At 48.2% G+C, this 125,186-nt stretch overlaps 1 protein-coding gene and 2 long non-coding RNA genes across 19 annotated transcripts; 1 reads left to right on the top strand and 2 right to left on the bottom strand.

Moving 5' to 3' along the window:
• Positions 1–9,351: 9,351 nt before the first annotated feature.
• LOC139038448 (uncharacterized) lies at positions 9,352–12,693 on the bottom strand. The gene is made up of 2 exons (XR_011491429.1): positions 12,387–12,693; positions 9,352–9,700 (listed from the first exon to the last, which is right to left on the bottom strand). It is a non-coding gene; the product is annotated as an uncharacterized lncRNA (long non-coding RNA).
• Positions 12,694–13,300: 607 nt separating this feature from the next.
• Positions 13,301–27,289, bottom strand: CLXN (calaxin). 10 transcript variants are annotated; one of them, XR_011491430.1, is made up of 9 exons: positions 27,093–27,289; positions 23,028–23,186; positions 22,217–22,321; positions 21,759–21,818; positions 21,412–21,563; positions 20,592–20,696; positions 19,207–19,286; positions 15,840–16,815; positions 13,301–13,441 (listed from the first exon to the last, which is right to left on the bottom strand). XR_011491430.1 is itself a non-coding variant. In XM_070477077.1 (8 exons), the coding sequence occupies exons 1-7, from the start codon at positions 27,148–27,150 to the stop codon at positions 19,227–19,229; spliced, it is 699 nt and encodes a 232-aa protein (XP_070333178.1). In that variant the 5' UTR covers positions 27,151–27,289; the 3' UTR covers positions 13,618–16,815; positions 19,207–19,226. The 10 variants fall into 10 exon arrangements, 7 of the variants coding, with proteins under 7 accessions (XP_070333178.1, XP_070333181.1, XP_070333182.1 ...); XR_011491431.1 differs by lacking the exon at positions 13,301–13,441 and having other exon boundaries at positions 13,618–16,042; positions 16,641–16,815; XM_070477077.1 differs by lacking the exon at positions 13,301–13,441 and having other exon boundaries at positions 13,618–16,815.
• Positions 27,290–27,378: 89 nt separating this feature from the next.
• Positions 27,379–93,775, top strand: LOC139038449 (uncharacterized). Of its 8 annotated transcripts, XR_011491440.1 has the most exons (8): positions 27,417–27,521; positions 29,871–29,955; positions 51,563–51,709; positions 68,973–69,123; positions 69,272–69,402; positions 80,503–80,707; positions 89,743–89,846; positions 91,791–93,775. It is a non-coding gene; the product is annotated as an uncharacterized lncRNA (long non-coding RNA). The 8 variants fall into 8 exon arrangements; XR_011491435.1 differs by lacking the exons at positions 89,743–89,846; positions 91,791–93,775 and having other exon boundaries at positions 27,379–27,469; positions 80,503–81,664; XR_011491434.1 differs by lacking the exons at positions 89,743–89,846; positions 91,791–93,775 and having other exon boundaries at positions 27,407–27,511; positions 80,503–81,664.
• The last annotated feature ends 31,411 nt before the right edge of the window (positions 93,776–125,186 follow it).

Raw genomic sequence — 125,186 nt, forward strand, 5'->3', positions numbered from 1 at the left:
TTTCAGGGGCAGGCATATTATCTTGTGCTTCCTCCACTTCATCCTACCGGAAAGCCAGAACCCTCGAACAGATGTTGCTCAGATTTTCCCAATATGTGAATAAGTGACCCCTGGAGAAAGAGAAAATCCTAGCATGGGAAGTTTTCAAGGAAAATGCTTTGTTTTTCAGAAAATTGTACATAAAGAAAAATGAGATAAATGGGATTTAGGGAGAAAATACTTATGCGACTTTAACAGTTTCTTCCCAGCAGCAAGGTGATAGTAACGATTTATCCTTTTGCAGCTTTTCCTTTCCTGATTTTTGTCATCAGAAGCTACTCTGTGTTCATTTGTTTTTGGCTTGACATTCTGCTTTACTTTGTACTAGAAGACTTAAAAGATCTCTTCCTTTTCACCATATTCCTGTTTCCATGACTACATAAGATTTCTTAAAAAAAAAAACCAAACACAGTATTTCTAGAAGTTGTACAGTGTTTTCAATAACACACCTAGGAAGAAACTGGGCTTCCCTGGTGGCTCAGATGGTAAAGAATCTGCCTTTAGTGCAGGAGACCCAGGTTTGATCCCTGGGTCATGAAGATCCCCTGGAGAAGGGAATGGCAACCCACTCCAGTATTCTTGCCTGGGAAATCCCATGGATAGAGGAGCCTGGCAGGCTACAGTTCATGGGGTCACAAAGAATCAGACACAACTGAGCGACTAACACTTTCACTTCAGGAAGAAATTATTATTTCAGGAGATGATTTGAAGCTTAACCTACCTTAATATTTGCTGTTAGACTTTTAAATGTATTAATTCACTAAAAGCCTTAGATTTTATTTTCTCCATCCTACATATAATTTTACACTGTAGTCAAAATCTTATTCTCCATAACCTGCCAATGCACTTGGTCAGCATCTCACCTGTGAAGAGATGCCCGCTTGTAAAAAACTGGGAAGGAAATAGGAATTTGGAAAGATGAGTAACAGTGAGCGACCCTCTGACTGATTTGTAATGAAGTGATCCTGATGATCTGAGAAACTTGCCTCTGTCCTCCCACCACCCCGAGAGTTGGGCCACAAGGAGATGGAGATAGTGGGTCCAATTAGGAGACGGGAACTCGGTGCTCAACCCTGACCACGCTGCCCTCACCGTGGGTGGTGTGCACCCCTCGGGAGTGAAGAGGGAGGGATGATGGGGAAGTAAAAGAGAGCGGCAGAGATATTAGAAGGGAGGAACCAGCACAGATGAGCAGGACGAACAAACCCAGTTCAGACCAAGTTGGCCGCCCTGGGTCTCGCTGACCTTGGCAGACTCAGAGGGTCATATTTTATGTGGACAAATCTCGTCAACTCCTCCTACATCTCTGGAACAGGCAAATGTTTTTCCTTGATGCTTGTTCATGACATTCTTTATATTTTATTGTATTGATAGATGTTTAGTGTTGTGTTTAGTTGAATTCATCCTGACACTGTATCTTTCATCCTTAAAGAAAAATGCATTTTTCGTTTTTTGTCCAGTTGATCCTCTGGCCTCTGCTGTAGAAGCCCCAGCCCCACCATGGTTTAGAAGTAGAACAACATAACTAATCGGTTTATGAGACACGTGAAGTCATTCTCATCAAATGCATCATTAAACTGGATGGAGTGCCTTGGGCACCATTTTACTGCTGGATTCCTGCTGGGGGGGGTCACCCTGTGGTGAGCCCACATATGTACGAGGCAAACATCACAGAGCTATCTCGTCCTGATCTCTGTTCCTTATTGAGAGTTTTATTAATTTAGAAAAATACACTCAGATGATGCTGAAGACAGGAGAAGAGAATGGAAACGCTCTGCTCAGAACTTCTCTCATGAGCAGGGGCATGGTGGGACAGCTCCCCCGTGTTGGGTGGCCCTGGTCTCAATGTGCTGCCCTGGGAGCCGTGGGGGCATCACAGGGGCCCCTCTCGCCTGCCTTTCAGGCTGGGAGCACTTCACCCTACAGTGACAGGCAACACTCCTGATACAAACCCACTGACTCAAAGGATGCCTTTGCTGGCTCTGCTGGAACCTCGCAGCTGGGGACAGATGTGATGGTGGGCTGGTGTTTTCTCAGTGATGTGGCACAGAGGCAGAGGGGAGACACGGGGTGGAGGCAGACCTCACTTGTCCTCGGATGGGACATGGCTTCTCTCCAGATGGAATGGCAGGGGGGCTGGGGGCAGTGGGCCCCCATGTGTCTTGCTGCATCATGGTGTGACAGTCACAGAAACGCACACCTTCAGGTCTCATTTGCAACATAAATGTTTCTTCTTCTTTTCCTCACTTGGGACTCAAGCTCTGATCTGTGATGCTTGCTGTCATCTACGGTGTCAGCACCCCAGCTCAGACCAGCTCATTCACCTATGAGATATGAGTGAGCTCAGGCAGGACTCCACGTCCAGGAGCCTCTGACTCGCCTCATGATCCACACGTGGCCTTAGGGATGCCAGACACCGTGAAACAGAGTGAATATTTAGGAAGTGATGAGTTTTGAGTTCTTACCCTTTTGACACTGAATATAATTTATTCAGATGCAAGTTTATATAATTTAATATTCAATCATTTGAAATTTAACAAACAGCTAAAACATTCCTGAAGACCTAACATGGGAGTTTCTTTCAAGGCTCCCTGACCTCTTGGCAAAACGTGTGATCTCCACAGATATGGCTAATCACCCAGCTGAGTCTGGTGACTGGCTCAACAATTACATATAAGTTTAAAAGTCTTCCCAGATGGCACTAGTGGTAAAGAGCCTGCCTGCCAATGCAGGAGATGTAAGAGATGAGGGTTCGATCCTTGGGTCAGGAAGATCCCCTGGAGGAGGAAATGGCAGCCTACTCCAATATTCTTGCCTGGAGAATCTCAAGGACAGAGGAGCCTGTCAGGCCACAGTCTTTGGTGGCAAAGAGTCAGACACTACAGAACCTACTTAGCATGCACACATGCAGAAGTTTAGAAAAACCTTTTAGAATAGAAATATATATATATATATATTTTGCAGTGGCTCCTGATCAGATCAGTCCCTTACACTTCTTTCATGGAATCACCTTTGAAACTCATGATGTATGTGGTGACTTTATTGAAAGAGATCAAAACAGGATACATACTACAATAGTGAGCCAGTAAATTGACCTAATTATTAATATTAGATATTGGGAATTACATATTGACAGTAAGAACGGCATTTCTCAAAACATGGACTCTAAATCCATGATTGTGGACTGGGCCCCTCTAAATTCATATATAGTAGCAAGTATTATTCCAATCATTTGTATCTGAAATTATTAGATTCTATCACTAGGATAATGTGTTGCCCAGATTTATACCATGTAACAAAGGTAAAACCAATCCTGAGGTTAATATATAAGGTAGAACTTGGACCCACACAGCAATTACTGCATAAATACCAATCCCTGGGTTAACCTAGATATGAAGGCAGCACAGAATATGTCATTAGTGTGAAATCTCTGGGTCTCCAGGTCACTGTTCAAACTTTCTAGAGGATTTTCTATTCAAGTGAAACCAACACAAAATAATTCTTTCAACCTCTGCCTTTGTTCTGCCGCCACACAGATCTTTGCTGCCTGATCCTGAATCAGGACGACGTGTGCCCTGGTGCGAACGCCCCGTGGGTAGCCCTGCCAGTTAGCACACGTCTGTGTGACTTTCCAGAAGACAGGAAGTCATAAATAAAGCATACAGAGCAGGTGAACCCCAGGAGGTGTGGCTGGAGAAGAGACAAAGGGGAACCCCGTGTGTGGGGCAGAGACTCCCAGCAGTCCTCGCCAGGCCCTTCACAGACCCCTTCCAGGGCTTGGTGGAGTCTGTGTCCTCAGCAGCTGGCTGGAGTGTCACCTAGCCATCTGCATCCTGCCCTGTGGGACTTAATACCCATCTGACTGTTTAAGCAAAGATAAAGAACTTTCTCCCTAACTCAAACCTGTTTTTCCCCACACGATCTACTTATATTTATAAAATTGGATCTCATCTCTATCTGCAGCGTGGGAAGCACCTGGGCAGGCTTTGTCTGGGCTGGGGGGCCTCTTGAAAGACCTGGGACTGGGAACTGCCTCTTTGAACCCGAGGAACAAGGCTCTGTCACCAAGGTCACACAGGGGACAGTGGATGAAGCCCTGGTGCCATCCACCCGCAACTCCATTACTGAGAAGCCCACCTGCTCCCAAGCTGCCGGGGGTCCCCATCCCTCTACTAGGGGTACCAGCTCCCCTTCCCAGCCGGGCCTGCACATGCACACAGCACACAGTCCAGTGACGGTCACGGGAGGGATACGCGGTGCCTCTGCAGGACTGGGGTCCCAACCCGGAGCCTGCAACTCCCAGATGCCAACCTCCCCTCCAGCTTGAGACAAAGCCCACACAACAAAATACTGGCACCCAAGCTTGGGCCCCGGCACACGCAGGTCCCTGCAGCCCTGCAGAGTCATCTAGCTGGGTGGTGGCCACGTTTCAACACACTTCATTTGATGACTGTTGTTTTTCAGTGGGACTAATAAAGAGAAAGTTTGATGACTTAAACTTGGGTCAAACATAGAATTAGCAGCCTCCCCATGAAAACAACATAAAGGTGGTACTAATGGTAAAGAACCCAGCTGCCAATGCACGAGACGCGAGTTTGATCCTAGGGTCAGGAAGATCCCCTGGAGAAGGAAATGGCAACCCATTCCAGTATTCTTGCCTGGAGAATCTCATGGGCAGAGGGGCCTTGCGGGTTATAGTCCATAGGGTCACAAAGAGTCAGACACAGCTTTGCGACTAAACAACCACCACCATGGAAACAACATAAAGGAATAGGAACAGCATGCAAGGAACTGAAACAGCAGAGAAAATGCATCAGGACACGATATGCTGATAAAGTCAGTGGTGACGCAGATAAGAGCTAATGCAGGCACTGTGCTAAGGACACACAAACCAGGGCATCACTGACTCTTCCCTCAGAAGAATCCTGGCAGCTCAGGCCAGTCTTCCTAGGCTGCAGACTGGCTTGTGCATGCGGCGGCTGGATCACATCCACTGTACGAGTGAGCCATGCTTCTCTCTGCTGATGGGTGAGAGGCTGCTTCCACAATCAGTACCTGTCACCTCATCACCCAGCTGCCCCTGTGGGTGTCCACACAGGAGAGCTGACGTCGGGTCCACATCAGGACCATGGCCGGGGCCCCAGAGTGGGCTGGGGGTGGGGGAGACTTTCAGTCTGTCCTCCTCCAGGTCCCACCGTGGCTGTCCTGCTGTGGAAGCTGTCACATCTGCTCGGGGTTTGTTCAGAAGATGCTGGGGGAGCCCAGGGCTGGCCCTGCAGGTGTGGCTGAGGGGGGCTGTTCTCTGCAAGGGAGCATCCCCCCACCCTCCTCTCCCCCAGGACAGCAGGATCCCTCACCCACACCCTGCCCCTGGGTGCAGTGTGCTGCTGGGCAGGGGCCGAGGCTGGCGTGACTGATGGGGCCACCTTGTGGGAGGTGTGATAGGTGAAGACCCAAGACTCAGCCAGTAGCCTGTCTTCCAACTGTGTCCAGACCGAGGCCACTATCCTGGGGCTGCTTGGTGCAGATGCTGGGCTGAGTCAAACCACAAGCTGTTTCGGGGGGCTGAGGGGGAGTTGTCCTGCTGTGATGTTTATCTGCTGGATCTGACCTCAGGCTCCTTACCTGCAGAAACAGGTGATGACGGGACCTGTCTCTTTCCCATCAGGCCCGCGGGTAGCAGCAGCTTGAAGCTGGGCCCTGCTCTCCCAACCCCAGACGACAGCTGGTGACGTCTTAGGACCGTGACACGTGTGGAAGCACTGCTCGAGATCCTTTCTGATTGTGTCGTCCTGCTGTCTGCAGGAAAGGGCCGTGACAGCTGTCTTCTACCTCAGCTGGTGCAAAGCCCTGCCAACGTGCTTGTTGTTAATATTTGGACTGTTATTTAAATTTTTTGCTGTGTGGTTTTTTTTTAATTGCTATACTTTCAGAGCCTTTTTGAGTTCTGCAGATTTTCTCAAGTTCCTGAGCTAAGAACCAGGTCCTTGGACTCCACAGCTGCTGGAATTTCGCTTACATCTCCACACAGAAAGGAAGAGTGAAGCACAGAAGCTCAGAGCCCTTCACCAAGTGGGGGGTCTCCATAACATGCTGCTGGGGGTGACCCCTCCGTCCACTCCTGGGAGCCCTGTGTGGTGGGGAACACCCTCCATCCACTCCCAGGAGCCCCACGTGGCCAGGGGGTGGGTCTCAACTCTATTCAGTCAGGGTCTGTGTCCACTCCCCCTCAGTCATGGCAGGGTTGTTTTTCACTTAAAAGACTCTGGGCACCATGTCTTAATGAAGTTTTATGAGGGTGCTGTTTCTGAGGAGGTCGACGTGAGAAGAGGAGCCGTGGAAGCTGACAGAACAGGGAGCAGAGTCTTCGTCAGGATGGTTTCCGCAGAGGTTTGTCTTCATGGCCTCTCCTCCCAGAAGGTTGCTTATTAGAGAGACAGGTGTGTGTGTGCGTGCGTGTGTGCACCTGCATAGGCGTGCATGTGTGCGCTGTATGAGTGTGCACATGTGCAGGACACACACTGAGCCCTGGGACCCTACTTCCAGGAAGTCTCCTCACCCGCCGTGGCTGATGCAGATGGAAAGGAGCCTCAGGTCAGCTCTCTAGTGGACGCTCGCAGTCGTTAGCATCCGTGCTGGTGATAACGACACAACCAGCTCTTCAGCCTTTGAACTCTCCACATCCCTTTGTGTTTTCCTGGCCGCTCCTGGCGGGCGGGCGGGTGGGAGGAATTTGGGCAGGCTGGTGCCTGCTCCGGCCGCAGGTTTGAGCAATGGTTAGCTGCGTCGTCCAGCTCCTCGCTGTGTGTTTTTCCTGGTGGTGGCGGCGAGAAGTTGGACGAGTTTCTGGGTACATCTTGTTCTCCAGGCAAATGAATGATTTCCTTTCAGCCGGGTAGGTTTGCAGCGAGTTCCCGCCACGGGCTCCGAGTCCGCAGGGGAGCTGACGTCTGTGTGAGGCTGGCAGTCCACCCCTCTGCTCTGTCTGGTCCCCTGGGAGCTGGCCCCCAGCCCTGAGAGGGGGGCTCTCTGCCCCACTGCCCTGCCCTCAAGATGTCTCAGGTCACCTCGGCTCTGATGTCCTTGGACATGGGGGGGATGCCACCTGGCAGGAGCCGCTGCTGTGTTTGACTTGTGTTAGGCCTGTGACCGGGCCTAGTGGGCCCGTGGCCAGAGATGTGACTTTGTAACATCGGGCATCGCCTCTGCCAGGTGGGAGCTAAAGGCCGCGTTAGGGTAATTAGGCCTTTGCACCAGAGCATGCAGCATGCCGTGAGAACAAGCACAATGACCCAGCGCATGTTTCAGAGCCGCTTTCACCCCCGAAGCTGCCTTGCTGGGGAGGCTCTGTGTCTTCTGCTCTTCAGCCAAGCCTCTCTTGGCACTGTCCGCGCTCCAATACATGCTGCCTGTGGATTCTGTTGATCCTGCGAAGCTGGGGTGACTTCAGGCTGGCGCTGAGACCCTGTCCACGGCACCGCCCAGTGAGCACCTTGCGGCTGAGGTCTGACCTCTCCCCACCTCAGTTTGCTCACCATTAATCACCCTGTCTGCCCATCCACTTCCGGGACGGCTGTAAGATTTCATGAAGTCATGGGTATAAAAGTGATTTGCAAAGTATAAAAGTGCCACTCAAATAATAAAAACCCTGCAGGCACAGGGTCAGGGCACGGACACCAGGGAGACAGCCCGCCAACTGTGACTCAGTGCGCAGCTCCTCACTGAACACTTAAGGGGAACGGGATCTGAGTCCTGGTGGCCGGGGAACCTGTGAGGAGTGATGGAGCTGTGCTCTGGGGGCTTCAGCATCCTCAGACCAGCGTTCGGTGCTCTCTCGTTACCAGCATCCTCGGGATACCTGGTTCCTGGAGGGCAGGTGCCTGTTGGCACTGAAACTCGAGGTTGCAGGGGCTTGTGGGGGCGCTGGGGTGAGCTGCAGAGGTATGCATGGCACGGAAGGCCAAGTGCAGTGGGACGGGTTTGAGAGGCAGCCACTCAGAAGGCCGTGTCTGGAGGGTGGAGCAGTTGAATGGAAGGTTCTGGAGGAGGGGATGCTGCGGCGGCCAAGCAGTGGTGTGGCTGCTCCCGGAGGGCTGACAGAGATGGATGTCTGTCATTCTCAGGGCAGGAGATCTGAATTCTGGGATCTTTGGGGAATCAGTAGAGTCCCCCGTGGAGTCGACGAGTCTGGTCTAACAGTCGTAATGCATCCATCACGTGACTGGGGATGGTCCCCCTCCAGACAGGGGCATTGCAGTGTACTATGGGCCCAGGGCCCAGGGGAATCGGCTGAGGAGGGGGCAGGGCAGGGGTTGGGGCTGAACTCTCACCAGAGACTGGGGAGGTCTGCGGGTGGTGGACCATCGGGAAGGGAGGGGGAGGAGGTATAAGGCCGTGCAGACAGCAGGGGTGTCATCTCCGGGGCTCCTCATCCTGGTAACGTCGAGCCAGGAAGCCGGGCAGCCTCTTGGAAGCATCAGGTTGCCAGAACACTTTCGAACAGGCCCAGACGGTGCCTGTTTCTGAGCCTGTAACACATAGCTGTGGGAGAAGAGAGACTTCTCGGGATGCGTGACTTCCCCAGGTAGTTTTTTACCTTGTTGACCTGCACATTTTCAGCCTTTAAAAGTTAAGATCTCGGTGGCTAGCCATGTGCTGAAAACATGTGAGTTTTGAAACCCTCAGTTTTATAATTTCACCCCGGTCTGGGTGGAATCCTGCAATGCCCACCTTCAGGGACTCAACTCAGGAATCAGAAAATATCTGACGTTTAAGTTTCATAAGGATGTCAGTTTCTTAGAAGATTGTCTTGGCTTGATCTAGCCTCCTCAGCAGGACACTGTGTATTGAACTCCAACCATACTTACTCCGTGCTTCAAAAAGAGTCTGTTTACTTCTGCTCCCTTTTTGAAGACATATTTGATGCGACAAATTTACTCTCTGAACTTCAAGTAAAGATGCCGAATCAGCTGTGGACAGAGACCTACTCATGTCAGTGACTTTCCAGATACTCAAGTAGCCCTGGTTCACCGTTCTTTGTCTCAGAGGGACATTTTAATTTTTTTGGTGAGCAACATAAAAGGTCAACACTGATGCCCCTGAAATGATGGGTGGGTGAACTGCTGGTCAGGCTCCTGGTCTCATGGTGAGTTGCAGGCAGACAGGGCCTTAGAGAGCTGATCTTCCCACTTTGTGCTATTGGGCATGTGCTGTGGCCTGACAGCTTTCTCAGAAGTCAACATTGCCCTGGGTGCACAGACTAAAACAGAAAGGGGTTTTCCCACGACCCAGCCTTGGGATTCAGTCATCAACTCACCCAGGAAACATTTATTAAGTGCCAAGTGTGTGCAAAGGCAGGGAACTAGAGTGAGTAAAAGTGGCCAGACCTATGTGTTTATGGACCTATGTTTGTGTAGAATGAAAAAAACCACAAGACAAGTAAATAGAAACTGAGAACAAAGCAGAGGCTGGCAGCAGGGTGATGGAGGCTGTGTTGAGCTCGCTTCCCTTGGGGTGAGGAGGGTTGGTCTTAGCATGGCTGCAATAATGGGACGGCTGATGAAACGCTGTCCTCCAGGACTCCAACCCTTAGCTTAGTACCACGTCTCCTATCTCACAATGCAACTGATAGAAACAGCGAATCCAGTCTGAGGATCCAGGCCTTTGGAGGAAGCAGAGGAAGAATGTGTGTCAGGACCCGGGGACCCTGTCTGGTTTCTGAGGTCATATTAGGGAGGGGGAGCCCTCCCAGGGGGCCAGGCAGTCCTTCAGCAAAGAACCGGATCCCCTCCCCATGGTGGGTGTGAACCTGCCAAGGAGACTCAGGTGGCAGCTGGAGGCTCAGAGAGCCATGTGCCCAGGGATGGCCAAGGGTGGACAGACAGGGTGCTGGTGTGGGGGCAGAGGGGCAGCACTGCGTGTCCAGCAAGACCTCTGCAGAGAGGGTTCACTGGGAACCCCCTTGACTCACACCCACTCCCAGAGGTGCCCATGGGTGTCACCCTAGCCGCCCGATCCTGGGCCTCCTGGAGCCTGCCCCTGCTGCACCCTGGGACCTCCAGACCGAGGGCGCTCAGAGACTGGGGCGCCGTTTGGCTCTGCAGACTCGGGCGTGCCCCGACTGCACCTGCAGGGCTCCTGTCCTGGGGCCGCGGGCGCTGGCCGAGCTGCACCTGCCGTGGGCGTGCCCTCCTTGGGCTGCATACCTGGCGCTGGGCTGCAGGCCCCGGCCTGCTCACATCCTGCTGTGCCTGTGGAGGCCAGACTGCACGGCCAGGATTTCCTACCTGATGGGACGAGGCAGGCTCCCCACCTCCCCCTCCTACATGGCCCAGGTGACCTCAGCCCCGTCCCTCTGCTGCCCTCCTCTGCTTATCAGGGTTTCTCAGGAGCAAACTGACCACGACGCCCGTGGGTTGTAACTGTGTGGACCCCAGGGGTGACCTTGGAGGAGGGAACAACAGTCATCAGGGAAACTGGGCTTTGCTGAGGCTGGAAGGCTCCTTGGAGGAGGTCGCTAGTCATGTGTTTCTATCAGAGCCAATGCCAAGCTTTCTGTAAAATCAAGTGCTGTTTGCTCCTGGACTTTGAACACTGTAGTAATTTTTCCAGCTCTGAGAGGCAGTTGCAGGAACAGGCTTGTTCAGAGTGACCGGGAGAGGGTGCTGAGAAACCCACAGCGGGCTGTGCCCCCATCCCTTCACACCTTTCTGGGCTGCAGATTCTTCCAGGTAGAGGGGATTACAGGACCTCTTGGGATGACCCTGTGTTTCCTGAGCTGGTTGGCTCTTCCATGCTCTCTGCCTGCAGCCCCAGGTGCTCTCAGGCTTGGCCGCCTCCATCCCAGGGAAGCGAGCCATGGCTGTGGGGTGCCCCCGGGCCCCAAGGCTGTGTGCCCCTTGCCCTCACCCTCTCTTGAGAGGGGACACCTGTGCTCACACCTGTGCCAGCAAAGACTGGCAGGGGAGGGCAGTGCAGGGGGAGTTGATGGCAAGGGCGCCTGAGGCAGAGGGAGGCAGTCTGTGTGTATGTGTATGTGTGAGGGTGTGTGAGACTGTGTGTGTGTGTGAGGGTGAGAGTGTGTGTGTGTGTGTGAGAGTGTGTGAGTTGTGTGTATGAGTGTGTGTGAGTGTGTGTGTCTGAGAGTGTGTATACATATGAGAGTGAGTATATGTGTTGTGTGAGTGTGAGTTGTGTGTGTGTGAGTGTGTGAGAGCATGTCTTTGTGTGTGGTGAGAGTGACTATGTGAATGTGACTGTGAGTGTGTATGAGTGTGAGCATGTGTTTGAGTTGTGTATGTATGTGAGTTGTGTATGTGTGACTGTGTGAGAGTGTGTGTGTGTGAGAGTGTGTGTGTGAGAGAGTATGTGTGACTGTGTGAGAGTGTGTGTGTGTGAGTGCGTATATATGTGTGTGTGTGTGTGAGCACAAATGTACCTATACGCAGATACAACCACAGCACACAGCAGCACCAGAGACAAGCATTCTGACCACACAGCAGGGACAGTGTCCAAGGTCAGAGGCAGGTGCAGGATGTTGTCCCTGGGCCTCACCTGTCACCTGTGAGCTCCTGGGACTTGGTGCTGAGGAGGGAGCCTGGGCAAGAGAGCATGCTCCCTGTGTCTTGATTCATCATACTGTCCCCGTGTGACCATAGCATCCCTGTGTCACTGTGTCCCACATCACCATAGTGTCCCCGTGTGACCACAGCATCCCTGTGTCACTGTGCCCCACGTCACCATAGTGTCCCCGTGTGACCACAGCATCCCTGTGTCACTGTGCCCCACGTCACCATAGTGTCCCCGTGTGACCACAGCATCCCTGTGTCACTGTGCCCCACGTCACCATAGTGTCCCCATATCACCATGTCACCATAGTGTTCCCGTGTGACCACAGCATCCCTGTGTCACTGTGCCCCACGTCACCATAGTGTCCCCGTGTGACCACAGCATCCCTGTGTCACTGTGCCCCACGTCACCATAGTGTCCCCATATCACCATGTCACCATAGTGTCCCACGTCACCATAGTGTCTCCGTGTGACCACAGCATCCCTGTGTCACTGTGCCCCACGTCACCATAGTGTCCCCATATCACCATGTCACCATAGTGTCCCACGTCACCATAGTGTCCCCGTGTGACCACAGCATCCCTGTGTCACTGTGCCCCACATCACCATAGTGTCCCTGTGTCACTACAAGCTGTGCTGTTTTCCCTTGAGTCCAAGGACATGGCACTTCAGCGCCTTCAGGGACCCCCTGGACACTCTGTCCCTTGAGGGCCCTGTGAGTGAGTCTGCCTGCTGAGGGGCGCCAGGGAGCCCTGTCTCACTGCCATCTGAGCACCTACGGTTCCGAGTCCTTGACACATGGCCAGAGCACCGGGTCTTCACTGGAGGCCGTCTGGATGACTGAGTCTGGGGCTGACTTGGATGGAGTGTCTCTTCTGAGCCGGGTGCCCTCCAGGTGCCCCTCTCCCGTCTGTCCCTTCCTGTGTCTCCACACCCTGCGGGTGGGCATCTGGGTCACCCACAACGGGAACACGGTGTGAGGCCCAGAGGGGCCTGGGCGCCTGGCAGAGCCCACCCTCCTGCGGGTCCCCGGCTGCGGGGAGTGCAGAGGGGCAGTACCAGAAGCAAGCCTGCTGACCCTGGGGAGGCAGGGTGGGGCTAGGGGGGTGCAGTTCAGAGGCGGGCTGAGCAGCACCCGTCCCCTCCCCGGCCCCCAGACTCGGGCCTGCACCGCCTGAGGCCCCGCGGGCTGCGGGCGCCCAGCCTCGGATCACAACCTCTGGGGCCTGAGTCCCAGAACATCCTGACTCTGACTTTCTGTGACTGTTCGCCCCGGCAGCACCTGAGGGACGTGACCGCCGGCCTTCCTCCCCCGCAGCAGCAGGTCCAGGCAGGGCGCACGGTCGGAGCGGCTGCCCCGGGGGAAGGGGGGCTGTGGGTGCCAAGAATGCAGGCAGGGGTGTGGCTGCGCTGAGTGTCCGGCGAGGCCTCTGCAGAGAGGATTCCCCAGGAACCCCCTCTGCCCACACCCCCTCCCGGAGCTGCCCATGGGCGTCACCCGAGCCGCCAGCTCCAAGACCCTCCCCCGCCCACCCCCCGGGGCCCCGCCCCATTGCACCCCGGGACCTGCAGGCGGAGGGCGCCGCGTGGCTCTGCAGACTCGGGCGTGCCCCGACCGCACCTGCAGGGCTCCTGTCCCGGGGCCGCGGGCGCTGGCCGAGCTGCACCTGCCGTGGGCGCGCCCTCCTTGGGCTGCATACCTGGTGCTGGGCTACAGGCCCCAGCCTGCTCACATCCTGCTGTGCCCGCGGAGGCCAGACTGCGCGGCCAGGATTTCCTACCTGACGGCGGACAGGAGCGAGTGCCGCTCTTAACTCTCCATCTTACCTGTTATCTTAAAAAAAATTCACGATTTAAAAACCATGCTGGCAGTCAGAACATCTCTTTCTTGCTACCTCATCATCCCTTCCCCCTCCCGCTTCTCTTGGTCCTCCCCTCCCCCTCCCCCCACCGTGTACTCCCGCAGGTGGGCACTCCCTGGGGCTCCAGTCCCCTGGCCTCTGCTCCGCAGACTCTGCACACCAGGGCCTCTGCACAGACCCAAACAGGATGGTGCCCTTGGCAAGAAGGAGGTGTCCACCCTTCCTGGCCGTCAACTGACCCTGGTTTCCTGAGGTCGCTGTGCTCTTCTGCATTTACACATGTCAAAATCAGCAGCAGGTCATGTTTAGAAATTCAAAGAGGCAAGAAGCTTGTTCTTCACTTAGTCAAATTCACAGTGTCCCATTCAGGAACATGGCAGGCACACCCAAGTGTGGACTGGACTGGTTGGAGCTCACATAACCTGGATGCAGCTGTTTGCTCAGTAGCCCTCAGACGCCTGTGCTTCCATGCAAACCCTGTATCCTACTGATTTCTATTTCAGCACTCAAGAGCCAGTGCCAGAAGCACTGGAGCCTCGAGTGGGGTTGACAGGACCCAGTGGGATAGCACCAGTGGCTTCAGGATTAGCAGGGTCATGATGAGTGAGATGTAATGGTTGTCTGAATTAAATTCGTCCATTAAGGTCCATTTTAGTTCACTGATTCCTAAAATGTTGATGTTCACTCTTGCCATCTCCTGTTTGACCATATCCAATTTACTTGATTCATGGACCTGACGTTCCAGGTTCCTATGCAATATTGTTCTTTACAGCATCGGACTGTACTTTTATCACCAGACACATCCACAACTGGGCATTGTTTCTGCTTTGGCTCAGCCTCTTCATTCCTTTTGGAGCTATTTCTCCACTCTTCTCCAGTAGCATATTGGACACCTATGACTTGTGGGGCTCATCTTTCACTGTCATATTTTTTTGCCTTTTCATATTGTTCATGGGGTTTCAGGGAACTCGAGTGAGTTTCATAAGCAGAATAAACTACTGTGTGTTTCTGTGAGTCTGTGGGGAGGATGCATTTGTGGGTTAACAGGGGGGAACTTCACAAAAACAGATCCCAAGAGTGTCACATTTGTGAAAATCCTAGTGATACTTTCTTTGGAACTTTATCCTAGCTTCATGAGTGCCATTTCTTTAAATACACTAGATGACTGAAGGAGTTCTAGGGAACCCCTCACAAGACTTCAGCTCTGCCACTCAGACGACGCTCCACACTTGTCAAGGGGAGGACCCAGAGCTGGATCCTCAAGTCAAGTCCGCTGTGTTCTTATTTATTCATCAGCTACGAGATCCTGGTGAGGACATTGCCTGCCCCAGACACTCACGTCTACGGTGTACCCCTATTTATCTTGGATTTCTGTCACACTTCACAGTTTACAGAATGGCATCATAAACTTTATTCTCACTCATTCTCAAAGTCCCTATGAGAGGAGGCAGCGAGTGTAGGTGTTTTCCCATTTTATATGAAACACATTTTGTAGAGTGTTTATAGCCTATGGGGCTTCCTTGGGGGCTCTTTGGTAAAGAATCTGCCTGCCAATGCAGGAGACGTGGGTTTGATTCCCTGGGTCAGGAAGATCCCCTGGAGAAGGGAATGGATACCCACTCTAGTATTCTCGCCTGGAGAATTCCATGGAGAGAGGAGCCTGGTGGGCTAAAGCCCCTGGGGTTGCAAAGATTCAGACTGGACTTAGCAATTCAATAACAACGTTATGGGCTGAGAATATGTGACTGCCCCACTGTGACCACAACTTCTCCGCGCAGCCCTGATGGATGGTGTGTATTCTAGTCCCCACCAGCTCACAAATCACTTTTCACTTATGTTGGACTTGCAAGTCCATGTGGCCTGTGTGAGGCAGTCAGAGCTGGACTGAGGTGGAGGGGCCTGGAGCAAACCCACGCCCCCGCCCCATGCTGGGTCCTTGGGCTGGGTCCCTGCCTCTGTAAGGGCCACATGGTCACTTCTGTGTGTGCTGCAGGATCACGTGGCCTCTGCTTCTTCTCCACATGGAAGTCTGTGTCTGGCACCGCTCTGTCCTCTGTGTGAGGGTCCAGCTCCCCCTCCCCGGGAAGGACTTCCAGCATCCCCCCACAACCTCTCCGCACAGCCTCCTTGTGGCAGGGTGGGGCCCAGCCGTGTCCTGAGCTCCGGGCTAACCGCCCCACCAGGAGGCAGTGGCTCCGCTCAAAACACCACTGTGGGGAGGACGTGCCCACCCCTGGCCTGCCTGGGGCCTTGCTCCAAACCTGGCTTTCTGTCCCGGCTCTGACACCCCGAGCATTGTCTACATCGAGACCTGGGGTGGGGACAGGAGACGGTGTGCACAGGCCGAGGGCAGGATGGCTGGGACCTCACCTGGTTTCCTCGGACACCTTCCAGGTGGACTGTCTCTCCCGTGGAGATGCCAGGGCCAGCGGGTCCATCCCAGGCCGGATGGGCAGGCAGGGCAGCAGGAGGAACAGGCAGACAAGAAGATGCGGGTCTTGGGGAGGAATGTTTTCCTGGCAGATATGGTGGGAGGCTTGGGCCACAGGAAGCCACACTTAGGATGACGGGACCTGGAACGGTGTATCCCCATGCGGCTGGGATGGGACTCTCTAGTCTCCTGGGCTGGGCCCACCATGGCTGCCCTTTCCTCTGCCAGAAAGCTGGCGTCTAGGGGCCGATTCTGGTTCCGGGATGTGTTCAGGGTCGGCTCCTCCTTCACTGGTGACCAGACAGGAGCCACTTCAGGAGGTCATGTGCTCCACCCAGAGGGAAGGGTGGTCCCCCAGGAGGGGGACACAGGTGACTTCTGCACTTTCTGGGTATCACCAGGCAGTTGCACAGTTAGTGCATCATAACCAACACATGATCTGGGGTGCATGTCTGTTCCTTTCCCTGGTAGCTGCATGTGAACCCTGACGACTGGGAGGTCAGGGATGCTGAGAAGGGCTGCTCGGAGGAACCTTCTCTAGAGGGGCTATCGGTACAGTTTCTGAGCCTGTGTGATGGGAATTCCCTTGAACCATCTCCACGACAGCACTCTTGCTGGGGTGGGGAGGAGGGACTCCAGCAGAGGGGGACAGCAGGGGCGTCACGGGGCTGTCGCAGGGTGCAGAGGCTTCGTCTACACTGCGGACCGGGAAGGGGACTGAGTTAGGCTGGGTTACCCACCTCCCCCGCCCCTGCCAGCTTAGCCCGAGGTGGGACTCATGAATGTTTTGGATGATTTTATGATGCAGGCAATTGCAGGCTTGGCTTCTCACAAGTGCAATCTTGTTCCCAAAGATATTTGCAGGTTAAGAATGCAGGACTACCAGTTTTCAGTGGTAGCTTTTAAATCCTGTGGCTGAAAAAAAAAAAAAGTTACTTGTTTCCCAAACAGAGTCTCTCTGTGCTGCTCAGGGGCTGTGCAGCCCTCCCAGAGGGGCCTCCCAGGGCGTGGAGGGGGGAGCGTGTTGAGGAGCCAGTGGGAGGAAGGCTCCGGGTTACAACTGTTCCCCGCAGCCCCAACCTGGCCACCCTGGGGCACTCGCAGTGCTGAGCCCCGCTGAGCCTGAAAGGAGGAGGTGGGGAGGCGGCGGGGCCCACGTGGAGCAGGAGGAGAGGCTGGTCCTCAGGGGGACTTGTGTGCTTGGAGGACCTGCCGTGAAGTTGAGTGAACCCTCGGGGCTAAAGTCATTCACGAGCTGCCACAGAGAATCTAAACATCTACAGAAAGTCACCGGAGGAAAGGATAGGGCAGAGGCGTGGGACCCAGCATGTCCTGGGCCGTGGGGAGGCTCCAGCCGCTTCCCTTGGGTGCCCCACCCTCAAGTCCCACCACAAGGGTTTTAAAGGCTTTTTAGTTTTAAATGAAGTCAAGTAATAAAACAGGGTTATTCACGTGGAGGTTGACCTACAGGGAAAGGTTCAGGGACAGATGTATAAAATCAGGGCTTTGCACGATCCATTAAAATCACAGTCGATTATGGCCCACATGCTGGCAAAGAAGTAAATAGTGTGGCACAGGGCAGGGTTGGTCCTCACGCGCCTGCCCTGCCGGCCTTCCCGGGACCGTGTAGTCACACGTGCCAGAAATCTCCAGAGATGCAGGCCTGGAAGCCAGCACTCCTACTCACAAAGTCACCCCAAGTGAGGAAGCGATGAAGCTTGTGAGGAGATTTATCTCCGAGGACAGTTCATTTGGAGAATTATTCATAACAGCAAACGTGGCAACATTCAAATTGTGAAGGGCAGGGAAAGAGCCTCCCAGGATGGCTCTGGACCCGAGGATTTCCTGACCCGAGGGAACGTTCCTGACACAGTGGTTCATAAAAAAGCAGCTTAAAAGAGGAGGTTCAGTGCCATCCCCTAAAAACATGGGTGACTCTGTGCAAAAATGTAGGTGTCCTCACAGAGGCCTTAAGGAAGCCTGAGAGAGTCTATACCAGAATATTAATATTTGTTTCATCTTAAAATTTCTTAAACTTCTGAAATATTTTTCAGTGATCATTATTTGTAATTGAAAAAACAATAAAAATTACAAGCATATTGTGTTACATTTTTTATATACCAACTCAAGACAGAAAAATTGTATCAAAGTCCATCTGTGTGAGAATCCAAAACGTTAAGAAAACATTTGGACAGTAAAATGTCTTCTATTTCATGAAATTGGATATTCCACTCATTTACAGCACTTCATTTTTAACACTAGGTATTCTTTTGCTAAAATGTAATAAAGCATATGCAGTAACAAGGGGAATTTGATAGGCCATGTGGCCTTTACGTGTCTGCGCGTGGACCAGGGGTTCCCACTTGACATCCCCGCGGCTGCCCTGGAGTTCTCATTCAGCAGAATGAGCCCGTCCTTCTCGAGCTGTGTCCGATGCCCTCAGCACCCACTGGAAACGGGGGCAAGGGAAGGCAAGGCCGGCTTTGGGGATACCCGGCTGGCAGGCACATGTGATGACGTGGCCCCGGATGAGGGGCTGCACAAGGGGCATCCCAGGTGGGGTGATGTGGACTAACAGTAGGGTCCAGGGGCAGACCCAGGGGGGCAGAACAGAGTGGGGGCTTTGAATCTGACCAGAAGGGGGGCGTCCGGGCTGACTCACACCCAGACCTCACCTCAGACCCAGGGAGGAGCATGCCCCGCCCCTGCCCACCCACAGATGGGTCAGCCTCGTGGTGCTGTCTGTCCCTGGTGTTTGCTCGGGGCCCCTCTGGGCAGTAGGCTGAGCCCTCAGGCACTTCAGACAGCAACACAGAGCATATGAAAACAGGCCCTGTGTCTCTGACTGTCTCCCAGGGCACAGCAGGAAGGTGTCTCAAGGCTGAACACCGGAATCATCGTTCTTTGGAAGCCATCTTGGTTACTGATTGCTCCGACGGGAATTCAGTAGTTTCAGTGATGTTCAGATGTATGCCCACCATCTTTCCGTCATGAAGAAAACAACTCAATTACACGCTCTCTCTATTCGTTTCATTCATGGAGATATTTTATGACAGTTTGTGTCAACAGATGGTCTAGGTGGTAACTCCTCTCTGCAGCGATAATCCATTGGGCCAAACCCAACCACAGCTAATAAGGAAATCTGTGTCTACGTCTGTCTTACTTGATCTTACATCAAAGGTGACGATGTATGTTAGTCAACCCTGACCCATTCCCCCTCAAACACACAATTCACCAAATTCACCCGCACCTTCCAGGCTAAGCAGGAAGAATACACAGTATGGGTGAGCCTCCCTTTTTACTCACTTGAGAAGACATTTAGGAATTCACACCTCACTGAATTCATTTGGATCTTTGAATACTTGGGCTTCAAATTCTTTCTGGCTCTGTAAAATGAAAGTGCTCAAATTAGTACAGACTAACAAGAAGTGTTCTGTGTGTCTGCCTACCGTCCAAAGAGCCTGGCAGTGATGAGGAGCGTGAGGTGGGGACCTGGGATGGGCTGTGCGCTCATTCTCAGGTGCTGACTGTGCTCTAGCCCAGCGCCGGTTCAGGGACCACCAGGAGGGCGAGACCTGGCTCCCAGGAGCCCCTGTCCATAGGCTTAGAACCAGAACCAGGTGCTGGTTCACAGGCCAGAACCAGGGGCTGCAGGAGGGCAGGCACCCTGGGGATCCCAGAGGGCTCATCATGGGACAGCCAGGCTGTGGTGGCAGCAGAGATGCTGGAGGGAGACCTGGAGGTGGGGAAGGGGCAAGGTCGAGTAAGACACGAGCCCAGCTGGTGTCAGATACAGATGAGAGACCAGGGTGGAAATATGGCAATATTCATGTACTGCATCACTCCACCTGCCTGACGCCTTTCAACAGATCCTCATGACCTTCAAGAGAAAGCCCAAACTCCGAGCTCCATGCACTGGGCCCTTCTGTGTCCTCCAGGCTCATTGTCAGCCTCACGACTCCAGATGCTCTTCTGATACTGTCCCCCTTTACCTCTCACACATGACACTCCCTCTGTGTGGGCCCTGCTGCCCCTGTGCATCTGGTTGACCACTGGGTCCACAAGACCCGCGAGCCCGCCTTTTCCCTCCAGCTGTCCACCCAACTCCCTGCAGCAGTTTCCATGTCCCCTCTTGACCACACATGCCCCTCTGAGCCCCAGCACCTGGGTCCCGGGGACTCTGTAACCCATGATCAGTGAACCCCAGCAAGTGGCCTACACTCTCTGAGCCTAGGTTTCCTCATCCGTAAAATGAGGACAATGATACTGCCAACTTCATGGGGTTGTCAGGGGAAAAGTGAGGCCACACAGGGCTGCCAGCACTGCTCATGGTACTGATTGGCATTACTGCAACACTGGTATAATAATAATTATTATCATGTAATCATTTTCATGTTTTTTTCCCCTACTCTGGAGTGCAGCCCTAGAGTTTTTCATCTGGGTTTCTGGCCCACATTACGCTTCAATAATAATTTCTTACAGGAACCAGCAAGTTAGTGGATGAAAAAGTCACAGCGGACTACACGAGTTCAAAGACACGGACCAGCCCTATTTCTTGGCCACCTTTTTCTTTTAGAAGCTGTCCTCTGTGGGTGAATGTGACTCATCTGATCACTTGCCAAACCAGGGAGTCCTGGGCTGCTGCTCCTATAGGATGTTTTGGTCTCTGTTCCATGAACACACGTTGTTACCTTTGGGTCAGGGAGACATGGCCCAAACGCTTCCAGTAGAAGGGTCTCCTCCCTCACGGCCTGCTCATAGTCCGCGAAAGACAGCTTCCCATCGTGATCATGGTCCTGGGGGCAACCGCCACGCGGCAGTTAACATGGAAACACTGATCACAGACACACACTATCTTCTCGTGGTCCATGGTTCAAAGAAAGATGTTAGAAAAGTAAAAGACTAAGTGATGAAATGGAAAAGATCCTTTAATACTATGGTGAAAGAGAACAAGCTGGAGCTTTCTTTCACCAGGCAGGAAACTGATTCTTGTTTAGTTGCTAAGTTGTGTCAGACTCTTTGTGTCCCCATGGACTAAAACTCACCAGGCTCCTCTGTACATGGCATTTCCCAGGCAAGAATACTGGAGTGGGCTGCCATTTCCTTTTCCAGGGGATCTTCTTGATTCAGGGATTGAACCTGGATCTCCTGCATTGGCAGGTGGATTCTTTACCACTAAGCCATCAGAGAAGCCCAGGAAAAGAGTTTCCATAATTTGAATTCTTATTTATATCCCATCTCTAGCCTGTGAATTTCAGTGCATGCTAAATTGCTCAGTTGTGTTTGACTCTTTGCAACCCTATGGACTATAGCCCTTCATGCTCTTCTGTCCATGGGATTCTGCAGGCAAGAATACTGGAGTGGGTTGCCATTCTCTTCTCCAGTGGATCTTCCCCACCCAGGGATTGAACCCATGTCTCTTATGTGTCCTGCACTGGCAGGCAGGTTCTTTACCATGAATGCCACCTGGGAAGTGAATTTCAGTAGAAAAGCCTGAATGATACATCTCACCATTTTCTTCAGTGTGATCTCCACCAAGTCCTTGATCCCTTCGTCAGGGTCTTCCTCAGACGGCTGCTTCAGGAGGCTGTTCTTCAGCATGTGGAACATCTCCTCCTTGGAGATGAAGCTGTCCCCGTTCAAGTCAAACACTTCAAAGCAATCTTAAAAAAACAACCAATACGAAAGTGCTGTCATTAGCAAGACAGCATTTGCTCTGATGGTTTTCAAGGCCCAGGGCTCTAGGGTGATACTCTTTATCAAGCCCCAGGACTCAAAGCAATCAATTTCCATAATAGGTGCTTAACGTCCACTTACTGAATATACTCAACAGTTCTAGAAAGGTTTCTTACACTTACCTACAAAGAGCAGGCCAGGGAACAACAAGTTGACAATTTCATCTTGAAAACCTTGGAAAACTGATTGAAATGTGCCTCTTAAACAGAGTTCACTGGGGGTGAATTAGGAATTAACTAAGAATCAGAAACTTGAATCAATGTTTTTGACTTTTATGATTATAATTCAAGTAACAAAATATGTAAAATACTCAATACTTTCATACCTAAAGGCATGCATACATGGTTAGCATGGGTGCTACATGCTTATGTGGTCTTGCTTGGCATGATTCCTCCTTAGAGTGTCCTGCTTTGTCTGTTTATTACTTTTTTCCACTCTTATTATTGACTTGAATTTGCTCCCTACATGAAGTCAATGTGAGATCAAATCAAGCAAATGACAGACAAACCCACCACACTGATTCATTCTTTGCACCTGCTTATCATAAAGTACAAACCAGTAGGATGACATGAAATCTTACATTTCATTTTTTCTTCCAGAGTTCCTCGAAGAAACACTGATAATCCATAAACCCACTCTGTTACACTTATGCAACCATCGTTGTCTTTATCAAACCCTCGGAAAACTAAAAAAAGAGAGAGACATACAACATGACACTTGTGCTGAGCTTGTATTCTCAGTGAGGGCCTGCACCACACTGCTCACTCTTAATGTTTAAGTGAAACTTCAGGACCATGTGGTCCCATGTTCTCATTTGACGAAACAGGAAACTGAGACGTCATAACACTGGAAAACTCCTTCACCTAAACTTTTACATTCTCCCTTCATACTTCATAAGAACAAGCAAACTGAATATAAAGACATGAATCAACAATTAACATATAAACAAGTTGTTATACTAGATGTTGATATGTTAACATGAAATGTATAATTTTATATTTTTGTTACTCAATGAAAGTAATGCTACTACATGACAGGCTATATCTTGATTTTTACTGAAATACTCTCAATGGTATAAGGAAATTTAAGTGTCCTTTTAAAACTATCTTTTTATATTATTCTATTTACTAAGTAGAAATAGAAATGTTTGGGGTTTTCTGATATAAGGTAAAGGAAACCTAGTTATTCAGGCTGACTTTGTCCTCTTCTTAAATACACAAAAAGAATGGTCACTATCTTCTTCCCTACGAATATGAAAATTAAATTTTTATGTTCAAGTGGAATTGGGATCACAGAACATGAAGCGTCCCTCCCAGAGTTTGCCTGAACTCCAAACCATTTTCCTCAGTTACGGCTAGATATGGCCCATCAAGATGCTGGCATCTGCTCACCCCTGTCCATGATCATGTCATCTGTCATCCCAAACGTCATATGCAGGATGTTCCGAAAGGCGTTGCGGTCCAGCCCGATGACCACACCCTGCCGCTCCATCACTTCTCCCACCAGGTTATAGAAGAGGTTGATAAGGCATTTCACTTCAAATTTACTAACTGGGAAAGCATAAAATTAAGACATAACAAAAAGGCATTTTAACCTTTAAAGTCCAGCTTCAACTCTGCATGAATGAGTCTGCAAACAAACAACACTGGAGCCGTCCACAGCCAGCTGTCGACAGGAGACGCCCCTGCTTTGAGACTCATGACCCCCAGGTTAACAGAGGACCCCACCACCCCAGAGTCTCGCCATAGTAGGAACAACAGCCATCCCTCCCACAGACTGAGCTGTCATATTTAGGAAAAAAAGATAATATCAGCCAGGTCACTTAAAAGGCAACTGTGGGGTCTGATTATAACTAGAACAAGGTAGCAGAGGTGAGCATGGTGATGTGAAGAATGGTAATTTCCCCCAGCACTTTAAAAACTTATATTAAAAAATAAATAATTTTATTTATTTGTTTGTTTTTGGCTGTGCTGGGTCTTCATTGCCACATGTAGGCTTTCTCTAGTTGTGGCAAGCAGGGCTGCTCTCTAGTTGCAATGCATGGGCTTCTCATTGCCAGTGGCTTCTCTTCTTGCAGAGAATAGGCTCTAGGGCACAAGAGCTTGAGTAGTTGTGGCTCCCCGGCTCTAGAGCACAGGCTCAATAGTTGTGGCACACAGGCTAAGTTGCTCCATGGCTGTGGGATCCTCCCAGACCAGGGATCAAACCTGTGTCCCCTGCACTGGCAGGCAGATTCTTAACTACTGGACCACCAGGGAAGCCCTCTGCAGCATTTTGATTACAGGCATTCACGAGATTTACAGTTTACTGTTCCCCTGGAGATAGATACCAATCCCCCCCAAACTAGGCACCTACTTGCAACTCACATTAGCTTTTGTGAAGCCATGAGTCAGATTTTGGAAATCAGAATCACCTATTTTCCAATAAAGAAGGATTTAAGCATATTTTAGCACGCAGGAAGTGTGGGTTGTGGATGATGTGAAAATGAACAGGCAACCATGAAGCAGCACCTTGGAAGAAGAACACTTTTGTCTAAAGCGTGTGCACACACGTGCCTGCTTGTAGTATACACGACTGTGGAAAGGGTGGTACAGTAAACACAGAGCTGATTGTGTCCCAATCACCGTCTGAGGTGCCTAGGTGGAAGGATTAGTGTCTGGCATTAAGAACATAAAAAGGAGTTTAAATATGAACTACAGGTGGAAGATAGGGAAGATTTTATTTCAAAACAAGACAAAATTGTGGTTGAGCATTTCTGAAAACAAAGAAGATGTGTCCATGTACAAGGAAATAGCACAGAGAAGCGGGTAAATCCTATCTTGTCTTGCAGGCCAGGACAGGTTTGAGGGTGATTTCTGGTTTGGAGCACCACAATTTAAGAGGAACATTGAAATCTTCAGAAAATAAATGATTTAATAAATAGATTGATAAATAGTAGACAATGATATAGTGGTTATAATTTTTAAAAGAGCTGTTAGTTGCCACAGAAAATGGTATGAATGGTATGTCACTTCCTCAAAAAACTTAAACATCGAAATACTACACAATCCAGTGATTTCACTTCTGGGTTCTTTCCCCAGAGGATTGAAAGCATGGACTCTGATATTTGTGCACCAGTGTTCATAGCAGGAATATTCACAACAGTCAAAAGGTGGACGCAACCCAGGTGTCCATGGAAGGATGAGTAGATGAGTGTCCATCCATACAATGGATTATGATTCAGCTTCAAAAAGGAAGGAAATTGTGAATCATGCTACCATATTATGACTCTTGACTACAACATGCTAGAGTGAAATAAGCCAGACAAAGATGACAAATATTTTATGATTGCACTTATATGATGTATCCAGAGTAGTCAAATTCACAGAGACAAAAAAGTAGGTGGTGGGTGCCAGGGGCTAGGGGAGGAGGAAGGGACCAATAGTCTCATGGGGATAGAGGTTCAGTTTGGGAAGATGAGAAAGTTTTGGAGATGATGGGGGGCATAGCTGCCCAACAATGTGAATGTACTTAATGCCACTGAGCTGTGCACTTCAAATAATTAAAGTGATACATTTTACATTGTGTGTATTTAACCACAATAAAAACTCTAAAAATAAAAAGAGATGTTAATGGTTGCAGAAGGGAGACTTGCCTGAAAGATGATGCTATCTGTTCACATATATGAAATGCTAGCTGAGGGGGTGTTGATTTGCTATTTTCCCATCTCAGCTGACATAAAAATGAAAGAATATTAGCTTATTACCCAAAGTATCAAATCTGAGTAATTTTTCCACAGGAAAAATTCTCTTGCTGAAATGTTTCTTAAATTGAAGAATACAATACTAAATGAAATTAGGGACACTGGAGAAGGGATTTTTCATCTTTTTGGATTGGTGTAAGTCTGCTCTGCAGATCAGATCTGCCAGGCGGTGGATTAACTAGACTACCACTTAAGATACTTTCTTCTCTGATTCTGCAAAATCTACTTACTTCATCCTGCTGGGAACATCACCTGACAACTAAAAGGAAATCTGACTTTACAAGAAAGGTCTTCTGTGTAAAGATTCAAAATTATTACAACGTCCATGATTAAGTCACTGTTTCCACAGAATTTAACCATCAAGGTTCCTAAGACATACTTTAAAAATTTTATGTGAGGACAAAAATCAAAACTGTTGACTGGTTTTCTTGTCCTGTTTTCACTTATCTTTTAATATATTCACAGACTGTCTGCAATACATTTGCAAACACACTGGAAAAGGAACTAAATCAAATTCAGTGTTTGTTGTGTATAGTAGTTATTGCATTGTTTATTCAATATGTTTCTAGATGTTTTAAGAAAATCTGGTCTTTTCCAACAAATGAAAGCATTTCAAGAAAAACAGCAGGACAAAACTCTCAGATTATAGTAACCATAATAATAGATTAAAGGATAACTTCTATTTTAGGAGTTTAAGATGCTTATACACACCATAACTTTTATTTGCAGACCATCCTGACAGACTTTCCTACCATTCATTATATAAGATACTAACTCTGATTAGAAGGCACTAGATTCCATAATCTTTAGAACTACATAAAAACATGTTTGCTCTTCTTTCTTTGCACAATGGGAATAGTCTTGGGATTATGTTCTTCTATTTTTTAAGGGACCAGTAGTTTTGTAATAAGCACATAATTTATAAGCTGGATTATCAGACATTTATACCATATCCATAGTTTCCTTGCCCAAGCACAGTTCTGTTTTTGAGTCTTAATATAATTATAAAGTTACCTGTGAAATTCTAGGACCACTTTTCAGAATATGTGTGAGATGGGAGTAGGGAGGTTATAAATGTTAACATCTTTAATAGATGTTCATCTTGCCACCTGCCAAGTCTCCTTCACTTTACAGGAAAGTGGGGCTCCAGAGATGGGAACAGATACTCTACCATGTGATTAGCTTTTTTGAGCTCCTTGGTTTCCAGGCACATTTTCTTGCTCTGAGATACAGGTTTCTGTACCACTTTAACCCCCCTTTCCTAAGGATCTTCAACCACTGATAACCACTTTCCCTTAAGGGTTGCTTAGTAAATTCCAGAACTTGGACCTTGACAGGTGATTTGCTCTAAGAGCTACTTCTCTTGATTCCAGTGGTTTTCAGTGCTTGTCTTCCACCTAAATCTGAGGCTAGGGCCACATATGTCTTCAGGGTAATTAAATCACATTTCTTATAACGCAATGGGAAGTTAAGAGAAGGTTTGAGAAGCAAGTAGTGCATGCATGGGTGTAGAATTTGGTGCCCGGACACCTGGAAATGCTCCTTAAGATCCTGGGCTCTGTGGGTGTCCACCCAAGTAACTGGTGCTAGTGTTCCCTTCCAGACTCCTCTTTAGGGTCAGGCGTGGAGAGGCTCTGCAGACCGGACTCTAGCACCCGCAAGATAGGGCCTGGCCCGGGAGTCTCTGCCCGTCCAGTCCTTGATTCTTACTTACAATGCTTGCAATTTTTATTTAAGGAGTCCGTCAGCTTCTGCAGCTTCTTGCGGTTCATGCTGGGAGCTCAGGAAACAGGGAAGCGGCCGGTGTCCGGCGGCGGCTGCCGGGACGGTTGTGAGCCCTGGGTCTGGGGCTGCAGGCAGGTCTCGCCTGTGTGTGTACGCGGTCCTAACACTCGGCGTGGCCGTGGCAACGGCTGGGCGGCCGCCGATTGGCTGCTGGGCAGGAAAAGGCGCGGTCCTAACAGGCGGCGTGGTCATGGCAACCTTCGGGCGGCCGCTGATTGGTTGCTGGGTCTGCGCGCTCTCCCTGGGCTGCCGGCCAGGAGCCCTCCAACCGCTTTCCGACTGTGACATCGGCGAGTGACCATCCAGGTTTGTCTGGCTGGGGTTCACACCCCTTTGCTGTGCTGCACTGTGAGTCAAGGTCTGAATTTTGTTGTGCGCGCCGTGCGGGGATGTCTTGGGTGGTGAGCGCGACGCCAGGTTCTCAGGGAGGTCTGGGAACCTGGGGGATGCAGGAATGAGCAGGTGTGGATCCGGAAGACAGCTGTGCAGGAAGGGAGGGTGAGGGGCTTGCTCTCAGGTTGCCAGTCCTTTTGCTCTGATGCCAGGAGGGAGTCTGCAGCAAGATATCTTCAAGGTTTTGATGATGTTACTGAGAGCAAGAGGAACTTGTAATAGTTATTTATTTTTTTCCCCTCCCCGTTCATTCTTGAGGTGGAGATGGAGGCTGTCAGTCGAATATGGGAAAACCCCCTAGCAATTTTTTAAGCTGGATAAAGAGTCAACCTTCCAAATAAAGACACACTGACAAAGGACAGTGGCTCTAGGGTACAACCTGACCTTTTCTGGAAGAATATCCCAGCGAAATGAATCTTTTACTTATTTGAAAGACAAGTTATTTGACTGCAAACAAAGGCTAGTTCTTACATCTTTACTGTGAGAGAAATTTATGCTTTAAACACAGATGAGACACCCTGTTTGAATTAAGACAGTAACATGGGTTAGCTCAGCCAGGAGGAAAAAGTCCTACAATATTCTCCAACATGTACTTGTTTCACTTCAGAAGCAGTAATCCTTTTAATACAAATTATTTTATAGTGTGTGTACTATCATCATAAAATGGAAAGCAGAAAAATTTTACCGACCATGAGTAACAATTCCAAATCAGGTCTCTGATTCTGTTTCCTTATTTCATTTGTTTTATGGAATGGAAGACTGGGATGTTGTTTGAATCCATAGTCAAGGATGCTGGAGGAAGGCAGGCACTGTGTTATCCTGAAGCAGATTCCTTGAAAACAGTAATTAATATGAAATGATACTGATTGTGAGTTTGCCAGTTAATGGCTAACTGGTATTCCTATGCGTGGTCTTGTCGGGCAGGTGTGGCATTTCTAATAGGATTGTAGGGAACAAATGGGGATGGATATATTCAGATACATTCATTATGAGACCTTAGGGACTTGTCAGATGTCAAAGCTATGGCAAATATTTAGTCCATAGAGATTGTTGGGGTGCTCATCATAGAGACAAGCAGCTGAAAGAGTGGTTGTCTGTGGTTAACAGGAGAAGCCACTGGCCCCTCTCGTGTCTACCAGGTTGAGCTGAAGAGACACCCTGCTGGCACGTCTGGTGTGTCCACGCATCTCTGCAGACTTCATGCGCCAGAAGTTTCTTGAGCACCTTTGGGGAGCATATCAGTTCTTCCTTCCCAGGCTTCAGGCCTGGGTCCCACCATCCATGTTCCCTCAAAGTCAAAAAGCCACTGGAAGGCAGTGTGACAGAAGCCTGATTAGGAGTCAGAGCTGTCTTACCAGCAGAAATCCCGAACCTGCCAAGAAACCGTGGTGAGGTGACCTGCTCCCACCCTCACTCCCAGGTCTTTCTTCTGTTATTTCTTTAGCCAGAACTTTACAAGTGCATCACAGCACCTCCCTAGTATCTCAGAGGATGGGTTGTGGAACTGGCCTCACTGTACAGTCTTGCAAACTTTTCTCAGGGAAAGCAGGTATTTATCAGAGGTGTGTTTTGTCCAATGTTGGCCAGCTTCAGAGCATTCTCTACATTCTTGTGCCTTTTTGAACTTAATATTTTTATACCTTAGAACAAGCTGTGCGCCTGATAGAGTCTTCTGAGTATGTCTTGAGACTGGTTGTAATTTCTGTTCTTAGGTTTAGTTGCTTGTGTGGAAGAGATGCAGGACTGCATCCCAAGGGCTTTTTCCAAATGAAACAATTAAGCCTGAACAGTTACCTCATATCAAATCAATCAGTAATAGAATAATAAAAAACTGGGCTCACTCTGTGCTATTTAAGAAATAGCCATAGAATTGTCCAGAGTTTGAGCAGCTTTGGGATGGGTACTTTTGTGGATACAATGGTGTATTAAAGTGATTATGAGTGTTTCCTTTAATTTTGTGTACAAAACAGTCTCCTCTTAGACTCACAATTAATTGAAGTTTTGCCATGTTAAAGAGCTTAGATGTCAAACTGATGACAGTATTTCACTTAATGTGGACCTTTTATAATGGAGGCATTTGGAAACTGTGGGAGATGATATCACAGAATTGATTTCCAAGTGTGTTACAAATCTACTTTGAAATTACTTTAATGAAAGGAAAATATACAGGTTACTTTTCTACATAATCTATATCCAGTTGTACCAGTTTTAGGTTGTAGGGAGAGTGCTGAGACGTTCTGGGGGGACTGTAGCCAACCTTTCAGACAGGTGACCATCTCTCACTGCTTTCTCTCCCCTCTTCTGCTCCCCATAGCCCCTCCGACAGCACAGAGCTGTCTCCCCACTCCAGGACTCCCACCTGTCCTTCCCACCATCCTCTAGAACAGCTCTTCAAAGAGGTGAGTAAATCGTTATCTGCCCGGAGACCATTCTGTTCCAGGACTTCCCACAGTGAGTGTTGGCTCTCTGATATGTCTCCCCACTGGACTGTGAATCACATGATCCTGCTTTCCCCCCATATTTGTGTCTGTTTTATATCTGAATCCTTGTGTCTGTCTGCTGTCACCCTTCTGCAGTTTGCAGAACAGTCCATGCTCTGTGGTCCACCCTTAGGGAGAGGGAGCCGGGAGTGTCCTGAGCAGGTGGAGCCTGGAGCCCTTCCTCCGCAGCACCTATCCTGGAGACCCCTGTGAATGCAAAGAAGGGACATTAAAGGGCTGGGGAGTGAGGAAGACATTTTCCTGAAATACATACTCAACACTCACTGCTATTAACACATTTCTGGTAATTTTTGGGAACCTTAAGCAAGTGAGTGGTGGGGAAGCCAAATGCCTGAGGTTTACTGAGGGTGGCATCAGTTCAGTTTAGTTTCTCAGTCATGTCCGATTCTTCATGACCCCATGGACTGGAGTACTCCAGGCCTCCCTGTCCATCATCAACTCCCGGAGCTTGCTCAAACTCATGTCCATTGAGTCGGTGATAGCATCCAACCATCTCATCCTCTGTCATCCCCTCTCCTGCCTTCAATCTTTCCCAGCATCAGGGTCTTTTCCAATGAATCAGTTCTTCGCATCAGATGACCAAAGTATTGGAGTTTCAGCTTCAGCATCAGTCCTTCCAATAAATATTCAGGACTGATTTCCTTTAGGATTGACTAGTTTGATTTCCTTGCAGTCCAAGGGACTCTCAAGAGTCTTCTTCAACACCACAGTTCAAAAGCATCAATTCTTCAGCACTCAGCTTTCTTTACAGTCCAACTCTCACATCCATACTCGTGCCTTAAAATTGTGCCATACACATCCACCGTGTGCCATGAGGGTGGCATGCCTTAAAATCAGCTTGTTAGTTTCCCCCCACAAAATCCTGCTAAGATTGTGATTGTCATTGCATCACATCTATATAGCAATTTGGGTAGAATTGATGTCTTAACAGTATCGGTTTTTCTGTCCCATGGACATGGTAGGTCTTTCCATTTAGGTCTTCATTAGTTTCTCTCAGCATTGTTCTGAGGTGTTATGTGTACACATCTGAGCACCTATTGTTACATGTATTTGTAAGTATTTTTGATGCTAATATAAATGCAATGTTTAACATTGCAGTTGTTCTTTGATAGTACATAAAATATACCTGATAATTGTATACTGACTGTGTATGCTGTAACCATGCTGAACTCATATATGCTTCTACTAGATATTTGTAGATTATTTAAGTTTTTCTGCATTGATGATCATGCTCTCTACAAATAAGGGGATTTTTATTTCTTGTTTTCCAGTCTGCATGCCTTTTAAAATCAACACTGGGCACATCCCTCCAGCCCAGGAGGCAGCAGGCATGCCTGCTTCCACCCTTCCAGTGTGCTGTGAAGAGCAGTGGTGAGAGTGACCCCTGCTCTGCCTCCCATGTTGGAGGAAAGGTGCCGTTGTCTCACGTCACATGTGCTCTTTGCTGCAGGTTTCTCACAGATGGCCTACGTCAGGGTGGGAAGTTTCTATTCCAAATTTCCTGAGCGTGTTTGTCATCTGTGGGTTGTTGAGCTTGTACTGCTCATCTACCCCTCCCTTGCCGGCAGGGTCAAAAGCATGTGTTGGATGAGCCGCACATCACAGAAAATGCTGGCAATTCCAGAATGCCTGTCTTTGAGGAAAACAAGTGATCGTGCTCATCCTGGACGCTCACAGCATTTGTCTTCTCCAAAGTACTCTGAACAGTGAGCATCACTGATGCACAGAAGGTCCACCTTCATCCCCCACCCTCCTCCTTGTGAATTTTTGTCAAGTAGCATTGTAAGTCACTGTTTTATAAAATTGACTACATTACAGACTTTGTTCACCTTGAATTAACTTCATCACTGAAGTACTTTGCCCACAAATGACCCACTTAATGGCCTGGTGTTGTCTCTAGAGCATTACTCAGGGGGATTTTTTGTTTTTTCACTGTGGTCAAAGTTTCACAGCTTCACATTTTATCTTCAATGTAATGTTCTTTTTATTTACTACTTCCTTTTATGTGAACACATACTTCTCTGGCATTTTTGTTACTGAGAGACTCACAACATTTTGTTCTTGAAATACAGTTGATCAAACAGTGTAAGCTTAGACATGTTGAGATGCATTGTGATGGTTTGAAGCACATCCTTAGTATCCCACCTGCTTCTGTGGGAAGACCACCCTTCTCAGCGCTTTACATCAAGATAGGACCACATCGCCAGGCCTTGGTCAGAGGGACATGGGCAGAAGTGGGAGGGGCTGCCCAGCCTGGCCACAGCGTGTCTCTCCTGACCCTGGAGGCAGAGGGCATGTGCTGCACTGGGTGGGTGGGGGGGAACATGTGTCAGGAGCCTGGGGGTCCAAGGTTGATCTTGGAGGACAGACACACCTTCAATGCCCTTCCACCCTGAAACAACTTGGGATCTCGTGTTACAGATCACCTACCCTGAACAATACATACTGTCCAGCAAAATAGTGCAGCCGATCCTCGATAGGAAGGGGATATGCTCCATTGTTTAATGGAACATACATAGTTGATTATGTGCATTTTCCAGTTGTGCATGCTGAAGAATGAATGGTTTATAATCTTGACATGTTGTCTCCAGGAAGAGCAAGAGTTTCCCCAACTGTTTGGATCTTTTTTTTTTCTCTTCCTATGAAGTGAGAGAGCCCAAGCGAGATTTACAAATATTTCTTAAGTTAAAAAAAAGTTTATAAAGTACTACGTTGAGTATACCCAACCTTAAATACCTTAAAAATTGTTAAGATTTTCACAATTTACTCTCCCTGTTCTACATGCTTATTTTAAATTGTCTTACTGCTCGTGCTGTCATTAGTTTGTATTTTCAACTGCAGTGCACACTTAGTTGCAGCTTCCTCTCCAGTGATTCATTTGTAATCTCATAGATCAGAGAATACATTTGTTTGTGGCCATCTTTCTGCAGATCTGACGAGATCATCCTGCCATCCTTCTCTCAATGGCAGAGCCCCATGGGTGGGGGCTGGAGCGGCGCTGTGCTCTTCTTGTGGGCTTATGCCTTTCCTGTTACCATTACCCTCAAATCAGTGTTTCTGTGAAGAAATGACTTTAACCTACATGTCCTTTTTTTCAGGGTTAGTTCAGTCAAAACCAGATAATTTAATACAGGCACATGTTAGGTGCAATGCCCGTGATGTTCTGAAAGCAGACAAACGCATACAACAGATAAATGAATGAAGGGGTCCTGTGTCTTCCCCCGCTTCGCTGAACACTAGTCTTGGGACACACATGTGACTGTTCTACAAAAAGGAGAGCACGTGGTTTTGAGAGCCTGCCTTGGAACACACGTCATCACCTAAACAACAACAAAAGCTCATTCTAACATAACAACTCGGGGTGGGGAAGTTGATCCTCCGGGTGATGTGACAGAGCCGTTGCTGTTTTCCTTTGTTCCTCTGGGCACTCTGCGGGTGTCACACCTGAGCATGCAGCCTCACCACCTCCTTCAAACAGAAAACAGAGATGGTCCTGAGGGAACCTTCTGAATTGTCACCTCTTCCCTGAGGCTGCCAGGGCGTCCGCCTACCCTTCCTTCCTGTGTTAGCCGGGGGAAGTGTTTTCTCCCCAGGCAAGAAGGATACTCTTCATAACGTTTCCAAAAAGCACATCACATTCCCTTCACTTTTTTTTTTTTAGCTTAAATCCACGTGTCCCTTGCAGTGACATCCTTGGAGCTTTGAAAGCAGGCTTTCTGTTTTTTTTTTTTTTTTTCCTCCCCTATTGTTTCTGAGCATCTGCCTACCTTGAGCCATATTGTGTTCTGCGAGGTGATGTCATGTCCTGTGCCGAGGAGAGACCCAGTTAAACAATGAAGAGTCCCGCCAACGCTTCAGTTTTGATGACATCATTCGACATGTCAGTGTCGGGTTCGAGTTTGTAGATAATTAGCTTCCTACAATTTTCCTGCTGCTCATCATCACATTTTAGGGCTCGGTGGATTTCAGCTTCAAGATCAGCAGAACCTTCACTTTCTCTTTTACATCCCACCCTGGGCCTTATACTGAGTAGAAATAGCACAGTTTGCTTACATTCGGAAGGTCAGAGTCAACGGATTCTTTTCTTTAATAAGTTATCGATTTTACACATTTGAATGTACTTCCGTCAGGGAGAGCTTAGAAAGAATCAGATACCTCCTTCTTTTTGGTTCATCCCTGGTGAAATCATTTCCTGATGGAGGTCAGGTTCTAAGCATCTAAGCATCTCTTACCTGAAGCTCAAGTGATTGTTCAGGACTCATTGTAGGCAAGCGGTTCAGGGACCCAGCTCGCTGTTGCTTCTACTTATTTTTCCCCCGAGTTTCATTGACAGGGGAATTCCTGTCAATGAAACTTCATGACTCTAGTGCTTCTTTGGAGTCCTCTGAAGCATGTCCATTCAGTTCAGACCTGGGAACCTATGAAGCAAAGTGTGACTAACCCTGATCTTAGAGGATGCGGTTAACGAGATGACTGCTCTTGATGACTTGGGAGAGACAGCCTAGACATCGGCTAAGCGGCCTTGTTTTATAATCGCCGTGGGCTGATGGGTTGGTTTTCTGCAGAAGGCAACGCCTCATTTGAGAAGCTGGCTTTGTGGCTGGGACTGTGGCTTCTGCTGGGTTAGGGATGGGGTGGGACCAGCAGGAACTTGGGAGACGAGAGGAGACAGAAATCTCAGTCAAAAGAGAGGGAGCCAGGTTACGTCTCTTTGGGGTTGATGGAAGAATGACCCATACGGGGTTCTCAGGGGTTGGCTGAGAACCCCTGCATTCACTGGGGATCCTGCCATTTCTCATTAAATCTGAAAACTTAGGTATGGCCTCTTCTCAGTGCTCTTGCATTTAAACAAAAATCGAGCCCAGTTGCAGAGCCTTGGTTCAGTTCTGAAGTGTTTCTTCTTATTCTGGAAACCAAGTTCTTAAATGTCTCTGCTTCTAAGTCTTGTTTTAACCATAGATGTTTCCCATTCTGTGTGTGTGTCCATATAACCTGGGAATTGATGATCAAGTCAGTCCTAATTTGTATTTAAAAATGGTTCATTTCCCTGATTCTAGGTTGTGAGCAAAGCTCTGGGAGGTGGAGAAATGCCATGCCGGGAGGGGACATGGAGATGCCCTTGATGATGCTCGGAGTGTGGTCCAGGGCCTGACTCTGCGAAGGTCTGGTGTGAGCTGAGTCCAGCTCTAGTAGGAGGACTGTGAGTTCCATATAGACAGATATACTTTGAAACATTTTCAAGTGATTCAACGCTTTCTGAAAAGATCTTCTTTGATGAGGATATCAGGGGGCATCTCATGAAGGGGCATCCTCTCTGCTGGCTATGGCTCCCCCACTGTCTCACTCTTATGGGGGATCTGGCTTCCCTCCCATGTGGGTGGTGTGCTGAGCCCGGCTGGTCCCGCACCCCCACCGCCCTGATTGCTGGGACACCTTTGGAGCTACTTGGATGGGGCCCTGATCCTTTCTCCCCGAGGCCGCAGCCTTCAGAGCTTGTTGGTCTGGGTGAGGGTGTCAGATAGAAGTGTTTACATTTGCAGCAGCTTTGGAAAGAAGGGAGCTGTGAAACAGTCCAAATGTCTCTGTGATGGTCGCAAAATGCCTACATGTAGTTTTCTCCTTGGCTCACTCAGAGAAGTACAGGTTCCTGAGTGCCTGAGCTGGGCTCACTTGACCTCTCAGTCATTACTTCATTTCATCCTCGGCAAAGGCCTCGGGGCATTTCCTGATCTTCTCAGGGAAGAAGCCCATGACCAGGAGGATGAACCAACCAGCCAATCAGAGGCCAGGCTGGACGTGAACCAGGACTGCTCACATCCATTACATTCTTCCCAGCTCTCTCCTGCTGGACGCAAGTTCGGAGGCTTGGACCCCTCTGCTGACCTCAACTGGCCTCGTGTAGTGTGGACTGACTCCTTCATGGCTCAGCTGAGCCCAGGGGACATCCCAGAAAGCTCTGCATGCACACACTCTTCTCTCCTTTGTACTGTTCGTTTGGACATCAGTTTATGTTTTTTATAAATTTATTTTTAATTGAAGGATAATTGCTTTACAATGTTGTTCTCATTTGTCATATATCGACATGAATTAGCCATTAGGTGTACATATTTCCCCTCCCTTTTGAACCACCTCCTACCCTTTCCCACCCCTCTAGGTGGTTACAGAGCCCCAGTTTGCGTTCCCTGGGTCATATGGCAAATTTCCATCGTTTATCTATTTTACATACTGTAGTGTGAATGCTTCCATGCTACTCCCTCCAATCATCTCACCATCTCCTTCCTCTCCTGCAACCCATGTCCCTAAATCGGTTCTCTATGACAACAGTTAATTTTTTTTTGATTCAAGTTCCTCAAGAACTGTTCCTGGGAAATCTGCCCATCTCTGAGGGAGCTCCCTCCTGGGGTCAGTTCTCTTCGCCACCTCCCCATGGCTACAGGCTTGCAGCCAGGCCCTGGCCTTGGTCTCCCCTGTGGGTGGGTTTGTGCCACCTCAAGGACTGTGACATAAGACACCCTGGGGGTCACATGTCCTTTTCCAGGAGCTGGCGTGGACAGGCTTCCTGCCCCGGGCCCAGTTCTGTGGGTGGAGGCAAATTCACTTGATGGGGGCGCAGGTCGGAGGGGTCCTATGGAGCTGAGCCACCCATGGCTGGGAGCCCATCCCGGCTCCGAGGGAGACACCCATGTCAGTCTGAACCCGGCAGGTATTGCTGGTCTCTGCCCATGCGGCGGGCAGGTGGTATTCTAGGACCTGCTGGACAGCAGCCACGAGTCAGAGGGCCACGTGTAGAGCCTGAAGGGCATCACAGGGCCAGGTGAAGACATGTGGGGGCACTGCAGGGAGGGGAGCAGACGCCTGGGTACATGGGGGAAGCTGCCTGGAGGCCTGGGCTGCAGCCGGGCTGAGTCAGCTGTGTCTGTGGACACCTAGACCAGTCTCTGCACGGCCAGCTATCTGTTCCCAGGTCTGTGCTTGGTGATTTGGGCTCAACTCGGCTGAGCACCCTCTGTGGGTCTCCTGGGAAGTGATGATGGTGGTCCTGAGGGTGCGAGGTGGCCCTGCTCTTGGCCGGCGTTGCCTCCAGGGGGAGGTGACCTTTTCTCCCCCGGAAAGGAGGCTCAGCCTCATCCTGTGGGAAGAGACTGGGGTGGACACTGCCACTCCGAGGCCACCCCCCCTCCAACCCCATCCCCCCATCACAGCAGGTCCGAAACAGCGTGGACCCAGGGAAAGAGAAGTGGCATCTCTTTCTGGGGGCATAGCTCTGTGGGATGGGGGCAGGCAGGAGGCAGCCTGTGGCCTCTAGCGGCTCTGCGGGATGTGCTTCTGGAGGTCTCGGCTAAGAGTATCAGGAAACTTCCGAGGATGGTTGGCAATGGATCTCCGGGAGACTCTTATGTACGGGGCATGCCGAGCTGAGGCTGCCTCTCACTCCAGGGCTGTGTCCAGGGCTCCCAGGCACTGGGCTGAGGACCTTTCTCTGCAGCCGTGATGCAGAACTGCTCTGTGGGCAGAGGACTGAGGCCCGAGCCGTCTAGCAACTCCCGGGATGGCACACACGGCTTGGAACCTGAGCCTCGCAGGGACCCCGTGGCCGGGGAGCCATGAGGTCACAGCGTCGCCCTAGGGACACGCTTGCTTCCTCTCTCTCCATGGCCGGTGTGGAGAAAGGAACTGCTAAAAATAACCGAGAGAGAGAGCCAGAGGAAGGGCCGGGAGGCAGTCCCCGTGCTTTTACTAATATGGACTTTCTCGAGCTCAAGGAAGTACTTTGTTTCAAAAATAGCTGGTGCTTTTCCAGGAGGAGCCGAGGTGGTGAGTGGGCCCTGTGGCCCGTGAGCCTTGCTCCTGGGCCGGCTGCTGGGTCCTGCTCTGTGTGACCCAGATGTGGGTGCCCGGGGCTGGGACAGACCGGAGGGAAGGGAGCCCCTCTCCCTCTCCCGGGGGTAGAATCCAGGGTGTTGAGCATCTGCAAACATAGCCGAGGGCCCGACAAGCCAGTTAAGGATAAAGATTTGTCCTGAGAAAAAATTGTGAGCTTGACTGATCGGAGTTTGGCAGCATTTATAATCGGGGAAGCGTGTTTTGACAGGTAGAAAGCTGGAGGTGGAGGGTAGGCACCTGAAAGGTGGCAACGGAACATCTCATCTTGCTTCTAAGGATTAACTGCCGTCACTGAGGACTGACCACGTGCCGGACGCTACTCTTGGCATCCTGCCTGTCCTGGAGCGTCTGAGCCCAGGTGGGCCCAGGGAGGCAGGCCTCGTTCTCCCCTCAGAGCTGCGCTGGAGGGAGCCGAGGCTCCAAGAGGGTCAGTGGCCATTTTCACGCTGGAGCGAAGGGTGAGCGCCACTTCACAGTGTGCTTTCCTAGTGCCCTGGCGGCTGTTTCTGCGCCTGTGCTCGCGTGTGTGCGCAGTGCACACGTGTGTGATGTTTCTGGCAGGCCTGCAGTGGCCAGCTGAACTGCAGTCGCCGTTTCGTACACCCTCCCGTCCCCAGGGGCTGTTTGTCCGCCGGTGCGGGTGCCTCATCTGTCACTTGCCACTTCTTATCTGCCCGCGGCCCCTGGACAGCTATTTCCCCTGGAAGATGGATGTGGACAGTGCTCTCTGGGCAGAGAACGCGGCCCCCGCAGGCCCCTCGGCCGAGAGTTCCCAGCGGACATGGATGCTGCGAGGAGAGCCTGGGAATGGCGAGGCTGCTCTGCACAGGCCTCGATGCCTCAGCTGAGTGCAGATTCAGTTTATGTTACTGTACGCCTTGTCAAGAAGACTTCTTCCTGCCAGAGAAGTTCAAGGCGAAGACCAGAATCTGAAAAGTAAACATCTATTTGTGAGGGTACATGAGCAACTTGATTACTCTGTGCTCTTTATCACATTGTATCTGATGTTTTACACTTGACCTCACTTGGTTGGAAGGAATCTTCTTTTTTCAAACAGATCAAAAATTCACTAGTGTTTATAGCAAAACCTCATGGACTCAGGCTGTCCCATGTCACACATCCTATGCAGCTACAATTTAAATTTCTAAACACATGGTGAATTATTTGCTTAAAATTGATAAATTGCTAACACACCCAGGGCTTGTGGCTACATAGACACGTTTCTGTGCTCAGCTGTGCTTTACATGCAAATCAGTGTGCTAATTACAACACAGACTTGGTCTTTCATTAATATCCTCCAACCTTCTAATGGTTTAGATTATTATTAAATACATGTGCAATGCCTCAAAAGATCTGACAACAAAGCACTTTAAAGTTTATTATAATCCAAAATGTTTCTATTTTACATCGGCGTCCTTCATACACTCACTTTGGAATGCTTAGCAGATTTTATATTAACTATTTTCTTCTGCATCTGCTTTCTCATAAACCCTGTGATTCTGTCAGCTACTTGAAAGGCCTAGCATAGCCCTGCCAGAAGCTGTGGCTCAGAAAGCCTGTGTCTTCTTGGCCCCTGGCAGGAGCTCAGACATGGCTATTCATTCAGCCTGGGGTGTAACTTGGTTCTTCTATTTTCCAGAATAGAGTTTAAACAGTTAATGTTAATTTTTCTACAAGATTTGGTAGCATTCTTCAAGGAAACTCTCTGTGCCTAGAGATTACCTTTGGGGGATGTTTTTAGTAACAAATTGGATTTCCCAAATAGTTAAAAGGCTATTCAAATTCCATGTGTCATAATGGGTAAGTTGTGGTAGTCTTTGCTTTTCAAGGAATTGGTCCACTCATCTAAGCTATCACATTCATGTGTGTAGACTTGCCCATGTCACTTTCTTATTACCATTTTGATGACTGCAGGATCTGTAGTAACATCTCCACTTCATGACTGATAGTGGAAACTCGTACCCTCTCTCTTTTTTTCCTGTAAGTCTTTTTAGAGGTTTGTCAGTGTTGTTGATCTTTTCAAAGAAAAAGCTTCTTATTTCATGGATTTTCTGTACTGTTTTTGTGCTTCCAATTTCAATGGTTTCTGGCTTTCCCCCCCTTCTGTTTGTTTCATGTTTACTTTTCTAGATGTTTGAGTGGGAAGCCTAGATCCCTGATGTGGGGATTTCCCTCTTTTCTGATATAAACATCTAGTGCTATGAATGGCCCTCCCAGCACTGCTTTAGCCACATACCACACATTTCAATATGGACCATTTTCATTTTCATTCAGTTCAATGGACACTTTCTTTCTCCCAAGACTTCCTCTTTGACCCATGGACTATTTAAAAGGGCACCCGTTAGTTTCAAAAAAGTATCTTCCCATTTTTGGTTTCCATTTTGACTCTGTTGTGGGTAGGAAGCATTCTGTATGATTATAATTCTGTTAAACTTGTTGGTTTTGTTTTCTGACCAGGGTATGGTGTTTCTTGATGTGTTGACTAGATCCTGTTGGCTGATGGTGCTACTGAGTCCTTCCACGTCGTTGGTGGTTTTCTGAATAACTGTCCATCAAGTGCAGAGAGAGGGGTCATGACATCTCCAAATAGAGTTGTGGGCTTGCCGTTTCCCCTTTCGGCTCTATCATGGTTTGTTTTACAACTTACTCTACACTATGGCTGGGCGCATACACGTCTGTGATGGCTACGTCTTCTTGGTGGCCTGGTCTTTCACCATAATGCTCTGTTCCTCTCTGCTGCTGTGTTACTCTTTGCTCTGAAGTCTCCATTAGCTGATAGGAATATGGATGTTGATAGCTCCTTTCTTTGGATTGATGTTTGCATGATGCATCTTTACTATATAGTTTGTCATAATTTATAATTGTGTCATAATTTTCAATCCCCTGGGCCAACCTTTGTTTTTTAAGTGATGACCTTGCACTTAATATAATTATTAATTGTTATGGCTTAAACCTACCCTCATTTTTCTTTTCTATTTATTTATTTATTATTTCTTTTCTTTGTGTTTTTTCTCCCTGGTTTTCTCTGGGTTAGTTGAACACATCTTTTGAGTTTCATTTTGATTTATCTTAGTGTCTTTAAATGTAACTCTTTCTCTCTTTCTAGTTATTATTATTGTTGGTTTAGTCACAGACTACTGATGTCAGTATTTTCCAGTTTGAATAAAGTTTGGAGACTACCTTGTTTTACATCCCATTTATAACCTTGTTTAAAAATACAATTGTCTTATGTATTTTTTTAAATGTATTTTTAGAGTCACAGCAGAAAGTGTTATAATTTTTGTTTTAATCATCAAGAGTAACTTGGAAAACTTCGTAGGAGAAGGACATGCATTGTCTAGATACATATTTTTACTCTTTCCATTGTTCTCATTTCCTGCTGCTCCAAGTCTCCTGTCAGACATGCCTTTCTGTCTAGAGAACTTCACTTAGCCCTCTGTTGAGTTAGTTCTGCAAGCAGCGATGTTTTCTTTTTTTTCTCCATCTGAGAAAGTCTTGAATTCCCTTCATTCTTGAAGGGTGTTTTATCAGTATAGGATTCTGGGTTGATAGTTCTTTTCTATTACATCTTAAAAAAACATTGTGGACTCTAATTTCTGGAGAGAACTTCACTCTCATTCAAATTGTTTTTCCCCTAGAGAAAGCATGTTCTTTTCTCCTCCTATTTTCCAGATTTTTTTCTTTGCCCTCACATGTTAGTAATGTGACTAGGATGTTTCTTGGAAAGGCTGTTTTAGGGTTTATCCTGTTTGGGATTTTCTCAGCTTCTTAAATCTGTAGGATTATGTCCTTTGCCAAATTTGAAGATTTTTGAGTCATTATTTCATTGAATAGTTTTCCATACACTTTCTTCCTCCTTTCTTTCAGGGACTTTTCTTTTTTAAATCCACCTACAGGCCCTGTGACTTTGTTCTCTAGCTACCTGCCTTCTCCTTCCTGCCTCTGTGCTTGTGTTAGGCATACTGTTTATTGCTTTTATTTGTACTTAGGAGGAAGAAAGGGAAAAACTTGTCTATGACATCTTCCTGGGAGCAAAAGTCCAATGGAAGGCTGCTAGATTTTTAGTTTTTATTTTAAATATTTTATAAACATCTTACTTACAGAATGTTTTCAGAACTCAATACATTTTTTTAGCTTTCATAAAATTGCAACTCTCTTTTTCACCCACTAAATTTCCTCTGTGTATATCATGCTATGTGATGCATAGTGTTATATTACATAATGTATTATTCTGTGTTACATAAATATAACGTATTATATACATTACATAAAATTATACATCAGTTATGTTATATGAGACATCACTGTATTAATTTATCTAATCTATATGTATTGTATATACTACATATGTCATTACATATATTTACATTATTATGCATTATTTAACAGCAAGCTGGGTCACCAACAAACCAGCTTTGTGTCTTCCTTTGCCCGAGGCTGGGAGCTGGGTGTCATGGAGTGTGAGAGGCTGTTTCTTTGCCAGGATGACTGTAACAAGTGTCACAGATGTGCATCTTCTCAGGGTCCTGAAGTTGGGAGTTGGAGATAAAGGGTTGGAGGGCAGGTTTCTCCTGTGGCCATCTTCTCTGTTGTCACACCATGTCCCTCTATGTGTCTGGGTCTGAATCTCTTCTTCTTACTAGGACACCATTCAGACGGGACATTCTTGTACCTCAACCACTTCTTTAAAGGCCTCTCTCCAAGTGTAACCCCCACTGAGGTCCTGGGGTCAGGACTTCAGCCCCAAGTGTGCGGGGGACTCGATTCAGCCCCTGTTGGAAACCAGGGGCACAGACATCACGGGGCAGCCCATGGCCTGGGCTGCAGACAGGCTCCTGGAGAAAGTGGCCGTCAGGCTGGATCAGGGGCTTGAGGAAGGATGGGCCAGCATCATGAAGGGGTGGCTTCTAGGCTGGAAGGAGTCCCTGTTTTCATGTGGTTCCACCTCCTGCTCAGAACAGACCAGGACACCTTGCTTGCCAAGAAGGGAGCTGAGCCCCAGTGTGTGTCTCCTGATGGCCTTGGGCTTCCGGGGTCCGCACTGGTGCAACATTGCTCACGAGCCTGCTTCATAAAAGAATGTGGCTTCTTCTCACAGATTTTTAAGGAAACCAATTCTTATATTTTAATAAAAGGGAAAGCAAATGATATGGTACCTTTCAATGGACCTTTTGTTAAGAATGCACACATCCGGGAGATATATTCCTACTTGTTTTTTTTATTGTTATTTTTTTTTTTTACACTTCCTATAACATATGCACATAGATTTTCCAGTTGAATATTCTTTGACCTCAGAAACCCATGTAAATCAAGACTCTAGGCATGGACTGCTTTCTTCCCCCTCCCACCTCAAACAAATAACCAATTTCTGTTGAATTCCAGCAGCTCCATCGACTCTCCGAGGAGCAGCAGTTGGTAGAAAAAAGCAGAGGCATGAAAGCCTCCTCCCAGACATGTTTAGCAAATGCTTTCTTATTTTCATGTTTCATGATGATTTATTGAAGCATTCCAAGTGCCTCCCGGTGACTCGTCCTGCGCCCCAGCACTGGAGATAAATGTCCTTGCCGACTCCCCAGCATTTGCCGATCTGGTCCTGGCTCATTTTTTTTTTGCTGCACCCCCAAGGAAATAAGAGTGCTGTGTATTCTAGGGAAAAAAAACACTCCTTTCAGAGCCTCCCCCTTCGCGGCCTGTGCAGTGGGGATGCTGACGGTGGCCGGGAACAGAGTGGCCTTCTGTGGGCCACCGGCCGCAGACTGGCTGTCTGCAAGGGGAGTTCCTGCTGCCGCGGCCGGCCGCCAGGCCCCTCCTGCTCGGCTGGGAGCTGAGCTGCAAGTTTGGGAGCCCAGAGCGGGATAAGCCCAGGGCAGGGAAGACAGGCGCTGTCGCTCCTTCCCTGAGTGGACTCACAGCCTGGCCTCTGGACTTGTGCGTCCCTGACGGCTCTCTGGGCAGCAGGCACAGAGCAGCCGGCCTGGCTACTGGCAGTTCTCCTGAGCCAGAGGCCTGTGGAAGCCGAACCCAGAGCGAGGGTAGTGGCGGGGAGGACTGTCCACAGTCCTCTTCCTCCCCGAGGGGCCTGGAGGCCTGTGTGGCCTGCTTCACCTGGGTTCTGCACGGGGCTCCTGGGACCTCGGCCTGGTTCGGATTGTTGGGTTGAATTCCGAGAGCTTGCTATTATGATGCCTCTCTGCTTCATTCAGAAAACTGGGAATTCATTCTGAAACTGAGAAAACATTGTCTTTATGTCTCAAAAATGCCATGATTCTTGCTTGCAAAACAACTAAACCAAACAATCAAAAAGCAAAAGCAACCCTCCCTTCTCCCCACAGTGACCGGAGGGGAAGGGTGGACAGAGACGGAGGCGTTTCCTCTTTCAGGAGGATGAATTAGACCCACTTTTCCTGTTCCTCCATGAAGCACAACTGAAATCAGTGGGCGTCAAAAGTCTAATACATGAAGTGAGAGTCTGACAGTGGAGGCAGGCAGGTGGACAGGAGGGGAGAGGCCCCTGAGAACAACACAGACTGGGACAGGGGTCCCTGGTTTCTCTCCACCTCATGCCCCAGACCTGGGCTGGAATAATCCAGAAGCTAAGATGTGGTTGAGGACCAGAGAAGGGAACCTTGCAGGACAGAGAGCTTTTAGATGATAACCTGATCGTGTCCAAACCCACTCACACCAGCAAATGGCCCAGAGGGACCCCAGCTGGAGGGGCCAGTGTTGAGTCATCCAAGTCCCAGGAGACTGGAGAGCAGGGCAGGATGAGCGGAAAGAGAGAAAATGTGAGAATACAGTGTGTTTTCCTTCTCTTGTTGAGCACTCCAAATGGTGTCTGACAGTCTAAGCAAAACTTATGAAACTTCTGGATATAGCGTTAAATGTGAGAAGAAATGTTTAAGCCAATATTTTTTTTTTTGAGTGATGGAAGAAAAGGGGGTATAAAGTGATGCAGGTTTTCTACACGTCACATCAGCCCTGGAGACTGTGGGGGTCTCTATATACCCACTCCTGAAGGGGTATACCAAGGAGTATATTCCCATTGGAATTCTAAAGTCAAGTTTAAATGACCTATGAAAAAGTGAAAGTGTTAATCACTCAGTCGTGTCCAACTTTTTGTCACCCCATGGCTTTTTGTCACCCCACCTGGCTCCTCTGTCCATGGGGTTTCTCAGGCAAGAATACTGGAGTGAGTTGCCATTTCCTTTTCTAGGGGATCTTCCTGACCCAGGGATTGAACCCAGGCCTCCTGCATTTCAGGCAGATTCTTTACTTTCTTAGCCATGTGAATTGACACTTATTTCAAAACAAGTATTTGCATTTAGCTAAAATATGGTACTCTGACTGTTGCCAATCTTTCAATCTCTGCTCTTTGGAGGACTCTCAGACTCATCTGTAGGGACTGTGGCAGAAGCAACACTATGTTTTCTGAGTTGCTAGGGAGCTCTTGCCTGCAAGAGGACCCTTGATTTGACTGTCATACAATGAGAATTTCAGAGGTCAGTTCCTCCGATACTGCAGGTGTATCAACATCAGGCTGCCTCCTTCTCTCTGATCTTTCTCAGCATCCATGTGACAACATTTGTGCTGAGTTGGAAGGTCTAGAGGGAGTCAAGGGGTTATGTGTCTTTCTCTTAGGAGCCAAACTCCTGTTTCTAGGAGCTACTGTGACTTGCACTGAGTGGCCAGTGTGGGGGCAGGGGTGAGCTGTTTCTGGACTAAGTGGTGGCCATGTGAGGGATGGTGGTTTGGAGTATCACCTGAGACGAGGAGGACCAGGATGAGTTTGATGTCAAAGGGACTGTTTCCAGTCAAGGTCATGCCTTATGTTTGGTCCTGTAGCAGCATCTTGGGTGAACAGGTTGACAGCTCAGTTTAGGCAAGAGAGTGTGTCACAGTCATTAATTCAACAGCCTTATGGGGCCAGTGAGTGCAAGCCGGGGATCTGAAGAGCTTTTAAAAACAGAACTGTCTTTACTTTCAGAAGCCCCACTGTAGACATGGGTTATTTTGTGGATCTGCACTGTCCAGGTAGGTTTTTTTTGTTACATTATTTAATTTGTTGGTTAATTATCATTTGACAGAAGGGAAGGCTTTTTGCCAGTGGGACAACTTGCTCCCTATATTGGAATGGCCTTCAGATGCCTGGCCAGGTCCTGGGACACTCAGCTATTCCAAATATAGGCTTGTCCTCTGGCCCGCTAGTAGCCAGGTAGTGTGGACATGGGTGTAGGATCTGGCAGGATCTCCATTTTCCTCATGGTCTTCAAGGTTTGTGGACGGCACACTGACTGTCCATGGATTCCCACACAGAAGCTCCTTCATGACAAATAGCTACTTGTTTATAAATGTGGTCACAGATTTCTCCGAGAAGAATGCCAAGCTGTAGGATGCCTTTCTGGCAGAGAGAAAACTTGAAAGCGTGGGAAACGTGGAGAAGACTATTTCCTGACTCGGCATTCTAAGCAGAATACTGCATTTTATCCCACCTGTATTCTGAGCATTGCCCATCTTAGTGATCCCCGAGGAAGTGCTGGTTGGTTGACTTGTCCCTGGTATGCAGTAGGCATTCAATTAATGTGTGCTGGGCAGCTTGGGGGTGGGCTTGGCATTTCTCTTGCAGCATCTAGTTATTATAGGGGCTCAGAAGTGCAGACTCTGCAGACTAACCCTCATTTAAAAGCAGCAAAACCCAGAGTTAACCCAGTTTTCTCTTCCTATGCTCTTCAAAGCAGTTCTGGTTTGGCTTTCAGCATCTGTTCTGGGGAAGGGTTTGGATGAAGTTGTATTTTATCTGTCATTCCTCCCTGTCTTAGGTCTGCAGGCAGGGCCCCCAGTCCCTGTGGGTCTCTGCCTGCTGAGGCTAAATAGTGACTATTGTAGATTTAAAACATGCATCAGAGTTTCAAAAACAAGAGGAGCAGGAGAGATGCTTCTAAATTCTCATCAATGTCTAAATACATTTCTGTTTTTAAAAATAAATATAATGAGAGTGCATGTGTGTGCGTGCATGTGTGTGCCTGCATTATGTGCATGCATTTATGTGTGGGTGAGCATGCATGTGCATGAGCATGCATGTATGTGTGTGCGTTTGTGTGTGTGTGTGTGTGTGTGCCCAAGTAGAAGGGACAGCCCAGAGACCTTGTCAGTGGCTTCAGTCACCATTCCCTGTATCTTGGTTAAAATATCACAGCACAACTTGTAGGGCATATGCTCACATCAACTTCAGTTTCTTCCTGAAAGTTTTCATACAAGGAAAAGCTGTTTAAGGCTCAGCCAGGTTGTTCAACATATTATGTATTTATTCAATTTTATTTATTTGCTTTTAATTTCATAGCTCCTGGGACCTCAGGCTTTGGGCTTATTCCTGAGAAGGCCCAGTGTGTTTCTCTGAGGTTTAGTTCAGGGTGGGAGAAAGTTCTCAATAAATGGGGGATTCTGTGAAGTGTGTATGCTGTTGATGGGTGTTGAATAGTATTTGCACCCTTCTGGGAAGATTCTTACTTCAAAACTTGTTTCTCATTTTGAGGCCACGGGTCAGGCGATATGATGAAGGAGTCCCTCGTCTCTCTCCATCATGTGTGCTGGCCTTTGGCTTGGTCACTTCTTAGTTATTTAAATGAGAACTAGTTATTTATCATTATTTTTATTTAAATTAGTTATTTAGATGAGAACCAGCAGTGTTATCAGAAAGGGACTTGTCAGGGGGTAATTCTTGAGGCAAACCAAGGAAAGACAAATAAACACGTCAGAATCAAGGCCTAAAACTAATTTTACACAAACGTTTCTGCTCAAAGGATAGAAAAATATGTATATATGTTTTCAAAGACATATGGATATTTTAAGATTTAAAAATAATTTTTAATAACTCTAGAAAATGGCAGTGTATCCATTTTACAAACAGCGGGTGTGAGCTGCGTGCTATGGTGTAGCCTGCTGGGCGGCCTCCTGGACTGTGCACACCTCACCTGCCCGATCCTGACTCCCTCAGGTCGCTACCTGCTGTGTAGAATACTGACTCCTTGATTTTGCTCTAATAGTTGTCAGTTCTACGCTTGGGGCGTGTATTGAAAAGGCCCACATTCACTCAGAGAGTAGTCTGGACTTCAGACTCCCCCTCAGCCTGGGTTCCGGCTTCGGTCCGCGGGCGGCCTCGTCCGTCCAGCGCGCGAGGGCCTGCGCGGCCAGCGGTTCCCGCTGTGTGTTTGGTCCGCCCTCCTGCAGAGGTGCTCGGGGCTGTGACGGATCTTCTGTCTCAGGAAGGCGGGCCGTGGTGGAAGCTTCCTCGGCTGGCTGCGGGCCTAGGGTGGTGCAGTGACCAGCACAGGGCCCGGGGCCCAGCGCGTGACTGACACATTTAGCCCATCACACCCAGAGGCTGTCTGCTCACCTGGCAAAGAAATGCCCTCAGGAGGTGACATTCCATTCCAGAGATAATGCAATTCAAGTTCTAAACGTTTACAGACTTATCAGTGTCAGGATTCTCTTTATTGCCAAACAAAAACAATGTGGAAAGTATGAAACTGAAAGGCCATCGCTAATAAAAGTGACAATTTGTGCGTCATTATTCAATAATTCTGCCATCACTTTAGCAGTCAGTGTTTAAAAATATCTTTCTACATAGAGAGGCCAATTTTAGTAGAGGTTTTAATAGGCCCCATAACTACAGTTCTTTCCTGATGTGGCTTTTTCAGCTATAACATTTTAATCAGCCTATAGATGATCTTTTAAAAAGTTTCATAAATTCTTAAAATTGTTTCTTCTCTTCTATATCTATCAGAAGGTTAGAAAAATAATGCATACTCAGGATCGTGTGTGAATTTGTATAAAAATGCCAGGAAGGAGACGTGTGTGTGTGTGTGCCCTTTTGAATTGTAAAGATGTTGCATGGCCGTGAACCTCAAACTTACTCCAGGTGTTAGGTCTTTTGGGTTATTCGCAACTCTGACTGTGTGTGTCAGTGGTCTGATCCATCATCCTGCTTATTGCAGTACCTTGGTAGAAGCTTTAGGGAGCTCTTTATAACCTGATTCATTTCTTTCTTTAGGGCTATGCAGCAATTTGAACAATCCTACAAACTCATTTTGATGAGGTTTGAATTTTGTATACATTTTCAATAAGGTTAAGCCATGAATTCTTTGCACATAAAATGTTTTGAAAACTGTACAGTTTCTGGTATTTTCTATTTCAGGTACACCCCAGGCAGATACCCTGGAACTGTTTTTGTAAACTTGTACAAATTGCCTTGAGGATGAAGTGTTTTTCCTCCCACCTTTGGGTATGTTTTGCCATTGGGTATTTGCCATGGCTATTTTCTTGCCATTGACTTGGCTGGAAAGTCAACATCGATCCTGTCATTACACATATTGTCACTGTGTCCACAGCAGTGAACATTTTAATTTAGTTAATTTAATACAGCTAATTTCATATTAAGCCAATCAGTAGCCTCATGTCCATTTGTACAGTGATTTATTACTAATTTGCACCCCAAATTTACAACATATTTCTTTTGTTTCTTGCTGGTAAATGAGTATTTATGTATGTTTGTATTATTTATTTATTGGCATATAGTTGATATTCAGTGCTGTGTTAGTTTCTGCAAAGTGAATCAGTCATACATGTACAGAGTTCACTCTTTTAGATTCTTTCCCCATATGAGTTATCACAGTATTGAATAGTGTTCTCTGTGCTATACAGTAGGCCATTATTAGTCATCTATCTTATATATGGTCGTGTGTTTACGTCAATCTCAGTCTCCCGGCTTATCCCTTCCCGCCTTTCCCCTTTGGTAACCAAAAGTTTGTTTGCTATAAATATGACTAGATTTCTGTTTTGTAAATAAGGTCATTTGTACCTTTTTTGACTTCCCTGGTGGCTCAGATGGTAAAGCGTCTGCAACGCAGAAGACCTGGGTTTGATCCCTGGGTCAGGAAGATCCCCTGGAGAAGGAAATGGCAACCCACTCCAGTACTCTTGCCTGGAAAATTCCATGGATGGAGGAGCATGGTAGGCTACAGTCCATGGGGTTGCACAGAGTCGGACACGACTGAGCAACTTCACTTTCTTTTCTTTCTTTAGATTCCACATGTAAGTGATGTCATATGATATTTGACTTTCTCTCTGACTTACTTCACTTAGTATGATCATCTCTAGGGCCATCCCTGTTGCTACAAATGAAATTATTTCCTTCATTTTATGCTTGTGTAATATTCTGTTGTATATATGTACCACATCTTCTTTATCCATTCATTTGTCAATGGAGATTTAGGTTGTTTCCATGTCTTGGCTATTGTAAATAGCACTGCAGTGAGCACTGCGGTGCCTGTATATTCTTGAATAATGGTTTTCTACAGATATATGCCCAGGAGTGGGATTGCTGGATCATATGGTAGTTCTATTTTTAATTTTTTACAATATATTTCGTATACAATATTGGCAAAATATAAAGCTGACAATAAGCATTAAAAGTGCCTTTCAGTTGATCTTGATTTTACTTTAGAAGGTTGTGTGCCAGTAAGTCTTTACACAGACCACTGGGAGGTAGGAACATGCCTGGAGAAAATTTCATTCTGAGAGCAGCAGGGTGAGGACATGGACTCTCCGGGCCTGATGGGCAGGTGCTCGATGGGGCTGAGCTGGGCAGGGACCAGGGGCCAACAGGGTCCCCGGGTAACCTACCAGGGTTCCCAGGGCCACCCACCAGGATCTCAGGGCAGTGCACCAAGGAAACGCACAGTTTATTATTATTTTTTTTTTTTGAAACACACAGTTTAAATGCTGTAACTCAAGTATATCACTTTGTTTCAACATGTCAACTAAGAAAGACAACTGGTTCTATCGGAATCAGGAAAGGCTGGGGGTTGAGATCCAGGTTCAAATTCTGCTTCTACCACTCTGAACACAATGAGATATTTACACTGTTAAAATTCAGCTTTAGTTGATGGATTGCATTTACCAGCCCATCCCAAATTTACAGGGGTTGGAGTATCAAATAAAGGCTGGTTATGTAAAAAACACATAAAGTTGGAGTGGTTTATTATTAGTAGACAGAATTTTCTATTTTATTAATAACAAAGTCTCTGAATATAACTGCTTCTTGTAGATACTTTGTCTTAAGACGAGCATTTAAGTTGTTTACATTTTGTGGGTTATTTTCTTTCCATCTTAGACTTGAGTTTATCCTAGAAACAGAGCTAGAGTGGGGGTTGCCAGGGACCGGGGGAACAGGGAGAGGCTGTAGAGGGGATAAATTTCCAGCTTACAGGCGGGATAATTTCTGAGGATTGAGTGTAAAATGTGGTGACAACTGTCAATCACTGTTTGTATTGCTGAAATTTGCTAAGAGAGAACTTAAATGTCCTCACACATGAAGATAAATGTAAGAAGACGGATGTTGGTTAACCATGTGCGGGAAATCCTTTCACAGTGCAACATGTATCACATCACCGCAGTGTACACTTTCCATATCTTACAGTTGTGTCAATTGTACCTCAATGAAGCTGAAATTTAAAAAAAATGACTCGAGTTTAAAGATCAGAAGAGAAATGAGCAGTACTGAGACTCCCTCAAAGAACTGATGTAAAAATAATCTTCTCTGTTGTATTTGCTTTTTCTTTTAAAGTTCTGTCCTCTGGACCAAGCCAAGGAACCAGGCACCAGGGACCAGACCAGTGCTGGGAAAGCCGGACGCGGCCAGCTCCCAGGATTCACAGGAATGTCAGATCTTTCACCTGTGCCATCCTCTCTCCCTCCTTCTTCGAGCACTGAGGTAAATTAAATCCCATGTCCTTGCTTCTCCAGTTCAACAAGCTCCCACAATTTGTTACCTTCTGAACTTCTTCTGCTGTTGACCTTTGTATCCTCGACTCAGGAACAGGAGTGTAGGGAATCGCAGAAAGAACACAGTTACGTTCCTTTGCATCTTTCATTTAAAGAAATGCTCAAACATGATCTATTTTGTTATTATCTTAAAACTTTAGGGTAACTTTAGGTTAATATAGAATTGAATTTATGTAATTTAAATTAATAGATTGGTTTTTCAAAATGTAATCCATCTAGGTGGCGCATGCTATGGGGACTCTGAAGGAAATGGACATTTGGCTTTCAGATACTGTGATGGTGGGGACTGGGCCAAAGCAGGACCCCTTGGCTGTGTTTAATGTCTGGGTCCTCAGATATACGTCTTCTATTCCGCAGCAGCAGAAACACTGGAAAATTCACATCTAGTTTTGGGGGACTATGGAATGGAAACTGTGTCTAGCTGTTCCTCTTGTTCAACCACAAAGGGTGTGGATCGCTGTTTCATAACGGTCTGTTTGCTGGGTCAGAACCCTGTCTCTGCAAGGGAGACAGAAAGTAAGGGCTGTGGCGAGGAGCCACCAAGTTGCTGTGTTTGTCTTGTGTGATACAATCAGTTCAGTGAGAATTCTGAGCCATTTTGTCAAAGGTGGCCACTGTTAACTTCTGCTCCAAATCTTCACTTCAGGGCTGTTTCCCCTCCAGCTGGGGAGAGGGTCTCTGTTGGGTAAGCCTGGGAGTGTCTCAGCGTCTCCAAGGCTCTCAGCAAACTGTCCCAGTTTCTGTGTATCCATGCACCCTTGGCACCTGCCCCATCCTGTCATAGTGGGCATCCTGGCCCCTGTGGTCTCCACCACCACCCCCAGAAGAGTTTCTCCTGCATTTCCTCAATCCTGGAATGAATTTGGGGGCAGGGGGAGTCTTGTGAGCCGCAGACCTCACAGCCGCTGCTCTTTCCAAATCAGTAAGGCTCCCCGGGGCCACACCCCACACCTGGCTCTGCCACCTCTGTGTCTGGCCAGAGCCACCACCATCCTGGCACAGCCTGCCCGTTCCCTCCAGGTGTGCCCCAGCTCTGAGCTGGCACGGCTTCCCCAGGTCACGCTCTGACAGGCAGCCCAGAGTCCTGTGGCTCTGCAGATTGCCCCTCGAGACACATGCAGGATGCTAAGGACTATGTCCAGACCACCTGAGCAGGTTGTGTTCCAGGTAAGCTGGTCTGCTGGTCTCTTTTCTTTAAGTGAACATCCCCACTTGGAATAATCAGATGCTGTCCTCCTGAGATCAGATCTGCTGAGGTGATGGGAGGCTCTCAGCATAGTCTAGGCATTAAAGGTGATCGATGGGGAGACTCCAGGCACTTGGAATCTGGCAGTTTGTTGGGGGTGGTGAGGGGGAGGTGCTGGAGTCTCTGAGGGCTAAGCTCTAACTGCAGGGGGTGGAAGGAGCCTGCCCTTCCCCGAGGGTGGGGAGAAAGGGCAGGAGTCCATGAGATGAGTCTGAAGATAGATGAGATAACTGGTGTCCTCAGGGGCTTTGTCTCCAAGCCACACACCTCCCAGTGCCCCCACCCCAGCTGCCAGGGAAAGTGGGGCAGGGGGTACAGAAGCCTGATAAGCCAGTGCAGCTGTGGACTAAACTTAACTAGAGCCTTTCCTGAGCCATAATGTCTGTCCTCTGAAGGCTAAACAGCAAAGGGCATAGGGGCCTGAGTGGATGTAGCTCTGCTCCTCGGAGACGGGGCCTGAAGGGGTCTGCCAGCCCCGGGGGACGAGTATCGTAACTCGGAAGAAAATGTGCACTAGAGGTTTGCCTGATGAGCTCTCACTCATGCTGGGAAGCACATTTATTCCATGCTCAGGATTTCTCATTTTACTGTCCATAGCGCTGTTCACAGTGACCTGATGTAATCGTGGTCATACTTTCCTAGCGTGTCGGCGCCTGGAGTGAAGCTGTGCATACAATCACGTGCTGACTTACACGTTCTCTCCAGATTTCTCATTTGACAAACTCCCACTTACAAAAAGACTATTCTTTTGCCCAAAGGGCCAGAAAATCTTGGGAAATACCACATTTTTCTGCCCTGATTGCAGACTGTTGATCCTCCGGAAGATGCAGGAGACATCAGTGAAGCTTTTGCTCAATGCCCCAGATCCAGGCACATACTCAGGCTCCGCAGCCATCAGGGACCCAGTGCCTGGCAGCTGTGTGCACATCATAAGCATGAACCGGTGTTGCTTCCATGCCAGGGCTCTCTTCCAAGTCCTTGTGTGTGGACCATCCGTCCTGCCTCATAATTGCCCCGCTAGTCTTAAAGCAACATCCTCCTTGGAACACATGCTTGAAAGTTTGAAAGTCAAAGAACATGAGCTGATCTTGATTGTCAAGAGGAAGACAGTGTGCACATCATGAGCACAACCTAGACAGAGGCCAGGAGCCCTGGACTGAAAGTACGACCTGCACGTTCCAAGTGTGGATTCAGGCTCTCGGCTGGAGCAGCAGCAGCCTGTATCCAGGGACAGGTGCACACAGACCTTCTCGCTCATCAGTGCCATCACCTGAGTCTTCTTCTTGATGGAGACTTAAAACGGGCAAAGTTTCTCTCATTGTCCTAGGAAGACACTGCCAACAGGTGACGTGTGGAATTAGGATGCAGAAGAATCAAAAGAGATCAAATGAATGGAACTGGAAGACCCCATTCTGGTCTTTTTGCTGCCTGAGCCATTAAAACTCTTTTTTTATCTTAAAATTATTGACAGTCATCCCCTAACTTTGTGGAAGTTCAGCTGCTCACAGGTGCTGTAAGAAAATCCCTCGGTGTCACCTCATTTCCAGGGTCGTGTTTCCTTTCTCCCACAGGCACTTCCAGAGTGAGCCAGGCAAAGATGATTGCATTCTGCTGGTTTTGTGCGGCCTTTATCCAGCCTGTGGTGCAGTTATTCACTGTCAAATGCAATACGTTGTGATTTCCTGCCTAATTCAAATTTTATGAACATTCTGCAGTCTTACTCTTTTGTTTCTCTGCTATTGCTAGCATTTTTCAAAGAAACAGTGTTAGAAGAAAGGAGCATGCACAAATGTAGCTCACTTACTGTCGGTGTGTCCCGTTTCTGCTCCAGTGCACCTCTTAGCCCGGGAGCAGCTTCTCTTTCTCATTTGGAGAGAAAACCTGAAAATCTTCAGGCCTGAGAAACTTGGGGGTCAAACATTTAAGAAAGAGTCTCCATAAAAATATTTTGATAAAGAGCCTCTTAAAGCTCTTTATACCTTTTTGAGAGAATCGTTTCTTTGAGTCAGTGAAGGCAGACTTTGTTCAAAGCTCCTCATAACTTCTCGAGACAAGAAAATCACTCTAATAGCCATGGAGGGAGCTGCCGGAAAGACCTCTGGCTTGGAGACCATCACGGGGTTTACTCGGCGCCGATTGAGGGTTCCGGTTTTAGAGGGACTTGGCTGGGAAGCAGATTCATCCCACGTGCTCACTCTCTACCTATCCCCCACTTGTGTGGCAGCATCACTCTGTTTGTCTTTATTTGTCATTATTTCACCTGGTTCCAGAGGGGGCTGGCGGGGACAGGCAGCCCCTGGGAGAGTGGCCAAAGGGGCCTGATGGGCTGGCGGCTTGTGCCCGGCACACTGACGATAGCTTCTCAGACGTGACTGGGGTGGGCTCTTGGCTAAAACCACAAAAGTGGCATAAACATAAGATGACAGCGCTGAGAAACCAGGTCCGGCCCAGCAGTGCCCACAGTGGAAGCAAGACTGAGTCAACCTCTGACTGGCCACTGTCTCCTGGACACGGGACCATGGAACTCAGACTGAGAGAAAAGCATGACCCTGATTTTGCTTTTTTTTCCCCTGACATGTTTTCTTTTCACATTGTGGATTTTGTTCGAGGGACCACTTGTAAAAGTTTCATGAGATAATTTATTGTACAACATGTGAAATAGATAACATGTTCTTTTTCTTGCTAAAGCTCTTGCATCTCTTATCTAGACTCAGTGAAACCCCTCTGCAGTATAATAATTAATTACTTTTTAAGAATCTACAGTAATCTTCTATAACTGCACAGTTGCACATATGTTCACATATATAGAGAGAGTTAATATCTTCATGCATGTAATTTCTAGGAAGAAAAGTCTTCTAACCACATTTATAAATTGAAGGCAGTAAAAGAAAGTTGTTTAGGTAAGTTATCAGTGTCTGGCTCACAATATGGGAACCACTTCAGAAGTATTTATGAAATGAATAAATACAGTCACCGGTGGGGATGAGAGGAGGCATAAGCATTTCTGTTCTCAATTGAAATTATTCTACGGTGTTTATTTGATGACATAGGAAAGCTTTTATGCTAAAATAAACACTTAAGAGGGTATATTTGCAGGAAGAAAAAGCATTCTACTTATTAAATGATTTCCAAGGGTCTAGAATCTCACAGGATAAAAATGTAGAGACTGTTACTCAAGAAAGACACCTAGAGGCTCTAAGTTATGCGTTTGCTGAACAGCTTCTTTCTGACATTAAAACAAAATAAAGCAAAAAACACTTGTAACGAAAGAAAGCTGAAAATCAGGCAAATGGGAAAGCAAAACGCCACCTGTTACTTAAGGAGCTGTTTCCATGCACTTCCTCTGGAGCACGTCCGCTGAGCTTGACTGCATGTGACAAAAATTAGAAAGATGCAATTTTACTGCCTTCCTTCCTGGTGCACTTGGCTTAAATGTGCTACTTCTGTTGGAATCTCAAGTTTTTGCATGAAAAGGAATCTAAAGCATGAATGAAAAGTTTGACATGGAGGTGTGTCTGATATACAGCTTAGTGCCTTCAAGCGTGAATGAGATATTTCCTGAGGGATGGAAGGAAGAAACAACTTTCATTCCTTCCATTCTCTGCCCTGATGTGAGGACACCACCCCTAACTCCTCCATCTGAGCCTGGAAGTCATTCTGGGAGCCTGTGTCCTTGAACTCTCTGCCACCTTCCAGTTCCGCTAGCAGCTTCCTCACCACCTGTTACTCAGCATGGTGGGGAGTGGCTGTGTGCTTCCTACAGAACACACTTTGCAATGATGCGCAAATTTTCCTATTGTTTGAATGATGCCATTTTACTAGAGTGTAAGCCTCTTGAAGGCAGGGTGACTTGCTCTCTGCTCTATCTCCGCACTTGGCACAGAGCTGGGGTGCATAGGTCATGCTCCATACATATTTAAAAATGAGCAAATGAATGAATGAATGAATGAATGAAATCATATTAGGATTAATCACAGTGGCCGTGGCTCTCACTTCCTTAGGCCCCAAAAGAACTGCCTCAGCTTGTGGGTCCTAGTCCCTGAGTCTGTAAAAAGATCTTGATTGAAAACAAACTGCAGTTCATCCTCCTTAGTTGGTGAAACATTAAATGTCTTCCCCTAGAGTCTGAGACTCACGTGAGGATAACTACTTTCACTACATATACTCAGCATATACTGGAGACTGTAGCCAGTGCAGTAAGAAATGTAAACAAAAAGCATATGATTGGAAAGGAAGAAGTAAAATTATTTCTTTAGCAGGTGTTAGTGGTTTACATAGATCTGCTAAACTTCTTTGGAACCCAAAGTGCATTCAGCAAGGTCACAGGATGATGGTCAGTTTTAAAAAATCAGTTACATTACATACCAGTAGCAAAGAACTGGAAGACAGGACACGAATATCCCGTGTGCAATAGCAACACACAAAATACAATACTTAAGAAGAAGGAAAAGACACACACAAGACCACTGCTTGACAAAAATGTAAGTCAATGGAATAAGACTCTCCTGCTCACCGATTGGAGGACATTCCTAAAATGTTAATTTTCCTAAAATCGATCTGTTGATCACACAGTCTCAATCAAAATATCAGGGTGCACTTTTCAAAAGAAATAAACTGATTCTAAAACATATTTGGAAAACCAAAGCATCTAAGAAAACAAAAACAAAGCTGAAAAATGAAAACCATTGGAAGACTTACACTGTCTGATTGGATTTTTCCTACGGATCTGTGTTGTTCTGATAGTGGTGTGCTGTTGGCTTACAAATATACAGATTCATGGAAGAGAACAGAGAATTCAGAAATGGATCCACCCATATACACCAGCTGAAGCTGACGGATGTTGAGAATGTTCAATGTGGAAAATGAACGTTGGGAAGTGGTCTTCTGAGGAGCTGGGCAGTTTTCTTCCTTTCCACCCAGTCCACCCTGCCTCCAAGCAGGCTGCTTAAGAGGTTTGGGTTGGAGGCAAGTGGAAACATCAGGCTTTTCATCTGTATTGATGACTAGGGCAGATCTGGGGGTGTGGGTCACCCCTCTGAGGGGGTCAGAGGCAGAGTCCAGGATGTGTTACTCTTCTCCTTTTTCTAGAATTCTTCCAATTCTGAAAGTTTTAAATTTATTTTTTATTGAAGTATAATTGACTTAGAGTGTTGTGTTAGTTTCAGGTGCACAGCAAAGTGATTCAGTTATACATGTACATATATATGGGCTTCCCTGATGGCTCAGTGGTAAAGAACCTGCCTGCCAATACAGGAGACACAGGAGACATGGGTTCGATCCCTGGGTTGGAAAGATTCCTGGGAGGAGGGCATGGCAACCCACTCTAGTATTCTTGCCTGGAGAATCCCGTGAACAGAGGAGCCTGGCAGGCTATAATCCATGGACTCACAGAGTTGGACACGACTGAAGTGACTGAGTGTGTGTGTGTATGTGATTTTTTCATATTCTTTCCCCTTACAGGTTATTACAAAATATTGAGTGTAGCTCCCTGTGCTGTAGATTCTGAAAAGTTTTGTTTCTATAGTTTTCCTGTCTGGACTGTGTATGTCTGTTCCATGTGCTTCTACGACCCCAAGCTGCTCCTCTTGGGGAAAATTCTTATGTTCCTGATTCCTGTTTTTTAAAAAAAGTGTATATATTTTTCTAAATACAACTTATTTATCCTGCTTTCTTTTAAAGAGTTGCATCTTTTTTTCTAAACTCCAGACCCCACGTGATCCAGAGGCAGGTGAATGTCAGAGATGTCTATACCGCTCTGCACCTGGAGCGGGGGTGGCCACCCGGGAGGTGATGGGTGGCTCTTGCCCTGGTCAGGTCCCCACATGCTCGCTGGTCCCTGGCGGTCTAGTCAATCTTCACCATGCACACCCCTTCGCGATGTCACAGGCCTGGCTGGGGCACAGTCCCCGCTTTCTGGAAACAGTCTGAGACATTGATGATTCTTCATTGGGAAGTGCCTGGTGTTGTGTAAACACTTAACAAGTTTTTGCTGAAGGAAAGAAGGGTGGCAGGAATGCAGGTAGGCAGACTGCTCCGTGGAGGCCACCAAGCTGCCTGGTGGAGATGTCCTGGAGCCCTGCGCTGTGTGGGAGGAGCTGGCGGTCCCTTCCTCCTCAGCAATGGCACGTGGAGGATGGGGTGCCACCAGCACACCTGCAGTCACGGGCCAGGCAGGCATCCCCCACCGGCCGACTTGGTTCACTCTGCCCGGGTCATGGGACACGGGGGTCCTGAACTTGAGGGGGAAGGAGGCTGGTTTCTCCCCCGGATGCAGGCCTGTTGGTCTGGTTTCGGCCTTGGCCAGGTCCAGGCTGTTCTCTGGTAGCCCCTGAGCCTGGAATGGTGTGAATTTGCCCAGAGGTCAATGCCAGGTGGACTTGGCTTGTCACGACTGGGGTGAGGGAAGATGACTGCCTCCTAGGGTGCTTGGGGACCCGTGGAGAGGACCACCAGGTGAGGAAGAGTGACAGGTGCTAACATCTCCTGAGACACCAGTGAAGCCATCTGAAAAAAAATGAGCAACTTTTGAAGCAGCTTTGACTTCTCCCCAGTGTAGTCTGTTAGATTAATTATGAGGATATTTGCCCCAGTTTTGACTTACCAAAGCAGTAATTTCATATACTTTACCCTAATCTTTATTTTTAAACTTATTTATAAGTGCACTTATTGATTGTAACTTATTTATTGATTGAAGTAGAGTTGATCTATAATATTATATTAGTTGACCCAACCTTTACTTTTCAGGGGTGAATGAACCCATGGAATAGTGAGCTGTTTTAAGGCTTAAGAAAAGCTGCTTTACCTTGGAAAGAGAGAAAGGAAGAGACTAGGAAAGAGTCATGTGTCAGCACACAAGTGAGCTCATGTCTTTTCCCTGCGTGTAGCTTGCAGGGAGCTCGGAGCTGGGGCAGGAAGTTCAAGCGCAGGCTCTAGGGATCGGGGAGCAGGTAGGCTCCCTGCTTTTCTGCCACCCTCCTGGGTCCCACCATCCTGTCTTTACTTCTGACTCGGTTCCTGGAGTCTCAGGGGGTCTCGAGCAGTGTGGGTGGGAGCAGTCAGGAGTTCCAGGCCAGCCAGGAACTGTCCTGGTCTTCAGGTGGTGGCGAGGCTGGGGTGTGCCTGGCGTGTTCCTTGACGGCTCCTGACGTGGGGCCTGCTCATGGTGGGTTACTGTGAACCGTGCTGTCCCAGCGCACCCAGCAATTTCCTTTTTGAGTCACTTTTCATCTCTGAGTGAATCATGCTCCGCCTTGCTTTCTCAGCCTTTCATGCCTCCAGGCTCCAGGTCCTTGGGTGCGACACTGTTCTGTGCGAGGAGAGCCGTCAGCAGGAGCCCCTTCCTCAGCAGCCGGCCTTCCAGTTCCCTGGGCTCAGCTGTCCAGGCCCAGGGGCTCAGTTTTCTAGGCATGGGGGCTCAGCCATCCAGTGTGGCTGGGGTGGTCCAGCAGGCCCATTGCAGGCAGGAACGCTTCCCTTTCTGTCTGGGTTTTTCTCTTGACTTGAAAACTCAAAAGCTTGTCCCCCGGGCTTTGTGAGAGGACCTTTTAGTGTCCCTGTGCCCGGGTGCGGGCTGTGCTCTGTCATCAGAAACGTGAGATGTCCCTAAAAGCAGTGGTCCGTGGGCTCAACCACAGGAATCTCTGAAGCCTTTTCCTTTTTCTCATGGTTCTGAAAAGCATATACTTACCAAGAATTTGGCTATGAGTTTCTGTTGTTGCTTCCAGCCGCCCTTCTTTTATTCTGTTCCTCTCAGTTTTGAGCCCACAGACACTGGTCAAAACTGAAATTGCTATTTGTACAAGGCGCTGCAGACAGGAATGCACGGGGCCTGAGCACAGAGGGCTCTTTGTGGGTCCCAGGCTCGGGTGGGTGTGCCGGGCGCGGGCGGGCCTTCCCGCGGAGCCTGGAGGAGCCTGGATGGGCCTGGCCCTGGCTCGGCCTGAGGCAGCTCTTCCAGACCCGGCCTCCTCGGGGAGCAGGACCGGAGCCCAGCCCCGGAGAGGATGTGACTAATCCCTGGATCTAGGCGCTGCTGCCTGTGCCCCAGAGTTTGGCCGGTTCATGGGCTCCTGGGTTTCCCAGGGGAGCTGTCGATGCTGAGGGGGGAGCTTGTTCATGCTCTCAGCCCCCAGCTTTGTCCTCCAAATCACTCAGGATGCGCCCGGAGTCGGAGACAGGGGACATAGCGTTCAGGCTGGGGCCCTCCCCTCTTCTCCTCGTTCCCCACCCATCTAACCCCGTGATGACATTCTGTGGGTCCTGGGGTTCCTCCAGTTTTCAGGGTCTTCAGGGGGTTGTGTGCTGAGCGTGAGGAGGGCTGAGTGCTGGGTAGGCAGGCGCTCCCAGGTGGGAAGGCCTGGGGCACAGAGACCTGGGGACGACTCTTCCTCACCTCCTGCCCTGTCCCCGCATCCTTCGAACCTGACTTTCTCTCCTGTTGTCCTTGCCCCCCGTCCTTTTCCGGGTATTGGAATCTTAACCCGTTTTCAGAGGCCATATACTTCAGCAACTGTTGAGGTTGCTTAGGTCACCGTGACCTCATATCAGCTCCCCGTAGTGCCCAGGGTGGCCATCCTGGCGCCCATGCAGCACCTGGAATTCCGTTAGGTGAGGCCCCAAGTCCCCCCCTCCCCTGTAACGCTCACCTCTGTAGACCCCGCCTCCCCGTAGATCCCGCCTCCCCTTAGACCCTGCCTCTCCATAGACCCCGCCTCCCATAGACCCCTCCTCATAGACCCCCCCCGCCCCTCCCCCTCCCGCCCCCATAGACCCCGCCTCCCATGGACCCCGCCTCCCCACAGACCCTGCCTCCTTACAGACCCCACCCCCGTAGACCCCGCCTCTCTATAGACCCCTCCTCCCATAGACCCCACCTGTCCATGGACACTGCCTCCTCATAGACCCTGGCTTCTCATAGACCCCGCCTCTTCATAGACCCTGCCCCGTAGATCCCACCCCCATAGACCCCGCCTCCCTATGGACCCCGCCTCACGTAGTTCCCACCTACCTTGCAGCTGGAATATGGGAAGAGCTCCATCTCTAGCATCCAGGTACCCCTGGGGTGGCAGCATTGTCGAGGACCTGCCCCAAGGAAAGACCAGATTTAGCATAGAGAAGGCATCTCAGAGGCAGAATGAGCCTCCAGGCATATGGCAGAAGGTGGAGAGGGTGGAACGTGGTTTCCTGGCCAGAGGAGGGGTGTGTGCGTACACACACTGACAGACACACAGACACATACACATGTGCACATGGACCCCAGACTCCTCGCTGGCTCTGAGATGCACGGAGGGAGGAACCCTGAGTGGGGGACACACGTGTCCAGCTGAGTGTCGCCCACTGGGATCTGGGATCTTGGATCCGTCATTTGTATTAGAAGTCTGGACCCCTGAACGTTGGGGGGACCCAGCAGCAGGGGCGCTGAGTGGAACAAAGGCCCCTGGATGCATGCAGGGCTGCATTTTGTCAACCCGGCGTCATGTTCCTGCCTCAGCAGGACAGACAGATGCCTGGCCAGGTGGGGAGATTCGATCTGCTCCCCGGGTGCGTCTGCACCTGGATCGTGTGATGGGAGCAGGTGCTGAGGCCCCATGGCTGCAGGAGCAGAAAAGGGAAAAGGCCAGACCCTGGAGCAAGTGCAGCGGAAGCCTGGGGCCTCCGGGGGCAGCTCAGCTTTCTCAGTGAACGATCTGAACTTTCTCATGGCACAAACCTGCATCTGGGGGGACTGGGTGGAGGGCAAGGATGGAGTTCAGCGTCTGCAGATGGTCCCTCCAGGGTTTGAGGTCTCTGCTCCTCCCCGTGCCAGGGGTGGGGGCACTGAGGTGCCTGGTCACCCTGGGGCCGAAGCCTATGCTGCTGGAGGTGTCCGGCAGGACCTGAGGTCAGGTGGCCTAGCTCTGGCAGGACTGGTGGCCTGTCTTCCACCATCCATCTCCCAGCACAGAAGACCTGAGTTTGCCCCTGGAGGGAAGCCCATAACGGGTTTCACATCCTGCCCTCTCCCTCGAGGTGGCCCAGTGTTGGCAGCTCTGAACAGTTCTCAGATCAGAGTTCAGAAATTTCCCAGTTGTTTCTCTAGTCACTGTTTTTCAATCCCCTCTAATAACCACACATCTGAGATTTTGATCTCTTTTTCTATGATTTGGTTTTTTTCTCTTTTCTTCCTTTTTAAAGATTGTACATATAAATGAGATTATACAGTATTTGTCTTTCTGTGTCTGACATTTCACTTAGCATAAAGTCCTCAAGGTCCATCTGTGTTGTCACAAATGGCAGTATTTCCTTCTTTTGTATGGCTAAATAATACTCTGACACACACACACACGCATACACAGGATGCACACACACATATATGTCACAAGCTGTCTTAAAACTCAACATTCAAAAAACGAAGATCATGGCATCTGGTCCTATCACTTCATGGCAAATGGAGAAACAATGGAAGCCATGACAGTCTTTATTTTTTTGGGCTCCAAAATCACTGCAGATGGTGACTGCAGCCATGAAATTAAAAGATGCTTGCTCCTTAGAAGAAAAGCTATGACCATCCTAGACAGCATACTAAAAAGCAGAGACGTTATTTTGCCAACAAAGGTCCATCTAGTCAAAGCTATGGTTTTTCCAGTGGTCATGTATGAATTTGAGAGTGGACCATAAGGAAAGCTGAATGCCAAAGAATTGATGCTTTTGAACTGTGGTGTTGGAGAAGACTCTTGAGAGTCCCTTGGACTGCAAGGAGATCAAACCAGTCAGTCATAAAGGAAATCAGCCCTGAATATTCACTGGAAGGACTGATGCTGAAGCTGAAGCTCCGTTACTTTGGCCACCTGATGCGAAGAACTGACTCACTGGAAAAGACGATGATACTGGGAAAGATTGAAGGCAGGAGGAGAAGGGGACAACAAAGGATGAGTTGGTTGGATACTATCACCAACTCAATGGATGTGAGTTTGAGCAAGCTCCAGGAGTTGGTGATGTATAGGGAAGCCTGGTGTGCTGCAGTCATGGGGTCACAAAGAATTGGACATGTCTGAGTGACTGAACTGAACTGAATTATTTATTCATTCATCTGCTGATGGACACTTAAGGTGCTTCCATGTCTTGGTTATTGTGAATTATTTTGAGTTAATTTTTGTGGTGGGTATAAAGTCTGTGTCTAGAGTTTTTTGCACATGGATGTCCAGCTGTTCTAGGATCATTTGTTGAAAGAACTATCTTTTCTCACTGAATTGTCTTTGCCCTTTTGTCAGGGATCAGCTGACTACAGTAAACAACTTAGAAAAGTAGGTTCAAAACTATGTCTTTGTCTGGTTCCCTTCTAGGCAGTGAGTGCTTTTGTAAGTCCGATTTGTTCTTATGCCCAATCAAGTTAGCCTGGGTACCGAACTAACACAATCAGCTATACAGTACTTTACTATCATAGGTTTATAATACCCTTCACACAAATAACACATAAAAAGCTAACAAACACAAACAATTAAGAAAATATTTTTAAACCTTACAATACAGTACTGTGAAAAGCACAGTACCACAGAACAACAGTTGGCATACAGGGGCTGGCATCAGGTGAACAGGCAAGAAAATTACTGACTGGAGGAGGGAGAGGAGGTGGGAGATGGCAGAGCTGCTGCTAAGTCGCGTCAGTCGTGTCCGACTCTGTGCGACCCCATAGATGGCAGCCCACCAGGCTCTGCCGTCCCTGGGATTCTCCAGGCAAGAACACTGGAGTGGGTTGCCTTTGCCTTCTCCGGGTAGAGCTGAATGATCGCCAACAATAGGAGACAGAGGGCAAGCTGAACTTGGCTCATGCCTGTTGTTGATGGCATCGGTTCTGGTTCCTTATTGGATTCAATTCTATCCACCCTCTTGAAAAAACCATCCAGTGATGTCTGGGAGTAGCTCTTTCTTTCTCATCTTAGATGACACGGTACACTGGATCGCACTCTGAACAGCTGCTGCAAACTTTGTGCAGCATTCTGCATTTGGGTCCTGAGTCTCAAAGACTAACAGAACCTCTTCAAATAAAGAAAATCCCCTTGCCATTTCCTGCGTCATGAATCTCTTCTGTTCTTCAGTTACTTCTTCCTCTTGTTGCTCTATTCTCTTAATAACTTTCACTTTTGTTTTCATCATTATCACTTGGCGCTTCTTAGCAGTACTAGCTACATCACTACTTTTACATTTGCTTCTGGACATCTTGGGCTTGAAATAAAAATATCATACTACTGTACTCTATGTGTGTGTGCTTATTTGCTCAGTGGTATCCGACTCTTTGTGACCCCATGGACTGAAGCCTGCCTTGGCTCCTCTGTCCATGGGGATTTTCCAGGCTAGAATACTGAAGTGGGTTTTCAGGTCCTCCTTCAGGGATCTTCCCAACCCAGGGATCGAACTCAGGTTTCCTTCATTGCAGGCAGATTCTTTACCATCTGAGTTACCAGGGAAGTCCACTGTAAAAAGTACACAAAAGCACAACCACTTATAGAGGATGTGACACTGTACACCAGACACATGAACTAATTTATGTGATTGGACAAGCTTGAATCTTTGAAAGTTTGCAACTTAAAGGTTCATAAGTAGGGGGCCTACTGTATGTTTATATGGGTCTGTTTTCAGCCTGTCTATTCTGTTCCAGTTCACCCATTTGTCCATCCTTTCACCACACTGTCTTGATTCCTGTAGCTTCAGAGTAAATCTTTAAGTCAGGTATGTCCATTCCCAGACTTTGCTCTCTTTCTGTCTTGAGTTTACTATTTCAGATCTCTTGTCTTTTCATATAGCTTCAGAAGCAATCTGTGAATGTCCACAAAATAACTTGTTGGGATTTTGTTTGGAATTGTATTTGGCATGGTCTTTTTCAAGGGCTGAAAGAAAAGAATTGTCATCTGCAAATTCTATATCTACCAAAACTATTCTTCAAGAATGAAAGCACATGTTCAGACATATCATATCAAGACATATTTGGAAGAAGTAAAAGCTAGAGGAATATGTTTCCAAAACATAGTGGCGCAACTACTATGGAAAACAGTCTGGAGGTTCTTCAAAAATTTAAAAATAGAACTACCTTAAGACCCAGAAATCTCACTTGTTGGTATAAACCCAAAGGAAATGAAAATGCTGTTTCAAAGAGGCATTTGTGTTCTCATGTTCATTTCAGCTTTATTCACAATAGGCAAGATGTGGAAACAACCCAAGGGCAGCAAATGGATGGATGGATAAAGAAGATGTGGTGTACGTACAATAGAACATGAGCTGTGGGAAAGAAGGAAGTCCCGCCATTTGCAGCAACATGAAAGGAAGGACCTTGAGGACATTATACTCAATGAAATCAGCCCAACAGAGGAAGAAAGATACTGTGTGATATCACTTATATGTAGAATCTGAAAAAGACAAGTCCTTCCCTGGTGGCTCAGATGGTGAAGAATCCACCTGTCAAGGCAGAAGACATGGGTTCTATCATTGTGTTGTGAAGATCCCCCAGGTAAGGAGATGGCAGCCCACTCCAGTATTCTTGCTTGTGAAATCCCATGGACAGAGGAGCCTGGTGGGCTACAGTCCATGGAGTCACAAAGAGTCAGGCACGACTTAGCGACTAAATAACAACAGCAATACATTGTACACTAACGAACTATCAGAAAGAGAAATTAAGAAAACAATCCCATTTAAAGTTTCATCAATGAGAACAAAATACCCAGGAATAAATCAAAATAAGGAGGTAAAGATAGTATCTCTCATACTTGGAGAGATAGACAGGGATGAAAGAAATTGAAGATGATGCAAATGGAAATGTATATTGTACTCATTATTGACACTTGTTATCGTTTTTAAAAAATGAGGAGAAACAAAACTGGAAGGACTGTTTCATCTTTTGAAGGGAAAGATGACCGTAACCTGCAGGACAGCACAGAATTGGTGTTGACCTCAAGGACGGCCTCCCGCCATCCTGCGTGACCTTGTGCAGGCACCTGACCCTGGATGTGACAGTGATGTGCAGAGAATGTGGACAGGACAGCTGTGAGCTCTGAGGGGCCTGGCAGCCCTAGTCACCAGCATCATCACCGCGTTGAGGCACAAAAACTGGTCCTTCTCTCACCTGTTTCTACTGAGGCAGCTGGCAGCAAACCCCCCCTGTTTTATACTTTTCTTTTGACATTACTGACCTTGATTTTTCACCACGTTTTCCTGATTTTACTCCAGTTTCTACAGGCTTGCAATTTTCATTCCCAGTATGTTTATAGACTCTTGACCATTCTGGCCTCACCTTGCATTTAATTGCTGTCTTATTGGAGACAGAATGATCGGCCAGGGGACAGTAAAGTGGATTGGCCAAGCAGTTTAGAGACGGACTTTCTACTGCATTACTCTGGTTTAATACCATATTTTCTCAAGACATGTAATACTTCCACTTTATAGACTATTAAAAAGGAAAATGTGCTTCCACTCAGGCGGTTTCCCATGTCCTCTCGTGCGGGCATGTCGAGCCGTCTGTCACTCTTTGCGAACGTGCCCAAGTGGAGATAGACTCATGGGTGTTTGGGAACATCCATCAGGCCATCGGTGCGGAGGGAGGGGTGGACCTGAGGACTGACACCCTCTGCTTTATAGCTGAGCATGATTTCTCAGGGTATAACAACACACATTCACTCTGGGGTGGATTTAGACTTCCTGTTTGTGGTGAAGAGGAGAAAGTGGCGAGGGCCACAGGTCCCTTGTGCCCAGACAGGGATGAGGTAGGTAGCTCTGGCGGGAGTGTGGTGTACAGGTCCCTTTACCTCCATTCTGAGGGAGTGCAGCAAATGTGGTATCTTATTCCCACTTCTTCATCCAGGTTGTAGGAGGAACTTCTCCTGTAGAGACAGCTCCTGGAAAAGCCCTGACTAGTGGTCTTCCCTTTGGAAGGGCTGAGTGAGAGGAGAGTGGCCGGCTATAGTGCAAGGGATGGGGGTTAGATTCCTGGACCGGGAAGATTCCACATACTCCAGAGCAGCTAAGCCCAGGAGCCGCAACTACTGAAACCCATGCAGCCTAGAGCCCATGCTCCACAGCAAGAGAAGCCACTGCAGTAAGAAGCTTGGGCTTTGAAGCTAGAGCATAGCCCCTGCTTGCTGCAACTAGAGAAAATTTGTGCAGCAACGAAGACCCAGCACAGTCAAAAATGAATACAATAATTTTGAAAATTGACCTAAAAGAATGCTCCACATTAAAAAAAACACCTTTTTAAAATAAAAAAGAAAAGAAAGGTGATACAACATGAATAGTATGAGATCTTCAGCTTTTAAAGCCTCAAATCTTCAGCGAGGCCAAGGCCATATACACCCATTGCCCTCCATTCTACTGTATGATGTCCCATGTAGACAACATGGGGTGTGCAGAGCCCTGCCCAGCCGTGTCTGGTGGCCTTGTCAGCCTCTCTGGCTTCAGTATGCTCTTGCTTCCAGGCTCGTCTCGGATGGGGTCTTCACAAGCTACTCTGTGAAATTCTTCATCTGTCCCCATGGGGCAGTTGACTTCATGGGCTGCCGGCAGCCTGGGGTGGGGATGGGGCTCTGGCTGCAGTGGGGCTGGGAGAGCGCGGGGCAGGGAGCTTCAGGTTGCCTTGGAGGAAGTGGGAAGCTCTCCACCCCAAGCCAGACCTGTGCTGGGTCTCAAGTACTGACCTTGCACCCGGTGGGCCCCCTTCCCACATCCTTGCTGAAGCCCCCACTGCTGGGCACGCCATCTGCACCCTCGGCTCAGTGGGCAGGGGGGCTGCACAGCCTCTCAAGGGCCACACTGTGATTTACAACATCCCACATTGGTTCCATCTTTGGGGAAAAACGGGAGAGGATGAGACATAAAGAAACATTATTTCCCGAAGGTGGATCCCATTTCTTTAACCATTCATAAGTCTCAGAAAATAACTTATGACCATTTGGGGGCTGATATTATATTTCAATGACTTTTCCAGCTGTGACTGCTGCTTACGTTCGAAAGCATTCTTTCGTCTCTCCACCCCCTCATCCTGACCGGGTACCTCCTGCCCACGCACAGACGTGACGATGGAGTCCGGGGTCAGCTGTGTCCATGTGTGACTGGGGCAGGTGATACCATCACGGTGGGTGAGTGTCAGTGCTCCCTGCATGGGGTGATGAAACCATCCTATTCATTTTGTTCTTGTGACTGATTAAATCTGGCTTTTGTGGGCCCATAAAAAGGGAGGCAATGGGGCAACTCTGGTTTCAGTGCAGATGTGAACTGCCCTTGCAGGTGCTTCACCTCTAAGAATTTCTGCTCAGTCACCTGCTGGGAACTGCCATCCTGTGATGCTGTGACACTGCGTCTGGGCCTGGCTACAGAGAAGGGGACCTGAGAGCAATCAAACACACGTGGGGACTATTGTGAGTCATCCGTTCCCCCACAAGCAGGGGCCTTCAGGGAAGCATGGAAATAAGATGAAATTATATGTTTACACTTTATTGGAAGAGACCAAAGAGTATAGTTACTGACTGAATATTTTTAATTGCCATATGGAAGTATCATTTAGCATCATTATATTAGCTAATTAAAAGTTTTCTTACTTTACTGTTCTAAATTTTGTTGGAAACACAGAATTTCCTGAATTTACTTTAAAACACTCCTGGGACAGAATCGAGAGCCCAGAACTAAACCCAAGCATGTATAGACAATTAATGTCTGAAAAAGGCGTCAAGAATACTGAAGAGAGAAAAGGCGGTCTCTTCCATAAACAGTGTGCTTGGTCGCTTCAGTCGTGTCCCACTCTTTGTGACCCCATGGACTGTTAGCCCGCCAGGCTCCTCTGTCCATGGGGTTTCTCCAGGCTAGAATACTGGAGTGTGTTGCCATGTCCTCCTCCAGGGGATCTTCCCAACCCAAGGATCAAACCCAGGTCTCCCACATTGCAGGCGGATTCTTTACCGACTGAGCCACCAGGGAATCTCATAAGCAGTATTGGGAAAACTGGATATTTACATGTAGAAGAATGACTCCATCTTATACAAAAATTAACGCAAAATGGATTGAAGACTTAAATCTATGACCTGACAGCATGAAACTCAGAAGAAAACATAGGAAAAAAAAATCTCCTTGACATTGGGTCTTGTAATGTTTTCTTGGAAATCCCCTGTAAATCATAAGCAATGAAATAAAAAATAGACAACTGGGACTGAAAAAAGAAACCAAACAAACAAACTTCTGCACAGCAAGGAAAACCACAATGTAAAAAAGCCTGTGAAATGGGGAAAATATTTGCAAACCATGTATCTGATAAGTGTTAATATTTAAAATATGTGAAGAACTCATACATCTAAATAGCAACAGACCAAATAATCCAGTTTAAAAATGAGCAGAGGATCTGAATAGACATTTTCCCCAAGAAGATACACAGGCGCCTGCAGGTACCGCAAAGATGCTCAGCATCACTAGCCATCAGGGAAATGCACATCAAGACCACAGTGAGGTACCGCCTCACACCTGTCAGGGTGGTTATCATCAAAAGGACAAGAGATAACAAGTGTTGGTGAAGATGTGGAGAGAAGGGAAGTCTTGTGCAATGTTATGCTCTCCAGTGGTATACAGGAGAGTTGTTAAGAAAGTAGACCCTGAGCTCTCATCTCAAGGAAAAATATATTCTTTTTCTTTTCTGTGTGCCTGTGTGAGATGATGGATGCTCACTAAACTCACTGTGAAGATCATTTCACAATGTATGTAAGCCAAGCCATCATGTTGTACAAACTCACATGGTGTGGCGCATCAATGATTCCTCAGTAAAAGTGGAAAAAGTAAAAAACTAAATCTGTCCTACCACCACCTCTAGCCCTTCCCTTCCTTCCCTTCACTGCTGCCCTCTGCATCTGCCACCCCTTCCTCTCTTCGGATCATCAGACCCCCCTCCACCCACCAGTGAACACACACCCGGGCCCTGAGTGACCGGGAGACCCAGCCCATCTGAGGATGCGCAGGGGTGGGCTTATGTCCTGAATGTCTGGGTGCTGGGCATCTTGTCTCACTCTCACAGAGCATGGCAGCATGGAGCAGCACGTGGCTGTGAACTTGGGTCTGAGCCACAGCCGAGGGACTACAGGCTGTGACAGAGGGTGGGAATTCTGCTGGAACGCACAGATTCTGAGCAGGTGTGGCAACAGCTGACCCGGGATCCCTGGCCTGAAGCAGGTGGCCAATGCTTTGGACGCTGGCAGCCTGGTCATAAGCACACTGAGGGCTTCGGGCCGGGCCGGGCCAGGCGGCTGAGTCCATGCCTGGGAGCCGCTCCCCAGTGGAGCCTGGCCAGGGCGGATGGCTGCCAGACAGCCGGGCCGATGAGTCAGCCCCGGAAATAATCCGGCCGTGACCCATGGGGAGAGCAGAAAACAGAAGGGACAGTCAGGAGCAACAGGTGGGCAGGCCTGCAGGAAGGGTCAGGGACTCACAGCAGGTGGCCAGGCAGATGGAGAAGGAATATAGACATGGGCAGGTGGGCAGGATCCCAGTGTGGGGGGTGGGGGTGGAAGGATGGGCAGATGGGTGAAACCCCAGTGGGGAGGATGGGCAGGTGGGTGGGACCCCAGTGGGGGGGATGGGCAGGTGGGTGGGACCCCAGTGGGGGGGATGGGCAGGTGGGTGGGACCCCAGTGGGGGGGATGGGCAGGTGGGTGGGACCCCAGTGGGGGCCATGGGCAGGTGGGTGGGACCCCAGCAGGGTGGGGTGATGAGCACGCGCCGGACCTCAGTTGGTGGGGGACACACAGGCTTCCTCTCAACGCTGACCACAGGTACCCAGTGTCCTGGCCCGTGAAGGCCAGTGGGGCCAAAGTGCATCTTTGTTGTTTTAGGTTATTGATCTGTTTTTAAAGAAAAGGGCTTGGACCATGAACAATATTCACTTTAATAGTTTAGGGCTTCTTGGTGTGATTTTCAAAATGCCAAGGGGCAGCTCAGAAGATTGAGTTATCGCAAAGAATGACAGCAGAAGTGTGTGAGAAGGGGGGCCTGGATGGCGGCCTGCGGCCGGGGTGAGCGCTGAGCACAAGGCGGGGGTGGGGGTGGGAGGGGCCGGATCAGCCTGCTGGGCTGGAGCTCAGGTGAGCACCTGGGCCGGGTCCACACCTGCTCGGGGGCCAGGAGGCTGCATGAGGCTGGGGGCACTGGGCCCTCTCTGGGGAAGGGGCGCCACCTGGCCCGAGTGGGCAGGTCCTACCTAGCGCTGGGGGTGGGGCCGTGTCAGGACCTTGGGGTGCACAGCCTGAGTGGTGCCCCTGCTGCACCCCTGGAGCCCTTTGGGGCCATGAACCCCTGACTCTGGGGTGCAGTTGGTCTCCATGTGAGTCCCGGCATTTGTTGGGGCTTATAATCTGTAGTGAGCGCCACCTTGGGGGACTGACTGCATCTCTGCACTAAGGCTGGGCCAGAAGACTGGTGGGGGTTACTGGAAAGACGTCCTTTCCAGATACTGACACCATTCACCCCCCGATGTCAGGGTCCCAGGCTGGGGCTCCTCCTTCGCCCTCGAGTTCTGTCTGCTTCAGTGCATGTCCCCCCCAACCCCCCTGGGAGGAGATGGTCCCGGCCGCTCTGCGTCCCTTGTTGAAGCATCAGGAACAGTGCAGGACAGTGGGGGAGACAGGGTGAGGAGGGCGGAGAGCTGGTCCTGGGGTCAGGAGAAGAAGGGGGTTACAGGAAGGGATGGGACTGGGACGCACACATCAATCTGCCACAGGTGTGTTCTGTCTTTGACATCTGGAGTCTGTGTTCTCCAGTGGTACAACCTGGACACAGCATGGGGCAGGGAGAGCTCCAGCTTTGGGCTTCACTCTCCAAAGGGTCTAACAGATGCTGCAGGCAGAAGGAGGTCAGTTTTCCAAAGAAGGAGGGGCAGCTGGACAGTTCTGGCAAGATAACCCCTCTCAGGGGCGTGTGCCCATTTCTCTCCTGAGCCCGCTGCACTGAAGGAGCCATCAGATTCTGTGGGGACACTAGTGGGATGTCCTGACCTTACTCTGAGGGCTCACTGGCCCTCTGACCACTCCACATTGCTGGAGGGACAGGGGTCAGGCAGAGTCATGCATTTACTGCAAGCTGGGGAGGGTGCATGTCAGGGAAAATTAGGAGACAGAAGTTGTGAGTGGAAAGAGGCTGCAGAAACATAGTGGATTTGACTTTGCCTTCTCCAGACTCTGCAGAGGAGTGGCCAGGAAGGCAGGGGCAGTGGCCCCATCAAAGCCCACTCTGGGAAAACACCCCACCCTCTCCAGAGTCACAGGTGTAGCCTGGCCAGTGCCCAGCCACATGGCTGGGCCAGTAATGTGCCCCAATCTGCTGTGCATTTGTCCTCGGTCCCGCAGACTTGCCATCCAGGATCTGGTTTTAAAAGGTGCTTTTACAGGATATCGTCTCATCACTGCCTTCTTAAAGGTATGCAGCATTGAAGAATGCTATTGGCTATGTGTTTTATAGCATGACAGTGAATAAATGCAAATATGTTTGTACCTCTAGTAACAGCTTGCTGTTTTCCTTTACTCATAACAAGGGGTTCTCAGGGTGCATGAGGGGGAATCTGAATAAGAGACACACCTCAAGGGAAGCAGAGTTTTCTCTACAACCAGAAATACTGGAAGTTGAATCTTGGATTAATTGTCTGAATCTTTTGAAAAATTACTGTTTCGTTTACTCATCTGAAAATCATGAAATTCTACATTCTCTTGAGGGTGTGAGTCAAATAAGCAGAATGAAGTGGGTCAAACTGTCTGGATTTCTTGGGAAGAAAGGGCTGAGGAGGGCCTTCTCAGTTCCATGGGGGGAGGGGGAACCCGGATTTCACAGCTGCCTGACCCCTACCCCCAGCCATTCACGCTGGAAATGGTATGAACTAGCGACATACAGATATGTAGTCTGGAGACTCGAGGTGATGGAGTTGAAATACCCCTTTGTCTTGTCTCCTAACTTCCTTCTGTTTAAGAGAAGCCCACTGTGTGCTTCTTTAAAGGACCCAATCCAGATGATACAACCAGCCCTTATATGTGGCATTCTTATGTGATGTCCCATAGCCCAGGTCATCATTTTATCTCTAATTGGATGACTTGTTAACACTAAACTTGCTAAAATGGGATTTTACTTCCAGAATTTCAATGTAATTATGGCACTTATCTACCTCTTAACTAAGTTTCTACCATCTTATTGTCCTATTTCCACCAATATTTAGGAAAATCAAAAGGTGATACGAATGAAAAGTGGTGCTTGGTGTAAACACAGGCAGGGGAGGAGAAGAGGAAAATAGAATGTGAAAAAGATGTGAGAGGAGCAGAAACAGCTATCTTTACGTCGTGTGACAGGTGCTGACACCAGCTCCATCAGCCTGAGACCTTGGACCATTTGCAGAGAATGAAAGGCTGTAGAGAATCTGAGTGGTTTGGTAAAGGACTGAGGGGCCCAAGGATAGACTGAGCGTCAGTGAGGACCTTGCTGTCAGCCCAGGGGAGGAGAGTGCCATACGGTTCCCGAAGCTGCGGGTGGATATGAGTGAGGGTGGGACAGACCGTACAGGACACGAATGCCTGTCCTCAGGACACACTGGTCACTTTACAGCGTTCATCTGGGGGTTCGATTGATTCAAGGTTCTGTCTGCAGTTTCTAGACATGTAGATCAGTTTTATGATTTTTATATTTTTAAAGGAATCAGATCAAATTTCTTTCCGAGCCACAGAGTCTATATGGGAGTACTTTATTCCCAAATTCTTGCTGGGTGCCCAGACACCCTTTATGTTTGCATCTCAGAGTTGGCATTTTTATCTTAGAGATGAGTATGTTGAGGAAGAAAAAAGAGGAGAATCCAGCAGATTGACCTTTGTATGCAAGTTTAGCCTGTGTTGGAAGGAGATTTTGTATATACATATACAACTATAAATATATATAGCTTTTTAAGTTTATTCACTTTTATTTTCCACATAGACAATCATGTCAAGTGTGGACCAGGCAGTTTTATTCCTTCCTTCCATCTGGATTTATTTCCCCTGACCCCTCTGGGTCAGGCTGGCTGGAGCTGGCTGGACTTGGGTCTTTCCCCTCCCCCAGTCCATTCGGCTCTGATAAACCCCAGCTGGTTAGACACTGGTTAGCTAGTTTTCTCTGCGGCCAGGCCTTGTTAAGAAGAACAGAGTGCTCTGGTGTTCTTCAGAGCTCTCTCCTCCCCCTGCCCAAAGCCTGGGGGGACTTGTCTCTGGTTTTGACCGTGGGAACCGGTTGGGCTCATAGAGGTAAACCCTACCACTTTGTGGGGCCCGTGGCCAGGTTCCCCTGAAGACTGAACCCTGAGACCCACCCCACGGTCCTCTCACTGCTGTCTGGGTCCTACCCCGGGTCCATGGCTGGGTCCACTCCTGTGACCCTGCTCTGGGAGGGTGATCACTGTGACCCCACCGGGGACCCAAGGGTTCCACCATCCTTCAGTTTGTTGGCTTGTCACTTCTTGTGAAGATGGAGCAGTGACTTTCAAGGTCTTTGTATGGGAATCAGAAGCTGAGAGACCTGGGAGGGTTTTTACGTGAATTCCTGCGGTGGGTCCATTTCCTGGTCCTCACGAGGGGATGCCCCCCTTTCCCAGAATCTCTGGATGTGCATTGAGTGTGGTACTGGTGCTTTCTCCTGGAAGTGTGATAACAAGTTCAGTTCACAGTGCTGAGCACATATCCCTCCTTCCTTCCTTCCTCCATCCATGGAATGTGGCTCTAAGTGCAGGCTGCATTCTGGATTTTGGAATAAGTGAGGAAACAGACAAACTTGTGTGCCCTTAGGAGGTGCCCCTCTGGTGGGTGATGGTCAGTGACCACAGTGAAGCAGGAAACACAGAGTTTGTCAGGTAGTGATGCCTGCCATGAAGGAAATGGGGAGACAGGTGGCTTGGAGGCAGGTGCTGTTTGGACAGGACAGTGACACATGTGTCCCCCAGGATGGTGAGTGACATGTGTGCCCCCAGGATGGCCAGTGACACACGTGTGTCCCCCAGGATGGTCAATGACACACGTGTGTCCCCCAGGATGGTCAGTGACATTCATGCCCCTCAGGATGGCTCAGACTGTCTTGAAAGCATGCAGGGGAGCCGCGTGTATGCAAGGAGACTGGTGATGAAGCTCAAGAATTCATATCAAGACAGCGGTGTTGACTTGGACTGCAGTGAAGGCTGGTGGACGTGGACAGGCTCTGGACAAATGCTAGTGGTGAGGATGGAGGTTCCCAGCTGTGAGAGGGAGGGGTCAAGGCTGAAGCAGCCAGGCAGGTCTAAGGCCATGAGGGTGGGGATGGGCAGGGGTGGGCTGCCTGTGACATGTCAGCTCGGGTGGAGGCTGCAAGTTGATCAGAAGTTTGGAGAATTCTGACTGTAAACATCCATCCAGTCACACAACCGTGTGGATAGCAGGCCCCTCCTTGCATGTACAGATGGGGTCATTTCAGATGTCCCTCTGAAAACTACCTTCAGCATGAGTTCCCCCGCAAGGCTGGGCTCCAGGCCTGAACTGCCCACCCCGCTGTCTTCGGCATCTGCCCCCGGGTCAGAACACACATTGGTTCTGAGTCCCAGATTGGCTCCAATGCAGCTGCAGGCTTTTCTTCTCTTTAGGGGGATGGGAGGGCCATCAACAACAGCCCCTCCCCCCACCAGCATTGCCAGGTCACCTGCCTCAGGTGCCCTCGGGGTGGTGACTGCGGAGGACAGCCCTGCGCCTGCGGGCTTGGACCAGGGAGGGTCGGCCCTGGGTATACTCGGCCGTGTCTGGGGACATTTGGGGCTGTCGTGCTGGTGGGGGCTGGGTGTTGAGGACAGAGCCTGAGGAGACTACCGACCACTGCGAAATGCAGGAAAGGCCCTCGAAGCATCACCTGCCCCAAAGGTCAGCAGCGTTGGACTTGAGGAAATCAGCTTGACCTGAGACAAGGTTGCTGCTAAGCCCTGTGGAGGGGAGATGGGCACCTGGGACTCAATCGTGTCTGGGAGACAGGGAGGCAGGCTTTGCCGCTGCTCGCGACCACACGGACCTCACTTTTCTCTGAACCACTGGGCGACCCCCTCTGGGCCCTCCTTGTTCCCACCCCGTAGGTGCCCCATGTCCTCTTAGGAGCAGTGGGAACCCCCTCCCTGCCCACTAGATGCACCTGAAAGGAATGCATGTCTTCCTCTGAAGCTCAAGCTCTGTTTAGGGTCCACCCTGGAAAATGCAAGGGAAAGACAGGGATCTTGTGGACATCCTGAGTGGGGTCTCTCCTAGCTGCCCTTACAGCAGGCTCAGTCAGACCCCTGAGGGCTGTTTTCATCCACCCTGGCTGGGCAACTTCTCCCAAATCAGATATAACTCAGGTGGTGGTGTCCCCGGAAGCCTTGGGCAGCTGTGGGGGTGAGGCTGAGCCGACTTCTCTCCTCTCTGTCGCTTAAAGGTTAAAACATGTACACGGCAAGACTCTTTCTTCTATTTCTATTTCTTTTTGGAGCGATGCCTTGATGGGCACAGGGGCCTGGGAGAGGCTCTTGGCGAAGGCCCAGGGCGTCTTTGAGGCAAACCCGCAGCCTCCAGCACTCCATGTGATTCTGCAAAGGTCAGCATGCACCCAGGACATGTGCACTTGTTGGTTGCCTCTGTTTGTGTTTGTACTTTCTCTTTCTTCACTGTGTTCTCTGCTTTGTTGTGGGCTCAGCACTCTTACCATTTGAAATGGAAGGAAACAATTTAGTAAGTGTCCTACCCCATCCCCCCGAAGCCATTTGCATCTCTGTGCTATTAGCTCGAATTCAGCTGAAGTCATTTTCCACCGGGGTTATTTTCCTGTTGGGTCAAGATAAATCCAACACTCTGGGCCCCTCTGGGCTCTAGACACCCCACTCCCTCTCTCCAAGTTTCAAAATGTCAGACAAATCGTCTCCAAGATCAAGAGAATTCAAGTGATGAAAACATCTCAAGTTTGGTGAATCTGAATGAATCACACAGAGAAAAATACTAGAATACTTTTTTTTAGGATTTTATGATTCTTTCCCTTTTCATTTCCTAAGAATTCTCATCACGCTGTTCAATGTCATAAAACAATAATACTCTTTCTCATAGAAATGAGATTTTATATTCAGATCGGCCAAAATTCCCAAGTTAGTTGTAATTGTAGATGTCATCCAAATTGTAATAGATACAAAAAATAGTTAGATTCTGAAGGATAGTGTCTCAGAGACACAAGAGAGGAGGGCAAAGGACACAGGGTGCAAGAAGGAGGGACTTTGGTGGTGACTCTGTGCCAAGCCCTATCTCTCATCATAGCCTGGGTTTCCAAGTCCTGGAGGAAAACCACTTTTCAGAGATTTATGTCTCTCTGTCTCAGTCTCCCTTCTTCTTTCCCTCTATCTGTCTTCCTCCCTCCTTCTCTGTCTCTGTCTGCCTTTTTTTATATAGAAAAAAGGATTTTAAAGGACTTGAGATGACACGTTTTTGAAATAGTTTTACTTATTACCTTGGATTTGAAAAGAACTGTCACCCTAAGCAGGACTGGACAGCATTCGGTAACAGGCGTCAGCGGCCATAAAGGAAGAGGGGGCCGGGTGACCAGATGGGCAGTGCGGGGCCCTGAACAGGAGCACGAAGAGGAGGAATTGTTTAAAATCCCCAGAGAGAAAATAACACGACTATCTCAGGGCACTCAGGACAAATATTTGACTAACAATTTTTTATACAAAAATATTACCTCTCACATGATTCCATTTCTGTTGTTTAAAAATTTTTTTCAAAGTTGAAAGCAAACCAGTGCTTCTCAGTGTGGAGAAGTGGTGCATGTCATCGGTCTCTGAGATGCTGCGGGTGGACTTCTCCTTCCGTGAACTGCTCAGAACTCTCAGCATGTCCGCCTGAGCCCACAGGGCATCGCAGCGGCCGACAAGCACTCTCTGACTCTCAACCTGTCAGACCCACATGATTGCTGGATCAAGGAAATTCTTCAGAGAGGCCTTCATTTAATAGCTATAATTACAATAGACTGCAATAACGCTGGGATAGTTTTCTATGAGACTCAGTTAAACTTATGCTCAAAGAATTGCATAAGTGAGATTCTGAGAGCAGGTTTTTTTATGTACAATCCCAGTGTAGGAATTTGGGGTGATGGTGGACAGATGCAAAGAAAAGGGGCATAATTTCTCCCACTGGAGGAAGCTGGGTTCAGCAGGCTCAGGTCTGGGGAGGATCACAGGCGCCCAGCAGGCTGAGCCCCTGTCCAGCTCAGCCCAGAAGAGTGTCTGGCCTGGAGGTGGGTGGACAGGAGTAAAGCAGCATCTCAGGTGGGAGGTCTGCACAGTCAGCCGTCGGCCCCCCGTCAGTCCCCTTCCCCACCCTGTGTGCTGGCTTCCTCAGCTGGGAAAATAAAGCCTCAGAATGTCTGGAAATGCACACTTTGGCCGTTGAGCAGAATGAGAACTCTGCTGAAACATTGCTGTTTTCCTCAATATCGGGGATTCTAAGTTATAATAAATGACTTTCCATTGCACATGTCAGGGGGGATGAACTGGTGGAGAGATGAAACTATAAACATACAACTGAGGAGGGACTTTTAACAGTCAGGCCCTAAACTGGAAAAGACCCTGATGCTGGAAAGAGGGCAACAGAGGATGAGATGGTTGGATGGCAACACCGACTCAATGGACATGAGTTTGAGCAAGCTCCAGTAGACAGGGAAGGACAGGGAAGACTGGCGTTATGCAGTTGATGTGGTTACAAAGAGTCAGACACGACTGAGTGAGTGTACAGTAAAAATAACCCTAAACCGGAGACTGCCTTCCACCAGATTTCAGCTCAGTTCTGTGCAGACCTTAAACATTTGTGTGAACTTTGATAAAATCTGCTGAATGAGACACCTTCAAATTTGTGTAGACCAAGCACATTACGAAAAGAAAGTTTTGGGGAGTTTTGAAGCTATCTTTGTGAACAATGACTAATGATAGGAAAAGGAAAACGGTGGTTGGCAGGAAATACCCTCATTGCCTGGTGTTTTTTGTGGTTTTTTTTTTTTTGGTTGGCTTGAAATATTTTCTTATTATTACCTATGTTAGAAAATATCTATGTGTGGTTAAACTTAGATTTATCCACGTGTTCTTTCTCAATTTTCATCAGAATCTGTGTTTGTAGAAAAATGCAAGTATGGATGGCAGCAGCTCCCTGCCTGACTTCTGTTCCTCACTGATCGTTTCTAACTGGGAGACTAAAGGTTGGAGATTTCTGAGCAAGAGACTTGGAACTTGCTCAGCTCGACACTCTCCCTTGACAGAGGCCTGTGCGATCTCTCTCCTAACCAGCATCCTCTCCTGGTCTGTAGCACATCACACGGACCACATGAGGACCCCTGACAAGGTTCCAGAAGCCTGAGAACTCTTCGCTCTGGTTGTTTCTTTGAAAAGCAATAAGCAGTTGCCTCTCAGGAAGGCTCTTAGTAACTTGGGGTAAGGCTGACCCCTCTCTCTTTCTCACCAGGCCAGATGCCACCAGGGAGCCCGGGCCAATTCTGCCACAGAATACTAAGACCTCTGAGGACGGTACCTCCACCTGTGATTTTAATCGCTGTCACCCAGATCGCCCATCAGAGACTGCACGCGTCCCTCTCCGTAGTTCCTCCCGCTCTTGAATAATCCCTCTCAAGGTTTTACGTGTCATCTGTAAGCCCGTTTCATTGGCTACGGTAACTCACGGCATGAATGCAGTTGCCCATCACAGTCTGATTTTCAGCTTCAGCCGTGCACACTCGGATCCACACAGCCTCGTTGGTTGTGCTGTTTCACCCCCACCGAGGTCACAGACCCACAGGTCCTCTCCTGTTGCAGAGCCCCCGGGACACCCACCCCTCCTGCACTTCCCACCTGCCTCCTCCATTTCCAGCATGTTTAAGTGCTATGCAAGTGGAATGTCTAAATGGCTTGACCTCTTGGGCTGGGTGACAGGTGAATGTCTGGTTGTATGAGAAGTCCTGGGTACCTGCCTCACCTGATGGACCACTAGCCAGACATGAGGGGACACCCTTACCACGGACAGCAGTGTTGTCACTGTTCTTTATTTTAGCTGCTCTGGTGGGTGACCTCTCACTGTAGTTTTCATGTGCATTTCCCTGAGGTCTGGCCATGTCCTTTTTACCATCTGTGGATCGTCTTCAGTGAAATGTCTGTTCATGTCTTTCATCCAAACAATTTGGATTGTTTGCTTTAACATTTAATTTTGAAATTTTTTTTTTTTTTCATATATAGTCTGGGTACAATCCTTTGCGGGTTATGGGTAAACATTTTGTACTCCTCAGATGGACTTTCACAAAAGCTTTTGATTTTGATGTTGTCCAATTTATCAGCTTTTTTTTTTTTGTAGGTAATGCTGGTGTGTCAACCTAATTCTTCTTGACTAGCCTAGAACTTGAACAGTTTGTCTTTCTTTTCCTAAGAGTTTTGTACTTTACATTTAACATTTAATCCCAGTATCCATTTGGAGCTAATTTTTGTGTGAGGTATACGCTTTAGGTCAAGATTTATAATTTTTGCATATGGGTGTTGAGGGAACCCCACACCATTTGTTGAAAAAACTGTCTTTCTGCCACGGAGTTCTTTTTGCATCTTTGTCAAAAATAAATTCAGCATATCTGCATGGGTCTGTATTCGGGTTTCCTGCTCAGTTCAATTGGTCTGTGTGTCTGTCCCTCTGCCAGTCCCATGCTGTCTTGATTATTGGAGCTACATAATAAGACTGACTGCTGGTAAAGTGAGTTTTCTCACTTTGTCCTTCAGTGTCAGGACTATTTCATCTGAACCTTTCTACATAGATTTTAGAATAAGCTTGTCTGTGTCTACAAAAATCCTTGCTGGAATCTCGATAGGAAATATTCTGAACTACATTTACCCTATACATATGTGTATGTATTTATTTTATGTAATTGTTATATAGTAGCATATAAGTAATATATAAATAACATGTATGTGTATTTGTTTATTTTTATGTATAACTTTAGGGATAATTGACATCTGCAGCATGCTTTTCCTTAGGTTGTCCCCCCGCCCCCCCCGGAAGGTCTAGGAACAATGGTTTGAATTTCCTTTCATGTCACTTAAATATTCCCTTTATCTTCGGAAACATTCTGGAAAATGACCACAGTCAATCATGCAGAGCCCCTGAGGATGGTCTGTGCTGCTTCAGGGAAGAACCTAAGGGTGAATTACGGGATAGGGTCATGCCTAGAACTCAGGGCTGTCACCACCAGCTTGGGTGTGTGCCTCTCTGGCCCCCTGATGTCCTGCGGTAATGGGTCAGGGAGGCTGGAAGCTGACTGTGGACTGATGGGACATAGATCCAGAACCTGGGGCTTCATCCTGGGGCGGTGGGCCCTTGGTGATGTCTCAGCTGTGTCCTCCCACCCACCAGCTAGGGTCATGACCTCACTCTGTGGAGGTCCTGAATGTTGACAGGAGAGGCAGGCTCTCCAGGATGGGGGGTTATTGATGGGGCGGTTCATGTTCTTAATCTGAGGACCCCACGCCCGCTCCACCCACTACATGACTGTGGAATGTTCTGAATCACATTCATGCTCCATGTCTATAGACGCTTAGAGACCCCGACAAACTGGAGCGTGGGCAGCTGGTCTCTCGATTCTGCAGTTGGAAGCGCTTTGCAAACGTAATTCAAAACTGCAAGAAGCAGGTGAGCCTATCTTAACAAGCCTGGAGCTGTGCTGACCCAGGACATGTAAGAGTCCACTAATGATACAGGAATTCAGCACTGCTTGTGGTACCTTTCAGATTTTTCCACCTAGAGGGAATTCCTACCAACTTTCTAGCTCTGAATGGTTTGCATTCTGCTATTGGAGAGAGAACTCCCTCCACAGTGCCACTCCCCGCTCTGGATCGGGGCCCCGTGGACACAGCGCAGTGTTGTCACCGCCATCTTTCCAGGGGTCTGCGTCCAGTTCCCCACCGCACCCCCCGCCCCATCCCGCCCAGTGTTTTCCTGGCTGGGCCGCCCCACCTGTCCCCCGGAGGCGTCCTTGGAGAGAAGCCGTCAATCCACCTGCCCCTCCCCCCCAGCTCCTCCGGGTAATTAACCTCCAAATGCAGCAAGAAAGGGCCTGAGCCAACCGCCAGGCATGTCTGGGGCCGTGGCACCTGTCCTAACACGGGCTTGTGAATGCTGCCCCGACACAGGGCTCCCAGGCTGGAATGCAGCCAAGAGATCCGATTCATGTAATTTAAAGAGCAGTGTGAGTGACGAACTGTGCAGGGGTTTGAAGACAGCAGTCCACACTGAGTTGCAAAATCCAGTGAGGTCCCACTTCCTGGGTGAGTGAAGTGTCTGGCCTCGGGCAGGGCGAGCCTCCTGCTGCTCGACTGTAGGCACCTGGAGAGTCCGGGACAGACGTGGGGCGGAGGGGGCAGGGTCCTGGACTCCCTGGTCTCAGGCGGCAGGTGCCCACATGCACCTCCCTTCAGGAACTCACCTGCCCCGTTGGGATCTGCTCTGCAGCTTCCCCGACCAATGGTTGTAAGACAGCTGAGTAGTATTTTCTAAAGCGTTTAGTGGGATTGAGCATATGTCGTCCTTGTGCTTTTAAAGGATAATGAGCAATTAGAAGGGGACTTCACGGATGATGGTTTTGTGTTGGCCATTGGCTGTTTTCATGGCCGTGAGGAGGAGACGGGCAGCCCGGGCCTTGAGACGCCCGAGGCTCAGGCAGAGGTGCAGGGGCACTCGGAGCTTCCATGTTCCGTTCACATCCTGCGCTCTCTGGCATGTGTTCCCCGTCTGCTCTTGAAGGCTTTCATTTTCCTGAAATAGGCTTCCCTCCCCGTTCCAGGCAGGTTGAGACTTTCCCTCCTCCGTTACCCGAAGGCCTTGCAGCGACCACGTGGCAGGACTGGGCTGGAGCCTCCCCTGTGTCCTCCACCCACCCAGGATGGGTTGGGAGTCTTCAGTGACCAGAAGTTCTCACACACTGCAGAAAGGGAAAATGCTGATGTCCGATGCTTAAATATTGATGTGCTTAAGTGCTAAGTCACTTTAGTCATGTCCGACTGTGCGACCCTATGGACTGCAGGCTTCTAGGCTCCTCTGTCCATGGGATTCTCTAGGCAAGAATACTGGAGTGGGTTGCCATGCTCTCCTCCAGGGGATCTTCCTAATCCAGGGAATGAACCTGCCTCTCGTCTCCTGCATTGGCAGGCAGGTTCTTTATCACTAGCACCACCTGGGAAGTCCCTTAAATATTGATACTTGCTAGTTAATTTAACGTAGATCTTGCAGTCTTCAAACTTTAAGCCCAGAGAACCAGAATAGACTCTTTCTCAAAAAAGATAAACAGATAGCCAACAGGCCCATGAAAAGATGCTCCACACCACTAATTACCAGGGAAATGCAATCAAAACCACAGTGAGATGTCACTGCACACCTGTCAGAGTGGCTGTCATCAAAAAGTCCACAAATAACAAGTGCTGGTGAGGATATAGAGAAAGGGGAACACTTGTGCACTGTTGGTGGGAATGTAAATTGGTGCAACCACTGTGGAAAACAGTATGGAGCATCCTCAAAATACTAAAACTAGAACTACCATATAATGCAGCAATTCCACTACTGGGTATTCATCCAAAGAAATGAAAACACTCTCTTGAAGAGATGTCTGTATCCATATACTCTGCACCATTATTCACAATAGCCAAGACATGGGAAAGACCTAAATAAGTACTTTGTAAAGTGAAATGAAAGCTTTGAAAACATAACTTTTACACAGAAGTTATTTTATGAGTTGCAGAGTGAGTTCACCACGGGACTGCTGACTTTAAGATGATTTTTGTGGGTTAGTTGCTCAGTTGTGTCTCACTTTTTGTGACCCCCATGGACTGTAACCCACCAGGCTCCGCTGAACATGGAATTTCCCAGACACGAATAATGGAGTGGGTTGCCATTTCCTTCTCCAGGAGATCTTTCCCACCCAGAGATCAAACCCGAGTCTCTTGTGTCTCCTGCATTGGTAGGTAGATTCTTTATGACTGAGCCACCAGGGAAGCCCTATAAGATTGTAGGTTGAATTCATCTCTTATTTAGGCAGTATTTTCATAACACCTCAAACACATTAATGAAATTAAAATGGGATCAAAGCTTCAGTGACCCCTTAGCTGTTGTAACGCAGCTAAAACACTGTCACTTTGCTCCTGTTAAGAGAGAAAAGCTGTTAAGCCAGCTCCCTGGTTTTGGCTTCGGAGGAGGAGAGTTGCCCCAGTTGAGTAGCAGGGGCTGTGAGTGAAGCAGAAAGGGGCAGGTGTCTGGTTTTGGACACGTTTGCTCTGCGGTCTTTATAGCATGTGGTCTGGGTTATTGTGGGCCCAGCTGGTTGGAGGGACAGGCACCATGGAACTTGGGCATGGCCCAAGGAGACAGACAGGAGACTGGGGTCTTCATCAAACAGAGAAGACAGAACAGAGACTTGAATTAGAATTGAAAACACTGAGAGATTTGAAGTGGACCTGGGAAAAAATTCATTTGCCACACATTGCACTGTCCAAAAAAAAAAAAAAAAAAGGAAAGAAACCGAAACAGGGTCAGGAGTTTACTCATTAAAAGTAGGGGGCTGGGGTCCTGTATTCACTTCCTGGGTGAGAGTTAACACCTCTCGTAGGTCCAGCTTGTTGTGAGAACTGACTGGTGTGTGGCCAAGACGAGATTTCCATCAAATTGTGCCTTTAATCCAAGATGTGTTGTGGGGTATTCAGGGGAAATTGAAAGGAAGGAGGTGGAGATTGTGATATTTTAAATACATAAAAAAACTAGGTGTAGGGATCTCACTGATGGTCCTGATAGTCTGCTTCCTCTGACCTAGGAAGCAATTCGTTAATCTTTCAGTGGTTCATTAATGTATTATAAATCCAACCTTGACATTGCAGAGTGAAAAAGCATTTTTAAAGGAAACACAGGTATTATGCTTTTGGCAACACTGGATTTACTTGCTAATATATTGTTTAAAATCTTTATGTCTATCCATGGGAGAGATTGGTCTGAAAATTATGATGTGTTTGTTGGGCTTTAATTTTTTCTTTTTTTGGCTGTGACGTGTGGCACATGGGATCTTGGTTCCCCCAGCAGGGATTGAACCTATGCCCCCTGCAGTGGAAGCACAGAGTTTTAACTACTGGACCACCAGGGAAATCCCTATTTGCTAGGTTTTGGTATGAGATTTATGCTGGTCTCATAAGATGAGTTGACCACCAGTCTCTCTTTTCTCTTCTTTGAGAAAATTTGTGTAAAGGTTAATGTTATTTCTCCTAAAACATTTGGAAGAAACTACCAGGATGTGGAAAAATTATGCAGCCTCAATCCAGGCCTGACCTGGTTCTTTGCACTGAAGAAGCTGGCCTAATGTCTGTGGCCCTCTGTCTCCACATCTGTAAAGTAGGTTTTATACCTACTTGGTTTATGTTTACACTCGCTATGGAGATAAAAAGTCCCCCTTGCCTTATGTTGCCTGTGTAAGGTTGCAGAGTTCCTCAGAAATATGTCATAAGCCTCTGTGAGGTCCAGAGTGTTCTACTTGAGGGGCTGAGTGAGTAGATGGCAGAGTCAGAAAGTGAGCTCAGAATCTTGGAAGGTGAACGTGTTCTCCGATGGATACAAGGGGCCCTTGGGAGCTAGCAGGTGAGGATGCTGATGGCCTCCTGGTGGGGTTGAGCTGCATCCCCTGGTCCTGCCGGGTACCTGAAGCTGGCACCATCCCCTCCCACCGAGAAAGGGGCCCGTGGGGACACGTCCAGCCTCCTGGGCCCTCATGGGCTGAGCTGTCCCCCGGAGTCTGTGTTTACGGATCACAGGAACACCGACACTCCCTCTTTTGTGACTTTCCTCTTTCTTTTTGTGTTGATTTTCTACACCCTTACATGTCAAGTCACCACACACCTTTCATCTCGTGGTCTGCTTCCAGGGGACCGTGGCAGGCTGTGTGTCTGCCCGGAGCAGAGCTACCTTGGACTGGGGACAGGGTACCCTATGTGCCTTTCCTCCTCTCTGCTCTATGACCACCCGAATACAGGCGACCGGCCTGGGTGAAGCCCTGGTTGTTAAAGGATGTTTAGATTGAGCTCAGACTTGATTTCAGTTGGAGTGCTCCATCTTTAAACAAATAACAGCTGAGAAATTTCCAAATGGCTTGTTTTCAACAACTTGTAAACTATATCTACAAATGCAGTCTGCAGAGGAATTTGCTGCACAGAAAGAGGTCTCTTTGGTTACTTTGGGAAAAGCATATACTTCACTCTACATGGTATAAGATCTGTGAACTCAAAGCCCCCCCGCCCCCACCCCAGGTTTCCCTGCAAACAGCCCACATTCACCAGCTAGCTGTGACGCAGCCTGAGAGGGGCTGTTCCAGAAAGTGTGTGCTGAAGGTGGGGGCTGCAAGGCAGTGAGGAGACTGCTGTTCACTTGGTTGATTGTCTGCTCATAGAGCATTTACTGAGCATCACATATACGAAACGGTTTGTTTTACTCAAATTGTGGGGAAGATGATGTGATGTAGTTTTCAGGGATCAGCTGGTTTGATTTAAGGTTTGATTTATGTTGTCTGTTTGGTTTTGTTTGTCTTATTTTCTGACCCACTAGTAAGTCAACTTGGAGGGGTGGTCACCCTGAAATTCGTCCCTGGACCAGAGAAGGGAAGGGGGTTCCTGCAAAGGGGACAGTTTGGTGCCTGCATAGACCTTGCAAGGAGGAAACAGCCCCTTCCACTGTCAGGGTGTGTGTCTGCGTGTCCACGTGCATGTGTGTGTCTGTATGTCTGTGTGTCCAAGTGTATGAGTGTCTGCGCCCACGTGTGGTGCCCTCCTGTTTTAGGATGGGGAGGCAGATCAAATGATGCATGGGTTGTAGTGAGTTTTGGGCTGACAGGATACAATTTGAGCCCTGCAGGTGGGGGCACAAGTCTAGAAGGGGAGCCAGCCAGCTGTCCCCAGGCCAGGGGTGTAGGAGATGGGACAGTGGCTGGCCCAGGTCACAGCTGGGAAGTGGCAACTTGTCCTTAGACTGGCCTTGTGTCCAGGCATATCTGCACTTGGGGCACAATCCAGCAGAGTCCTGAGAGCTGTCGGCCGTGGTACCTGGGGGCAAAACCCCGGTTTGTCTTGTCTTCGTTATGTGTTTGGCTGGGACTGGTGACTCAGAGGGTGAAACAATTATAAGGTCTCATCCACATGAGACAGTGTCAGAGGTGCACTCCTCAAGGGATGGGAATGTGCAGGAGACTTGGGGGTCTGCAAAACTGGTTGGAATTGTCGGGCACCTGTTACCACGAGGGTCATGTCACAGAACATGTTTTCCTCTCCAGCCTCTCGAGAGGCAGTGTGTGTTGATAATATGGAGTCACTGGAAGCATCTACGTCATTCATCTGAGGAAGAGGATATGATTTACAGTATCAGTTGGACATGAGCAAGATGCGTTCGAACCCTAGAACTCTTATTTCTGTACATTTTTCCTTTTAAAAGCGAGTAAGAAAGTGTCACTGTTCTAAGGAAAAGAACCACGTTGACTTTCAGTAATTTGATAAAATCACTTGATTCCTTTTTCAGTGCTGCACTAGACAACATGCCAAGAAATGTAATTAAGTGAACCAAGAGACACAAAGGGGAAGAATAGACATTTGTTCTGAGCAGGTGTTACGCAAATCTGGACGCGCGCTGTCCACCGGGCGGGCGTGATGCATCTTGTTGAGTTTGGGGCAAATAACAGGCTGTGGGTCACCTGGGGTAGCGGGGGTGCTGCAGAGCTCACCCTCTAAGAACCGTGAGTATTTGCAAGGCCAGGCTCCTGGGCTGTGCACATAGCAGCAGCACAGCTAGGCCTGGAATGGAAATAAGCCCTAATCACACGAGGACGTGTTATAAGGCCCAAACATGTTGTCGCGTGTTTATTTGGTGTTTAAATCAGCATGTGTGTGCATGGTTCATAGGATCTAAGGTTGCATGACAGCCTTGGGAGATTTAGATTTTTTCCAGCACTTTCTGTTGCCATGCTAATTAGCTAGAATTGTTCGATCTAAGCAATTACCTTCTTTCTCAAAGTGGTGCCTTCCTGTCACTTGCGCTGTAGGTCGGGCCTGGGTAGTTCACATTCTGTCCTGTGGGGGTTATGTCTGGACTTTTCCTTCCAGGCTATTTACTATGTGGATCTGGATGGGAGGACACCCTGCACAGGACTTGCCTCCTGGCCCCTGGAGGCCCGGGATGGGGGTACCACCAACGCCCTGTCCAAAAGAGGCCCTGAGATCTGGCGTTGGAGCTGCCAGATCTGCCTGGATGAGTTGCTGGGACCTGATGGAGCACTCTGAGCGGATCCGGCATTTCTGCCATGGCCGGTTATAAAGTATATTCATTTCAGGGTAGAGTGTCTTGCTCCTGAACATCCCCTTCCAAAATGTCTTTTAGTGTTTGGCAGATGGTGTTATTGACTCTGGGACCTCATGAGAAAGTGGTAATGGACTGCGGTGAGTCCAGACTGAGCCAGAGTGTATTTCAGCATCATCCTCCTCTCAAGGGAAGCTGGATGGCCAAGCACGTGCATGTGGACGGCAGCTGGAGGGCTGTGTCTGGGGCTTACTTCCAGATGCTTGGGAGGGAGCTGGGGTACCGGGGGCCTGGCCCTCTGCCTAGTCCCCTGACTTGGCCTCTTCCTGGGCAGGAATGACCGGGGTCCCTCTCCCAATGTTTAAGCCTCAGGTGCTGGAGGTGACAAGCAGCTGACCCCTTTCCTCGCAGTGGAATTTAAACAAGCTTTAAACCTCATCCATGCCTCTGCTTCCTTATCTGGAAAACAGGTGAGATGAGAGCATCCAGTGGCTAGAACAGGAAGAACAGTAGAATGAAGGCTGGTTATGCTATTATTGGGGCTTCCAGGGTAGCTCAGTGGTAAGGAACCTGCCAGCCAATGCAGGAGACACAGGAGATATGGGTTCGAGTCCTGGGTCAAGAACATCCCCTGGAGAAGGAAATGACAGCCCACTCCAGTAGTCTTCCTTGGAGAATCCCTTGGACAGAGGATCCTGGCTGGCTACAGTCCATGGGGTCACAAAGAGTCGAACACAACTTAGTGACTAAATAGCAACCACGATGTTATTATTTACATCATTATTCTAGGGAGCAGCGTCGTGTGATCCCGGGCTGCAAACACATTCAGTAAACTCATGTAAATATAGACAGTCCCCAACTTACAATGATGTGTCTTAGGACTTTTGGATTTTATGATGGCGTGAAACTGATAGATATTGAGTAGAAACTGTACTTTGATTCTTGATCTTTTCTGGGGTTAGTGATGTTCGGAGGACAGTCTCTGAGATGCTCCCAGGTGGTCTGAGGTTGCTTCTGAGCCCTCTGAGCACGCTTCACTCAGGCTGAGCTGAGCTGTGATGTCCAGGAGATCAGGGGTGTTAGATTCGTTTTTGACTTATGACCCTTTCAACCTTAAATGGGTTGATCAAGATGTAACCTCATCCTTAGTCGAGCAGCATCTGTTCAGTTAATTATAGCCATCTCCAAAACTTGCTCTGCATATTGATCTTTAGATCTTATGATAGATAACATTTAAGTTCAAGTGTGCATTGTATTTTTAAAAATACTTCATATGAGACAACATAGAATAGCTTTCAAATTATTAGATTATTCTGCTTGATTTAATAGACTTAAAAACTATGTATCAGTTCAGTTTAGTCGCTCAGTCGTGTCCGACTCTTTGCGACCCCATGAATCGCAGCATGCCAGGCCTCCCTGTCCATCACCAACTCCTGGAGTTCACTCAAACTCATGCTCATCGAGTTGGTGATGCTATCCAGCCATCTCATCCTCTGTCGTCCCCTTCTCCTGCCCCCAATCCCTCCCAGCATCAGGGTCTTTTCCAATCAGTCAACTCTTCACATGAGGTGGCCAAAGTATTGGAGTTTCAGCTTCAGCATCAGTCCTTCCAATGAACACCCAGGACTGATCTCCTTTAAGATGGGCTGGTTGGATCTCCTTGCAGTCCAAGGGACTCTCAAGAGTTTTCTCCAACAGCACAGTTCAAAAGCATCAATTTTTCGGTGCTCAGCTTTCTTCACAGTCCAACTCTCACATCCATACATGACCACTGGAAAAACCATAGCCTTGACCAGAAAACCTTTGTTGGCAAAGTAATCTCTCTGCTTTTTAATATGCTATCTTGGTTGGTCATAACTTTCCTTCCAAGGAGTGTCTTTTAATTTCATGGCTGCAATCACCATCAGCAGTGATTTTGGAGCCCGAAAAAATAAAGTCTGACACTGTTTCCACTGTCTCCCCATCTATTTCCCATGAAGTGATGGGACCAGATGCCATGATCTTAGTTTTCTGAATGTTCAGCTTTAAGTCAACTTTTTCACTTTCCTCTTTCACTTTCATCAAGAGGCTTTTTAGTTCCTCTTCATTTTCTGCCATAAGGGTGGTGTCATCTGCATATCTGAGATTATTGATATTTCTCCTGGCATATATATAAATATATATAAATTGTACATTCTATCGATCTGGAAGGTTAACACATAGGAAATTCTGAGAGATTTGTGCATAAAGAAATCTAAAAATTAATTGAGTTGAAAGATAAGCTCTGCTAGTTGGAACTAACTACACAGGTATGGCTCATACTCCATTGATATTAACTGTATTTATATTCAATTTAACTGGAGAGTTAAAAGATGGTTAATATGAATACTTGGACACTAGAAATTACTTTTTCTTCTTTTCCTTCCTCCTTTCAGAGTCCTGAAAGCTCTGGATTGACTTCTGGATACAGAAACAGTCTTAACTCCTGGAGGGATGTTAAGTGCATCCCCCACAGTGCAGACGCAGATGCTGAGGGAACATGGGCTGAAGCAGTAGAGAGGGTGCTGCTTCTGTGTCTCCGAGGCCACAGCTCATGGAAGGCAGAGGTGGGAAGAGGAGCCAACGAGATGATGGCAGTGTGGGAGGTGCAGAGAGACCACCTACAAACAGGATCTCAATGCGTTTCCCCACAGGGGTGGTGGGGAGGGTGTGCAGAACAGCCCACGATCTCCTCCAGCCGGGCAGAACTCAGGGCTTCAAGCCAGCAGGTGCATAGACACTGTGGATGCAGGTGTGGGAGAGGAAACCGTCCACAGGTAAGAGTCCTGCACACTCGCCCAGCTGTCATCATGGAAACTATGGCTTTCCAGACCACTGTCTCCCTACTGTTAACTTGTGTGTGTGTGCTTATGTTTGGATGGTCACCGTGAAGTGAAACAACAACAGCTCCCATAAGAGGGTGTGTATTCAGAAGAATTAGGTTGCAGGCTTAGGGTTCTGGGTCGTACAAGGGTCTGATATTGTAGTTCCTACACTGATTCTTATAATGAAAAAAATTTACTGTGGGGATAAAATCAGCATGGCGTGTACAAGGTGGATTTCACAAAAGCCCAATTCCTCAGTCTTTAACTGTGTGTTCAAATCTGATACGCGACGATGGACCCTGTTTGATAGCCTCCCGATTGTGGGATAGAGAAGACATTAGGTTAAAAGGTGATCTTTTCCTGCTGTTTCCTTTCCTCTGACTTTCTGTCACAGAGATGGTGGTGAGATAGAGTGTACCTTGTGTTGGGAAGTAATAAGAGCTAATGTTATCTCTGCTTGAAAAACAGCACAAAATATCACCGCAGAGACTCAGAGCAGAGCTTCGGGGCTGTGTCCTCCCAGTGGAGAACATGACCGCTGCAGGGGATTTCCAGCCCAGGGACAGATCAGTGCTGACCCGCTGCCCGGGTGGGCACCCTGGTGACAGGAAGGCTGCAGAGGTTTCCTCTGCATACCCACTTCCAGGCTGCCCCCTGTCACCCTCTGCTCTCAGAGAATTTTGAATACAGAGCAGTTTCCTCTAAGTGGAAATTCCCTCAATTGCTCTTTCGATCCTGAGTTGCTGCTGAGGTGAAGATGGGGGCTCCCCGGCCACACACATTCCCGTCTCCCTGTCCCCCTCAGGGCCAGCTGTCTTTTCCCACAGCTTTTAAAATAATTTCGCATTAATGTTCTGATAGCAGCTCCAAAAGCATAGGTTGGTGTCACCAGCAAAGAACATCCATATTTGTTTTGACGGTCTAGTTGATAACATATTGCTATCTGAAGAGAACTCACTATGGTTTTCATAACACTGACTATTTTGGGTAAAGTACAATGTTTATTAGGATTTTTTCTGATATGACGCCATTGCTAACAGCACAGCCTGCAGGTCTTCACGGATCTGAGTTCAGTTCCTGGTTGTTGTTGTTTAGTCAGTAAATCCTGTCTGACTCTTTGTGATCCCATGGATTGCAGCACCCCAGGCTTCCCTGTCCTTCACTATCTCCAGCAGGAGTTTGCTCAAACTCATGTCCATTAATTTGATGTTGCCATCTGACCATCTCATCCTCTGTTGGCCCCTTCTCCTCCTGCCTTCGATCTTTCCCAGCATTGGGGTCTTTTCCAGGGATTCAGCTCTCCGCATCAGGTGGCCTATTATTCCTGGAGCAACTGCTTATATGTCTTGTGAGAATGTGGGCGAGTCACTTCCATTCTGAAACAGGATGATGAGAGGTTTTATCTTGCTGGATTTTAGGAAATTAAGTGAGATAATACCTATAAATGGTTGAGCACTATAATACCTGTAATAGGTATTTATAATACCTATAAATGGATGCTGGCATGTCATAAGCCTCAATAAACATAAGATAATGACAACAAAACCTGTCCTCCTTTCTTGCTGTTTCAGTGACCACCTGCACCTCCATGATGATGCTCTATCATGACCAGCATTGTCGTCATCCTCTCGATGCTCCTTTGTCTCCAGGGCAAGTTCACCATCACACACTCACAGCTCCCTTTAGCCCTAGTGGTGATGAACTCCAGCCAGAAAACCTGAGCTACTTTCCAGTGGTTTCTGATAGTCAAGGATAAATAAAGAAAGTAAGCTGTGCACTGGTGAAAGGGAAGCACACCTGGATTTCGGGTCACATGCACAAAGCCCTGCCCCTGTCGGAAGTCAGCTGTGTGACCCCACAACTTAACATGGAGCCTTCACTTCCTCATCTGTGGAAACGGAGGACAAGACCTGGCTTTCCAAAGAAATGAAACATACATGTTGTTGCGTTGATTAGTTGCTCAGTCATGTCTGACTTTGTGACCACATGGACTGTAGCCCACCAGGCTCCTCTGTCCATGGGATTTCGCAGGAAAGAATGCTGGAGTGGGTTGCCATTTACTTCTCCAGGGGATCTTCCTGACCCATGGATCAAAGCTTTATCTCCTGTATTGGCAGGAGGGTTCTTTACCTCTGAGCCACCAGGGAAGTCCTAACACACAGCGAGGCCATCAGAATTCTAGCTAAGGTATAGGAGGGTTTTAATAACAGTTGCCTCCATCCACCCATCTGTCCATCGGTGATCTGCTGAGTGACCTCTGTGGGACTGAGGAAGCATCAGGGACTCTGGAGGACAGTTGCGCCAGGACACGTCTGATGACAAGGAGACAGGCAGCGTGGCCGCCCTGAAACTGCCTGTCTCCTGGTGCCTGGAACCTGACCCCTACATGACAAGGGCCTTGGGAAATGTGAGTGTCCTGAGGTGGAGAGATCCTGCTGGGTTGTCCTGGGGAATCTGGCCAAATCACAGCCTTGAACAGCAGAGGGGCTTCCCCAGGTGCAGCCAGAGAGATAGACAGGAAGACACAAACAGGCGGGAGGAATGTGAATCATGAAAGGGCAATACAGGCTGACTTTGAAGACAGGGGAAGGGCCCGTGAGCCAAGGCATGTGGGGAGCGTGGACATGGGGGTGGCAGGAGTCAGAGTCTCTAAAGTGACCAGCTACCCTGGACTTGGCCCAGTGAGGCTCATGCCTCCTCGCCTTCAGAGCCGCAGGATAAAGCACCTGCTGTGTTGAAGCCCTGGTACCTAGTACTTTTTTCTGGCAGCAGCATGGGGAGCAGATGTGGTCGGGGGGGGGGGCAGTGGCTTCAGACACAGTGAGGAGCAGGGCCCCTGGATGTGAGCATGGTGATGGCCAGTTCCCCTGTGACTCCTGCTGTCCCACATGGTGTGATGTTGGCACAGGGTACCTTCCCTGCACTGCCCACTGCCCACAGCCATGCAGAGAGCCCTGGCTTTGCTCTTGGAGCTACTGGAGAGGGAACGAGAGCTTTCTGCCTGCCTGTGGGAGGCCTCTCTGCATAAGCTTTGGGGCCCAGTGATCACTGCAAAGCTTGAAGCCCAGGGAAAACACGTGGTGAGTAGGGCTCTGGGCTGGGACCACTGGACCACGGATAGTGGCCGATTTCTCCCACCAACCCCCACAGACACCCAGACACCCCCCACCCGCCCCAGCGCCTCAGGGCACTCAGGCCAGGCCTGCTGGCCTCAGCCACCATCAAGCCTGCTTCCAGTGTGGTCCTGAAGACAGAAAGGCTTGTCTGTTCATGCATGTGTGCATGTACTTGTGTGCGCCCATGTCTCCGTGCGTGCATACTGGTGTGCATTTCCGGCCCGAGTGCTGTTCCCAAGACAAACGGCTCTGGGGGACATGGGGGCCAAGGCTGTGGGGGCCCCGTGGCTGCACCTCCCTTCATGTCTCAGCTGCTTCCACGCCAGAAGCTTTTCCTGGAGGAAAGATGGAGCCTGAAGGCACAGATTCCTTGTGGGTAACAGAGCAGGGCTTCCTAACAGGCAATGGGGCACCCCTGTTCACAGACAACAGGGGATTGTAGTCCTGGAGCAACGTGGGCGGTGGCAAGGAGGGTCCTGGGAGGAAGGGCTGGGGGCAGGGAGGACTGCAGTGGGAGGAGCCGGCAGCTGGAGGGGAGGGGGGCTCAGAACCACGGCCTAGCCACGACCACACCCCCTTTCCACCTGGCGGATCAGGTGACAGGTGACTGCTCTCCAGCTCTTGCCCTCACAGGTGCCTGCATTCCTGAGTGCAGCGTCACCTCCAGGTTGGGTGGGGTGGCCGCCCTGCTTCCTCTGGGCTGAGTCAGCCTTGGGCCCGCCCTGTGGCCTCCTGCCCCGCCAGGGGGACTCAGCTGTGAAGAGCGGGAGGTTTGGGTTAGCTCTGAGACGGACCAAGGTCTGCCCCGTGCCTTCTGACGAAGCTCTTTAAGGTTCCCGGTGACACTAGCACAAAGTGCCAGTGACGTCTCAGGGAAACCTGTGTGAGGGTCGGGGGTCTTCACATGCCTCAGGGGAAGTCGGGCCCCCGGGGCCTCCATGAGCCAGCAGCCCCTACCGCATGCAGTGTGTGGGAGCAGCAGGGGCGGCGCTGCGTGCATGGTGGAACCCCGAGTGCTCTGAGCTCCCGGGCGTGGGTCGACGGCTGCTCATCTTTCCCTGGGGGTGGTTTCTGAGGTCCTCACGCTGGGGTGTTTCTTGGTCCAAGAGGAGACACTGTCCACACTGCCCCAGGGCTGGGGGTCCTTGCTTATCCTTGCACCCAGACAGCACCGCGGTCACACAGATGCAAAGGCTGTGGTAGGAAAGGGAGGGCTGCAGGGCCCCAGCCTTTCAAACGACTCAGAGATACGATTGGGCATGGCGTCCAGCCCTGCCTGCTAGCCCACCTGGCCCCCATTCCAGCACAGCCTCTCACCTCCTTGGATGCTTTGCAAGCACGCCTGGGCTCACGCTGCTCCATTCTGCTGTCTCCCACCACATCTTGGTCACCTCCCTCTTAATCCTGACATGTTTTCTTAGTAGACTTTCTTATTTAGAGCAGTTTTAGGCTCACATCTAAACTGAGAGGAAGGTGCATGGACTTCCCAGGTACTTCTTCGGCCTCCTGTACCCACCCCGTCCCCGCACCTTATCCTCTGCCGTCAACACCCCCTACCCGATGGTGCGTGTGATACTTCCATGAAGAGACAATGACAGGTCATCACCCAGGTCTATGGTGGGTCACACAAGGGCTTGCTCTTGGTGGTGCATGCTCCATGGTGTGGACAAGTGTGTAATGACGTGTCTCTATACTATGGGATTTTCTTCAACTCCAGATCCTATCTCCTTCCCTCCAAACTGCTCTGTTTGGTAAACTGTCACCGTGTCTGTGAGCTCCTGGCCCTCGCCCTGGTTTACTGATTAAGCCTGGTGGGGGTTAGAACAGCATCACTTGAGCCAGCTGCCATCTGGGCTGAGAGTCAGAAGGTCTGGAGATTGACTTTACTCTGTGATCCCCACCACGCCCTCTCCTCACCTCCTGCTGGTTTTTTCCTCCAACACGCAGTTTTGTTACTTGGGCCATCAAGACTACAGTCCCTTCTGTTGTCCATCACACATTGTAGATGAAGTCTCCAGTGTGGTGGCCACTTACCATAGATAGCTATTTCATTCCCATCACTGCAGACTCTTCCGTGGGGCAGCTTGCCAGATATTTAAAGGTCACTGTATATCAGGACCTTTTAAAGGTGGAAGCCCGATCAAATTTCCTCACTCACTGCCCTGGACAATGCATTTTAACACACTCACTTTCCTTTTTAATGTCACATAGTCAGTGGATTGGGCTTCCCTTGTGGCTCAGCTGGTAAAGAATAATGGATTGTCTGACAGCAACATTTTTCTGGCTAGAGAGTGATCATTCAGTTTGGGTAGCATTTTCTTTCTTGTTCTTATTTATCAAGCTAAACGAAGAGTGTTAAAACCTAAACGGTGTTTATGCACGAAGTTCATGCTTCAGAACAGATGAAACTTCTCTGCTAAAACATGGGAGACCAAATAAGAACAGAGGCCATGGACGGATTCCTGGGCTTGGGGGTCGGAGAGGAAAGTTCAGACGTGTTTATTATCAATTTGTAATTATTTGACTTCTGCTTTCACAGAGAAGCAGAAAGTGGCCCCCCTTTTAAAGGAAGATGTAATTCACTGCAAGTTCAAAACTATACCAAGAAGAAACAGCTGTGTCCACATGTTGCTTAAAAATTATTTTCCAAGTAGTGACACTGAAATTAAACTTCACGTTAGAAAGAAATCCACAGAGGAATGAGCACCAGGGGTTTACTCCAGGCAGAGCAGCCTTTGATTCTCAAGAGCCGCGAGGTGGAGAGGGGGCTGGTGGGGCCTTGATGCCAGCGGCTCCTCAGAGGTGGGAGATCATGGTGGTCAGCGCAGGGCAGGGGGTCGGGTACTCCCACTGACCGTAGTGCCGGTCTGACGGCAGGGGGAATGTCGATGCATTTCTGAAAACTAGCCGGTGTTCTCTTCACATTTGATGTCTCTAGAGCTAGAAGATTGGGTCATTTTTTGTATTTTTTTCTTCTTAATTAGGATTAGTTAGCTTCCTCCGGCTCTGTGCTGGATTTGCTGCTTGTACAAGAAGGCTGGTCGAATGTGCCCAAAGCAGCGGACTTGCGCCCCGTCTGTCTGCAGAAAGCCACCCCACACCCCGTGTCCTGTGGGATAGACGGGCTGCTGAGCAGAAATGCCCAGCATATGAGGTCAACTGTACCTTCCACACAGTGGCCCCGCAGCCGCTTGCACTCTGTGGTTCCGCAGGCCCCGTGAGGACCAGCAGACTCGGGTGATGTCACATGTGGTTACTTAATGGATGGTAATTTGTAGGGTTTGCAGGGCAAGAGCTTCACATGATGCTTCAAGTCCAGCCTTTCTTTCCTTCTTTTTAAACTTACTAGCCTGGGGACTTCGTGTTTCTAGAAACACTAAAGCCTGTCTTCTCTATTCCTGCCCAGTATGTTTAGGCTCCTCTGTCAGTAAATTGGCTCCATTTGGTGTTTGCAGATAGTCCAAGAGAGGAGGGAAACAGAGGCATGGGGACCTGGTTTCACAGGAAACCAGCCCAAACTTGTAAGGAGCAGAGAAGAAAGCACCCCCAGGATACTGTCTCCAAAAGAGTGGGTCCTCACTTTACCCGGTGCTGTCTGATGAGTGGCAACTTTGCTGAACAGAATCACTGAATTTTAACCACAGGGATTTTGTAGCCAATAAACGCATTGCAATATCAAAGTTGATTCATGAGTGGGTTGTTTGAAGGTCAAAGTTCATCATCTTGTGGAAACGATGTCCTCAGCAGTGGCTGAGCCGGGGGGGACCCTGTGTAACCCTCGGGGAGTGGATCTGGGCTTCCAGGGAGCCTGCCCTCTGCCTAGCGCCAGGCCAGCAGCAGGCGGAGGTGGGGAGGGGGGACCAGACCGCAGTCCTGAGTCAGGCACCCTCTGACTGCCCTCAGAGCAGGTCCTGGGGGCAGCCACCGGGGAAGGGGACCATGAGGGACTCCCTGGTGGCGCTGATTTGGGGTGGGCATCGCCTGAGTGTTTCCCTCTGTGGAGCGAGCACCTGTGGTGGGGCGGCTGTGGCCATGTCCCAGGCTCCTGGGAGGAGGGGCAGCATCTCTGAACCCCTCTCTGCTCCTTCCTGCTCCTCCCCCGCCCCCCTCGCCAGCATCCCGCCCCCCCATCTCCCCTCCCCTCTGTCCCCATGTCCTCAGAGCACTCTTCTGAAGCGGGAGGTGGAGGGGTGGGGAGTGGACCCTGGAATCACATATCCACCCCGAAAACAAAGATGAAGAAAGAGAGAGAAAGATGGAGATGAGCTATTTGCTAGAAAGTTAAGACAAAATCTGTACCCAGTGTAGATGAGAAGTATGTCTTAAGCTACACAGATTCTACAGCGGTTGTCTCACTCTGATTGTTTACAGACTCGGTGAAGAGCCTGGTGTCGCCTGGTCCCTCAGGTGGACACGATGCTCTGTATGTTCTTACACGTCCCTTCTCTGCAAGGGATGTCCCGGCTCTTCCAGGTGAGAGTGGAGAACATCCCAGGTGTGGAGGTTTCCAGGCATCTCTGGCAGGACAAGGGGGCACTGAAATGGGACCACCTTTGGTCAGACGTCCCCTGTGCGTGTGGACTGGCCAGGATGACCAACAGATGCCAACACAGAGCTGAGTCTGACATGGGGATCAGCTGAGAAGTGCTTTAACGTTGTCATCATGGAAGTGCTTCGAGTACAATTTCAGATTCTTTTGGAACTGATGGAAGGTATACATGGAAATCCTACAAACAAAGAGAAGTTAGAGGTGGACATTCTAAAGCTGACAGGTATAACCAGGAAAGTAAAACCACTGTTGCTGAATGGGCTGGGTAGCAGCATGGAAACGACAGAGGGTAGAACCACTGGACTTAGTGACAGATCAATAGTATTTGCCCATCTGCTCAAAGGAGAGAAAACAAATGGAAAAAAAATGGAGAGAGTGTCGGGAGAGAAAACAGCAGAAGGAGCAACACCCGTGCTGACAGGGTCCCAGAGGTGAGGAGGGGATTTGGGCTGGAAGCCTCTCAAAGCAATAATGCTGCAAACTTCCCAAATGTGGAAAATAAGAGACATAAACTTACATCTTCAAAAAGCTGAGAAAACCTGAAACTGGAGGAATGCCTAGAAACCCATGCCAGGGCAGATCATGTTAAACTGCTGAAAACTAGAGGAATAAACAATGTGGATGCAGGCAGAAGAGGGACCAGTGTCTGTAGGGCATCACTGTTGCTGTGACAGCGACTCCTTTTCCAGAACCATAGACTAGAAGGAACTGGTATTGGTGCCATTTTCAGCATGGGACAAAAATAAACGTGAACCACGAATCCAATGTCCAGTGAAAATATTCTTCAGGAATGAGGGGTAAACAACTTAGGTCTTCTCTAACACAGGATACTGGCTGCTTGCAAAGCAGCCCTTGCAGAGCAGGTAGAGAGAATGGTCTCTAAACAGTACGGGAGTACCAGATGGCTCAGAACATTAGATAGGAAAGAGAACCACTGGAATGAGTAAAAGTGGGGGTAAAGATAATACTCCTTATGAATTTCCTGAATTGTATTTGATAGCACCATCTGATACAGTGCCAGGTATGACTACGGAGGAAACACTGGAGACAACTATTTGTTGAAAGTATGAAGGGTAGCAGATGGACCCACATGGAAGAGCAGAGTCTACATGTCACTTTCAGCCATGAAAGATGATGCCAGGAGACAGAGGGTCTTGTGTGCACAGTGATACCTAAGAAGTGGCTTAGGTACCCAAGATGGGAGCCACTCAGAAGCACTGTGAATGCATCAGAGTGGAATCCTAGAAAGGATCTCGGGACTCCCCAAAAGTCAAGAAAAGGCAAACCAAGGACTGAGAAAGAGGAGACAGACAAACAGGTGGAACAGCACATGGAGACCTACACATGGATGACAGCCCTCAGGGGTTCTCCAGCCTAGGTCTCTGGGAGTCTGGCACTAAGTCTTGACTGGATAAAGTACGGAGCAAGCTTCGTGCGAAGCTGACCCTAGTCACGGCCAGGTGGCAGTGGCCCCAGGGGCCACCCTCATAGGAGGTCCAGGGTCTCACCTGTGCGTGAGATGCTGCGGGACAAATATGTGGCTGGCTTTCCCGCGGCAGGGCTGGAGGTGTGAGCCCAGTGCCCCATGGTTCCAGTTCAGGGCTTACCACCCCCCCACACACACTGAGATGACCCTCCTTAAAGGCAGAAGGTCACTACTCATGGGCCTCTGTGTTCTACGCTGGCTGTGGCCCGAGCCATCTGCACTGAGACTTCTGCTTGTGGAGCTGTGGGCAGAGTGCTGAGAGTCCCGAGTGTGGAGGCTGAGCGGGGAGGGCTCTTTCTTCCTCGCTGTGTGACCCAGTCCGCCCACTTATCTCCCAGTCCTGGCGTCCCTGTCTGCAGAGGGGACTGTGTTGTTTCATGCTCAGACTTTGTTGGGATTAAATGGAACAGTGCGGGTGCTGATACAGGGCTGCCTCATGGGGAGAGTGAGGAAGGGGGTGAAATGTTTCTCTCTGTTTTCTCTTAAAATAAAGATTACAGTTTGGTGTGTAAGGGCCAAATATTAAATCTTGTTAGAAGTTACAATTTGTTCAGGCTCTACAGTCTTAAAAAATATTGCTGAAAGTGCTTTCAGAGAGGCCCTGGCCCTCCCAGCATCTCATGCCAGCCTCGGTCACTGGCACCTCATGCCCGCCTGGCCGGGGACCCCTGAGGTCTCAGCATCATTGCTGGTGGATTCGCCACCACTGTCTCACTTTGAGGAATAGGTAGGAAGGCTCAAAGGAAAAGGAGCATTTCTCACAACCTGCGGGAGTTTTGACCACTTTCCCATCCTCTTCAGGCCCCAGGTGTGGGATGCCTGCTCTCTGAGCAGTCTTGTCACCTGTGCTACAGATGCGTGGTGTGGGGACAGGCCTGTGAGCTCTCAGACCCCAGAGCCCGGGTGCAAGGTGGATACTTTACCTGTACAATAATGGTGGGCTCGATGACAAATATCACAGATGGTCTTGGGACTGTGTTTGCTTCCAGTTACTGATCTACAACTTCAAAGCGCAGGCTGCTCTCCAAACACTGAGAGTCTCCAGGGACCCCTGACAAAGCCCCTTAGCCTATGGCGCTCAGCTTGTCCTGGGCACGCTCTGAGCTCTGTGATGATGTAATGCACTGGAGGAGGATGTCCAGACCCTTACCAGTTACTGTATTTATTCCACCTCATATAACAACCCGAAATAGTGGGGCAGGAGAGGGCACAGAGACTACAACTCACAGAGCAGCCCAAAGTGGTCACAAATGTTCTTCATCTTTCAGATTAAATTACTTCTTAAAAAATGACATTAAGAACAAATACTGGATAGAAAAGCCAATAGACAAAATGATTCTAAATGTGAAAACGCCCTTCTCCTTTGTTTTGAAGTCAGTGAACACTAAAAACTCAGGAAAAACATCCTTCGGAATAATATGTTTAAGATCACCCCTATTCCTATTATTTTTACTTATGTATCCCTTTTGAAGGTTTAATGATTTTGGTTCAAATTTAATGCATTTGGGAGTGGAGATAAAGAGGTAAATCCTAAATTATTTTTAAAGTAATATATTATGTTGCAAGCATTTGTGCTACATATGTATTTTTTTTTCCTTTTTAAATATTGGCTGGTAAGGTGAGGGCACTTCCTTGCTGATGTCCTGGTTAATCAGCAAGACTCACTGCCTGGATTTATTAATAGGTATAACTCATTAGGGACTTCTCTGCTTGAGTGATTGAGCCCGTCTGGGCGAACAGGGCAGGAATAGGAGTCAATGTAACAGTCAGGCTGAGACTTTTTTCTTTTTACCTACAAGAGGTTGGAATGACAAAGAGTCAGACATGACTGAGCGACCAACACAAGATGTTAGAATGATGTGCTAACTGTTCAGTTTAGAATAAGAATCCGTTGACCTGATACATCATGTCTGTTCTTTTAAGTCAGTGTAACAACAAGCTATGATCTTCAAGTGGACGACAGGGAAGGTCAGTGAAGATGTGTGCGTGTGTGTGGCACATGTTGTTTTCATGAGCTTGGGTATGCTGGCACTTGAGGGTGAGCCTCTGTATGCTGACCACTGGGCCTGAGGATGGTGAGACCCTGGGTACAACTACTCTTGACCAATGAGGTTCAGGGAGAGACTAGAGCTGAGCGTTAGCCTCAGACGCTAATTAAACTCCATCATCCCAACGGTCATTTTAAGTTTGCTGTTTCAGTCTATAAACAAGGGTTCTGACTGTCACCTCAGTTTACTGTCACCTAGACACATCTTTCTCCCGTGTGCTTGCTGCTTAAAGAAATAGCACATCTGGTACTGAGGTTGCCATGTTCTGTGTATCGTGTTTTCAATTAAATGTCGTAAGGACAAAACAAAACAAAAAATCCTTCAAATGAAATGTGTGTGAACAGTAGCCTGCTAGGCTCCTCTGTGGATGAGATTTTTCAGGCAAGAATACTCGTCTGGGTTGCCATTTCCTATTCCAGGGGATCTTCCCCATCCAGGAATCGAACCTATGTCTCCTGTGTCTCTTGCATTGCAGGCTAATTCTTTACCCATTTACTGGGGAAGCCAAGAAGGTTACGGGCAGTGGCCCATACAGGGAAATCAAGTGAAACCTTACTCTTGCTCTAAACAGCATGGATATTACAGAAAAGATACATATTTTCAAAATTAAGTTCAGTTCAGTTGCTCAGTCATGTCCGACTCTCTGTGACCCCAAGGACTGCAGCACGCCAAGCCTCCCTGTCCATCACCAACTCCTGGAGCTTGCTCAAACTCATGCCCATTGAGTTGGTGATGTCATCCAACCATCTTATCCTCTGTGGTCCCATTCTCCTCCCACCTTCAATCTTTCCCAGAATCAGGGTCTTTTCCAGTGAGTCAGTTCTTCGCATCCGGTGGCCAAAGTATTGGAGTTTCAGCTTCAGCATCAGTCCTTCCAATGCATATTCAGGAATGATTTCCTTTAGGACTGACTGGTTTGATCTCTTTGCAGTCCAAGGGACTCTCAAGAGTCTTCTCCAACACCACAGTTCAAAAGCATCAATTCTTTAGCACTCAGCTTTCTTTATAGTCCAACTCTCTGTCTATACACGACTACTGGAAAAACCATAACTTTGACTGGATGGACCTTTGTTGGCAAAGTAATGTCTCTACTTTTTAATATGCTGTCTAGGTTGGTCATAGCTTCTCTTCTAAATTAAATTAGTTGAAATTTCCTATTTTATTTAAAGTGTCTCTCAAGTTAAAAAGAAATTCAAATTTCAGTTTTTATTCTGACCCTGAGCATAGTTTGATATATTAAACTATTTCCTTTCTTATTCTAAGTGTGGTCTTATAGGTATAATTTTCATGTGGAATGTTGCCCAAGAGGATGAGGCATTAGCATAAAAAACTATAAACAAATTGTAGTTTTCTAAACAGAAATCAAGTCTTAATGAGTTGCTATACACTACCAGCTTGAAAATTAATCATTTAAATTTTAACAGAAGATGTAAATATTGGCCAGATGTTTGCTGGTGTTAGAAACCTTTTGGTTCATTAATTTTGTTAAGTTGGGATTAAGTTTGGGTCTAGCTTTTCTCTTAAATATTTTACATAATTGTAGATTAACAGGCAGTTGTAAAAATAATACAGATATTTCCCATGGACACTTTGCTTGGTTTCTTCCAATAGTGATGTCTTGTGAAATTGAGAGCCTGTGTTAGGACCAGGGCTCTGACCTCAGTACGTGGAGACACAGATGTCCCATCAGTGCATCCACCAACCACCCCTGCACCCCATTCCCCCCACCACCACCAGTTCCCACCCTGGCTCACTGCCATCACCAACCTGTTGTCAGTCTCCACACATTTGCCATTTCAGGAGTGTTTTAGGAACAGAGTCACACCATGTATAATCCTCTGGGATTAGCCCTTTTCACTTGGCGCAATTCTTGGGGCTCCATCCAGGCTGGTCTGGGTACCAGTGGCTCATTCTCCTCTGTGGCTGAGTAGAACTCCATGGCATAGATAGGCCCTGCTGTGGCGTGTTTAGTCATTCACCCATTGAAGGACATCTGGGTTGTTCCTGTTTTGGGCTCTTGCAAGTAAAGTCACTACAAATGTTCAGATTTTATGCAGTTGTAGGTTTCCATTTCTCCATTGCTGGGCTGCCTGGTACTTGCGCGTGTAGTTATATGAGAAGCCGCCACACGATTTCTAGAGGGACTGCACCACTAGGCTTTCCCACAACATCCTCACCGGTGCGGGTGTTGTCACTTGGTTTAGTCTAGCTGTCACGTGCATCTTAGCCATCTGTATGTCCTCCACACCGAATCAGGTTTCTCATATCTTCTACCAGTTGTCTAATTGAATTAGTTATGTTTTACTGTTGAACTTTGAGAGTTCTCCATCTATGCAAGATACTAATCTTTCATGGCAAATATTTTCCCTAAATTGTTATCCTATCTTTTCTTGCTTTTCACAGGGTCTTTGACAGAGGAAAGTTCTTCACTTTGGCGAAGCCTAATTTATCAATTCCTCTTGATTTCTTTAGAGTGATCTTGAGGACATGGCTCTGTGTGTCTTTCCTGGTAGTTGCTATATGTCTCACAGTCTGAAGGAATCTCTGCTGGCCAGCAGCAACGGCTCACCGACCCCAGAGATGTGGAGAAGCCACGTGTCCACTCAGGTCCCTGGACTCTCTCACCCTGTCATTACCAGTCTCATAGGTGTGACTTCAAAACACATCAGATGATTTTATAAAATTCGCCTCGATCATTACGTATAATTTAGCTGCATCATTTGCCCCATTTTTACGCATTCTAAGGTCTGTTCCTTCTTCTGAAGTTCTGAGTGCCCCTCACAACCATTTCCCTCTGACTGGGGGACTTTCGGGGTCCATTCTCCAGGGGCTGGTTTGCTGACAACACGTGTTCTGAGTTTTATTTCCATCCCCCTTCATTCTTGGAAGCTACAGACATGGCAGCTTCCAGAGGTTTCTCTGAGCGCTTACAGAAGCCTGGGCGCTTCCCTCTGCCTCCAGGTCTTCAGATAAAAAATCTGCTCTTTTGCAAATTGGTTTCTCCTCTGATGGCTTTTAGGACTTTTTTCTTTGCTGTTAGTTTTTAGCAGGTCACCGTGTTGTAAGCTGATAATGTGATCTCTCTTTGGCATGGGTTCCCAGGCATCCCTCCCATTTCAGGTTTCCTCAGCTTTTTGAAGATGTAGGTTTATGTCTCTTATTTTCCACATTTCGGAAGTTTGCAGCGTTATTGCTTTGAGAGGCTTCCAGCCCAAATCCCCTCCTCACCTCTGGGACCCTGTCAGCACGGGTGTTGCTCCTTCTGCTGTTTTCTCTCCCGACACTCTCTCCATTTTTTTTCCATTTGTTTTCTCTCCTTTGAGCAGATGGGCAAATACTATTGATCTGTCACTAAGTCCAGTGGTTCTACCTTCTGTCATTTCCATGCTGCTACCCAGCCCATTCAGCAACAGTGGTTTTACTTTCCTGGTTATACCTGTCAGCTTTAGAATGTCCACCTCTAACTTCTCTTTGGAGGATTTCCACATCTACCTTTCATCAGTTTCAAAACAATTTGAAATTGTACTCGAAGCACTTCCATGATGACAATGTTAAAGCTCTTCTCAGCTGATCCTGATGTCTGATCAGTGTCCGTGTCTGCGGGTCGTCTTTTCTTCCTCAGTTTATGATATTTCTTGGTTCTTGTGCGGCAGTTGACTTTGGAGTTTCCACTAGATATTGTCTATGGTGTCAGGAGCTTCTGGGTCCTATTCAAGCTGCATTCAATCAGGTCCTAGGTAATTTTGTGGTTGCAGTTCCCAGAACAGTTTAAGTTCAGAGTTCTTGTGGCCTTACTTTGGCCTGGTTGCTTTGTCTGGGGTGACTGGTACACTCCTGATCCCAATGCTGGGGTGTGGAAGAAGCCCCCAGGCCAGAACTTGGGGCCTCTGGGTGGGAGGGGGTCTCAGGGTGACACTCAGGCATGGGGGATACAAGGCCAGTGTCCACCTCACGTCTGCCTGTCTCCTCCTGCTGGGGGGTGGGGGAGGAAGCCCAGCTCCCGGATCAGCTTGGGGGCTGCTCCCAGCCCCACAGGCAGGATGGGATGAGCAAGTTCAAATCCCTTTTTGGCGACTGGAAACCAGCAGAGGGGGAGACAGCAGTGCACTCTCTGTTGGTGTTAACTCACCTGGAGACAAGTTTCCAGAATGGTTTTCTGTGATCTGGCCATCCTCTTCCTGATTCTCAGCTGAGAGAGACTGGCCTTTCCCAGAATTCTTTCTGTGCTGCTTGGTTCTGGGTTGGAGGCCTCGGGAGTGCCCGTTCTCAGAGGCCTGGGGGCAGTGAGGAACCCAGGCGTCTCCCTGTGTGTTGCCCTCCCACCCTGAGCCCCTGGGCTGAAATCCTCCTTCCTCTCACCTCTCACATCTCAGAGGCTTGTGTTTTGTGCTTTGGCTGGTTTTTACCTGGGGAGGTGGGGAGCTGGTAGGAACACAGCTTCTTCTCAGAACCGCTAATATTCCTGGGCTGTTGTGTCCTGTTTCACCTTGATAATCAGCTACCCTGATGTCCTCGGAGATGCCTTTCGATCAGGTAAACAAAGTGACTCGCTCAAGACTGAAGATGTGCAACTGAGTCAGGGGTGGAGGAGTCTTTGGTCCAGAGGTCTTTCCGGCCAAGGGGATCTCAGTAGCTGAGGGAGCGGAGCTCCAACCATGGCTCACCAAGTGCTCAGGCAACCAAGCGCTCAGGCAATGTCAACCTGCAGGGTGATGACCACTGCAGGTTTGCAAAATGTGAATCAGGAGGAAGATGAGATGAAGGGAGGCTTCGGACTTGCGCATCACTTGAGGGCTGGGGACGACCATGTGTGGTTGATGGTCAGGATCCCCCCATAGTTCAGTAGGTAAAGAAATCTGCCTGCAATGCAGGAGACATGGGTTCAATTCCTGGGTCAGGAAGATCCCCTGGAGAAGGGAATGGCAAGCCATTCCAGTATTCTTGCCTGGGAAATCCCATGGACAGAGAAGCCCGGCGGGCTACAGTCCATAGGGTCGCAAAGGAGTAAGACACAGCTTAGTGACTAAACCACGTGTGGCTGAGATGAATAAAAGGAGCATTCACTCTGCCCTTTGGTACCAGGTCTGTGTCACTGCGTGAAGGGGCTCCAAGGCCTCTAGGACTCAGGAACAGAGAGGCACGTACACCGGACCATCTGCTAACGACCCGCGGATGCTCTTGGAACAAAGTGGAGTAGCCAGGCATGGGAGCTCACGTCCTTAACCCTGGTGCTGCCTCCCTCGGCTATCACTCCCTGGGTTGAGGCTGTTCCCCAACTTTAGGGGATTCACATTAATGACAAATCAGATTGCATTTCTCCAGATAGTGTTCTACAGCTTTTCCTCTTTATTCAAATTGTCAGTCCCTCATTCTCAGTTATCTTGCTCCCCGAGAAGAGAAGATATCCACTTGCTGCCACCCCGTGTCCACCAAGCTGCCCGCACACTAGCTGTCTCCTCCGGCCTCTGGTTACTGGGTGGGCTGGTGCACCTCCTGCATGACAACAACCCTTCTGTCCCCATCCTCCCACCGACTCTCTGGTCCCACGGCTTGACCGCTGTGGCCATGGGCTCCTCACATCACCTGAGTTTGCTCTGGTTGGGGTCCTCCCTGCCCACCCCCCAGGGTTCCCGCCCCTGAGTTCTGGGGAGACCATGACTCTCTCACCCCGACTGGCCTCATCTGCTTTTCTGCCCCTTCTTTTCCCTTCAGCTCCTCCAGATCACGCTCATGTGGGTTTGGTCACAACAGCTCAGAAAGTAGCTGTTTCTGAATAAATTCCTGTGTTTAGTCGTCACGGGTGCAAAATTGTCATTTTGAAAGTCCCTGGAAAAATGGAACTTCATTTGGTTATCATAATCCCAGAAGCACATATGCTCTAAAACAACAGGCTGTCTAGAAAATCGCCACGCTGCTCCTACAACCAATGCTTGAGAATCACTCAGAATTCCTTCAGGGATTTTAGTGGAGAACCTCGCAGCACTTGTCATGTACACTTGCTGAGATCATCTGGTTTCAAAGCTGGGAAAGGAGCTGCTGCAGGAGGACTCAAGGCCGCCTGCTCGTCAAGTGGCCTTCCCTCCAGGGAGGCGGCGGGACCTATGTGCGCAGGTCTGACTAGGCTTTTCCTGCAGACCCTTGTTTCCACAGGTGGAAGCAGGAGCAGTGCTAACCAAGCTGTGGGGAGGCTGCCCTGCATTTACACCGGATGTACAATGGCAGTGGGAAAGCATCCCGAGCTGACGAGCGTTTCGCTGCCCTTGTTTGCTGCCAAATAGGGGTTGTTAGATCGATGAAGCTAACAAGGCTCGTGGATTCTCAGACATGGCACTGTGGATCATGAGGAGGCATGTGTCTTATGGGTGGGGAGTTTCCTAGGAAAGCAAGTTCTCTCTCCTTTTCCAAGGAGGCGTGCGTGCTCTGTTGGGACCGACTGACTCTTTGCAACCCCATGGACTATAACCTGCAGACTCCTATGTCCATGGGATTTCTCAGGCAAGAATACTGGAGTGGATTGTCATTTCCTCCTCCAGGGGATCTTCCTGCCCCGGGGATCAAACTCAGTCTCCTGCAGTGCAAGCAATTTCTTTACCATCTGAGCCACGTGGGAAGCCCTTCCTAAGGAGGCAGGAAAAACAAGGCCGTGTTCCAGATGACATAGCTCAGCCTCACCATGCACGGACTTTATCTCTCAATAAACTCTCACTCTAGTAGAGTACACACATGAAAAATAATAATTTAATTAAAATATCCAAGTTTTAAAAGGGATAAAGTTCAGAGGTGGCCCAAAGAGAATCACAGGTGGAACACAGAGGGTGTGAGGATGATGGAGGAAACACCTGGCCTCTCAGGATGAAGAGGGCTGGGGAAGCTGGGAGGTGGGAGCAGTGGTGGGGGCACAGACAGTGGGTCAAGCCTGCCCCAAGTCGGACAGGCTGGGATACCTCCCTCGCCTGTGACCAAGGGCGTCTTCCTCCCTGTCCTTCAGTTTCCTCATTTATAAGCGGTGTGTGTGTGAACGGCAGTGCCCACCTGCTAGGCTGATATGAGGATAAGTTAGTTAGTATCTGTAACTCACTTGGGAGTGTGTCGGGCAGGGGGCATTTCGTGCAGAAAGCTTGTGATGAAACAGCCTTGGCTACACAGTCTAGACATGAGTTGCGGAGGTCTTGCAGGCTGGGGACAGGTACTCAGACTCAGACCTTATGAAAGGGAAGCCACAGGGGGTTTCCTCTGGTGGAGTCTTGGGTTGGCTCTGTGTTTGGAGGACCGCGTGGGGGCAGGGAGACCGAGCAGGGCTGTGGGAACTTCCCAGCCTCCCTGGGGAGAAGGCACCCTCCTCATTTAATCGAGGGTCTCCTCTTCTTCTCAATGCCCAAGTTTTTCCAAACTGCCAGTTTAAAGGATGCGTAGACGTAAATGCAATCTCATTACCACGGCTGCAGCACCATCTCACATGGTTTTCTGTATTTCTCTGAGCCTCTAGAGAGGAAAGCTTGCCCGAAGGCCTCGTTCGCCCTGTTAGAAAACTCCAGGGGCTCAGAGTGTAACAGAGAATTCAGTCATGTCCGCACTGAGACAGTACAAGGACTTCTCTTTCATAGTGACACATTTCAGTGGGAAAAATATTCACAAAGTAGAATTTGTTTCTTAAGTAATTGTCAAATTAGTAATCTAAATAACTTCTCAAATGAGAGTCCTGGTTCTCTTGGGTCCACAAACCCTAGGTCTCAGTGTCTTTCTTTTAACAAGAACCACTTTGGGGGAAGTTTGGTATTCCCTACAAAAAAATCCTCTCCTTCACGTATACACCCCAAGACATGCGTACACAGAGCAGCGAGAACTTCCTTCAAGATTGTTCAGTGGCATTTGTAATAATAGTAGCTCCTGATCGGAAATAACTCAAATGTCCGTTTCAGCAAAATGGGTTTGTTTCTTGTGAGATCTGCAGGCCCAGACCTAGAGTGAACAATAGTTCCGTTCAGCAGCGGGGTGAATCACAGACGGAATGTTGAAACAAGGAAGGCAGTGCACACCAGAGAACGTATACAGTGTGGTTCTATTTACACACAGTAACAAGCCAGGCAAACAAACTGGTGGCATAAACCCGCACTGCGGCTCCTTTTGGTGAGAAGGGGGGTTGTCATGATTGGAAAAATTGCAGGAGGAGCTTCTGGGCTCTCTACTCTGCTAGGGGCTGGACCTAGGCAGTGGTCACCTGGGCTTCCAGTCTGTCCTTCCCTGACTCCGTCTCCCTCTGTGTCTCCCTCCGTCCTCATCTTCACCCCATACCCACACCTACATCTGCATCCATAACCATATCCTGTCTACATCCTGATCTATCTCTGTAGCTACATTTCCATCTGTATCCATATCCACGCCTACGTTTTCACTCTTCTGTGCTTTATTCCAACTTGTGTTTTAAAGATAACATCCTAGTGCTTATATGCATATTTGTAAAATTATGAAAATAAAACCTGTATATAAAATGTTGGAAAATTAGAGAAAAGGTCGTAATTACTGAGCTCAAAGAATACTTTATTATAACATGATAGTTCAGTATAAATTGTCAGGTCTGAATGATCATAATGCACCATAATTATACCAGAACTTTAGAATTATCATAATTCAGCCTTGGACTCCTTCTCCTTTATCTCTTAAATATCTCTTTCTATTTTTTAAATAGAAAACACATTCCGTACAGTGCTGGTAACTTTATTACATGTTAAGTAAATGAACTAAAAAAAATTGGAAACATCCAATGCTCAGCATTGGGTCATATGGACTCTTGCTACGTATGCAGGTACTAAGTGATAAGTTAATATAGAGATCTCCATTTCCCCTGGTGGCTCAGTTGGTAAAGAGCCTGCCTGCAATGAGGGAGACACAGGTTTGATCCCTGGGTGGGGAAGATCCCCTGGAGAAGGAAATGGCAACCCACTCCAGTATTCTTGCCTGGAGAATTCATGGACAGAGGAGCCTGGTAGACTACAGTTCCTGGGGTCACAAGGAGTCAGACATGACTGAGAGACTAACACTTTCCAGTGGATACATGTATACGTGAACATCTATGATGTGTACACTGTGTTAACAAGGGTTTGTATTCTTTAGGTCATAATTGTTAAGACATCACAGTTGCATGCTCATCGCAAGTTTTGGGCTAGTCTGATATTGCTTGTGATCGAAGCAAATTGATCACATCTAGAAAGGATGGGAGGATGTGAATTTTGTGTTGTCAGTTTTACATAAGCACGCACACTTGCAGACACACATGAGTATCATCTCCAAATATACATACACATGACTTAAACATGAATGTTTGTCCAAGCAGGAAAAGATTTAGGCTGTGGCATAGAAAATAAGCCCCTGAAGTTTCTACCCAATCCGTGTATAAAAATGCCAGCTTCACTCTAAAGAGCCTTTTTCTCCTAATCAGATTTGTTTTGTTCAAGCATTCTCAGGGCTCCATGTCTGGACCACTGCTGCTGTTATTGATCTCTTGATAGCCATTTTGAGGGGTGGAGAATAGCATCTCACTGAGTGACTAGTTTTGTGCTTTTATTTTTTAAATAGTTATTACGGAAAATTTCGATCACATACTAAAGTAAGCAGTATCATGAACCCAATTTTCCCAGCATGTAGCTTCAAGGATTTTCAGCACACAGCCCATTTTATTTCCTGTGTGTCCCCACCTGCTCGTCTTCTTCCCGCCCTGGTCATTGTCCCTGAGCTCGGGAACATGGTTTGTCAGCTACAGCATATGATGCACTCCATACTATGGTTTTTTTCTGCATCATCTCCTGAGTAATCCAATATGTATTCTGAGAAAATTCTCCAACATGAACAATGTCAGACCTACACGCCTTTGTAGGAAAATATAAATCAAAGAACTTTAGAAACCTCCCAAATAACAATTTCTTAAATTTTTTCCCATTAATAGAAAGTCCTTTTAGGTTTTTGCTTGGCAACTTGATTGCTAAATTTTGAATGTTGTTTGTAATTGTGATTACACATAGTTGATATATTTTAAAAAGTTACTCTTTTCTTTCTAAGATAAAGGTGAAACCTGCAGATTTTATAGCATGGAATTAACAAATTATCCATGGCTCCCTTTGGAAATATCCAGTGTTCACTTTTTATTGTGTTTTCCTTCAGTTTTTTTTCTGTGAATACAGTTTACATCGTTAAGATCAGACTTCATGTTCTAATATTTTTTGAAACTTGGATAATATCCAAGTTTTTTCTTTTAAAGAAAAAATATGAGCAACCCATGATGTGCAGACCCCCACCCCTCAGGATCTAGCCCTAATTACTTAAAAATTAATTTGATGCTGTTCTCTCGAAACATCCCACCCTCGCCTTCTCTCACAGAGTCCAAAAGTCTGTTCTGTACATCTGTGTCTCTTTTTCTGTTTTGCATATAGGGTTATCATTACCATCTTTCTAAATTCCATATATATGTGTTAGTATGCTGTAACGTTCTTTATCTTTCTGGCTTACTTCACTCTGTATAATGGGCTCCAGTTTCATCCATCTCATTAGAAGTGATTCAAATGAATTCTTTTTAACAGCATCAAAACATGTGTATTATCTATGGTGAAACAGATCACCAGCCCAGGTTGGATGCATGAGACAAGTGCTTGGGTCCGGTGCACTGGGAAGACCCAGAGGAATTGGGTGGAGAGGGAGGTGGGAGGGGGATGGGGAATACATGTAACACGTCAATGTATGACAAAACCCACTACAATATTGTAATTAGCCTCCAACTAATAAAAATAAGTGAAAAAAAATTAATTTGAGAGTAACTTACTTTAGAAAGTAACTTTTTATCCTATGAACACATCTTTCAAGTCAAAATTTCACTATGACGAAGACATTTTTATAACTGGTACCATATGTTTTTGGATGATAACCACAAGTTTCTAGATTATAATTGTAGAGTCCTAGAGCCCAATTCCCTAGACCAGCCAAGCACACTTTATGAGATACTGGATGAGCAAACTGATAACTCATCACAGATCGATCTTTCTCTCCACCTTAAACCTGACCTTCTTCTCAAGTAAACTCTTGTTCAGATGGATAACATGGCAAAGGCCCTATCCTGGGGGCCAGAGGCCAGTGGAGGACAATGCCAAGTGGTGATGTCCCGGCTGAGTTGTGGAGGGGAGGGGAAAGTGGGTGGCAAGAGGTGGACCAGTCTGGTTGTAGTCAGCGCCTGTGACCAGAGCCCTCAGACAGGGTAGAGGGGAGGAAGCAGGCATCAGGCACCTGCTGGCTGGGAAGGTGTCCTGCACTTTTCTCCACCCTGTCAGAGCAGCTAATGAGTGGCAGGAGAGCTTGGTGGACCCTTGCAGGGATGGTGGGGATGTCCTCAGCAGAGAAAAATGTCAGGGCAGCCTGATGATGCTGCCCTGCCCAGCCTCAGGGATGGCCGGATTCAGACCAGTCTGGGGGCAGGGCTGTGGGCAGCAGTGGAGGGGCCAGCTTCTCCACGGCCTCTTCTGTGTGTCTGACTTCCCCAGAAGCTCAGGACGTGCATCCTGGCTTTGGACCCAGCCAGAGGCCTTTCTTTTGGTGGCTCGTTTAAGAGAAACTTAAACCAGGGCTTCCCTGGTTCAGATAGTAAAGGGTAAACCAGGGTTCAGATGGCAAAGAATCTGCCTGCAATTCAGGAGACCTGGGTTCAATCCCTGGGTAGGGGAAATCAGTAGTCTTGCCTGGAGAATCCCGTGGACGGAGAAGCCTGGCAGACTACAGTCCATGGGGTCACAAAGAGTCAGACATAAATGAGCGACTAACACTTTCACTTTTTAAGAGAAACACATATTATTAATACATATGTATTGGCAGATTTATCATATTCTTTCCAAATTAAGCATGCAAACCTGGTTGGAGGAGGTCCCTGGATGTGGCCAGGATTGGAGGAGGGAGATCAGGGTAGACCTTGACCCTGGATGGCCTCCGTGCTCCTTGGGGTTCCAGGTAGCAAGTGGGGGGTGTGCACTCAGGTTTCTCAGCTGCATCTCCAGGCTCTACTGCCTTGGGGGCAGCCTGGGGTCATGCATGGAGCCAGGGTCCTGCGCTGTGACATGCAGGTGATTTGGTCTGTGCTGTTCTCCCTGCCCCCGAATAATGGGAAGAATCACAGCTTCCTGTCTGAAGATTTCATGAGGATAAAACAAGTGATATTGTTAAATTACTTGAATACTTTGACAGTCAGCACGCTTATTGATTCTTTATTATGATGTAACCAGTTGACATGTATGTGTTGAGTAAGCATGCGGGACAGGAGGACATGAGCCCCAGTGCACACAGCAGGTTCACACGGGAGTGGGACCAGGGTCAGGGGTCTCTGAGGTTGTGGATCCACCATCAGCTGTCCCCCTGCGAAGGTGCATCCTGAGGACGGTCATGTCCCATGTACAAAGGCACTGACCTTGCCTCATCCCAGCACCTTGTTCTTGCTTGTGGTCAGTAGACAGGTTCCCTGAGATGTGTAATTCAACATTAGATGAGAAGAGAAGAATAAGGACAGGCCCGCTAGCTTCTGGGCTCTGCAAAGGAATGCCGTTACTAGATAGTGCTCTTGCAACCATTTGCACTGAAAAATGCACAATATAAAGAATAAAGGCAGATATGTGCTGGAGAATCTTTCTACAGATAAATGGTGTGCTAAATTTAGGGCAAAAATGTAAGGATGGACACACGGTCTACTTCTGTAGAAAATGAAGGTAACCATTCACAGAGACAAATTCTGTTGTCACAGCATTGCACTTTGAGGTGCTGTGGTTTTGTGGGGTTTGTGAGTTATCCCTCATCACGCGGGACTCCACGTGGACACTGACCTGTGCAAGAAGGCTTCCCGGGTGCCGGTGCAGCTCCTTGCAGTGTCCAGTCATGCGTGTTGTGTGCACAGCTCACTCTGAAGGTGATAAATTAAATGCATGGCAGCCCCAGAGCCTTGACCGCTGGTGAAAATCATGCTGATTGAAAGTTTTGAGAAGCTCCTGAAGTGTTTTCTCAGAATCAGAATTTGGACAGGAGAGCAGATTCACCCCTGAAGTTGAGTTTTGCCCTCTTGGGCATCCTCATGATCCAGGGCACCTCCTTAGACAACCTCAGCCTTGTCCAGGCACCTTTCAGAATGAGGGTCACAAAGGAGCTGCCCTCCCATGTCCCACGAACAGGGATCATGGCCAGCTGTCCAGTGTGATTCCATGACTCACAATTTCCTAGAAGACCCTTGTTAGTGTGGAAGAACAGAGATCTTGCAAAAACGCTGATGACAACTGGAATCTTCGGAAAACGTATTTTAAATTTCTCAGGGCCGTAACAGCAGGTAGTTGCATGGTAGTGCTCATTCACTTCTGAGCACTTTTCTCAAGATAGAATTTAGGTTTGGAAAATCACCTCCCAGAAGCGGTGTGTGTGTGTGTGTGCACTAAGCTGCTTCAGTCATGTCCGACTCTTTGCCATCCCATAGACTGTAGCCTGCCAGGCTCCTCTGTCCTTGGGATCCTCCAGGCAAGAATACTGGAGTGGGTTGCCATGCCCTCCTCCTGGGAATCTTCCCAAGCCAGGGATTGAAACCACATCTCTTATATCTCCTGCATTGACAAGCAGGTTCTTTACTACTAGCACCACCTGGGAAGCCCCTCAGAAAGGGTGGACACTCCCTTTTACACTTAGGTCTGCGGCTGTGATTATAAAGGTCCCGTGTGAACCTCTTTTTATTTGCTTTTACAACTAGGATTTTAGCAGGTTTATTTCTGACTTGGTCTTTTTTAGAGGGTAAAGAAATATTTCTCAAGTGAATCTGAATCCCCACCAGTCTATTTCTAGTGCGAAAATGCTATCAAACTTCTTATAGATACATAGATATACTGAGATTATTTCTTTGTCTTCCACCTTCTAACAATTGAAAGCCTAATGTGAAAAGCAGAGGTTCAGTAAGGATTCTCCATCTATACCTGAGGACCAGCCTTGGTGTGAAATTACTTTTCCTTTGACTATTTCCTGGTGCAGGTCTCTCCCTCCTCCAGCCTGGCCCCCGGCTCCCTCCCCCCAGCTTCGTGTGGCCCGGCAGGCAGGAGCCCGGAGACCACAGGCAGGTGGCCGCTCACTCCTGTCTTTGGTGGTGTCCCAAACCCCACGGGGTGCAGAGGTGGTTCAGGAAACATGTGAAGCCAGCCACCCAAGTCGAATGGAAAATTTCAGGAGGGTCGAAACCCATCAGGATGGGGGCAGTGGATGGCTGAGGTCTGGGCTCAGAATCATCTCTTGGTTTACCTGTTTACCCAAAGCATTTCACCCATTCCTTCAGAAAATGAAAAAAAAATGGAGCACTCACACAAAAAACAAAAAACAGTTGATCTATTCAATGGCCTGGATATCACATCATCCATAGATTTAGGACGACCTGTGTGAACCGTGAGACACAGTCTCGTGTTTTCTTCCCATTCCTTGTTCTTTGTGTCTGTTTTCAGAAACCATTAAAGTGCACATGTTTGCAAGGAAGTGGAAGCCATCACAGAGCTAGAAATAGACTGGGGGTGAATATTCAGGTTCATTTGGAAGGTATTTTTTCCCAGCGAGGAGGAGACGCCCGTCCTGCCATTGCTGTGCTCCGTCACTCTGCCGAGGGATGTGGGAGGTGATGGCAGGATGTCAGCAGAGCTTTTGCGCTGGATTGCTGGTTGGCAGAGAGCGCGGGTACCACGTTTACTCTGACTGACCTCATGGTTGGAAATGACCCAATGTAAATGAACATGGGCTCCTCTCCCTCCCCCGCCTCACTGGACCCCGGGTTACTCCCCCTCACACCCTCTTCATGCAGGCAATGATCAGATAGTTGGGGGTTCTTCTCCCTGAGGGCTTTTCATGGGGAGCGTGGTGGCCGGCAGACTTCAGGACAGCTCATCTGGGAGCGACTGTGACCCAGAGAGGCCCTGGCATGTCCTGCTCTCCAGTGTGAGAACTGCTGCCCAACACCACAAAGACCCTGCGAGAAGATCTACAGCATCGATGGGCCTGGGACCAGAGGAGTCTTTGAGAAGCATCTGAAGAGGCCTACTTCCCGGAGCACAGTTTGGGGACCAGGAGCTGGTATCAGTCTTGCCCAATGAGCTCTGGGGCAGCCCGGGGCAGGGGGGAGCCTGGAAAGAAGACCAGGCGGGATCTGTCCTGCTTCAAGGAAGCCCTTTCTCACTCGCTTCTCACACAGCTGGCTCCTCAATGACTAAGCTTTTCTTTGAGGAAAGGTTTGCTTGACCCCCCCCCCCAAAAAAAAGATTCTAGAAATATTTGTGGATGCTCAGGACTGAATCTCAATGTCAGCTATTTTTTCCCCCGGCTTTGCTGCTCTTCAGACTTTCTTATGGTATTTTTGGAATGAAACCACAGATTCAGACTCCAGTATGAAATCCCAAAGCCAACATCGTCTGATATTTTTTCCCACAAGTGCGTTAAAACCACAGGGAATGAAAGGACGCCCTCTTAGCAGATCACCGAGGCAGCAGGACAGAATGTGAGGAGTTGAAGTTCGCTCTGGTGATTGGGGGTCAGTGCTCTTGGGAGGTTGTTAGCTGGGCACCAATCCATCCTGGGCAGAGCCCAGGGTGCTTGATTCCCTGTGAGGGGCACCTGTAGGCATGGGAGCCACGGGCCAATGCCTGCTCTAGGCAGATGCATTCTGCACAAATGCATCGCTGTCTCCCAACAAGGAGGGCATATGGAACAAGGTGACATTTAATCACAGGCCTGAGGAGGCAATCAAGTGTGAAATTAGAACATCAGCCTGAAACCTTGAGTTAATATTACATTATGCTAAATTTCCAGACCATATACACACATTAGTAGGCATGTGTGTGTTAGTCTCTCAGTTGTGTCCAACTCTTTGAGACCCCGTGGACTGTGGCCTGCCAGGCTCCTCCATCCGTGGGATTTTCTAGCAAGAATACTGGATTGGATTGCCATTTCCTTCTCCAGAAGATCTTCCCGGCTCAAGGACTGAACCCAGGTCTCCTGCATTGCAGGCAGACTCTTCACTGTCTGAGCTACCAGGAAAGCCCATCGTAGGCATAGATCTAAATTATTAGTTGAATTTAGCACAAGGAAAACCAACAAGGTCAGGTCAGTGTGCATCCCAGGGCCTCTGCCTGCCCTGGTCCTGACCATCCACCTGGCCTGAATGCCCCTAGGAGCCCACTCCCAGGGCTTAGTGGGAGGAGTAGTTAAGAAAACTCATGCTAGAAAGATCTGTTCTTTTTCTTTGTGTTGGTTACTCAGTCCTGTCTGACTCTGTGTGACCCCATGGACTGTAACCCATTAGGTTCCTCTGGCTATGGGATTCTCCAGGCAAGAATACTGGATTGGGTTGCCATTCCCTTCTCTGGGGAATCTTCCTGACCCAGGGATTGAACCTGGGTCTCCTGCATTGCAGGCAGATTCTTTATCATCTGAGCCATCTTTACTTTACTTTTCCTTAATTTTTTTTCTTTTTTACTTTTTACTCTATAACTTGCTCTGGGCAAATGCTCTCATCAGGCTATGGGCTACATTCAAAATGAGCAGCAGGAACGACAACTTATCTCTATTTCAACATGGAAATGTGGTTTCTCCAGATGTTTCTAATGTTCCAAATGGAGATTTTCAAAGACGAGGACTGCATTGAGGCCTCCAGCCTGAGAGACTTCTCACAGTGACCATGCTTCTGTAACACACACAGACTCACACTCACACACACACACACCCAGAAATGCAGATAGTGATTTAATCTGTGCACAAGTAAAGAGGATTTGAGGGGAGACACGTTATTTCTTCCTGGATGTAGTCAGACTAGACACTGAGCAGCTGCCTTCTTTGAAGAACCATGAAGTGCATGAAAGAGCCTTAAACAATCCAGACCATCTAGTGGTGGGTGAATCATCCCCAGAGCTGGTTTCCCAGACCACAAAGCCAGGGAGGCGACCTGGGGAGACGTTGAGAGCTCACATCATAGGAAAAGCCATATATGGCCGCAGCCTGCAGCATCCATGGTGGGGAGAGAGAGTGGACGGATAGAGAGACAGGGCAGGCGCACAGTGGAGGAAACATAACTTCTGTGAGAGTCACTTGCTGTTGTTTAATAGTGATGAATTCATCAGTGGGGGGAGATGTGGAAATGGTGGCCGGAGCATGAAGGTTCAGAAAATGCACCCGTCTCGACAGCTGGCTTCGCTGCCGCACGGGGAGGCGACTGTTGATTATACATTGACGCATGTCTGTGCTCTGCGCTGTTTCAGCTGCAAGGTGTCTCAGAGTACTGTTCAGGGCTTACGATAAGTTATTCCCACAATCACCAGATGACGTCTGCCTTGGGATAAAAATCCTTCATTCAGTAAAAACTTCCTGCTCATCTCTTAGGCCCAGCCTGCTAGGAGATAAAAATGTGATTACAGTATCGACCCTTAAAGAATTCACCATCCAGAGAGGACATGGGCACAGAGGCAACAGCTGTCACGTGAATGGTGTGCCCTGTGCGTGGGTAAGAACCAGGGGCAGGTCTGGGAGAGTGGGAGGGAGCTCCTTGCAGGAGGCAGGACTTGAACTGAGGTTCCAAGATCCTGTAGGAGTCAGCCAGACAGACCCAGGGGAGAAGGGGTGGCAGGGGTGGGCGGGGTGCGAGGTCCTGCAGTTTAGCTTGTTTAGGCAACTACCTGCTCTTCAATATTTCTAGAGTGCTCACAAAGATAAACTCAATCACATATTTACTAAGAATCAATAAAAGCCTATAGGTTTGGGTCTCATCTTAGCTTGTTCAGAAGTCGCCTTTGATGTGCTGGGCTGAGAAAACACATTAGTGTTCATGACTATGTTTTGCTCTATCAGAGGAAGATGGGAAAGCTCTCTGCCGCCCTTCACCCGGCTGTGAGGAGGGTGGGCTATGTCCATGGAAGCACAGCAAAGATTCAGTCTCTCACCCAGTAAACTCGTTTTTCCCTGGAGTGGGGCCAGTGGGTTGGCACTGCTTTCATACTAATTTTCCTGGTTCATCAGACAGGAGCCTAAAGCCACAGCCGTATTAGGTATTCCCATGTAGAGAGATCCACATTTGGGTCAGAATTATTTGAACATCCCTACACAACCCCCAGTGCAGATATTTTCTGGATTTTCTGACTCATTGATGTTAGGGTATAGGGTCTCCTAATCTTTCTCCCTGTGTTAGTCACTAAATCTTGTCCAACTCTTTGTGGCCTTTGGACTGTAGCCCACCAGGCTCCTCTGTTCACGGGATTCTCAGTCAAGAATGCTGGAGAATTGCCATTCCCTTCTCCGGGGGATCTTCCTGACCCAGGAATTGAACCCTGGTTTACCTGAATTGTAGCAGGATTCTTTACCACCTGAGTCCACCAATCAGAATATAAATAGCCAATCAGGAAACTATCCAATACAATTGATGAATTGGCCGTGGTGTGGAAGAAATGCCAGTATTCTGGATCCCTTTATTTAGTAAAAGTTACAGTGATGGCAAATGAATTCAACAGCAGTTCCTCATAGCTTCAGAGTCTGCTGACTGTTTACTTATTCCTTGATGAAATATGGTCCTGTGGTTACTGGATATGAAAAGTCCATTTGGCCAACAAGAAACAGTACTGACGTGCTGATATAGTTACTGAGTTTTTCTTTCATCTGATGTCTTCTATGGATTCAGCTGGGGTTTGAATCCCACTGCGTTGTGCTTGGTGGGATTGACAATTGCTGGGAAAGATTGAGGGCTGGAGGAGAAGTGGGTGACAGAGGATGGGGTGGTTGGATACCATCATTGACTAAATGGACATGAGTTTGAGAAAACTCCAGGAGATAGTGAAGGACAGGAAAGCCAGAAGTGCTGCAGTCCATGGGGTCATAAAGAGACATGAATTCGTGACTGAACAATGACAACAACAACAACTGATAATGTTGAGCATTGGCAATCTCAATCTCAAAGCCAGGAATAGTTCCATTTTATTTTTTACTTATTTTTTAAAAATTTATTTTATTGAAGTATAGTTGATCTGAGCTTTCCTGGTGGCTCAGATGGTAAAGAATCCACCTGCCAATGCAGGAAGCTAGGGTTTGATCCTTGGGTCCAGAAGATCTCTGGAGAAGTGAATGGCTACCCACCCAGTATTCTTGCCTGGAGATTTCCATGGACAGAAGAGTCCATGGGGGTCACAAAGAGTAGGACAAGACTGAGCAGCTAACAGTTTCAACTTTCAATAGTTGATTTATAATATTGCTTTAATTTCTATTGTGCAGCGAAGTGATTCCATATATGTATATATATTTCATATTATTTTCTTTATTTTTAACTTTTGATGGGAAAGAGAGTAAAACAGAGACCTGAATAGGTGTGAGTCATGTTGTCTGTCTTTTCTTTTGTGAGCAATAAGGATTGGTGGTTGGCACTTCACTGGACTAACCAGGTTAGCTTAAAAAGGACACCAAGGAGATCATCCATCAATTCCACATGGCTTTGCTTCCTTCGTTCAGCTCAACTACACTGGTGAAGGGCAGAGAAGCTTAGGATAAAGCCCATGGCCTGTGGGGGACCTGTTGTCCATCTCAGGAAAGCAGGGGTCCAGCCCCCATCCCTGCCTTCTCCTGGAGTGGGTTTGCTGGCCACTTTCTGATCTTGTGGGGTCATCACGGGTGCCATGACAGCCACACACTGGCCTCATTTTCAGCTGAAGGGTCGGGGTGTCCTGCTCACTTGCTGCCCTTGTGCAACATCCAGTTGGGGGTGTGGAATTCACACATTCATGTAAAAGATAAGTGAGACATCTATTTCTAACCTTCCTTTCTCAACGTTGCTTCAAGATACTTCTCTCCTGCACATCATTTCAATCCTCCTGATGGAATGAAAATTACTTTGGTTTTAGAAATCACTTTATCTTTGATATAGACCCAGATAGCAGGTATGGAACACAGAGAGGAAACTTGGTCATAGCGTGGGATATGAAGCATCTGTCCTGGACTTTTCAAAGTGTTTCTTCTCTGATTTCAGAAGTGAGATACTTTCATTTAAGTGTGCACTTTATATAAGCTCATTATACAGAAGGTGAAAGCTTTTCAAAGTTCTTGACAAACTCATTGGATGGAGAGTTTTTTGTATATTTTTATGGTTTGTGAGTCTGAGAAACATCCTCTGACTTCTCAGCTTCTTGCATTGTTCTGGGTGAGACAGCTCATGGGCTGCTGGGGGCAGATTCTGACCTGTGATGACCCCACGGTAAATGCTCACATCACACCCATTTCAGGTGCTCTTATTAACTTCCAAGAGCAGGGAAGGAAGGCTGCTGAGGGGGAGGGAGCATCTCTTTCTAACAGAGAAGAATAGAATCACTTTCTCATTGGAGAAAAACTACATTTTCAGCTTTCTCCTGAGAACTTGTTTCTATAGATTGAAAACCAGGTTCGACTTGAAGAAAAAAAGTGTGCTGATCCCTGCTGTGTGAGACACGATGGCTTGCACTCCTCACCCACCCAGAGTCAAGAACCGTCCTCACTGCGGCTGAGGGAGGGGAGGACTAGGCTGACTTGGGTTGGGCGTGGAGCCGGGTCAGCCAGGGCCACAGAGCCCTGCATGCCTCTGTGCTAGGACCACAGACCAGAACTGCCTAGGTTAAGACGGAGCTGTGGCCATCGGTTCCTTTAAAAAGCCGTGTCACTGATGTTTGTGTTGAAGGATGGCAGTTTGGCAGGATAGATGAAAATGCTGCCCCTTCCTTGTTAAAGATCTGAAGTTGAAAAAGGAAAGTGGCTGCCTGTAAGGTCGATCAGGACACCTCCCTGGAAAGGTACCTGGGCTCTTTCGTGTTGGCAGGAGTAGAGGACCAGGCTGGCGCCCCGGGGAGGACGCTCCCATCCCGGGTCCAGCCAGCACCCTGGCAGCGGCCCCATCCTGAAGGCCTCCAGATTTTCCTAAATTGTAAAAAACCTAAAAGTTACATTTCAAAATCGTCTTTTCTCCTAATTCTTTTTTATTGCCTTTTTATTGCCTCAGGAAAGCAGTAATACAAAGACCCTTTTACGTCTTTGGTTGAAAGCACAGAATCCAAGGAGAGCTTGTCTGGCTGGGTTCATGGAGGGAAATCCTTTTCTGATCAGCATTCGTCCCACAGTGGAAGCCCAATCACGGCAGACGGGCCCATTTAGGCTAGCTTACAAACACAAGAAAATGACTTTAAAATTGTGGCATATGAGCCAAACGCCTGGATTCTCACTCAGTTTCATTTATTATGCTACAAAGAAATCTTTGTAGCTAGGGCCTCTATCATTTTCTTTCTCTTTTGTCCTGTAAAGTTGTTCTTATTGTGCTAAGAAGCTCCACCCCCACCAACCCAAATTTTATACCATATCAGCTTAATTTCAGCTTAATATCTATTATACCATATAATATATACTATATTAATATATAGTATACTTAAATACAGTGTATATATAATGTACTTTTCAGCTGAATTTCAAACTTTTGGGAAGTTGTTGTGCTATAAAGAAATTTGTAAAGAATTTGGAATCATTCAGAACAAGTGTGTGCTGTTTCCTTTTCCATTCTTTCACTGGGGGGATGGTCTCCTCTAGCAGTTCCTTCCATCGAGAGCCTAGGACCAGGCTTGCTCGGCAAGCAGTGGGGTGTGATGAGCTGGAGTGAGCGAGAGAACGATCCTAAACTTGTGCACAAGTCCTAACTCTCATCCCATCACGAACTGCAGGGGCTCAGCCTCTATCCCCCTCTCCTCAGGGTCT

The sequence above is a fragment of the Odocoileus virginianus genome, chromosome 15 (assembly GCF_023699985.2).
Source record: "Odocoileus virginianus isolate 20LAN1187 ecotype Illinois chromosome 15, Ovbor_1.2, whole genome shotgun sequence".
NCBI lineage: Eukaryota > Metazoa > Chordata > Mammalia > Artiodactyla > Cervidae > Odocoileus > Odocoileus virginianus.

Excerpts from the sequence above, each read along its gene's own strand:
- CLXN (XM_070477074.1), bottom strand. The coding sequence starts at position 27,150 with ATGAACCGCAAGAAGCTGCAGAAGCTGACGGACTCCTTAAATAAAAAT. Across the intron at positions 21,564-21,758 it reads CCCTGGCCTGCTCTTTGTAG|ATTGCTTTGAAGTGTTTGAC; the intron begins GTAAGTGTAAGA and ends TGTTTTTTTAAG. Across the intron at positions 20,697-21,411 it reads AGATCACACTGAAGAAAATG|GACCATGATCACGATGGGAA; the intron begins GTGAGATGTATC and ends GGTTGCCCCCAG.